The sequence below is a fragment of the Myodes glareolus genome, chromosome 2 (assembly GCF_982192425.1).
Source record: "Myodes glareolus chromosome 2, mMyoGla1.1, whole genome shotgun sequence".
Classification (NCBI taxonomy): domain Eukaryota; kingdom Metazoa; phylum Chordata; class Mammalia; order Rodentia; family Cricetidae; genus Myodes; species Myodes glareolus.
Genome location: NC_142027.1, coordinates 69724781 through 69867912, shown reverse-complemented (window position 1 = coordinate 69867912; position 143132 = coordinate 69724781). Strand labels below are relative to the sequence as shown.

General features: G+C 47.7%; 2 protein-coding genes, 1 long non-coding RNA gene, 1 other non-coding gene and 1 pseudogene across 7 annotated transcripts in view; 3 read left to right on the top strand and 2 right to left on the bottom strand.

Moving 5' to 3' along the window:
• The window catches only part of Apod (apolipoprotein D), a 17562-nt gene extending 16160 nt beyond the window's left edge, over positions 1–1402 (bottom strand). The window contains exon 1 of the mRNA XM_085685404.2: positions 1249–1402. The gene's annotated coding sequence lies outside the window, so the exon portion shown is untranslated. The remainder of the gene's footprint in view (positions 1–1248) is intronic.
• A 51511-nt stretch (positions 1403–52913) lies between these two features.
• LOC146895621 (protein boule-like pseudogene) lies at positions 52914–54055 on the top strand (annotated as a pseudogene).
• Positions 54056–63385: 9330 nt separating this feature from the next.
• LOC146895622 (uncharacterized) lies at positions 63386–70732 on the bottom strand. Its single transcript, XR_015736587.1, has 2 exons — positions 70216–70732; positions 63386–65428 (listed from the first exon to the last, which is right to left on the bottom strand). It is a non-coding gene; the product is annotated as an uncharacterized LOC146895622 (long non-coding RNA).
• A 1911-nt stretch (positions 70733–72643) lies between these two features.
• Bdh1 (3-hydroxybutyrate dehydrogenase 1) lies at positions 72644–111908 on the top strand. Of its 4 annotated transcripts, none has more exons than XM_048453976.3 (7): positions 72644–72833; positions 86253–86375; positions 97804–97876; positions 98861–98971; positions 101856–101997; positions 108501–108653; positions 109705–111908. In XM_048453976.3, the coding sequence occupies exons 2-7, from the start codon at positions 86293–86295 to the stop codon at positions 110172–110174; spliced, it is 1032 nt and encodes a 343-aa protein (XP_048309933.2). In that variant the 5' UTR covers positions 72644–72833; positions 86253–86292; the 3' UTR covers positions 110175–111908. The 4 variants fall into 4 exon arrangements, with proteins under 4 accessions (XP_048309933.2, XP_048309934.2, XP_048309935.2 ...); XM_048453977.3 differs by lacking the exon at positions 72644–72833 and adding an exon at positions 77049–77184; XM_048453978.3 differs by lacking the exon at positions 72644–72833 and adding an exon at positions 78500–78642.
• Positions 111909–118190: 6282 nt separating this feature from the next.
• On the top strand, positions 118191–118331 carry LOC125413238 (U12 minor spliceosomal RNA). Its single transcript, XR_007235898.3, has one exon. It is a non-coding gene; the product is annotated as a U12 minor spliceosomal RNA (small nuclear RNA).
• The last annotated feature ends 24801 nt before the right edge of the window (positions 118332–143132 follow it).

Here is a 143132-nt window from a genome sequence, read left to right as displayed (position 1 = left end):
GGATTCACCTAACACTGACAGAGCATGGTATTGGAGGGCTTACATAACTCTGGGTAAAAGATACACGGTTTACAATGCGTGTCTTCCTTTTGTCTAATATCGCAGGAAGCTCATCTTGGTGAACTTACCTTGAGAAATAAGCTTAACTGTAATTTCAACTGACTGTTAAATAACTTTGAGGTAATTCTTCCCAGCCTGCAGTGCACCCTGGGTAGGCACTGACTGTGGGTACACTGTAGATCAAACATGCTGAGGCTCTCCTTGGAAGCTCTGGCCTCGGTACCCACTGTGGGATCTATACCGAGGCCCCGGCGTCTCATTCAGAAGCCACCTGTGCTGAAATTGATTGTGTTTTCTGTAAGGTCAATGGTTCAGCTTAATTTGTAGACCTCTTGTAAGGCCAGAGCTTGAACCCAGTTCTCCAAGAGCCTACGCGTCCCTGTAGCCACAGTCCCTGACCTCAAGAAGCTGTGCGGCATTAACTGGAGTCTGAGGCTTCACATGGCGTAATAAAATATTTCCATGGGTGATTAGATCTTAAAAACAAACAAACCCATGTAACTTTCGAATCAAACAAGAACTGCATCTTTCTACCCCCTCTCCTCTCCTCTCCTCTCTTCTCCTCTCCTCTCCTCTCCTCTCCCCTCCCCTCCCCTCCCCTCCCCTCCCCCCTCCCCTCCCCTCTCCCTTCCCCTCCCCCCTCCCCTCCCTTCCCCTCCCCCCTCCCCTCCCCTCCCCTCCCCTTTCTTCTCCTTTTTTTCTACACAGTCCAAATTGTCCTACAGTTTGCGATGTCTTCTAGCGTGAGGGTGAAACGGTTACACCACTACACCCTGCAAATCCCATATCTAAACAAAATGGTTTCATGTCCAGTACACTGCTCACAGAATCAATCCCACTTTTCAGTCAATCTTACCGTCAGGAGCAGCTGAATCCTTCAAGAGAATTCATCCGGTACTGTCTTGGCACACAGGCAGTTTCTCATGGTCTCCTTTGGGTAGGGGGAGGTTGGGGGGCAGGAGGAGCCATCAGGGCAAGCACAGGCTTACCTACCCTCTGACTTGTGACCCGAAATTTGCCAACAGCACCTACCTTGTAAGTTTGAGGACAACGAGATGGCCTGTAGGGCTAGTATGAACGCCCCTGGTTTATACTCACCACTTGAGCTGAAAGGGGGCAGCAAAAAATCAAGGCAGTCTCTATTTTAAACATATTTATCCTAAGTGAACGTTACAACGATGTACATACCTTTATTATTATTATTATTATTAAGTCGACAGCAGACGGCAGTTTCCACACAGAATCTGGGAAGTGAGGCGCCTGTTTTGGTGCCTGGCGTCTCCCGAGTCATTTTATAAGCTCCCATCAGACCATTGCTCTTTGATGGTTATGCATGCCACACCCCCCACAGCTCGGGAACACTGACCTCAAAGCTGAGGTCTGTGTGAGGCACAAAGATGGGATGCTGTGTCTGTCCCCTCCCTTATGTTCCCCCACAGCTGCTCCCTGAGGAAGAAACAATGAGATACTGTTTGTGTGTGTGTGTGTGTGTGTGTGTGTGTGTGTGTGTGTGTGAGGGAGAAAGACAAAATGCATTTTCATTCAAAACATCTTTTTTTGCTCTGTGGATTTTCTGACTTGAAATCTTTCCCATCTGAATGCCCTTGTAAGTTCCAGCATGGCGAGTTTGTACTAGGTTTCCAAACATCTGGTATTTATTTTTCATTTTTGTATAAATGAAAAATCAACTATTTCATTTCCTGAAATGGAACAGGAATACTGCATCCCGTGTAGTCCTCGCCAGGAATGTGACTCAGGTAACTGGGCCAGGTTTGGGGTTCGGAGTTGGCCCCAGGGTGGGCCCCTGCTGCAGTGAGCACCAGTTTCCCCGTTGTGAGGTAGAGACAGACGTTATGGTCTTCTCTAGAGGTGCAAATGTAAGAGTCCTTCTGTAAATAGAATTCTATACCTGACAGGGTCAAAGTTTAGAGCATCAGTGTATCTTCAGTAGCCCCTCCCTTTGCACCCTTTGCAACACACCCACCCCCTTGCATGGCTTAGAGCTGGAGAGTGGGTACAGTTTAAAGGGGGAACATTTGGTTCAGTCACATTAGGGCATACCACAGACCAGATATACCCAGATGACTCTGGACTTGGACACCTGATGAGTGGACAGTGGTTTCTAAGGCCGTGGGGAGAATGAATGAAGAGGCACACTGAACATTCCGCTCAAGTTCTACAGCTTATCTGCTAACTCTCCAAGTTCACTACTCAAATCTTCAGGCCTTGCAACGGTCCATAGAGAGCTACAGAGGCCTCAGAGTGGCCTCTGCTATTAATGGTCAGCGTTGATGGGACCGCCTGCTCTGTAAGGACTTTTCTTTCCGCTATATTTATAATTCTATAATAATTTTCAGCCAAATGGTGCTAGAGACACAGCTTACTGTAGATGGTGAGGATGGACAGTAAAAGGAAGGCTTCAGGACTGAACAAACCCACAGGTTCCTATGCGCTGTTCAGACCACCTAAGACCTCAGAGATGAGGCAGCTGGCGCTTTTTATGAGGCTACATTAAGCAGGACATGTCTGACCTCTGACATTGATTACTAGTTGTCAAGTTGGGAGCGTAGGCCCCAGCCCTAGCATTTATCCCAGCCCCCAGGTCTGGTCTGGACTCCAAATCCCAGCAGGCTAGGTCCTGACCCCTCCCTGGAGGTAGGGTCCCTTTTCCTTCCTCCTGGTGGTTGCTTTTGCAGCCCCTCGGGGCCACCCAAGAGTGCAGAACTCCCATGAAACCTGAATATTTCTTTATTTGGCTTGTTTTGATTTGGCTTGATTGGGAATTTTGCGTCGGCAGGGAGCCTGCGTTAGGAAAATTCCTAACACTAGTCACATCCAGGGACTGAATCTCTGCCCCTAAGGAGTGCAGCTCAGGTGTCTTCTTCCCTTTAGCATCCGTGAAAGGGCATAGGTCTGTGAACTAAGACAAGGGGTCTAGGCCAAGCATCGCCAACACCTTGCCACTTGCCTTGGCAATGCTCTTACTGTACCTGGTCCCACATGCACTCTCCTTCCATGTTGGCATCCTGTGGTCAGAACGGTTCCTACTACTGGAGGGAAAGGCAGGACCCAGCAGTGCAGAAATGGGAAAGAAAGCTAGAGGAGGATCCTACCACCTTGGGGACCCTTAAACCCCTTGGGTCCCACACAGCAGCTGACATCTGTCAGTGCCAGGAGACCCCCGGCTGCTCCCTACCTCCCACACTACCAGGTCCTTAGGACTCATGGGAAGCAGAAGGTCTCACAGTTTGTCACGTGTTCTCCATGTGTGTCCTCACCACAAGAAGGAGAGACAGAGAGGTGGTGTGTGCATGAGGAAGGAGGGTGGGAAAGGGGCTTCTGCATGCAGCTGTCCCCACAGGTCCTCAGCCTCAGGATGTAGAGGGACCACACCCTGGATGCCTGGTATCTGTGGCTGTCTTCACGAGGGTGTTCATTCTGATCCAGAAGCGGTGCCTTCGCGAGGGTGTTCATCCCGATTCAGAAGCAGTGAGCACGGGTTCTCTCCTGTGCCCTAATGGGAACAACATGAGCAGTGTGGTCCAGCACATGGTTCTGAAGCCATCTTCTGGTCACAAAGGGGGAGCTGCAAGGAAGCCAGAAGCATGGGCTCCCTGAGGCACGATTTGGAGCCTTCTCAGGGTACACATAATTTCCCAGTGAACTATAGTAACCTAGACCCAGGCAGAGAAAACAGAACGACCTCCAACTGCATCCTGCCCTCACAGCTTGTTTTGATACAAGAATTTCATCAGTGTGTTGTTTTCAGGGTCTATTCTCCAGGGCTTGACCAGAGCTCAGCCTAGTGGACACTTGGTAACTAGGAAGGCATCAGATTACACTGCTGGAGTTTCTCAACCACAGTTTAATTGCCTGATTTGAGGGGTCTGCTGAGTCTCCCAACAAATTGTCTCACTGCATTTGCATCTCTCCCCCCCATGTGTGTGCCCATGTATTTGCGTGCGCGCGCTTGTGTGTGTGTGTACACAAGCGTGTGCATGTGCATGTTGGAAAGGCCCCTGTTGGTCAGCTGAGTGCTGAAGTCTTTGGGCCTCAGGAGAGAAGCATCATCCTTTTGTAATAAGATTTGAGTGGCTTGGTCAGACTAGCCTTGAATTTTAGCAAGATTCAAGTCCTAAGACAGATAGAAGAAGGAAAAGAGAAGGGCCTGGTGATTCTGGGCAGGCTGTTTTGGGCATCCTGAAGCTCCAGGCAGACTCAGGACTCAGACATCGCACACAATGGACAGGGACTCTTTCCTTGCAGGATGTTGGTACTTTCTTGTACCCAAGTGTCCCAGGCAGTCCTTGTTCCTTTCCCAAGTTCCCCTGTTCACCTCTCCATCCTCCACAAGGCTTCCCCAGTGCTCACCACCCACCGTTGCCTGGATACTAAGAGGACGAGGGCAGTGAGTGGGTGATCCCCACACGGAGTCTCCTCCATCACAGGTGGGATGAGGAAGGTGGGCCTCACTGGTTAAACCAGCTGAACTAAAGGGGAAAAGTGAGGAAAACAGCCAGGAGCAGAGAAGCAGAGAAAAGCCAGGGCTGTCACTCGGGGACGGACGTGAACTTGCCTCTTACTCTATGTCCCTTCCTCGGAAAACCTCCTCTCCTTCCTGTCAGAACAACCTCTTGGTTCCTGTGACTGGTAGACTCCATCCTTACAGATAAGGCAGTGCCTCCATAGCAGATTTAGATTATCGAATAAAAGTCCAACTTGCCACCAATAGAGAGAAACTGATAGCTCTACTCTTGAGATACAGCGGAAATGCCGCCAGAACCCCAGAGAATCTTATATGTCCCAGAGGTCGAGAGATCTTTTTTTGTTTTTTGTTTTCTGTGAACAATGAGGCCTTCTCTTTCCTGCTCAGGGCCTTCTCCTGCAACAGCCCTGCCGGATGTTCCCGTTCGTTCCTTCCTCCCATGGTGTCCCCATCCCTTCCTCCCTCCAGGTCCTGGCTCAGATGTCACTTTTCTTCAAAATGCCATCCTAATCTTTCAAGCAACACTCCGGCCACTGGCTCTTTGCCTGCTCCATCCTCACTAAGCCCTCCCCTCCCACGGCAACCGAATTCATGTTTGCTTGCTTGTCGTGTTTCCCTGCTAGCAGGTAGGCTCTGTAAGTGTAGGGCATTTGTCTCACTGGCCTCTGCTCTGCTTCCCGTGGCTACACAGCACACATGAGTGCTCATTAGACCCTAATTGAAGGGAGACTGTCCCTAGATTTAATGGGTATTCAAAGAGACAGAACTAAGAGCTAGAGGTAAAATTCTAGAAGCTCTCTTGGACTTAGTTTGCCGGAGGAGCACTAACCTCTCAGTCTGTACCTTTTTTATCTAAATCATCCCTCATTCTAGGAATTGCTGGTCATTGAAAGATGCATAATTAGCTTTTCCTCAACACCACAGAAAGAATGCTTCTACTCAAAGGACAAAATTGCAACAAGCACAAAGGCCTCCGCTGGGTTTTGGTCGCAATTCTTTAGAGGAAGTGGTTTCAGGATGCTGGGTCAGAGAGAGGCCAGCTTTCTCCCCAGAGCAGGGCAGAGAAGAGCAGAACCACAACACAAAGCTGTCGCCTCTAAGCCATGGTCTGAGGCAAAAAGACAGGGGGGCTTAAGGAGGCATGAGAAAGAGTCCGGCTTAGGCTTCTCGCTGGCTGAGAGTCAAAAGGTTTCCACACACTCGACCAAACAAACCTTTGTGAGATTGCCAGGAAAGAGGCCTACTCCATCTTCCGAGAAATACCTCCAAAGGAGTATTAACAGCTGATAGGCCACACTTAAGGTCAAGGCATGTGTCTTAACCTCCTGACTTTTGACCTTCTGATATCCCTAGCAGTTTCTCATGCACAAACCTGAACAAGGCCTCTCACTGACTACCTTGAAATTGACAAAAGAGAACTCTCTAGGCGAGAGAAATAAGTAAGCAAGCCAGCTAATTCTTTACTTAATTTTAAAACTTTACTTGGTCCTTAAACTTAGTTGGAAGTAGCGGCCTTAGAATGAAATTATTTCCGAAGCTACAGATCTCAGGTGTGGCTACCGCCAGGGGCACCTCTGGCTCTCCACCCACCCTGTCTCCGCGTCATGCATCTGCCCCTTGCTTAATAAATTCCAGCTTTGCTTTGTCCTGACTCACTCTGCAGAGTGAGAAGATCAAGGCTTCCCCTGAGTAGGCAGGAGGTACTTCTGGCTACACTGTTAACAGCACAGAATGGCAACTCCCGGCAGGCCAGCCGTGACACCTTCCCTGGGAAAACTGAAGCTGGAAAATGTCCACCAGCTAAAACTGACCATTTGGGGGTCAGCGGGGAGGGGGATTCTGTTTCCCTCCAGTTCTTGCTTTCCATGGTTCTCTTGCCCTGGCTCTGGTTCTCCTGGGAAAGTTAGGAACTTCAGATAAGCAACTCAGTCTGTGTCGTGTCTGGAGCCGGAGCCTGAGTCTAAGCGACTCCATTTTGGTTTGGCTTGCTGGGCCTCGTTCAGAAGCTCAGGCCAAACCGCAACTCTAATTCTGATAACTCGCAAGTTTTCAACAAAGCAATTCTGCTGAAGTTTCTAAATACATAAGTTGATCGTCGATGTATCTCTGCACTTCGTCCCTGAGCGCTGAGTCAGTCACCAGGGGGGTAAAGGTGCTAGTCTAAAGTAACTTAGTCATCACAGTGAACATTTCCCACACGTTTTTAGAACCCAAAGGCACATTCTTTTTAGCATATATTTAAAATTTTAAATGTATTCAATCACGATTCCATATATGTACTATATAGTGTGCTCTGATCATAGCCTCCCTGTGTTATCCTCCTTTCCCCGCCCCCCACCCTCACCAGGCCTTCCTTACCCCACTTTCATTACTATTTCCTCTTCCCCCGTCCCCTCCTGATCACTTTCCACTGAGTTTAATTAGTGCTGCCTGAAGAGCATGAGTGGGGGGTTATTTACTTGAATGAGGACAACTTACCATCCGCGACACCACTAAAGAACATTCTCCCATAGCTATCATTAACAGCCTAGAACTCTTCACGGAGGGGTGGAGGGCTTCGTGGGCCTTGATCCCTCCCCAGTCCAAGATGAACCGCTGACCAGTTCAGTCTTGAGGAGCACTTACTTCCTTTTGAAACCCCAAGAACACCAGAATAAACTGCTTTGGGGAGTAATTTAATTGAACAATGAATAGATAAACCTCTACTAGCTTGGCAACAAGTAACAACATTGTTCTGTGTTCTGTGTTAGCTTTGATAACGGATACGCTTTTATGTTTGTTTGTTTGTTTGTTTGTTTTAGGAATTAGAGATGACTTCATCTGGCTCCCAGTACCTAAAACCTCTGACACCTTCGATTTGGGCTGGCACAAGTATGTAGTGGGAGATGCCAGACTCCAGGCTTTTGTCTCTGGTTAGGAGGCTGAGGAAGAATCCAGCCATCTTTACTACGCAGTCACGACCCTCTTTCCTATCTGTCTGTACGTCAGGGAACCTGTCTAACTCCTTGTCCCTCATAACTGTCTCACAACCCCACAGCTTAGGTCTAAGCATTGCTATGTTGTCATTTATTCTTCTAGATCTTTCTATGGAAAGCACAATGTCCAGATACACACTATCTGAATGCTTTGTTAAGGTCAAGGCACATTACACATACAGATCGGCCTCGCTCACCTGCTGCAAATGCTGGTCCGTGCTCTCCCCCTCCCCCCCGCAGCACATTTCCTTACAGACAGGGCCTGTGGTCAGAAAGGAAAACTTCTCTACCTGGGTGATCTTTCATTGTACAAGTGACCACCTTCATGCTTCCACTATAAAACCCGCAGCAAAGATGAAATTATATTCAGTGAACACTTTGTGGCAAGAAACAAAGAGCTATCTTACCTCTCAAAGAGAATGGCTCCCGGATGAAAATATCTCCATTTCTTAATAAGTGGGTGAGTGGTTCTCTCAATCACCAGAGGCCCCCGTCTGTCCTGCTAAAGTGGTTTTCCTTTCATCGGCTAAAAGGTAGGCACAGCTGCACTGTCCAGGTGAAAACCAGTCTGAGAGGTTTCTTTGTCTTCCTGGATCCCAACCCGCTCCATGCGTGGTCACTTTCTGCTTTGTTTCCACAGTGCGTCTTACCTCGTGTGTCCTCACACCATGCGAGGATCCACCCTCACGCCCCTCTCCTGAAGTGTGCACTGTCCCTCAAGTGGGGGCACCTGGTATATGCACAGTGTTTACTAACTGCATAGACAGTAAAATAAGTAACGGGATGCTTAATTCTGTTGCGGGATATTCGATCACACTGTGAACCCTAAGATTGCATTATTTACTGGAAAAAACTGTTTCTAGTTGTGGTGTGGCTCAGTCCTGGCATACACCTTTAGTCCAAGAGCTTTCAGCCTGACTGAGGTAAACAGGGTCAAATACGGTCAGTCATAGGTCAAGCGGTGGAGTAAACAACCAGTTGACAGGAAGTGAATAAGAAAGGAGGCCACAGAGAGAAAGAGGGAGTCAGGAGGACATAGAGAGAGACACACACAGGAAGTAGAAGGGAGGAACTTTGAGAAGAGATTTTTTTTGTTTGTTTTTTGTTTTGCTTTTTGAAAGGACATAGGAGAAAGGTCTTTTTCTGGGACATCGGCAGAGGAGGAAGAGCAGCTGGGTGTTTTCTGCCTCTCTGAGCTAGCAGGCTTTCACCCCAGCCCCCGGCTCCTAAGTCTTTACTGGTAAAATCAAACAATTGAGATTCTGTTAAAAGCAACATAATTCTCAGTATTTGCAGGGCTTGTTTTTAGGAAAGAAAATGAAGAAACAAGCCAGATAAGATAATATACTTCTAGCTACTCAGGAAGCTGAGGATCCCTTGGATCCCAGAGTTTAAGACTGAGATGAGGAATATAGGGAGACTTGGTCTTAAAAAGAAGAGGGAGGAGGGGAGGAAGAAAAAGAAGAAACAATGGCTACGTCTTTCCAAGCGAAGTGGGAAAATTGGAAGATGATACTCACACCTGCTAATGGTTAAACTGAAGAACATTCCAGTACACTTTCACAAACAATTAAAGCTTGTGAGTGCCCTCTGGTTTCAATATCTCTTGGCAGGGTGTCATTACTGCCAGGTCCAAAGCCCTCTTTCCCCTAAAATAGCAGTTGTAATGGTAAAACTCTGAGGAGCAGTTCCCCAAGGGGTACAGCAGGCCACTGCGGTGGGAGACCATGGTGGGCCATGAGGGGCAGCAGGTCCCACCACCCAAGGCCTCTGTGGGTTCCAGGCGGTGGGTAAGAAACAGACATGGATAGGCAAGCCATGCAGAGAAAGTGGGTATTTATTTAGTGGGTTATGGAGGAGAAAGGGAAAGGGGGGGAGGAGAGAAGGGGAAAGAGCAGAGAGAGAGAGAGAGAGAGAGAGAAACAGACACACACACAGAGGAGGGGGCAAGAGTAGAGGAGAAGCTACTTCTTTAGGAGAGAGATGGAAAAGAGAGAGCTCAGGCTGGAAGTGGAAGATCTGCTTGCCTCAGTGGATGGGGGGAGTGAGCAGAGCTTATCTCTTAAGGGGACAGAACAGGACCTTTACAGCAGTGCTGGTGACATTGGCCTAAGCAGAAGGACTCCCAATTCCAGCTCAACCCAGACAGCCTGTGTCAGCTCCTAACCCCACCCTGCTGACTGTCATATAAAATCTGCTCGCTTTCCTGCCTTTCTGTTCTTTCCTTTGCACAACCATTGCCCACCCCCAAGAGGTAACCTGTGCAGTTTGATCCCCAGTAAATCTTTCTTTCTGCCTACACCGAGGTCTGGTTCAGTAGTCTCTCTACACCATTGATTACAATCATTAACACAGTAATGAAAACAGGCTTGCAGTTTAGGATTTCTTCACAGCCAACGAGCTGCCTCCAAAATCAACCACTGTGTGAATCTACCACGGAAATTTGCCCCTATGTGTGCTGTGCTCGGGGCACTTCACTCTCAGGGCTCCCCTGGCTCAGTGCATTCAAACTGTAGTTTTCGGGCTCCCAGACCCACGTCACACCACTTGACAGTGTCAACCTTTTGCTTGCTAATATGCTTTCTTGAGACAACATTATACACTTCATGATTTATTCAGATGCCTCTTTCCTTTCCTCCCTACCCCCATGTGGTCATTCACCTTATGGCAAAGACCTGGAACCAGTTTGGCACCAATGGTACCAAGTGAGAACAAAAACGCCTTAAAAAGAAGCTGTACCTGCAGACTGGTTAGAAGCTCAGTGCTGTGGAGAGGCTGGGCGATTGCAGGTCCAGAGGGTGTTACCTTTCTTACCTTACATTAGGTTAGTTGAGCTCTCAGAACAGCCACCCCTTGCTGACCTCTGCATCAGAACTAATGTCCTAAAAACTTTTTGGGACCTACTAACTAATCAGACTACAACTTCTATCTATCTGGAATCTTGTCAGAGAACAGCCTGGGCTTATAGAAAAGCTTCCCTCACCGCAGTGTATGTACCCACCAGCGCATTTTATATTTACCTTGATTGATGACTTTCTTTGATCCGTGACACTATAAAACTTCATTGGAACAGCTTCCACATTGGAACATGGAATCATGACGACCTAAATCTGTGGTCCTGAGGTCATAGCCACTCAAAATGGCCCCAGAATAAACTATCCCTTATTCCTTTTAAGACACAAAATTTGGCACACATGAAGAAGCAATAAGCATCCAGCTACAGAAGGCAGGAGGCCTGAGTTTGGGTCCTAGCTTTACTCTCTATTGTTTTTATCTACTTATTTACATGTTCAACAACATACACTAACATGTATGGAAAACAACGGCACACCCAGGAACTGCAGTGGTTCCCAGTGGGCTAATAGTTTAAGTGCTTGGTTCCTGGCTTGTGATATTATTTGAAGGTTGTGGAGCCTTTAGGAGATGGGGCCTGGCTTATAGAAGATTGGCCTAGAAGGTGGTGGGTCTGGAAGACTGCCACTGGGCCTGGTCTATGTCTCTCTGCTTCGTGTTTTGTGCCCATGTGAAAACCTAATGCCACGTGCTCCCTGCAATGGCTAATCTTGGTTGCCAACTTATCTGTATCTAAAATCAGCCATGGCCCAAGTTTCTGGGTACTCCAGTGAGGAATTTTTCTTAATCAGATTACTCGAGACGGAAGACCCATCCTATATTCAGAACATTCTTCTGGTAGTGGTCCCCAGAAAAGGGTAAGAACTTTTCGCCCACTTGCCCTCATTCTTGCTGGCAAGTTCATGCATCCCATTGCTGAAATGGGTCTTAGATCCAGCTTATCCAAGATTGCAACCTGAGCCAGCAGCTCTCCAGGAACCCTCTGGGACTCTAGCCCTAGATGGGACTGCAGAGACATTCAGTCCTGGGGAACAAACGGCTGCTGAATTCTTGGCTTTTCTGTCCCAAGACAGCCACTGTTAGACTACCGAGACCACCACATCCTATTATCTAGCCTAATAGTCCGTTTATTCTATCAGTTCTGTTTCTTTAGAGACTAATACACTCCATAGCCATAGACAGAGCCCCTCTACCAAGCCTCCCAGCTCAATGGACTGAAGCTCCTAAAACTGAGACAGAATGATGAACCTTTTCTCCCTTGCTTCTGCCAGGTATTTTGTCACAGTGGCCTGGAAGGTGACCAGAGAGCCTGCCTTAGACCCTGAGACTGCTGGAGAAACAACTGTACATTGCTCACAGCAGATGGCTGCTCTGAACACCTCCGCTTCGCCGCCTGCACACAGGTTCCAGGAGGCTTGATTGATGTTCAACTAATGGAAGTAACAGTCCTTGACTATAGGACACCACATTTCAGGTGTTGGGTGTAACATGAGGGCTGGCTTGTTGGGGTATCTGTCCCATCCAGTACCCCACAACCGGCAAGCCACAAGAAAAATCACTCACAAGACTTCATATGATTATAAACTGATTGGCCCATTAGGTCAGGCTACTTATTAGCTCTTATAACTTATGTTACCCCATTATCCTTATCTATATTAGCACATGGCTCCGTACCTTTTCCAGCGGAGCAGCTTACATGTTGCCTCTTTGGTGGTTTGGGCAGGAATGGCTGAGGAAGTTTCCTCCTCCCTAGCCTTCTCCTATTCTCATTGCCCTGCCTCCACTTCCTGTCTGGTTGACCCACCTATACTTCTTGCCTGGCCAATCAACGTTTTATTAAAATACATGATTGACAGAATACAGACAATTCTCCCACACCATTTTCCTTTTTTTTTTTTTTAACAAAGGAAAATACCCATAGTCCATTTGTTGGGAATGTGGGCATAGTATTTCAGGCTACTTCCTGCTGGTTGACCCACCTATACTTCTTGCCTGGCCAATCAACGTTTTATTAAAATACATGATTGACAGAATACAGACAATTCTCCCACACCAGTTGGATCATTGCCCTCTTGTGTGTTGTCTCTAAGAATGTCACATCCTGAAAGCAGGCGTGACTACCAACCCCCTGAGAGAGATGAACAATCGTGAAGCAGGTGACGGGGATTGTTCATGTGACGGTGATTGCTCACGTGACTTTTCTTAAGCAATGATATCTGACTCATATCCAAACTCATAGAGGGAACCATGTTCTGTTACTTCAGCAGGGGAAGAAAGAAAGGCGATGTCAGCTGGTCAGAAATCATTGCCTTCTCAGGTTATGAATTTGCACCCTTTTCCTTTCTAAGTAATATTTCAATTAATTCTTTGAGAGTTTCCTATAACGTATTTGGATCATATTCGCCCCATCACCTCAGTTCTTCCCAGATCCACCTTCTCCACCCTCACCTCTCTACCCACCCAACTTTGAATGCTCCCCGTCAACTTTGAGTCCAGTTTGTGTTGCCCATCTACTCATGGAAGTGGGGCCTGCCCTGGCATGTAGTTGACCTACCAGGGGTCACATCATTAAAGAAAACCGACTCATCCTCTCCTAGCGGGTATCGAATACTTAGAGTTCCTCAGTTAGAGATGGGGTTATGAGCCCACTTCCTGCCTCCATGTTGGAGTTTATCCTTAGCAGAGTAAGGATGACATCACTTGCTCACTAAACCTTCCCAACCCCTTCTTTAACGGGAGCCAGGACTTCCAGCAAGCTAGGTAAGTGCTCTAGCCCTGAGCAACAGTTTCTAAGGAACACCAAGGGCTGAGTTGCCTGTGACAGACTGGGAAAGCAGTGCTCCAGATTTCCTGACAAAGGTCACTTGCTTGATAGCAGAGTTGGGCTTGTCCGTTCAGTCCTTCAACACTGCTGGCCGTGAAGCTCCAAGAGCCAAGACCCCTGCAGCTAGTTATCAGTGTGCTGGCTGAATCCTCAATTCAATTACTGTGGCTCGCAGCTTTTTCAGATGTCTTATGGGAAATAATAGTTATGTGATTTTGCAATCCTTCACGAAACAAGGTCAGCTCCTGCGTATACACAAAGGGCCAGCCGGGTTTCCACATCCTCCCATGCAGAAACCAATGAAGGCTTTGGCAGTGCAGAAGCAGTATGGTATGAGTTTTGTTTTTCTGAACTTCCTAAAATAACAAAGCAATTGGTTCCTGATGTGCCCAGGAATAGGGAGATGGCTTGTCTGAGAAGAGGGACTGTGGCACGCTCATGTTCTTTTGTCGATTTGGGGGGTCTCTCTTGAGGGGGCAGGAGTAACCTGCAGCCTGAGATGCTTGGAAGCTGTGGCCTACCTTGAGAGAGAGGAGAAAGAGAAGGAGGGAAAGGCAGCAGGAAGTCTGAGGTTGGAGGGACAAGGAAAGATGCATATGGGGAGGAGGAAGAAGGGGGGGGCTGGACGGTAGGGGTGGAGATGGTAGCTTGACTGTCCTTCGGGCATTTCCATGCATGGATACAGTTTCAGACAGTGAAGGACGAAGTCAGAAAAAACCCAGAGGAGATGGTGCATTGAGCAAGCATTTAGAACTTGCTTTTGTCAGAAAGCATGAATTTGCTCCTTGAATCCCCAAAGAACAGGACCTCCCAGGCAAGACAGTCCCCTCTCTATGATGGAGAGACTTCACCCTGGAGTTGCTCACCTTGTACAAATCAGATTGTGTTAGAATAGAAACCAAATGCACTTCCTGACCGGATGGGTCTCTTTGTGTGATAAAGATGGACCACCTTGCAGGCCCAAAGTCATAACAAAGAGGTGGGATCATACCTTTTAGGATTCCCTATCCTGGTACTTCCTCTGTTTAAATCTGATGCTCAAATCGGCATCCTGAAGATAAATGTGGGGAGCCTGTACTGTTCCTCTTACAAATGCACACTGACTGAACCTCCTTTCTTGTTCTCCTCATTTCTTTTTCTTTAGTTTTCTTTTTTTTTATATTTATTTATTGTGTATACAATATTCTGTCTGCATGTATGCCTGAAGGCCAGCAGCGGGCCTCAGACCTCATTACAGAGGGTTGTGAGCCACCATGTGGTTGCTGGGAATTGAACTCAGGACCTTTGGAAGAGCAGTCAATGCTCTTAACCTCTGAGCCATCTCTCCAGCCCCCTCTCCTCATTTCTTTAGCCTGTCAAAACTGCAGGAGTCAGCGCGTTCACCCTAACACTCCGCACGGTGTCTCCAACTGAACAGCCTGCTGGGCACTGGACACCGGACACCACTTAGGAGTGCCCTTCGCATGCGTTATCTCTGAGAAGCTGGGGGAGGGGGGCGTGTAAGATAGGCTATGGCTGCAGCTGCGGGAAAGAGGACAGGCTCAACAGATGTCGGCTGCCTTGTCCGACATGACACAATGCGTTTCACTTGCCCTGGGATGTCCGTTCTGCTCGCGCCCCCGATTTCCAACACGAGGCCTTGCACGGCGAAGGAGCTGAGTACATCTCTGTGGAACAAACAAGACCACGAAGAGCTGTGTGGGTCAAAGAACCAGAAGTGAGGAATCGCTCAGCCTGCTCCTGCCAGCTCCTCCAGGCCTCAGAACAATCCCAGAAAAATCTCAGACTGTGTGTATCCGAGAAGGGATGAGGTTGCGTGTGAACCTGACCTTCAGAAGTCCATTCATTCATTCATTCATTCATTCATTTATTCATGTGTTTTAGAAAAAAAGGACCTCTCATGTGATGTCACGGTCAGAATCACAAGGACTGGAGACTCAGCAGCCGCAGCCCGGGCTGCCACCGCAGCCACTGACTCCCCCATAGCAGCTGCTCAGCTGTGATCCAGGCTGTCCTTTTCGTTTCCCAAAGAGTTGTCAGTTTTTGTGTCAGAGGCACAAAGAAGCATTCTGTCCACCGGTTGATGGCTTTCAGGACTTTCCCCAGGCAGTGCTAGAGAGGAAATGTTCATTTTCAACTATTCTGTGGGAACCAGTAAAACCTGGCCCTACTTCAGGCGTGACACTCTTAGGAAGATGCAGGGCGCAGGGGTGAGAGGGTGGGAAGCAAGGTGGTGGGACTCTACCTTTAAATGAAAATGGGAAAGGACAGGAGCCAGGAGAAAGTGGCTTCAGTTAAGAACCCAGCAGGGCTGGGCGGTGGTGGCGTACATCTTTAATCCCAGCACTCGGGTGGCAGAGGCAGGCAAATCTCTGTGAGTTCAAGGCCAGCCTGGTCTACAAGAGCTAGTTCCAGGACAGGACAGGCTCCAAAGCAACACAGAGAAACACTGTCTCAAAAAACCAAAACAAACCAAAACAAAACAAAACAAACAAGAAAAGCAAAGAACCTAGCAGGGATCTAGGCTTCTAGGCTACTTACGGCATCCTAGGATGAAGGTGTGGTTCCTGCATTGCTCTCTTTCTGTATCTTCCTTCAATGTCCATAATGGTCAGAATCCACATTCAACTACTGAGGCTCCTACTTTCTATTCACTCACCCTATCCTGGTGGCGATGCCTTGAGTCACACTATGTATCACTGAATGTGAGATGGGCAGTTGCTAGTGTCTCTGCGTTGTTACCATGTGTCACAGCCATGGGTGGAATGGTGTTTGGACCTGAGTCTTAGATAGTGACTTTCTCTGATGAGCCAATGATTTTGAGACTGAGATTGTCCCTGTCTCCTCCACCACCCAGCCTGTTTTCAGAATCAACGGTTGTTTTAACAAGTACTTCCCCAAGAGTCACTCCTTTGCAAGACATCAAGAGGGCAGGCACAACATTCTGTTTGTTGTCTTCTTCCTCTATAGAGTCACCCTAGTCTCATGCCTTCAAGGTAAATAAGGCAAGGAGGACCAAGCATGGCAAAAAATGGAAAAAAAAGAAGCTAGAGGAGGATGGTACCACCTTAGGGACCCTTAAGCCCCTGGGTCCCACACAGTAACTGAGATCTATCAGTGCCAAGAGATCCCTGGCTGCTCCCTACCTCCCACACTACCAGGTCCTTAGGACTCATGGGAAGCAGAAGGTCTCACAGGTTGTCACGTGTTCTCCATGTGTGTCCTCACCACAAGAAGGAGAGACAGACAGGTGGTGTGTGCACAAGGAAGGAGGGTGGGAAAGGGGCTTCTGCATGCAGCTGTCCCCACAGGTCTTCAGCCTCAGGATGTAGAGGGACCACACCCTGGATGCCTGGCATCTGTGGCTGCCTTCACGAGGGTGTTCATTCTGATCCAGAAGTGGTGTCTTCACAAGGGTGTCCACCCTGATCCAGAAGTGATGAGCACACGTTCTCTCCTATGCTCTGATAGGAACAACATAAGCAGTGTGACCCAGCACATGGCTCTGAAGCCACCTTCTGGTCACAAAGGGGGAGCTGCAAGGAAGCCAGAAGCATGGGCTCCCTGAGGCAAGATTTGGAACCTTCTCAGAGTACACATAATTTCCCGGTGAACTATAGTAACCCAGACCCAGGCAGAGAAGACAAGAGTGACCTCCAACTACATCTCGCCCTCATGGCATGTTTTGAAACAAAAAGAATTCCATCGGTGTATTGCTTTCAGGGTCTATTCTCCAGGGCTTCCACAGTTCTCAGTCCAGCTTATTACTAGATAACTGAAAGCCATCCTATGGTTTTATTGAATGATGCAATTTCCTAATCCAAGGATTTCTGATTGGTATGATGGGCTTATTCTAACCCCTAACCCTAACTCTAACCCTTAAGCATAACCCCTAACTCTAACCCTATCCCCTAAACCTAACTCTAACTCCTAACCCTAAATCTAAAACTAACCCCTAACACTAACCCCTAACCATGACCGCAAACTCTAACCCTACCCCATAACCCTATTTTTAACCCCTAACCCTAACAATGACCCTTACCCTAAACCCTAACCTCTAACTCTAGCACTAGACCCTAACCCTAACCCCTAACCCAAACCCTGAGCCTAACACTAAACCTAGCCCTAACCCTGACACCCCAACCCTAACTGTACCCTAACCCTATCCTAACCTCTAACTCCTAACCTTAGCCCAGTCTAGTTCTGTATAACTTGGAACCAAAGCATATAAAATCTAATCATATCTTGAAAGAGAACCTCTTTCTCCTCTTCCTTTAATTCATTTAACTGTGGTTAGACCTACTTCCTTCAACCAGACCCTGCCTCCCACCTTTCTATCCCCTCCCAATGGTATATTAAACCTTCCCCTAGGCTAGAACCATCAGGATCTAATGCCCTTACAGAGGCACTGGACGGGTGCTTACTGATGTCCGAGGTATTCTGAGTCCAGCCAACTGATACTCAAGATTAACCAACAGAGCCCCTTTGTGTTAAATGTAGATAATTGATCCTAACTTCGTATCCCAGACACTCTCTTCTAATGATCTCATATAGGTTTTTTTCTGACTTTGGAAAAGATTCATCAGTATTTACTCTATGAAAACCACATTAAACACATACTTGGCACCAAGAACCATTTATCTTGGTATTGGGAATTCAGCAATAACTCAGACAACATGCATGGAGCTTCCATCTTAAGGGATTAGATGACTAGGTGATCCTTGCAGTTGGTTCAACGTCTCCATAAATGTGTTCTTTAAGCAGTCCTGGGTGCCTGCTGTAGTGACATTGCCAGGTGTTCCCACTGACAAGGTGGACATTGCCATCAGCACGCTGGTCTGCTTTGTTAGCATGAAGGCCATCCTGGCCAGCTGTGGGCAATCATTTCTATCATAAAGGATGCTTTTATTTAGCTAGTTAGGCCTGCTGGCTTCTTCCAACTCTGTTCTGCTCCCCAAAATGCAGCTGTCATGGATCCAGCATCACCTACCCCATCCCGCTGCACCTCACATTTCAATTAGTGTTAGCCAAGGTTACCACGCTATACCTACTGCTTGTCGTGAATATTCTACGGTATTTAGTAACTCAATGACTGGTTTCACAAGGCTCCTCTGGGGCATAAGCTCAGTTATGTGCTGAGGACACCATGGAAAACAGAGCAGGTCTGGATTCTCCCTGGATGGAGCTCACAGTCTAAAGGGGTCGAGTAGGTGAAAACCAAAACGAAGTCTGCAAGTGGACAAGCAGAAATAAAAGCAGGTTTTAAAATGCAACTGGGGTTGGCACCCACTGGTTAAGACCACACACTGCTTCTGCAGGGGATCTGAGTTCAGCTGCCAGCACCCATCCTGAGGAGCTTATGGGCGGCCCCCTGCAACTCCAGTTTGAGGGGCATCTGACACATCTGGCCTCCACAGTCATGCATGTGCCAGTGTGTGCTCTCTCTCACACACATGCACGCACATACACACTCACACCTTAAAATAATAAAGAACAAAAAAACAAGTGGGGCGATGTGAAAATTCAAATGAGTCAGGGTGGAGAGTACGGTCGCTAGTTGGGGGCTGGGGGGCTTCCTCTCCAAATGCATTCTTAATTATTAGACTCTCTAATGGATCCATTAAGAAGTAACGTTAAAAAAAAATGTTCATCTCTTTGGAGAACACCCCAGGGAAACTCTTAAGAGAAGATGCGAGAAGAGGAGGAAGCTAGGGGGCTGAGAGAGCTGTCCTCTAGGGGAAAGAGTCAATTAGACATGAGTCTGCAAAGTGGGCCAGGGCAGAGACCTGGAATCTCATATCCTCAGGACGCTGAGACTGGAGGATTGCTTGAGCCCAGGGATCTCAGGGCCCGCCGCTTGGTGAGAACGGGACCCGCTTTGTTCGCGGGTTGAAAGGAAAATGTATAGGAATCAACCGTTTGGCTTTTACGGAAACCAATGAGTTGTTTGAGAGGCAGCCCAGAGAACACCATGGAAGCCTTTCAATTAAGGCCGGAGTCAGGTGCCAAGTGAAAGAGGGAGTTTCCCAGGGGACCTTGCTGGAGTTACTAAAAGAGTTTTGCTTCCTGTGTGTGCATATGTGTGTGTGTGTGTGTGTGTGTGCATGTATGCGTGTGTGTGTATGTGTGTATGTAGGCCAGAGGTGAACCTTGGGAGTTGTTCTTCAGGGACCATTAATCTGAGTTTTTTGAGACAAGGTCTCTCACTGATCGGTAACTCACCTGTAGGCTAGGTTGGTGAGCAAGCCCGAAGGGCCTGCCTGTCCCCATCTGCTCGTGCTGGGGTTTACAAACAAGCATATGCCACTCTGCTTAGCTATGTAAGCTTGTGTGTGTGCATAGATGCAGGGCCGGAGGATGCCAGGTGTCCTGCTATACCATACTCTGCCTTACAGATACAAAGTCTCCCGGGGAAGCTGAGGCTCACAGGTTTCGGCTGGACTGACCACCCAGAAAGCCCCAGCGGCCTCCTGTTTCCAACGTCACCTCCTTCTCCCCAGAGCTCCGTCTGAGGCCACATCACAGTGACCACTGAGTTCTTCACATGAGCGCTAGGGACCAAGTGCTCTTACCCATTAAGCAGTCTCCCCAGCCCCATGCTCAACTTTTTCATGTGGGTTCCGGGATTGAACTCAGGTCTTCACTTGCAAAGCAAATGTTTTCCTTACTGAGTCATTTCCCCAGCCCTCTTACCTGAGTTATAAAGGCAAAGACCATGGCTATCTCCAAAGGCAGATTCAGCTGCTTCTCCCTGTCAATTAAAGAGCCAAGTAATGGGAAACGCAGAAAGGGGACATTTATTCAATGTGGCCACCTTCAGAAGAGGAGAAAATAAAAGGATCTAGTGACTTCAAGTCCATCCTTGGTCCGGCTTTAGCCACACATCTCAGCCCCTCTCCGGAGAGTGCTGGCCCTGTCTAAATTGTTACAGCCTTTGGGTGGCGGTTTGGATAAAAATGGCCCCCATAAGCTCATAGAGAATCACATTATTAGGAGGTGTGGTCTTGTTGGAGTAGGTGTGGCCTTGTTAGAGGAAGTGTGTCACTGTGGGCAGGCTCTGAGGTTTCAGATGCTCAATTCAGACCCTGTATCACTCTCTCTTCTTTCAGATGCTGCCTCAGGATCTGGCCATAGAACTCTCAGCTCCTTCTCCAGCACCATGTCTGCCTGCAATGCCACCATGCTTCCTGCCGTGGCATTAATGGACTAAACCTCTGAAACTGTAAGCCAGCCCCAATTAAATATTTTCCTTTATAAGAGTTGCAGTGGTCAGAGTGTCTCTTCACAGCAACAGAAACCCTAAGACATTCTTGTTCTCCTTGGGGTGTGTGGGACCTGTCCTGCAAAGGCTTACTCTTTCTAGAATTCAGGGTAACTCAGAGGAAAGATTAAGGGCAATAACTTATCTCTGTGCCTTCAACCACAGTAGTCACAAACTAAAAGCTGAGGGGTCAGACTTTCACACTGCTTTCTGTTGCCTGTGGGTTCACGGAGAGTCAATGCCCTGTCAAAGTGCCCGTTTCAATGGGACATGCTGAACAAGCTTTGAATGAACAGCTTAGTGCATGGCAACCATGGGGTTGGAGAAGTAGCAGAGACTCCTGCATCTTGCAGGCAACAAGAATGATCTGTCTCATTGGAAGTAACTTGAAGATAGGAGACCTCAAAGCCCACTTCCACAGTGACACAATTTCTCCAACAAAGCCACACCTCCTAATAGTGCTGCTCCATTTAGGGGCCGTTTTCTTTCAAATCACAGCAAGCATAGACACCATGTTCCAGAAACTCCAAGTTCTTGCTATTTACCCACTGGGAAGTATCAGTTTGAAAGATCTTGGTGTCAATCACTTTTCCCAAGCTTCTTTAAGCCCATTTAGCTAGGTACTGTTGAGCTGACAGGTTACAAAGCAATCACAGGAAGAGATATCCAAGTTTGACATTTTGAAAGTTTGGGAGTGCATGGGACCCCTCCCTCCATGGGTCAAGATGCTCAGAGTTTTCATGGTCCAGGGAGACTAGGTACCCAAGATGTCATAGCTTCTAAGTACGAAGGATTTCACACACATGACCCCAGGCAAACGGTGCTGTCCTTAACAGTGGCATTCCTGAACTCTTCCCTCAGGTCATAGTCAATGAAGACAGAAATGCCACAGCCTCCAGTGTGAGCATTGTATAATTTATTCCTTTCGGCTGAGAGTGGCCTTTAATTTCAAGAAAGAAGTTGCCTCTTTGGAGTTGAATGACAACAGAAGTAACAGAGGTTCAAACAGAAGAGAAGCAAGGTGGTGTGTATGTGTAGAGGCTTCACCTAAGAGCTCCCAGTAAAGTTCTCAGCCAGAGGCACGGAAGACCCTTCACTCTCCATGGAATTCCTGGGTGGAAACGCTCGAGTATCATCAGTAAAGTCCATCTGGATGAGTCTTCCGGCATTTCCAGTGCAGAACACCCATTGGAGATCATGCCTCCAGCACTAGGTAAACCCGTAATCCAGTCTCTCTTGTGGACTCAGAGGTCATAGCCAAGAGCAGCTTACCTGGCTGTTGTACAGGCTCCTCTGTATAACAGGAGTTAAGGGTGATTTAGGCCAGAGCTCCGAGTTTATTGCATGATGGACTTCAAACACCCTTTGTTATCGAAATCCTTTGAGATTTGGAGGGAATTACAGGGCAAGGCTTTTATGCTTCAGATTTACCTCTTAGCAATCACTGCAGCTCTGTGGAGCCCTCTGCATGGATAGGCCATTTAGATTTCCCACGTGATTTCTTCCACTCTCATTTCCTGAGGAGGAAATGGAAGCGCAGGGAAAGAGAGATGGCCTTCCCTGGCCCCTTAATGGATGTTGGTGTCTTCATGGAAAGGCAACAACCTATAGTTCCAGACCAAGGCAGAGGGCTGTGAACAGACCTCCCCACCCCCTTCTCACTTCCTGCCAGCCCCCACACTCCTTGGTAGCCACAGACTTGCTATCTAGGTGCTCTGCTCTCGTTTTTGCTATCACATTCTCCCTCTTCTCCTCTCTCCCTTCCATCCACCTACCACACAGTCATTCTTTATGTCATTCATCCATCTGTGCATCCAATCCTCAACACTTCAAGCCATCCTTGTACTCATTCATCCCCACTCAATCACCAAAGTCTGTATTAGAAATTGACATTAAAGATGAGCACTCCTGGGAAAATGTCAGGGAAGTAGGTAAAAAATTTGTGTGTGGGTTTTTTTCTGTTTCTGGATTTGAACCCAGCAACTTATGGATATCAGGCCACCTCTAAGCTATGTCCCCAGTTTAAATTTTCTAACGGGTGATCAGGACAGGTGTTCTAGCCTACCTCATGCTACTGTAAGAAAACATCTGAGACTGGGTAGTTGACCAAGAATGGCAATTTATCCCTTGTTGTAGGGGGCCACTCCTTTATTCCCAGCCACTTAACCCCAAAATAGCCACACAGAAACTGTATTCATTAAATCACTGCTTGACCCATTAACTCTAGCTTCTTATTGGCTAACTCTTACATCTTAATTTAACCCATCTCCATTAATCTGTGTATCGCCACGTGGCAGTGGCTTACCAGCAAAGTTTTGGCATGTCTGACACTGGCAGCTCCATGGCATCTCTCTGAATCGGCCCCTTTTCCCCCAGCCTACAGCCTAGCTTTTCCCACCTAGGCTGTCATAGACTTGAAGCAGCATAAGTTGTCATCATTGGTTTTGATCTTGGCCATTCTTACAGGTGTAAGATGGAATCTCAGAGTTGTTTTAATTTGCATTTCTCTGATGGCTAAGGATTACAACCTCGCCTGAACGAGACCCTTCCACTGTCCTCTTGTATCCTCATCTCCGGAGCATCCTGACCCTGCTGGAACATTCTTCTTCATTGTTCACCTCATCAGTTTTCTCCCTTACCTGTACCCCCGTTCAGGGAACCAGCCCTCCCGTCTTCTCCACTCCCTCCAGCACTGCCTGTTTGGAAAGGAGCTTCTGCTTCTGCTCTTGTGTTACAGCTGGTGCCTGGCCTGTGTGCTAGAGAAAAAAATAGAGTCATTGGGCACAAGGCCCTTGACATTTTTATGACTCTGGCCCAAGCAACATTTAAAATATTTCAGTTTGACCCAGGCAAGGTAGCACAGACTTTTAATCCCAGAACTTGGAATGTAGAAGCAGGCTGGTCTCTGTGAATTCAAGGCTAGCCTAGTCTATATAGAGAGTTTCAGGCCAATTGCATAATTAGGCTCTGTATAAAAATGTTTTCTTTTAGCTGGGCAGTGTGTTAGATCATTTGGTCAATTTGATACAAGCAAGTGTCATTAGGAAAGACTGCTCTTTCGTTCCTGGCCACCAAGACTCAAATAATCATAAAGAAACACTGTTTGGCCTATTAGCTCATGTCTCTTATTAACTAACTCTTACATCTTAAATTAACCCATTTCTCTTAATCTGTATATGAGGCTGTGGCTTACCAGGTAAGGCTCTGTTCTGGCTTCTTTCTCCTTCGGCAGCTACACAGAGTCTCCCTGACTCCATCTACTTTCTCTCTCTATTTCTTCCAGGCTGGTTATATTCTGCCCTGCTTTAGAACAAAGTAGCTTCTTTATTAGCCAATGGTAATAAAACATATTCATAACATACAGAGGGGAATCTCACATCAGGGAAGAGCGAACATTTGCTGGAAGTTGCCTCTATCTGGTTGGCCCATGGGCATGTCTGTGGCACATTTTCTTGATTAATGATGAATGTGGGAGGGACCAGCCCACTGCGGGTGGTGCCACCCTGGGGAGTAGTCCTCAGCTGTGTAAAAAAAGCAGGCTGAGCAGCCGTGGGAAGCAAGCTAATAAGCAGTGCTCCTTCATGGCTCTGCTTGAGCTCCTGACTCCAGGTTCCTGCCTTGATTTCCTGTCCTGACTCTCCTCCACAGTGGACTGTGATCAGGACGTGGAAGCCAAATAAGCCCTTCCTCCTCCAACTGTTTTTGGTCACTGTGTTTTATCACAGACAGCAGCCCTGTTTTCCCTGTTCTCTTCTCCTTCCTTCCTTCTCTCCCCCACACCCTCCCCCTTTTGCCCACCCGTCCTCTCATCTGTGTCTGCATCTTTGAGTTTTCCTTCCATTTCTCAGTCTGTTTCTCTCTCTCACTTTCCCACACATTACCCATACACAGGGTTACTCACACAAACATAGCAAAGTTCTCTCAGGCCTTTGTCTTTTCAGGGCAGTGGGAGTGCAGTTGGGGAGAAAGTAAGGGTGGATTGAGGTAGGAGCAGTTAGGGCAGGAGCCTTCCCCTCAAGGGAAAACCTAAACTGTAGGTGACCCCTTACAAGTGTAAGATTAAATTAACAACCACAGTATGATCTAGACATCAACCAATTAAAGAACAACCAATTAAGGAAACTAAACTGGTGGGGAGGCAGAGTCTCACTCTGTAGCACGGGCTGGTCTGGATCTTACTATGTACTAGGTTGGACTCAAATACTTGGCAATCTTGTTCCAGCCTTTCAAGCATTAATATTAGAGGTGTAGGCTACCCTACCCACTGTGTGGTCGCCACGTCCACTGCGGTTTTGGGTAAGATCTTCAGCTGGACAGCATTCATGAGGGCTCCTCTGGTCTCTCCCTGACCAGTAACAATCCTCAGTCATGGCAAGGAAGAATGTCTCCAGATATCCTGTTGGGGGCTGAATCCTCCTTTCGCCCCACCACTGATGAGGCCAGTTCTCCCAGGGTCTGAGGACTCTCTGTGATTGGCAGGCTGCAGACCAGCCCCGTGTGTGTCAGGGCAGTGTGCCTGGGTGGAGGAGAGATGAAGAACCTCAGTGTATCCCCTTCCTTTTCCAAGCCCTGGGTCAGACCCTTTCAGATCCAACACTGACCTAGGGAGCCCAGGGGAGCCTGCAGGCACATCCTTGCTGTTGCTTTTGGGAGGACTTGTTCTAACACATGAAGTTGATCTGTGTATCCTTGTAGAGAGCTGCGTGATGCCATGCCTGAAAGGTGGCGCTGGTTTCCGCCTTCCATCTCCCCAATGGTGAGTGCTCTCAGCTGTGAACAACTCCATATATGGCTAACTCTAAGGATCTGGCTTGCTTCCGTGTTTCTGGACCTATCTGCGTTTCCCACGTGGCTTGCTGGGGTTGGCTACCCAGAGGTTATTTAAGATATAGGCTGGCTTTGCCCCATGGCGAGAGGATGAGAAGATTGTTCAAAAGTCCTGAATAAACAGCAGTTAGAAGAGTCCGGTGTTGCGTCTTCCTTGCTGGCAAGGCGGACATGACATATCCTCACTTGAAGGCTATGTGAGCCTTTCTGTGCACAAACTACACAATTACACAAGCCCATGTTGTGGCCCTGGACAGTTCCTCCTCTGGCAACAAGCAGAGGAGCATACACTAATGAGGGGTCTTCTAAAATCAGGACAGCCCCCTCTTCTCTAGCACATGTACAACCAAGATATGGGAGGGGCAGTGAGGGAGGGGAGGGTCCGTGCCAAATAGACCTCCTGGCGCATCAAAAGCTAAGCTGCTATATAGAAGACCAGACTGGACGGAAAGAGGAGACCCCACCATGGTAGGCAGAACCTGGGAAACACACAGGATGGAAACACAATTGACCCAAGGCTGGAGAAAGGGATGACTGACTCATGTTTGAAAAGATGGTTTGGGGCATTTGGTGTGAGAAGTTCTGGGAGGCATGAAGTAAAATGCCAGTTGCACACCTGGCCTTAGAAGAACTCGCTCTTGTCTTCTGCAGCTCCATCCTGACCCTGCTCGCCTTGTGCCGTCCGCCAGGAGCGCTACAGGCACGAGAGTTCCAAGCGTGGTATAGAAAGAGATGTTGAAGGCCAAAGGATGAAGCTGTGCCATTTCTGTTTGGCTTGTTACTGAGAGAGTACTTGAAGGCTTTGTTTCCCAGATTCAAATTGGAGGCCAGAGATTCCCAGAGCCCAGATCTGACCAGATTTCAGACAGGTCCACGGCCACAGCCTCTGACCCTGCCACAGGCAATCCATGAGTTACGTCTTATTTCCCCAAGAAAGACAGAACGACAGCAACGTAGAAAGACTCCAAATCCCACAAGAGGAGCAGGGACCTCACCCCTTCTTGAGTACTGGGTCTCAGAGAAGGTGCTATCCAAGTTTTATTTGTGGCTGAAATTCAAAATCGAACAAGCATGATGGTACCAGAAGTCTTGCTGAGAGCGATTTTCATGTCAAACCTGGGGCCCTCTGTGCTCACGGCGCCTGTAGGCCACGGAGGAAACAGTTTAGCCCTGGTTACCATGACTGTGCTCATCAATGACAACAGACAAGGTAGAAAGGCCAAATGATACCTGTGGGAAGCTCCGAGCAGGGCCTGGGAACAGTTTTTTCAACCGAGGACACTGTAGATGGGAAAAGCCAGATAAAAGGCAAAGTGAGTGGCCTCAGTCATCAAGCAGTGCACAGTCAAATAACAAAGAGCTCACTGCATGCCACAGGCAGGGACAGAAAGCAGAGGGAGGCTGAGTGTGGGCTGTAGGACCCAGGAAACCCCCTGCCCTATGGCGAGATGGCGTTTCATTGCAGCAATTCTGGAGGGAAGAAGGGCTGAGTGAGATTATGGATCCCATATGGTCCAGCAATTTCTGTCCTAGTGTGTCTCAGAGGGGCCATCCAGGGAATTCACGGCAGCATTCTTGTTGGTACTAGAGGTAATCTGGGTATCCATCACTGGAGCAAAGAAAGAAGGAATTACAGTAAGCACACACCTTGAAGTGCTACGTAGCGATTGAAAGCGAAAGATTAGTTGTAGCAACGATGGCATGAATAGGACTTAAAACACAGTGCTAGGTTTAAACGTTTGTTGTTATTGCTTCTTTTAAAGATTTGTTTATTTTTATTTTATGTGTAACTGTGAGTGCCTGCATGCTAGTGGTGTCCTCGGAGGCCAGAAGAGGGTGTCGGATCCCCTGGAGTTGGAGTTAAAGCCAGCTGGGGGATGCTGGGAACTGTACCTGGGTCCTTTGCAAGAGCAGAAAGTGCCCTTAACCCCAGAACCACCCTCTCTCCAGCTCCCACTGCTGAGCTGAAGGAGGAAAATGGAGGAGATATAAACCAGAATGTTCTTCATGTAATTAAAGTATGTGTCAAGTCAGGCAACAAAACACATTTGGAAAAAAACACAAAAAGTCACATAAAACACATTAAAACGTTTATTTATAGGGGGAAAACAGGAAGGGTTGAAATTTGGACTACAGAGAATATGTAAATACAGAGGAGAACTCAGTATAGACCACTGGTAACTGTTCCATGAACTGGAAGGAATGAAACCCTGCAGACACTTCAGTTTTATCCCCATAAGACCTGTTTCAGAACTATGAGGTAATAACTTTATGCTGTTTCAAACCATTAAAGCTTTTAGCGATTTGTTGTCATGGCAATAGGAAGCTAATCTGTAACTATAATGACTAGTTTAAAGCCAGCATTAGAAAAAATGAACAGCATGTAAAAAGAATTATATTGTTGAAGTTATTCAATTAAAAATGTTTCATAGGAAAATAACATCAGAAATTAAGAATTACTTTGGGCTGGAAAGATGGCTCAGCAGTTAAGAGCACTGGCTTTAACACTAGTCCCAGAGGAGCCGAGTTCAGTTCCCAGAACCCGCGTTGGCAGCTCACAACCATCTGTTACTCAGGTCTCAGGGAACCAGAATAAAATATCACTCTCCATCTGCTGCTGATAGTTGAAGCTGGAAAAGACCGAGCATTCGAAGTGTTGGCAAGGATTCCTACAGCAGCGGTGCTCATGAATTGATGGTGGGAATTCGAAGTAATTCACCAACTTTGAAAGTAGTTTAACAATTCCTTCTTGAGTTAAACACACACAAACCGTATAACCCAGCAACTCTACTCCTTAGGTATTTACCCAATAAAAATAAAAATATATCTATTTAAAGATCTGCCCCACGCTGGTTCTTATAGTGTGGAGAACAAGAGACAACTCAAATATCCCTCAATCAGTGCATAGATAAAATAAACTGCGAGCAACCCACACCATTGTGAGTAACCCATACTGTGAATGGCATACGTACTGCCCGGAAGGAAAAGTGTTAAGGCAGGGATATAAACATAATAATGGAAGAATGGCAAAAACATGAGTCGCTCCTGCTAAGTGAAAAGACAAACATGGGTGAACATACATGTTGTGATGATGTCCTAGAAAAGGCAAAACATTAATAATCAAAAGCACACTTCTGGTTGGGGGTGCCCAAGAACGGGAAGGGGATTGGGTAACAGGAAGGTGACATTTAGAGCGACTGACCATGGTGTTGCTACTAGGGGAATACATTTTGTCCTTAAGGTGGAGTTTATACTGTATCAATAATGCCTCCGCAAAATTGGTACGTGTGTACGTATTCTGGCATTGTCTATCTTGACCGTGGCTGTGCAGTTTGTCTTGAAGTCTGGTAAGTATAAATTGTTCTACTTGTTCAAAATTGTTTTAATTATTGACTATATGTACATAAAATCTTGTCACTTATCCATTTCAGCCAGAAACGATAATAATAATAATAATAATAATAACAATACTAACAATAGCCTCAACAGTTAAAATAACCAGAAAGCACCTTAGGATTTTGAAGTTGCGTCAACCTATGGACAGATCTGGGGGAGAATAATGTGGACTATTTTGATAGAAGTTCGTAGTCCACGAGACCTACAGGATCTCTGACACAAGCAGGCATCCAGGAGTCAGCAGTCCCAGGCCTGGGTCTGGGCCCACGTCTTCCTCCCTGCTTTTGGGAAGGGAGCCCCGGACTTGCTGAGCAGCTGTTCTGTCCCTGAGGGTGTTTGGGGCGGTTGCTCTCGCTCCCACCTCCTTACCAGGCACCACAGTACCCTACTTTAGATATCCCAAGGCTGTTCTCACTTGCACTTCTGACAACTCTTCCAAGTTTTACAGGTCATGTGGCAAGAACAGGTTCCTCAGCTCTCCTGCGGCTGCCCGCTCCACCCAGCGGCTCCCTGCAGTACGTGGCGCCACCACGTGGCAGAATCGTGGTCAAGGCTTTCCAGGACTCAGCTTTCCTAAGCTTCTTTCTAAACTTTTCTGTTTCGCTTTGTTTTGTTTTGTTTTTTGAGTCTGGTTAGCTGTATCGCCAGAGAATGTTTTCTCCTTGCTAAGAAAGACCTTTCAGACTTGTGGAAACATCCAATACGGACCAAGCGCTGAAGAGATCCCCTAAGGATCCCCTCTCCTCTCACAGTCAACAGTGATTCCATGTTTGTCCACAGGCCTGAAAGAAATGAAATGTCACAGTTCCAGTAGATAGTCCCCCTTCTGCTCCACGATCCCCTCACTCCCCCCACCACCACACGAGGAACTGTGTTAAAGGGTCACAGCATTAGGAAGGCTGAGAGCCACCGCTCTATGGTCAGTAGCTATTCTGGCTCTATGGTCAGTAGCTATTCAGGCCACGCCTAAGTGGGGGCACCTTCTCGGCATGTTTGCTTTCCAACCTTCTGGTTCGTGTGAAGCCTGTGATCACTAATGCTCTCCTATCCGTCTCTAAACAAGGTCTCCCCAGGGGCTCTGTTGCTAAAACCCCAGTATGTACTTATGGAATGATTCTGAAACACGCCAGGTACCATGGCCATAGGAAACATGGCGGGTCCTTTACCTTTGAGGGATGAAAAGATTGAAGGCAATTAAAGGCTGGGGTTGAGTCTGTGAATAGCTGTCCATGCTGAGCCTCCATAGTGACTTACCAATACCCCGTATGGGACCCTTGCCCTGCTACTTGGGAAAAGAAGCAGGAATTGAGACATGATAGTTGTATACTACAGGCCAGACAGCATCTTCTGTCAGGGATCGCTTCCTTCAGCCTGGGCATCATTCATACCTGTGTAGTGGTATGAATTTTGTCAAAACTGACAAAATGTTCACAAAACACGTTACTTGATTTGAGCATGAGTTCTCTCTCGCTCTCTCTCTCTCTCTCTCTCTCTCTCTCTCTCTCTCTCCCTCCTTCCCTCCTTCCCTCCCTCCCTCCCTCCCTCTCCATTTCTTTGCTCTCTTCTATAAGTGGTATATGCAAGTGTGTGTGTGTGCATGAGCTGGTGCGAGTTGCACATGTGTGTGCTTCCTGTGGAGACCAGATGCTGACATCAGAGGTCTTCTTCAGTTGACCTCTGTCATAGATTTTTAGAGGGACCATCTAAAGAACCATGACAGAGGTCAGCTCTCACTGAATGTGGAGTCCACCTACTTGGCTTGGCTGGCTGACTGGGGAGGCTCAGGGACACACCTGTCTGCCCGCTCAGCACTAGAACTCAGGACCTCATGCCTGCCTGACAGGAGCTTTATGACTAAACCCTCCCCTCAGCCGTCGGTTGCTTTTCATATGATTCCATGGGAAGAAAGAGCGTCCCGGTCATCCTCCCCACTGTTGGGATGAAGGAGCCAAGGCCCAGAGGGCTAGAAAGTGTTGTATCATACAAGGCTAGACCTAGCAGAGCACATGCTACAGCTCCAGTCAGGGCCTTCCCAACCTACCACTGGCTTCCTAGTTGGCAGCCTCTGTGGCTCTAGCGGTGGCGTGGATGACCATATACTTCTCAGTTTTGCCAGAAGGGCTGAATGTAGTTAAGTGCCAAGTACACTGTTGTGGAAGAGAATATTTGTTTATCTATGGAAAGCTGTGTTGCATTTATTTGTGTTGCAGAATAATTGTTTAACTATGTGAAGATGTGGTGCTGTTTTACCTCGCCTGCCTAAGACATCTGATAGGTCTAATTAAAAGCTGAATGGCCAACAGCTAGGCAGAGGAAGGAGAGGTGGAGCTGGTGGGCAGAGAGAAAAGGTGAGCCAGCCAGCTAGCCTTGGGTCAACCAGCGGGGAGCCAGACAGACAGACAGACACAGAGGAAGCAGGAAAATGGGATGGACAGAATGAAGGTAAACAAACCTTGTGGCAATACAAGATGAATAGAAATGAATAAATTTAAGTTAAAAAAAACTAGTTAGAAACAAGCCTAAGCTAAGGTAAGGCCAAGCATTTGTAATGAATGATAAATCTCTTTATCATAATTTGGGGACTAGCCGTTCGAGAACGCCTGCTATAGCACTCATGTCCCATGTTTTTCCTCTGTCCTACCCAGGGTTTGGGAGTGCCCCAGCACCCACCAGTCACTTGGCTTTCCAGGTGCCTCTGAGAGCTAGAGTCTATCTATGATCGTGGAGAAAGTTTACAGATAACAGAGCCAGCTTGCCTGGAGGTGGAACTCATCTTGGGCTTAAGAAGAAATAGCAAAGGGTCCTTTGACTCCCCCACTTTCTGCCACAATGGGTTCATAATGTGCTACTCGGGATTCATCTATGAGTCAGAATGATGGAGAAGATAAGGTTCATTTGAGGGCCAGTTGCGTAGACAAGGTTCCTTTGGGAGGCAAATTATATTGTAGAATTCCAGTCTTCTGGAGGCTAAGGTAGGAGGACGGCAAATCCAAGACCACCTTGCACTACAATGAGAGATTTGGGGAGATTAAAAAACAATCCCCTCTCCCCGTGTATGTGTGTTCAGATACATGTGTGTCATGGTGCCTGACCTCAGGGATCAACCCTTGCCTTCCACCTTGTTTGAGGCAGGTCTCTTGTTTGCTGTCGCATGTACCAGGCTAAGTGACCCTCAAGCTTCCGGGGCGTCTATCTATGCCTCCCTTGTCACCATGGGGGCACTGGTTACAGGTTACAGGTGTGCACTACCGTGTCCAGCCTTACAAAGGTTTGCAACTTGATCCATCTGAGAAGAGGAAAGAACAGAAGGCCGCCCAGGGAGTTGTTTACATCTGAAAACGGGACAACTCAGACACAGACTGAAACAGTACATACATCCTCTCTCACCCTGGGGAGGAGAAACACCACTGGCCGAGCTACCTGTGACAACGGATAAGGACCCCTAGGTGTGTGTGTGTGTGTGTGTGTGTGTGTGTGTGTGTGTGTGTGTGTGTGGCGGGGCAGATTAGGTTAACATTTACCACCCCTATCCCTGTGTGCCCACCCCAGAGTTACTACGTCCTACTTTGGATCAGTGGGTGGAAAGAGCAGGGGTGAGCTGTGCATCTTCCAGCAACTGTACCAAGTCTAAACTTTCTCTGCAGGCTTCATTATCACATAGCCTTCAACTCGATAGACCTGTCTTTAAAATAATTGTGAAGACAGCAGGGGAGTTTTTGTAGTACTGAGCAGTGCTAAGTGGTGCCAGGAGACCAGAAGCGACCCCAAGCAAGGAGCTCTCAAGGAAATAAGGGTCGGGAGCAAAGCATTTACCGTATGGATCCCATGCTGATTCCATACCTTTCCATGCCGGTACCATGTCGATCCCATGCATGTGACCGTCAAATGAACCTTCCACAACTAGAGGTTCTGAAGAAAAATGGAAAACCCTACCAGCTCTGAGAAACTTCTAATAGAGAGCAAAAGAAAAGAGAAAAAGGAAAGGGAAGAAGGGGAAGGAAAAAAGAAAAGAAGATATAAATTGTCCCAGATCCTGTGTCTCCCAAATTAACTCACTGTCTGATGCGGTGGTTAGCGCTTTGTCAACTTAGTGTGACATAAGTCAGGGCCGTTTGGAAAGAGGGACCCTCAACTGAAGAAGTACCTCAGCAGACTGACCTGTGAACAAGTCTGTGGGGGCATTGTCTTGACTGGTTATTGATGTGGGAGGACTCAGCCCACAATGACAGGGCCACCCCTGGGCAGGTAGTCCTGGTGGTATAAGAAAACAAACTGAGCAAAGCACGGGGAGCAAACCAGTAAGCAGCACCCTCCATGGGCTCTATTTCCACGCCTTCCTCCGGGTTCCTGCTCTGCTTGAACTCCGCCCTGACTTCCTTTCATGATGGACTGTAAACTAGCAATGAAAACAACACCCCTAAAACTCTCTCACACACACACACACTCACACACACACACACTCACACACTCACACACGCACACATACACACACTTGCTTTTGGTCATGGTGTTTTATGACAGCAAAAACACTCGGTTCTCTATGTATAATTTTATTTAAGTTTACAGCACAGAGACCCATTTTTTTAAAAAAATCTACGTTGGTTGCTTAATTAGATTAGCATTGTCTGCTGGGAGGCAGTATGCGGAAGTCTTTAAAATTCAGTAGTGGGTGGGGGGCAAAGAGATGGCTCAGTGGTAAGGAATACTGGTTGCTCTTCCAAAGGTCCTGAGTTCAATTCCTAGCAACTACATGGTGGCTCACCACCATCTATATTGAGATCTGGCGCCCTCTTCTGGCCTGCAGGGATACATGCAGGCAGGACACTATATACATAAAAATAAACAAACAAATAAATGAAATCAGTAGTGTAAAAGTAGGAACACTTCAGTATTACAGTTAAGTATACATGCAATGATTTCTTTCTAAGACTCTTGCCCCTGTCTTCCCTACCTTTACTCCCAACCACTGTCCTCAAAACTCCTCCCATCCGTGTCCTTCTTAGGTGGGAAGCCTTTATTGCTACTGTTTTGTTTTTGAGACAGCATCTCAAAATGTAGCTCTGGCTGGCCTAGAATTCACCATGTAGGCCAGACTGGTCTACCTGCCTCTGTCTCCTGGTGCTGGGATTAGGGGTGTGAATCCCCACACCTGGCAACTACTTTACTTTTATTTTCAAAATTATGTGTATATTTGTGTGTCTCTACGTGGGTATATTCACATAAATGTAGGTTTCTGCCAAGGCTGAAGGCGTCAGATGCTCCTAGAGTTAGGTTCCAGGCAGTGGTGCGCCACCCCATGTGGGTACTGGGAATCAAATGTGGGCCCTCTGCAACACCTGTCCATCCTCTTCACTGCTAACCATCTCTCCTGGCCCGGGGAAACTGTTACTTACTGAGTGCTTTTAAATAAGGTATTTCATCTGCTCACAGCCACCACATGACGAATCCACATTCAACTGATGCACAAAGGGTCCAAAATTGAACTTTTCCAGCCCCTGGATGTGGCCCTCTGATGGCCTCCCTTGCTCTTCGCTTCCACACTGTCATCAAACCACACTGTCCTGTGGTTCCGGTGACACAGTCCCTGCTCATCCAAGAGAGGGCTTCACTCCTGCCTGCATGGGACTTGTGGCTTATGGCCACTGCTTTCCGGGAAGCAGATTCTGATAGAGATGTCCAACATGCCTGGGATGGTCATCTGTTAGGCAGGAAATGGCTCTGAGCAGCAAGGCCAATACTAGGGTTAGGCAAGTGAGGCATACAGCATGCAGACTTTAGAAGAGCTGTCTCTCTCGGGCTGGCCCTGACCTTGTACAAGTTACTCTTAAGAAGCAAAAGTTTGAGACAGGCGGTGGTGATGCACGCCTTTAATCCCAGTACTCAGGAGGCAGAGGCAGTTGGATCTCTGTGACTTCAAGGCCAGCCTGGTCTTTAGAGCGAGTACCAGGACAGCTAGGGATGCACAGAGAAAACCTGTCTTGAAAGAAAAAAAGAAAAGAAAAAAAAAAGCCGAGGTTGCAGTAGGAGGGAGTTTTAAATGTGCTTTTCCTCCAGCGCAGGCCTGAGGAGAGGCTTGTGCCTTGGTGATGCCGAATGGATAGAAAGCCAAGGGAGTGGGCACAGAGCATGTCTAAGATGCTCTGGGGAGTCCTGGAAATTAGCAAAGTGGTGGGAGACATCAGGTGGGAATACCAAGATCCTGCATCAGGAGCAGGTGGGGATGAGGTAACCAAAGATAATGTGTCACATTTGTGTGGTCAGGACCTTCTTTAAACTGCAGACTGGGACTCGGGGATAATAATAAATAAAAAAAGGAATCTTGCTCCAGCAAGGAAAATTCTTGGATAGCTCAAGAATGATTATGTCTTATTCCTGATACTGAAGACTGTCTTCAAGGTCAAGGAAAGCTTGATGCTAGCTCGTTAGCATTGTTTACTTCCCTCTCTAGCCTCCCAAGGTCCAGAGGGCTGTCTTTCTCTAGAGAAGAAAGCTGCCAGTCTTGCGTGAGAACCAGGAAAGACAATGCCATGGGCTCCTGGGAAGACAGCCCTGCTGAGGAAGGTCCGACTTTGCATTGGTTGCCTGCAAAGAATTAAACAGATGTCTTTAGTATGTTTCAAAAGGTCCACTTGCACTGTCTAAGGCTCCTCCCCGTGTTCCAGAGAGCATGCCCATGGCTAAATTCAGCTCAAGAGTAAGATTAGAGCATCCCCCACACTCCTCCCTGGGTTTGTGGGGTGTCTTATCGTTTCTATTGCTGTGAAGAGACACCTTGACCATGGTGACTCTTACAAAGGAAACATTTAATTCAGGTGGCTTATAGTTTCAGAGATTGAGTCCTTTATCATCATGGTGGGACAAGGCAGCATGCAGACAGACATGGTGCTGGAGAAGGAGCTGAGAGTTTTATGTCTTGATATACAGGCAACAGGAAGTGGTCTGCGTCAGGGCACAGGGCTTGAGCATATGTCAGACTTCAAAGCCCGCCTCTACAGTGACACACTTCCTCAATAAGACCACACCTCCTCCAATAAGGCCACACCTCCTCCAATAAGACCACACCTCCTCCAATAAGGCCACACCTCCCCCAATAAGACCACACCTCCTCCAATAAGGCCACACCTCCTCCAATAAGACCACACCTCCTCCAATAAGGCCACACCTCCTCCAATAAGACCACACCTCCTCCAATAAGGCCACACCTCCTCCAATAAGGCCACACCTCGTAATAGTGCCACTCCCTTTAGAGGCTATTTTCTTTCAACACCACATGGGGGTCCTGGGAGGGGCCAGTTATGGCCCTGCTCCTGCCCCAGGTATCTTTCTAGCCACAGTAAGAACTATCACATAGCTGGGTGAGCACTTCCAGCCCTGACACTGAGACACATGTGGAATGCTGTGGTTTTATGGTCTGTACTTCCAACATCACCGTGTCTTCAGTACCTGGGGATGTCTGGCTTTTATGGACCGCTAAGGACCACTCCTGCGTGTTTCCTTCCAGTGGGAAGAAGGCGCAAATGCCAAGTTGGCCTCCCTTGGGCTTTCCATGGAGACAAAGCTCTACATTCTGCTGAAGATACAGTCAGCTGTGCTTCTCTGGTCACATTCAACAGTGTGTAACCAGCCCCACTGAGACCTTAGACCTGAAAGTCTTGGACTGTTAAGGGTCAGGGTGCTGTCCTCTTCCCAAAGGCCAGGGCAAGCAAGCTAGTGGGTGGCTCTGCCTGATGGACCAGGAGATGGCTGGCACACCCAGAAGCAAGGCTTCCCTTGGTCAGACGGTGCCAGTCATTTTCCGTTTCTACAGCGAAATACTTGAGGTAGTGCCTCGGTCGGTGCCCTGATACAGTGAGGAGACACCGCGGCCACTCTTGTAAAAGAAAGCATTTCATTGTTTATAGTTTTAGAGGGCTACTCCACAATCATCATGGCGGAAACAGGCATGATACTTGAGCAGTAGCTGAGAGTTTTACACTCTGATCCACAGACAGAGGGCAGACACACACACACACACACACACACACACACACACAGAGAGAGAGAGAGAGGGAGAGAGAGAGAGAGAGAGAGAGAGAGAGAGAGAGCATGGCATGGGCTTTTGAAATGTCAGCGTCCATCTCCAGTGACACCCCTCCTCCAATAAGACCACGCCTCCTAATCCTTCCCAAATAGTTCCCCTAGCTGGGGACCAAGCATGCAGACATATGAGCCTGTCAGGACTGTTTGCAAACCACCACAGGCACAAAACTTAAAACGAGGGAATTTTATTTCAGTTCAGCTTTTTTTTTTTTTTTTGAGGTTTCAATCTGTGATCAGTTGGGCATGTGGAAAGGTAACATATCATGGCAGAAGTGTGTGGCAGAGAGAAACTGCCACATCATATGCCAGGAGGCAGAGGAAGGAACTGGAATACCACAATCCCTTTGGGAGGCACAACCACAGTGACCTGAGACCCCACCCAATAGTCCCCAACAGTGTCATGGTAGGGACCTCACCTTTATCACCCAGTCTCTACAGGACACTGAGCGTCCAAATTGTAGCAGGGCCCATGCCTGGCTGCACTTTTATCCCCTCTGTGACAGTTTTCTTTCTAGCCCTGGGTGGATTGCTGAGGGAAGCATGACACTCCTATGTGAACCCAGCAACATTGCTGGGGGTGAGCAACCTGACTCCTAGCCTGCAGGGCCTATTGACTCAAATGGGCATTTACCCTGCAAACCTCAGCTAGAACAAGACCTTCCGGCTTCCAGCAGACAGTAGCATCCGGCTAGAGAACTAAAGATTACAGTATTATCTTTTGGAAGTTTACACAGGCAAGCAGGCCTCTTTGAGAAAAGTTTGGTTGGTCAAGAATAGCACAAAGAAGAGAAACTGGCAGACAAGCCAGATTCCGTCAGCCTCTGGGGGTTTCATGAGACCCCTGAGCTTCGCTAACATGGTGTCTGTGCCAGCAGAGACTATCAGGCCAATGAAAAATGGATGCAGGTTCAGCTGTCTGCTCGCAGCGCCCTCAGGCTGACGCACACTGTGTGCTCTGTAGAGAGCCCACCTTTGTTGCTCCCGGTTCATCACTATAGAAAGGATCGTGTCTGAAGGAGGCTGGCGGTGTGGGGGAGCAGCGCGGGGAGGAGGGAGGACGACAGAAACTGAGTATATCTTGCCGCAAATTTCGTCTAATATTGGAGAAGGGCGACCTCTAGTGTCAGTTCTGGGAAGAAGTGTGGTCTCTTCTCCCTGCTTCTGCGAGGTCCTCCAAGATCTGTCCTGCCTCCAAGTGGGAGCAAGGCAGCTCAAGGGTCCTGGCTAGGGAGAAGTGAGAAAATGGGTCCTAGCTTCTGTAGGTTGGGAGCGGAGCTTAGCAGGGGTGCGAGCCAACACTGTGCAGCATGCTGGGCTATACATCAACACCATCTCAATCACTGTTTTTGTTTTGTTTAAGATTTATTTTATTTTTAATAATGTGTATGTGTATCTGTGCTGAATTAAGTACATGTGAGTTTACATGCCCAAGGTAGCTGGAAGAGCACCTTGGATTCTGTGGAGCTGGAGTTAAAGATTGTTGTAATCCTCCTAGTGTGGTGCTGGGAACTAAACTGAGCCACCTCCCTCCCTCTTTGAGTCAGGGTCTTGCTAAGTGGCATAGACAAGACTAGAACTCATGATGTGCGCACGCATACACATACACACACACACACACACACACACACACACACACACCCTGCCTCAGCTTTTCAGTGTTGAGATTATAGGTCAATGCCTTTCTTAAAAGGTTGTTTGACCTACACCTCTCCTTCGGTGGCCAGGGACCTGGCCACCAGACATGATATTAATGCTACTTATGATGTCTTTGGGAAATGAAGTGATCCTGGATGCATGACAGTAGAGGGACTTGCCCTTGCCCTTTCCAGGTCTGCAAACAAATGCCTGGAGAATCTTTGCAGTGCTGTGTTCTGTGAATTGCAGTCTTGGTCCAGCTCTGTGCAGTCACTGGGGTTAATGAGCTCCCCCAAACAGCGACAGCAACAGGAAAGCTCCGACTGAGATTGAGAGGTGTCGTCTCCTGTTTTATAATCCTCTCTGGTTCCTGGATCAAGGGTATGTACCACTACCGACTGGTTTCTGTGGCAAGCTAGTGTGGCTACTGGGATTAAAGGTGTGTGTCATCGCTGCCTGGTCTGTAAGGCTGGCCAGTGTGGCTGTTTTACTTTTCTGATCTTCAGGCAAGCTTTATATATTAAAATACAAATGAAATGTCACTACACTGCAGAATGTTTTGGGGCCCCTCTGAAAAAAATTCAAAGTCATGATCCTTTGTAGAGATGCTGTTTCAGGTCAATGGAACAGATCCTGCAATTCACAGAGCCCAGGCTGTGTTTGTGTTTCCCTTCAGGGTGCTGAAAAGCCATTGTTGATACCTAAAATTGACTCAACCTGTGGAGGATGGACAAAGACCTCCCAAAGTGTCTCCAGAGGCTGCACCTGAAGGAAAGGAAGAGACTGGAGCGGTGTTGTCGAACCATGAAGAACGAAGTCTGCCTACCAACAATGGCTCAGATGAAGAAGAAGCTAGTGACTGAGGGGAAAGCCTGGGTGAAATCTCAGGGGAAGGGGTGACTGTTCCTTGCTGTCACTGTTGAATGCATCGGTTACTAGTGAAACATATTGGGCTTATGGACCTGACCAGCCTGTAATTCACTCTGCTAACTGAGAAGGGAATAACACTCCTGTTTATGTCTGTGACTCTGAGATCTTGGGTGTCTCCACTGCCAATCACACGGTCACATGACAAAGATGGTCACATGACAGTTTAGTATTGATGTTCAGGTCTTGTATAATTAAATATTAACCATTCATCATTCAAACCTCATCCATTGCTGCACAATAACAAACCTAACAAAGATTTTTTTGGTCATTATTTTTCTGTCTCTAATTGGACTACTAAACTTTGGTCCATAGGAATGTCGCTGGGAAGTTTTTTTGCTGGCTATACTGGGCAGCATTATAGCCTAGAGACTGATCTGCTACTCCATGTCTGCTTTAAAGATTGACTTGCATATTCTAAAATTTAAAAAAATAAAATAAGAAGGGGGAGTTGCGGGGAACCATGGGGTTGGCCTGCCTAGCTGCCTTGAGAGGCGGGCATCATAGCATTTTCAGGTTAGAGTCTTTGGCTCCTGGGACATAATGTGCCTTCCAGTTCCTGAGAGACCAATGTACTTTCTCAGGCAGTGAAGCATTCAGGCCACTTGGCGTTTCTCTGTCTGTTCCCTTAGTAGTCAAGGAAACATGGAAACTTGACAGGAAAATTGATCATAGACATTAATCTTGTGCACCCTGTTTAGCTCGCAAACTTCATTGCATCCTGGCAACTATAACTGTATTGATCCTGGAAATTGCCATTATATTCTGTTTCTGATAGAGTTATAAAAAGTCTGATTGCTCTCAATAAAATTGTTACAGCCTCAGTCTTGCTGCGGCCCCTCCAACTCAGGCCTAGTTTTATTCCTCTTGGCCATTTGGGGTGACCTTGGCCTGGTAAGTGAGCTAGGGCACTTACATGTAGCACAGGAACATGGCATTTGAAGTTGTTGTTGTCATAAAGAGTCATTGGCATGATTTTACTTTACCAAAATTCAAAGCCTCTTTTGATGTTTGATTAAGTCACTCCTGACTGGAAAGAACAGGGTAACTGGGCTTTTTTTGTTCCAGTCTGTTTCCAGGGACACAGGCCTTCAGGCTAGTTGAGTTCCAACACCAAAGGAAAAACTTTCTTTCCAACTTCTTTTTCTCCAGGGTCTGATCAACAGCCTCAGTCTGTCCCCTTAGATAGCAAATGCCCTGGAGTCTCTTTTTCTGAGGGTTTGAGGCCCCAGTTTCTGGCTTAGGGCCCTGCCCTGTCCCAGAAGAAAGAAACAAATTCACTACTCAGTTCTCCTGCGGCTCTGTCTCCATTTAAAGTGTGACTGCTGGATTTGAAATTCCTCAAACACCAAAACTAGAAGAAAGATGGTGACAGTGATGACAGTCTCAGTGCTTGAGAGACAGAGGCAGGAGGATTGGGGAGGGCCAGGCTAGGCGAGAGAGAAAGAGAGAGAGAGAGAGAGAGAGAGAGAGAGAGAGAGAGAGAGAGAGAGAGAGAGAGACTGTTTGCTTGTTTGTTTGTTTTTGTTTTTCAAGACAGGGTTTCTCTGTAGCTTTGGAGCCTGTCCTGGAACTAGCTCTTGTAGAACAGGCTGGCCTTGAACTCACAGAGATCCGCCTGCCTCTGTCTCCTGAGTGCTGGGATTAAAGGTGTGCGCCACCACCACCCGGTCACATACTCCCAACATATAATGACAGGACATATGTTACCATTCCAAAATGAAGGGAAGGGAAGATAGTGAGGAAATGCTCAGCCAAAGCAAGACCGAAAACCAGCTGGGCAAACTCCAAACTCTGAATCTCCATGTCTGATGTCAAAACGCTCTTCAGATCTCCAACTCCTTTCAGCTTTGTTGACTGCAACACATTTCTTTCTCTCTGACTGGCCCCACACCCTGTTAGCAGCTTTCTTGGGCAGGTATTCCCAGGACTCTGGAATCTCCAACATCTTGGAGGTCTCCAAGGCAATCCAGACTTCAACTTCACAACTTCACACTGGAACTCCAGACAGGGATGCCCCTGCCTCACCCCTGGCCTGATCAACTTTCCTAAGTAACAGAGGCAAATTCCATTGCGGGGGTGGGGGGTGGGGGTGGGGGGTGGGGGGTTGGGTGTATGTGTGAGATGGGGTGGGGGAAGGGGGGACTGCTGTTTTTCTGTAATTCCTTTTCACAAGAAGGAAGCTTGGCTGGGCAGGGTCTTACCCTGAGGTCACCACTCCCTTTATTCCATTTCTTAATCTGTTTATTGCCCTAAACACAGGATTTAGCTCCATTCTACTTCCTGGTGCCCCTTTTCTCTTCATCTGTACATTTTGTATTTTTAGGGGTAACTGCCTGTGTTTGCCAGTCTAGGGATGGCTTTCTGTTCCTTTGAATTTAAAATTGTTAATATTCTTCAAAGTTGCCTACCTCCCAGCTAAGTCCCTCCAGAGAAACCTTCGAGGAACCAAAAATTGCTGGCTCATTGTGACATTCTTTTTAGGTGACTTTGTTTCTTATTCAAAGTCCCTATGCACAGGAGTTCCCATTGCCTTTTTGCGTTTGTTTGTTTGATGGTTTGGGGGAGGTGATTGTTAGTTTGAACAAAGCCAGTTCAGAGAAATGCTCACCTTTACACGTGGTAAGCAGACTTTTCTGTAGGTGCCATGTGACAGTTCCCTCAACAAAAGTCCTTTGATCCTGCTGCTCACAGCGTTGTTTCTAGCGTGTTCATTACTTGTCCCAGTAATAAAAACATTTCTTCACTCTATTTCTTGGTTGTGTTTATTGTGAACCCCTCACATTCAGTTCCACCATGACAAGGTTCTCCTTCCTTAGTGACAAACCATTTTCATAAGGGTGTGGAACTGAATTTGTGTGCAAAGAAAGCCATTGATTTTGAACTTTTAAGAAGCCTGGAAGTGGTAGGCAGTACATTTTTTCCCGAGGTTTCCTCTTCAGTATAGTTCTTCTGAACTCAAAGGGCTTGTCAAGGTTCAGAACCGGTTTACCGGCTGCCCTGCCTTCCATTCTTGGCAGAATCTGGGATACTATGAACTATGAGATCAGCAAAAGTGAACCAAAGGTTTTGAATCAAATAAGCATCTGGGGTCCCCTTAATTCTTCTCTGCTGCCTGGAGATGCTTCCTAGCTCTGTCCCCGAGTTGTTTTCAATAAAAACATGTGTCATTTTGGGAGGTGGAAGGTATACCGTTTGGAATGTCTATTTAGCTTTTACGTTATCTTTCACAAGCCCCATCTTTCTACAAAAGTCGGTTTTCTGTTTTCATCTCTAGGCTAGATGGACTTGTTTCCAGCAGACACCAGCGCAAGGGTCAGGAAGGAACACAGCTCTGTCATTGGATCTCAGCCACGCCCAGGTCTCCCAGGCAACGGCCTGAGACAAAGCTTGCTTGTTAATCTGGGGTGATGGGTTAAATTCTAGGAAAGTAAAAGTGAGAATACAAAGGAGACCCACGTGGTACTGAAAATACAAGGGAGACCAGGTGGGACTGAAAATACAAGGGAGACCACGCGGGACTGAAAATACAAGGGAGACCACGCGGGACTGAAAATACAAGGGAGACCACGCGGGACTGAAAATACAAGGGAGACCACGCGGGACTGAAAATACAAGGGAGACCACGCTGTACTGAAAATACAAGGGAGACCACGTGGTACTGAAAATACAAGGGAGATCATGTGGTAATGCTAATATAAGGGAAACCTTGCCTTCTGGAGCAGCTTGGAGCGTCTTCAGCAAACCTAGCTGGTCGCTTAGATCAAGGAGGCTGCAGTCAGGATAGCAATCAGGATAACAAAGACTTGCTGCGAGAGTCTCCCTCAGGATGCTGGCTTTAGCACCCTGGCAGAGACCCCAAGAAGGTAAAGCCAGCCCTGTAGCGGGCTTCAGAAGCCCAGAGACACTGTCCAACGCCAAAATTGCAGCGACTGAGCTTAGAAATCACTTTTGTATAAAAAAAATTCTATTTAATAAAAAACAACTGAACTAAATAACTATTAGCAATTGCTTCAGAAAAAAATTAGATTTATCCTATTTTATGTATAAGTGTTTGCACGTGAACCACTCGTGTGTCTGGTGCCCATGAAAGTTAAAAGACATTAAATCCCCTAGGACTGGAGTCACGGATTGTTGTGTGCCACAGCTGCCTGGTTGAGAACCCAACTGTGGTCCTCGGAAAAGGCAACCAACGCTCTTAACAGCTGAGCCATCTCCAGCCGCTGGATTCACAGACCTTAATGGACTTTTATTTGTCAATCCTAGAATTAGATGGCACCTCCTTCCATAAAAGAGAGTAAGCGATGGGCTGGACAGAAGAAATTTTTCTTAATTTAAAAAGATTATATGTGTGCGTGCATACATGTGCCCCGCATGCCACAGAACTCTTATGGAAGTTAGAAAGCATCTTTTTTGAATTGGTTCTTGCCTTCCACCTTTATATGGGTTTCAGGGTTTGAACTCAGGTTCAAAGGTTTGCACAAGTACTTTTATACACTGAGCCATCTTGCAGGCTCTCGTTCCAAGGGGCTGGATTAATGGAGAAAAGGGCTGGAAACACACAAACCACAAACCCAAAAGGCAGGTTAGTCACTTCAAAGTTACTTTCCTTGTAAGAAACTGGGACAGAGACAAAACAGGAAACTGGTTGGATTATTTCAAGGCACCTCTTTTGCATAAAGAATTAGACAGAAGAACAACCGCTGTCACGTGACTGAAACTGGCCGTTATCTCTGTAATTTTGGGTGTGTGAAAGATCAGAAGCATGGCTTAGAGTCATGTTGGTCAATGTTAGTATGGGCCACTCTGTTTTGATGTACAGATCTGGGAAGACGCCCGGTCAGAAACAGGGCCTCCTGTAATCTCCGTTTAAGAAAAGTGGCAGGCAGTTCCTAGACCTGAAGTGGAAAAGCTTGTATTGCCCTGGCCGATGTTAGAAAATAAACAAAAAGGTTGAGAAATTGGGCACACTGGAGTAAATACTCAACGTGGGACCAGAAGAAACCAGGAAGCATGTGTGAGAGGCAGGCCCAGAGGACATGTGATTTTTGAAGGCCCTCAGGAGTGTTTAGGAGAGAGTGGTGGTAATATTTGTAAGCAGGAGAAATGGTCACAAAGTGGGGGTTATTAATATTGGCAAATATGGGAGGCCATTTATTTGGATTGAGCTCATGCACAGACCAGGCAAATATGAAAAGGGGTCACATGCCAGAGTTCTACATCCCCAAGATGCTTCTCTGGATGTCCATGAAATCAGGGTTAGAGATAACAGACAAGGGCCTGGAACAGACCAGTTTCAAAGGGAGTCATAATAAAGTTCCCTCAGCCCAGACCCCTTCAGAAGCAGCGTAAGGCTGGGGTGCAGGGCACGTGCCCGGCCCAGGGGTTGACCTGTGTCAGTGTGCCGTGTGACCTGACGATGACCAGTTGGGCATTTTATTGTTAGGTGTCCCTGCCCTATGAAAAGGAACTTCCAAGTGCCCAGTCTGACTTTTTCCTTTTGTTTTTAAAGCCCCTCTGTGTCTGTAACGTCCACTTCTGCACAGCCCCTCAGAGCCCTTATTCTTTTATGAGAGTAAGTATTGCCCAATTCTAGAATTGAAAATAAACTCAATTAAGGTCTCTAACGGATGTAAATTTTACTGTGACAATACCCATGGTGATGGTGCCCTTCTCCCTACATGGGTAACTGAAGCCAGGGGGTGGTACTTACTTGCCAGTCGATAGGCAGCCATAATTACTGTAATGACTAGCAGGATCAGAGTTCAGCCAAGGAGGCTTGACCACGGGTGTTTCAGAGATGACAAGCAGAGCCCTGAGTTCCCAGGCACACAATTAGTGGGCAATCACTGTGGTGGTTAATCTTCAGAGCTAACTTGGCTGGCTTAGGAGTCACCTGGGAGACACACCTCTGTGTGTGTCCACGAGGGTGTTTCCAGAGAGCTTCACCCGAGGAGGGAAGATACACCCTGAGTATGGGTAGCTCCGATGGAATAGAAAGCAGGAAAGGATGCCAGCCCTCCTGCTCTCCGCTTCCCGGCTTTCTCAGAAGTGAAGAGACCCTGCTCCATGTTCCTGCTCAGGAGCTCTGCTTTGTCCTCGAGAGGGACTGAACCTTCATAAACTGAGCCAAAACAAACTTTTAAGGTGTGTGTGTGTGTGTGTGTGTGTGTGTGTGTGTGTGAAGTATTTTGTCCTGGCAACAAGAGGAGTAAAGAAAACTCACAATGAAGACACTCGCTGTTTAGCTTCTGTGGTCAAACAGGCAAGAATGGGACTGCAGGGGGTGGAGCACTCCAAATCAAAATCACCGTCCCTTGCTTTCTGTTTCAGCCTGGGCCACTCTTCAGAACTGGGCCACACTGACTAGGAGTCAGCTACAGGAAAGAGAACCCTGCGATGTTAGGCCAAGAGTGCAATGATCTCCCGTGCCCACCCCTTCCCTCACATCCCCTCCAAGCTTTGGCTTGTAGCCATTTACTTGGGGGATTGGATACTGAGGAGAGGGGGACACCAGGCGTCTCAAAGGCTGTTGGACACAGTCTGGAAGTTAAAACTTAACTAACTATGATCACTGGCCTCTCCTATGAGATTGGAAGCCATGGAGGCCAGAAACTCAGTGAAGTACTACCGACAAACTGGCTCACACTGGAGAGAGAAGGGCCTGGAAGCAGCCAACAGTGAGGAGGAGCTGGGCAGATTGGCACATGCCTTAATCCAGACAGGAATCTTTGCTCTTGTCTGGTGTTTGTGGTATAGAAATGTCTGGTGTCTCTTATATCTGTTTAAGGTATTGGCAGAGTAGAGGACAAAGTTAAGTTTAGGGGGAAAAAAAATTAGGACCAGGGAATTGTGACCTGTTTAAGGTGGATCTTTCAATTCGGCTCCCTGGAACTCACAAGAATTTTGGGGGTTTGTGAAAATAAAAGTTTCCTCACACCTTTATTACTTGCAGGTACACACTTTAATAACTTGTATTTGTAATTTACTGAAATTTGTTTGGTGAGGCTGTACTTTTCAACCGACAAAACCTCTCAGTTGTCAAACTGCATCAGAGATCTTTGAGAAGGGTAAAATTTTACTTGAGTTATTGATTAAAAAATGATATAGAACTTACTTGGTTGGCACCTAGAGCTATCCTCAGGGTCCTCCATGGTCTCTGGGGGTCCTATTTGCTTTTTGCTGTTTAGCACAGGGCCTGACAGGCTCCAGAAGATCCTGTGGGCTAAGAAGTCTGTAGGAAGACAAGCCTTCCTTGACCTGAGCAGCTAGGCTGTTGATTCCAGTGATTCTGTCCACTGTCTGGTGATCTTCAGTTTAGATGAAAGACAGTTTTGTCCAGTGGTCAGCACTTGGCAGTTGTAATGAAGCGTGGATGGACGTTGTTCTGTGCCCATTTGTCTTCTGTCTTCTTTGGAGGAAATAGAGTGCTGCTGCTAGGAGCCAACCTGTCTCTTTTTGTTATTCCCTTAAGCAGTCTTCTGTGAAACAGGTCACCAGTGGCTCTTTCTTCTCAAGGAAAAGGTTCTAAATTAAGTTTCTAATTTTACACCCTTTAGATTACGATAAGTAAACTCCAGGGATACCTTCAAGACATCTTTCCTAGAACCACAGTGGAAACCATGTAGTTTTGTTTCCCTTTCTTTCTTCCTTTCTTCTTTCTTGTCTGCTGTGGAATAACCCTTCCTGTACACTGCGAATATATATTACTCTCATTGGTTAATAAAAAGCTGACAGGCCAGTAGCCAGACAGAACGTATAGGTGGGAAAGTGAAACTGAGAATGCTGGGAGGAAGAAAGGCGGGGTCTGGAGATGGAGATGCCAGTCAGCTGCCAAGGAAACAGGACACGTAGAAAATGAGGTAACAAGCCAAGAGCCACATGGCAAAGCATAGACAAGAAATATGGGTTAATTTAAATATGAGTTAGCTAGTAATAAGCCTGAGCTATTGGTAAAGCATTTATAAGTAATATTAAGCCTCTGAGTGATTATTTGAGAAAAACTGCAAGAAAGAAACATCTGCTTACACTTCTCCTCCTCCTTCTTTGTGTGTGTGTGTGTGTGTGTGTGTGTGTGTGTGTGTGTGTGTGGAGAGAGAGAGAGAGAGAGAGAGAGAGAGAGAGAGAGAGAGAGAGCAGATGCTCAGATGCCACAACTCATGTGTGGAAGTCAGAAGATAAATAATTTGGAAGAATCAGTTTTCTCCTTCCTCTGTGAAATCCAATTGTTGATCTCAGGTCATCATGCTTGTGCAAAAAGCACTTTTACCCACTTAGTCGTCTTGCCAGGACTTGTTTATCAACAATCACATCCTCTTTGTCCACAGATTTAAATCTGCACCTTCTCTAGCCAAACGTCACATTTCCAAATCTTCCCCCTCTGCTTTATTCTTACTGTAAACCTGGTTATGAACAGCAAGCAACATTTATACCACAGCCTGAATGCCATGCTATCTTGAAATTTCCTTAACCAAGTTACTTATCTATTATATTAAAATTTATCCTTTGTAGTGATTTGAATAAAAATGGACCCTATAGACCCATATGTTTGAATGCTTGGTCCCCAGTTAATGGAACTGTTTGGAAAGGATTAGGAGGTGTGGCCTTGTTGGAGGTGTTTCATTAGGGGTGAGCTTTGACGTTTCAAAAGTCCTTACCAGGACCAGTCTCTTGCTTTATGTCTGCTGCCTGGGGACCAGGATGCAAAGCTCTCCAGAGCCATGCCTGTCTTTTTACTGATTATGGGCTAACCTTCTAAAACTGTAAGCAAGTCCCCCCAGTTAAATGTTTTCTCTATAAGAGCGGCTTTGGTCATGGTGCCTCTTCACAGCAATAGAAGGGTAACTAAGACAGCGTCCTACAATGTTCCAGGCCATAGACAAGATGTGGACAAATTCTTTGCCATAATGTTGTATGAATGGCCTCTAGGCCAATTCCCAATGAAATCCCCATTCCCTTATGAACCCTCATGAGCTATCTTTTATCATTCACACTTTAAAAATTATTTTCTTATTTTATGTGTATAAATATTGTGTCTGTATATACATTTATGCTTGACAATATGCCTTGTGCCTGCAGAGATCAAAAGAAGGTGTCAGATCCCCTGGAACTGGAGTTACAGACAGCCGTGAGCTGCCATGTGGGTACTGGGAATGGAACCTGGATCCCCTGGAAGAGCAGCCAGTGCTCTTAACCAGTGAACCATCTCTCCGGCCCCTATGGTTCACATTGTAATTATCATCCTGGTTTTCCAAGCTCCCACCAGAATTACTCAGTAAGCTCTACTTAGAATATTCTAGGCCTTCTCTGACTTGCATCTCCATTTTCTTCTGCCAAAGCAGCTCCAAAGCCCTCAGAATTACACGGTCAGTCTTAGTCCTAGCCACATCCCCTCTCCTGATATCAATTTTCCAAGTTGGTGCGGGAGAATTACCTGTATTCTGTCAATCATATTTTAATAAAACACTGATTGGCCAGGCAGACAGTATAGGCAGGAAAGCCAGACAGGAAGTAGAGGTGGAGCAAAGAGACTGGGAGTATTCTAGGAAGCTCCCTCTGTCACTCCTGTGCAGACCACCAAAGAGGCAACATGTAACCTGTCCAGCTGAAAAAGGTACCAAGCCATATGTGCTAACATAGATAAGGATAATGGGGTAATATATGTTATAAGAGCTAATAAGTAGCCTGACCTAATGGGCCAATCAGCTTATAATCTTATGGAGTCTGTGAGTGATTTTCTTTGGGGTATGCCGGTTGTGGGGTACCGGGTGGGACAGAAACCCCAACAAGCCGGCCCTCATGCTACACCAAGTGAGTTACTTTTGCATCACTGAGGCAAAATACAAAATCTAAGACTGATTGGAGGAAAGGGTTATTTTGATTCACGGTTTTAGAGGTATCAATCTGTCACGGCACAGAAGGAGTTAAAGAACCACTCGCAGAATGATGGACAGGATGCAGAGAGAAGAGCAGACTGGCAACCTGGTATAGCTTCAAAGGTATATCCCAGTGACCTACCTTTTCAGCTCCACCCACCTTCCAAAGTTCCCACAACCTCTTAAGATAGTTAGATACCAAGTGTTCTAAACATGAGCCTGTGAGGGACAGCTCGTAATCAAACCATAGCACTTGTTTTTATTAGCAGTCTTCATTTTTCCAAACTTCCTAGACCAGAATCTTACTTTAAATGAAGCAATATAGCCAGGCAGTGGTGGTACATGCCTTTATTCCCTTCACTCTGGAGGCAGAGGCAAGTGGATTTCTGAGTTCAAGACCAGCCCCCTCTACAGAGTGAGCTCCAAGACAGCCAGGGTTACCCAGAGAAATTGTATCTCAAAAATAAATGAGTAAATAAATAAATATAAATAAAAGGAAGCAACTGAAGAGATTCCTGTTTCTGATCGGTCTTCCCGAATGCAGAGTGCGGATGCTGCAAGGGGGTAGACCACCTTCAGAAAGTTGAGTGTTCGAAACCCCAAAGAGTAAAGCCACCCAGAGATGTGGCAGGGGAGCGAGACTCTGATGTCACATCAACAGATGTTTGTACAACATTGCCTTTGTGCAAGGAGCTGTGCCAAGCACCAGGTCTACAGAAACATTAGGTCTGGTTTGTGAGGTCTGTGAGCTGCCAGACAAACAGCCAAGAGCCAGCTGTGGTAGACGCTAAACTAGGGTACAGGTCATCTCTAGGCGCTCTCAAATTTGGGGACGTTGGTATTTACTCACGGTTGGGTAGCCCTGACCTTTGACTTGTTTCCCTAGGAAGAGAGAAATCCTCTGATCTACTGCCTACACCCACTAGACTAGGATGGGTCAGGACGACTACGGGGCTGCTGCCACCCAGAGACTGCAGGCCTGGGCCAGGCCTGTGAGAGTGTGACATTCTGGAGGCCTGATGTCCCACTGTCCAGTTGGTAGCCTCCTCAAACCTGCCTGGAAGGAAATGTACTTCAGTGCATATTTTAATCCTGAGTTCCTTTTATTTTTTTCTAAAGGAAACAAAAAAAGTTTATTTATTTATTTTTTTTTTATTTTTGAGACAGGGTCTCTCTGTGTAACCCTGGCTGTCCTGGAACTCACTATATAGGCCAGCCTGGCCTTGAGCTCACAGAGATTCTCACACCTTTTCCTCCCCTGGAATTAAAGATGTACACTAGCGCTATCATCCCAATTTATTTTTTTAATTAAAATTTTTTAAAATTTATTTCATGTGAATGGGTGCTTTGTTTACGTGCATGCCTGTAGACCATTTGAGTGCCTGGTAGCCCATGGAAGCCAGAAAAATGTGTTTGATCCCCTGGAACTAGCGTTACAGACATTTGTGAGCTACCATAAGGGTGCTGGGACTTGAACGCCAATCCTCTGAGGAGCAGTAACTACTCTTAACTACTGAGCCATCTCTCCAGCTCCCTTTAAATTTTTTGTGTGTATGTGTGTGAGTGTGTGTGCATACGTGTGTGTGCATGTGCGTGCCTGCATGTGTGTGCATGCGTGTGTGTGCATACATGTGTGCATGCTGTGCTTGCATGTGTATGCGTGCTGTGTGTGTGCATGCCTGTGTGTGCGTGTGCATACGTGTGTGTACATGCGCGTGTGTGCGTGTGTATGTGCGTGCGTGTGTATGTGCAGGCGTGTATGTGTGTGCTTGTGCATGCGTGTGTGTACACACATGAATGAAGGTTCTCACAGAGGCCAGATGTGTTGGAGCCTCGACAGCTGGAGTTACTATTGGTTGGGAGCAGCCTTGATGCTGGTTCTGGGAATCGAACTTGGCTCCTGTGGAAGAGCAGTACTGGTAGAGCTGTACGCGTTCTTGACCCCCGAGCCATCTCTCCAACCTGAAGCTAGGCTGCTATCAGATGTACTTGTTGTCGGAGCACTTTTTGTTATTTTAATTATAGAAATGCTAAGTCCTTTGATGATAAATCCCAACAGAAGCATAATGTAGAAAACTGCACCTCAATGTCTCCTCTTACCAACCAGAAGTGATAACACAGAGGTTTCTTGTGATTACTTCTAGAACATTTTTAGCAAATGTGACCATCAGGACACATGTACACAGATGTATGTGGCTATATAGACTCGCAATTGACCATATCCCATATCAGAGCCTTTATTTTCTTGTCTTATTTAAAAGCGTCCATTACAGATCTTTCCCATCAGCCTGGGTAATGGCTACAAAGATAAATTTCACTGCACGAGTGTACTATAATTTAGTTAATTACCCATTTGCCATTTGGTAGCTATTTATATTGTCTGCCTTTTTTTATATAATAGTATGTTATAGGGGATGTAATTATACACCCAGCACTGGGCACTTCTACAAGTAAATCAGATGACAGATTTCTAAAAGCGGAACTATAAGGCTTAATTTTGGAAGATGCAGCCAAACTGCTGTGCACCTCCCTCCATTTATTTGAAACTGATAGTATATAAACATGCAGGCTTTCTTCTATCTAGGACCACCCTTGGGTCTGAGTCCCAGGCTGCAGGAAGCACATTTGAAACTCCCCTGGCTGGGTGTGTCCTTCCTACAGGGAAGAGGCTCTCTGAGGTGAAGGGGGTCTGAATACACAGAGTCTGCACCCACCCATCACTCAGCCATGCCGTAGGTGTCTGGCACTCTGGAATTTTCTTCCGGAAATGCCACAAGTCGACTTCTACCTGTGCCTCTTTCCCGATTCATCCTCCTGGGTGTGTGTGACTGGCACACTCACTCACAGGCCCCAGGCAGCCAAGGGGTGACCAGATGGCTTGGTCATGGTGGGTTGTATACTCAGGAGAGGCAAAGACAGCTAGTGTAACCTTTGGCTGGGAACTGGGTCTTCACATCCTACCAAGATCTGATACAGAAGTTCGAGAAGTCAAAACATCTCAACTTGAGTATTTATTTGGTGTTGTGAAATGGTGTGTGTGTCTGTGCTGCTCCATTGTTTGGTTTGTCTTTTGAGATAGGGTCTCACTATGCAGCTTCGGTTGGCCTGGAACTTGCTATGTGGGCCAGGCTAGCCTCTCCTCCCAGAGACCTTTAGTCCCTCCCTTGGGTAATGTAGTCCAGCTTTAAAACACTAGCTTCCTGCCCAGGTCACCTCCAGGTAGAACTCTAGACTTCTTCCTGCAGATGTATCAGTATTTCAAATTAACACGTTCAAACTGAACTCTGCTATAGCCTGGAAACAGAGGTTACTCTGTCCTGCAGTCACTTCTAAAAAATCACTCAGAGGCTTAATATCAATTACAGAATGCTCAATCTATAGTTCCGGCTTATTCGTAACTAACTCTTAAATTTAAATTAACCCACTTCTATTCATCTATTTATTGCCACATGGCCCATGGTCCATGGCCCCTCCATTCACTTACACGATCCCTCTCCAAGTCCTGTACCTCTCGCTTGCATAGGTACTTTTATATTCTTTCATTAAAGAACGTCTTAGCCCGCCACGGCTGCTGGCAGGTCTGCCCGGCAAGCCTTCTTTTCCCTCCCGCACTTTGGCGGGGAGGTAGGGGGGAGACCCTCGCGTCGGCGCCCCAGTCCACGATGACCTGAGAGAAGCCGAGGAAGGTGTCCATGCGGCCATCTCCGCCATCCCCCCCCCCCCCTCCAGCTGCTGGTCTCCGAGGGGAAGGAGCACCGAGGCGGTGACGGCGACGACAGCAAATCAAACACAAATAGATTCATTATCTCCATCCCCCAACCCTGTATCACCTGTGCCTTTGAATAAACAAACAGGTACCCCAAGATACGAAACCGTGATCCCTAACCGCATCTTCGTAGGAGGAATTGACTTTAAGACAAATGAAAATGATTTAAGAAATTTTTTTTTCCCAGTATGGGTCTGTAAAAGAAGTGAAGATTGTTAATGACAGAGCCGGAGTATCCAAAGGGTATGGTTTCATCACTTTTGAGACTCAAGAAAATGCACAAAAAATCTTACAAGAGGCTGAAAAACTTAATTACAAAGATAAGAAACTGAACATTGGTCCAGCAATAAGAAAACAACAAATAGGATTCCTCGCTCCAGTATAATGCCTGCCGCTGGAACAATATATCTGACCACGTCGACTGGGTATGCTTACACTTACCACAACGGCGTGGCTTACTTCCATAATCCAGAGGTCGCTTCTGTCCCACCGTCTTGGCCTTCACGGTCCATATCTAGTTCTCCCGTGATGGTAGCTCAACCGATTTATCAGCAGCCTGCATATCACTACCAGGCCCCGGCACAGTGTTTACCAGGGCAGTGGCAGTGGGGGGTTCCCCAGTCCCCTGCCTCTTCTGCTCCATTCTTATATCTGCAGCCGTCCGAGGTTATTTATCAGCCGGTAGAAATTGCACAAGATGGTAGCTGTGTCCCTCCTCCACTGTCTCTGATGGAAGCTTCCGTCCCAGAGCCGTACTCTGACCATGGGGTCCAAGCAGCATACCACCAGGTCTATGCTTCCAGCGCCATCATACCTGCACCTGTGATGCAGCCTCAACCAATTAAAGAACCAAGGTTACATTCTGTGAGAAGAAGCTTTTCCCATCCTTCATCTGTGGCTTTGAAACCTCGGTACTCTCGAAGCCCACACTTTCATCCTAGGAAAGATTTCAGAGCAGAGGACTCAGTTTTCACTCCACCCTCCTGTACTGACTTTGTTAAGTAGACTCTTGGGTACCTGTTCTGTCCAGAATAGGAAATAACTAGGCTGCTGTGTGGTCTGGTAACAAATGAGGTTTGGGATATGCTTAAAGTTACATGGTGTTTTTTTTTTTGTTGTTTTTTGTTTTTTTTAAAAATTTTTAAAATCTTAGTAGCCAGAACATGGGAGATGCAGAGCTAAACCATGGTTTCCTTCATTAACTCAAACACTTAGGTAATCGAGAGTTGTAAGCCATAGCAAATGGCTGTCTTCAGCTCACAGCACGATCTCCATACGGAACCACTCAGAGTCCATTCTGTAAGTTTCAGATTTGTAGACAGATCTATGCATATATAAAACCCTTAGCAGCAGACCAGTTTTGTAATATGGTGGAATTTTTAAACTCCATCTTGTGAGGAGGTGATGCACAAATCCTAGTTTTCACACTGTTCTGGTTCACTAATTGTGTGTGCTTTAGCTAAAACCAAACATTCCAGCTCTACTTACGTTACAGATTTTACACACATTGATATAAATATCTCTGTGTTATAGAATATAAAATATCCACTAATCTGCCATATTATGGCCATGTATTGTATACTATACACGGTTACTATAACCAAAATGACACTATCCTTAAATGTTCTTTAAATTGATCTATTTCTGACCCTCTTCCGTCATTCACACATGAAGTAGAATTGTCCATAGGGCACAGCACTTAGGGAATGTAAGTATTCATAGTTACATCACATCAGAGTCGATGCTGTCAGTGTTTATCTTTCATTCATTTGGTTCTTTGTGAGGCTTATAGGCTCTTAAAACATGAGAATTTACCCATAATACAATTTTATATTTAAATACAAAGAAGCTATGATTGCCTGCTGGTGTGGAATGAGAGAAGTTTCTAAAAATTAAAAAAATATGCCACAATAATTAAAATTTTAAATTAAAAAATTACTATCTTTTAAGTCAGTGCTGTTTACCAAATGTAACTTATTGGAAAAAATTATTCCTTTGATAGACGGAAGCTATTAGTAAAACAATAGATTATATAAATCAGCAGTATTTCAATAGACTACATGGAAATTTATAACTTTAGCACAATACTTCTAGGAAATGCTAGAATTTCAGTATTTTAAATGTATATCTACTCCAAGAATTAATACTGTCTTGTACTTCTGCTGAGAAAGAGTAAGAATTATAAATAAAAAGTTCTTATAATATCAGATATCTTATAATATCAAAAGTTCTTATAATACCCAATAATTACTTGAAAAACTTTTTTATTCTGTCTCATAAAGGATGATGAATATACTCATGGATGTACATATATATTTGTGGTATGTAATCTTAATATTTCTGGGCTAAAGTACATACGTCTATGAATAAAATGTAATAGTAGTGTTTAGTAGATAGGATCTTCTTTCCTATCTTGTTAAGACTATTTTCTTTTGCTAGTGTTACTTTGACAGTAACATGCTATATGTATTATTACCAGAGCCCTAACCAAAATATCATGAAACAATATATTTAATACTCATCATACCTGTTTTCAGTATATATTTTAATCCCGTATATATTATTCAATCTTATTCAGTGAATAACAGGCATTTTTCCCAAAAGCCTGAGAGTAATTGTATTTTGCATTTTAAAAAAACTGAAAGTGAAATGTTTTGTTAACCAGTTTAGTTCAGGCAATTATGCTCTCCTAAAATATCCTGTACTCCCACATCACTTTCACTCAATTCTGTAAAGATTATATGTTATTATATTTCTCTCTGTACACTGTAAAGTGTAAATTGGAGGTAACATGAAAATATACTCATGTAAGCTCTCAAAAGATTAAAAAAAAAAAGAACGTCTTAAAACTAGATATCGAATCTACTCTTGTTGTCTAGGTATAGGTGTGGCCCTCTGCTCCTTCTATACCAAGTCTTTATCTAAAACCGCCTCACCATCCTTTCATCTTTGGCAGTTTACTCACAGGTCTTCCTTTAGTTTCTCTGTGCAACAGCCCTGGCTGTCCTGGAACTCACTTTGCAGTCCAGGCTGGCCTCGAACTCCCAGAGATCTGCTTGCCTCTGCCTCCCTAAAGGTGTACGCTACCACGCCTGACAGAATTTATAATTCTAAAGGAGAGAATTTGCTGCAATACTTACCTTCTTTATTTATTGTGTTTATTCTCTGTCTCTCTCACCAGAATTTTAGTTGCAGGAAACACAGCTTCATGTGTTTCTTCCCGCTGTATCATCAGCATTTGAAGAAATGCCGACAGATTGGCAAGTGAGCAATGAATTTCTGTGGACTGGGCAAGGCTCCATTATGGGTGAAATAAGAGAATTTGTATTTGTGGAGCCCAAGAGAAGGATAGCAGGATGATTGGAGACCAAGATGGTGGAAACGGAAAGAGGAGGAAGTAGTGCATCCCCCAAGGGCTCCTAGCGTGGGACAAGTCCACCGTTAGCTTTTGCTCTAGCGTAGGACGGCAAGTCCACCATTAGCTTTTGGCTGAGACATTCTGCTGGTAGATCAGGGCTACCCTGAAATGGGCAACTAAGGTCACTAAACATTGGCTTTAAAGCACGGGCTAGGTTCCACCAAACAGCACAGAAAGGCAGGAGCTGGGCAGAGCAGGGTAGACCAGAGTAGACTTCGAGATGCCCCAAGATTTATGATCTGCTGAGCATTGTGGCTCAAACTTGTAAGCACTGCTACCTGCAAGGGGGAGGCAGAGAATCACTGGAGCCCAGGAATTCAGGGCCAGTCTGAGTTATATAGGAAACCCCCTTCCACACAACCCGACAGACAGACAGATGTGTCATCTAGACAAGTCCTGTGAGCGGTGTTCGAGGGCATGCGGAGCTCAGTGGTAAACGGTACAGGCTGTGTGGTTCTAGGGACCGGGTGCTTGGCAGTAAGTAGAGGGATAGAAGTGTCTCACCGAAGAGGCCATAAAGGCCTGACTCACCTACCAACTGGCCCTGCCAACCAAGGTCTGCTGTCATCAGCTGACCTGCGCCTTTAAGAGTTTCCCTGCCTTTCCAGAGCATTCTTTTGACTTGTATCTCAAAGACTTTAAAGGGCTGTGTGTGTGTGTGTGTGTGTGTGTGTGTGTGTGTGAGAGAGAGAGAGAGAGAGAGAGAGAGAGAGAGAACATTCCTTTACCACCAGTTCTCCTTGCTGTCTAATGACAGTTACACGGATGTACTCTTGTCTCTTGGTTCCAGGCCTGCCCTTCTGTTTTCTTTCTCTTTGCATTTTTTTTGTTGTTGTTTTGTTTGTTATGTTTTTGGTTTTTTGACAAGGTCTCTAGCTCAGGTTACCTCAAATTCACAATATAGCTGAATCTCTTATCCCCCCTGCTTCTGCCTCCCTGAGGGCTCGAGTCTGAGTCTGGGATTATAGGCAAGTACTACATGCCTAGTTTATGGGGTACTGGGAGTTGAACTCAAGGCCCTGCACATGCTAGGCAGATACTGATGGTAGAAGGTACAAAATAATCCCACACTAGTTCAGAATTACATACAATAAAGGGTTATTTATTTAGGGGAGACTCACAGATCACTGTCCTAGATCACAGTCCTCTGCACAAATGGGGAACAGGAACCGAATATAGCAGCCGGAAGTTATCACTAGAAGCAAGAGAGCAAGCACATGCTTCACAGCTGCATTTATAGTATAAGAGACCACGTCCAAGTGGGCTGGTATCTTAAAGGCTGTTGGCTGAAGGAGCTGGTGTCGCTCCCACAGCAAGATACTCTACCAAATGAACCACTCAAAAGATTTTTAAAACTTAGCCTGGAGGGCCTGGAGACATGACTCGCTGGTTAAGAGCCCTTGCTGCTCTTGTGAATGGTCCAGGTTCAGTTCCTACACCCTCACAATAGCTCATCATCGTCATCATCATCATCATCATCACATCATCATCATCATCATCATCATCATCACATCATCATCATCATCATCACATCATCATCATCATCATCACATCATCATCATCATCATCATCATCACATCATCATCATCTGTAACTCCAGTTCCAGGTGATCTAGTGCCCTTTTCTGGCCCCCATGTGCCCCAGGTACCAGACTTAGGTCCTTTGCTAAAGCAATAAATACTTCTATATTTTAAAAATGTATATGAGTGTTTGCCTGGATGTATGTTCTCCATGTGCGTGTCTGGTACATACAGAGGTCAGAAGAGGGGACTGGAGCCCCCAGGACTGGAGTTATCTTACTGTTTCAGGTCCACACAAAGTTGCTACACTCGGATTCAAGTCTCCTAGGAGAGGGGCAAGGTGATTTCGGTTGCTCCGCGGAAGCTCACTAACAGCTGCAGCAACTACAGGCACTTGAGGGCTTATTATTTATCTAAAATGTTCAGCATTATCGCTGGCTGATACCGAATTAGGCTATCAGTTCAGTATAGAACCTCACTATTTTCCGGTTAATGGGGAGCTCCACCCTCTGGCCATTTTGGTTCACTGCAGTTTCTCTGGAATGGGGGAAACTGCTGGGAGGAGCTACTGGTCCCCTTCCAGACCCTCCTGTCTACAGAACCCGGGAAGAAGAGGCACCAAGCAGGATTTAAAAAAAAAAAAATCACAACTGTAAGCAATCTTCAGTGTTACTCACGCCTACCACGTGGTTCTGTAGGCTGTATGGAGGAGGTTCAGGGGAAAGAGTTAGGACAAGATCCTTACAGCAACTTCCCTTGGTTCTGGGAAGTTCAGGTCACATGCACCCAAGGAGGAGGATGGAGTTCCTCAGGATCTTGTTCCTCTGATGTAGGTACAGGGGTAAATCACTTCCCTTTAGAGAATTTAAGACCTGAGTGAAACAGAATGGGAAGACTGGGCTCCATAGTCCCCTTTCTCCAACCTCCACACCTGTGCTCTCAGGACTAAGGGCAAGAAGGAAACCTTTGCTTTTCATCTCATTGACCCCAAGAAGAAGAAACCCTGGGGAGAACTCAGAAGATTGAGCCCATGGATATCTCTGAAAGCAGCTCTCTCCAGGGTCCTATCTTAGCATGACTGCTGCACAGGAGAAAAGATACTTAGTCAGTTTAGAGGCAGAATCTCCAGCAATACAGGTTGGTCTCAAACTTAGTTGTAGCTGAGGATGACCTTGAGCTTTTTGTTTTTGTTTTTTGAGACAGGGTTTCTCTGTGTAACAGCTCTGGCTGTTCTGGAACTCACTCTGCTGACCAGACTGGCCTCAAACTCACAGAGATCCACACACCTCTGCCTCCCAAATGGTGGGACTAAAGGCCTGAGCCACCATCACTCAGGTGACCTTGAATTTCTAATCTTGCTTTCACCTCTTGAGCTGGGGATTACAGGCCCGAATCACCACACCTGGTTTCCTGCAGGGCTGGTGAGCACAGAGTTCTCTGCTGAGGTCTGAGACCTTCACTAATCTATGTATATAGAGATATAATTTTAGAGGGAAAAGCATTTGGTTTCCCCTAGAATGTTAATTCTACTGTTGTGTTCACGGGCACGTCATGTGCCAGTCATTATTGTGGCTCACAGTAATCACAGCTGTAATACTGCTGACAGCTGCCCTACCCCAAATAGCTTGCAGGGCACCTTGCAGCACTATGAAATCCAGCCAGCAGGGAGGAAGCTTCATGGTCAGTGCCAACTTGATTTCCCAATGTCCTGGGATCAAAGTGTGTGGTGTCTTCAGCAAGAGGATCCTACCATCAAGTGAGAAAGGATATTTTAAAGCCAGTTACTTATACTATGAAACTACTGGAATATTGGTACTCAAAGAGTTAAAATTTTCTTAGCAATCTCATGCTGGAAGCAGAGAAAGCTGAAACTCTGGTGCCAGCCAGAGAAGGAACTATCAGTGACCGCCTTAGTCAGTGTTCTATAGCTGTGATGAGACACCACGACCAAGGCAACTCTTATAAAAGAAAGCATTTAATTGGGGGCCTGCTTATAGCTTCAGAGGTTTAGTCCATTACTGTCATGGCAGGAAGTGTGGTGGTGTGCAGGCAGATGTTGGAGAAATAGCTGTGAGCTACATCCTGATCTGGAAGCAGAGAGAAAGAGACGCTGGGCTGGGCAAGGGTCTTTGAAACCCCAAAGCCCACCCCCAGTGACACACTTCCTCCAAAAAGGCCACACCTCTTAACTCTTTTAATCCTCTCAAATAGTGCCACTTCCTGATGATCAAGCATTCAAATATATGAGCCTATGGGAGGCCATTCTTATTTCCATTCTTATTTATAGTAACAAAACAAGACAGGAACTCTCAAGGACACTTTTCTGGGCTAATGCACCTTAAAGTCCCTATATTTTCAGCTAAACCCTTACGGCACAAATCAAACATACCCAGGAACAGACTCTTGACATTGTCTTACCCTGCACGAATATGCGGAGGCCCCCAAATAAAATCCCCTTCCAGAGAGTTCTGCCTTAGAAATGCTCTTCATGGTCTCCTTGCCCGCTATTCACTCTGCTCTCTCATGCCTGGCTGTGTTTACTTCAGCTACGCACCCACTCTGTTGCTATCAGATTTTTCCTGGGAGAGGTTTCACACCGTTCTGTCAACTTCTCAGACCTCCTTACCAGACAGATTGGAACCAAGACAAAGGCCGGTGATGTGTGAAGACCACACCTCGGTCACGGCTTAGGTAGGGTTATCCCTAGATCTCTATTTAAAGCTACACCTCAAGTCAATGCCCAAAGATGGCAGACTTGGATGGGGGCATCACTGGGTCTCTATTTGTCCTTCTTCCCAATGTGGCCAGGCTGAATGGATCTCTTGCTGCTGTCACTGTTATTTATCTCTATGACTGGCTCATTGCGGGCGGGTAGCTTGTTGGGGCTGATAAAGCCCGGGCTTTGACCATAAAAAAACAAAAACAAAAACAAAAACAAACAAACAAACAAAAAAAACCCACAGGATCAATTATGTTCCTTGGGTGGCCACATAGCTATCACCTTAGGGCTGCCTGTTGGCTCCAGGGCAAAAAAATGCTCTCAATTAGTTCAGGCTTTGGCTAAGATCTGGGTAGACGCTTTGATTTACTCTCAGGACAACTCTGTCCTGTTAGTTTCCACTTTATTTAGGGGTAAGGTCTGTGCCTTCGCCAGGCTGGGAGTGTAATGGAGCCTGAGGTGTCAGTGGGGACAGAGCAGTATCTAAGGGAAGTCTTAATGCCAGGGATAAACTCCTCCGTGCTCTGGGTCTTGGTGGGTGGGAGGGTGCTGAAGGGCAGGGGCTGCATATCTGCTCACTGAAGCTATGCCTTCATAGATAGGTGTAACAAATAGCCACAAAAGTGCCCGCTGCGGTCCTGGGTTGCGAGACTATTGCCCCAGATGCTGTCTGGTTGGGTCTCAAGCCCTTCCTATAATTCCAGCCTGCCTGTAAAGATAGGTGCTGGAACCTGACCATCTGTGGAGGCCCTGGCCACCGTTCCAGACTGCTCCACTCTCTGCTTCTGGTCTTCCTTCTGCTTGGGGACTGGGTCCTGTTCATCTCATCTCATTTAGGTCCCATTTTAGCTCTTTAGAACTCTGGGCTTGAGGGGTTTTGTTTGTTTGTAGTGGTTTCTCCATCTGCTGTGTGTTTAATACTGGCTACAGTCCGTGTTTCATAAATATGAATTTTGTTCTGTTTTCAACACCTAAGATCAGTAACTAGAACCCCCACACACACCCATTGAGGTACTCAATGCAGATTTGTTGAAAGAGTACATATATGAATGTTAGAATTTTAAAATGTATTGAGCAACAACCGGCCTTCAAAAGTCCTTCAAATCTCTTTTTAATTTCTCTCTCTCTCTCTCTCTCTCTCTCTCTCTCTCTCTCTCTCTCTCTCTCTGTGTGTGTGTGTGTGTGTGTGTGTGTGTGTGTACGCATGCCAAGCTCTACTATGGAGGTCAGAGGAGAGCAGGCAGATTCTTTTCTTCCACATCGTGGTTTCCAGAGGTCAAACTCCGGTCATTAGACTTGCCTACAAAAACTTCTCACCAGCCCTCAAATCTCTTTTTAATTAAAAAGTAATCCACCAAGAAGCAGAGCCTAACCCCCCTCCCCGACTTTTGTAAATGGCTGGACACTGACTTGCTTCCAGTGTTTAAAACAGAAACTTCTGAACTGGTGTAAGTTAGCAGTAGAGTTCTTTCCTGCATTCAAGGGCTTGACTTTGATCCTCAGCCCTGAAAAGAAAGAAGGGAGAAGCAGGAAGGGAGGGAGAAGGGGGGATGAGGAAGAGGGGAAATGGGGAGGGACGTTCTGTGCCTACCCTGGCAGATGCACTCTTTATGCAAACCATCAAGGTCGGCACCATCAGCTATGATGAATGTGCACCCCTGCAATGACAGGATGAGAAAGTATTCATCTATGATTTTCCTTTCTCCTTATCACCAAAAGAAAATAGAGAAGATGTTGCCATTTGGCCATGAAGACATCAGAAGAGCCACCTGAGGGACAGTTATGGAATGTTTGATGGGTATTTTTTAAAACTATCCCAATCTGAAAGACCAAAGCAAGCCCGAGAAATGGTCACAGACAGAAAACTCTGGAAGGCATGACCACTAAAGGCACTGGGGTATCCTAGAGGAGATCCCGGGGCAAGAAAGGGAGATCAGTGAGAAAACCGATGACCCCTAAGCCTGGAATTTAATTACAAGTGGCGGGCCAGAGTTAGTGTCCCACCTTTGATGAATACAGAATGCTGTTACAGAATGTCGCCATCAGGAGAAGCTGAGTAAGGAGTTTGTGGGGATTCATCTATGCAATCTTTTTCCTTTTCTCTCTCCATCTTCTTCCCTCCCTCCCTCCCTCCCTCCCTCCCTCCCTTCCTCCTTCTTTCCTTCCTTCCTCCCGTTGTTTGTTTAAGATAGGGGTTCCTGTATTACAGGCTGGTCTTAAAGTTGCCACCACGCAAGCATAGCCTTGAACTTCAGTATTCGTCCCTTCGCCTGCAGGTGTCAGGTGGATGCCACCACACCAGACCTGATGCAGTGCTGGGGACAGAAGCTGGCCGTCCTGCACGCTAGGCAAGCCCTCTACCGATTGGTCACATCCCCAGGCCCTATCTCTGTAAATTTCCTACAAATATAAAATTACTTCAAACTGAAAGCTCACGGAAAGATGAAAAGAGGAGACAGTGGTTCAGCTTGGTTGCAGATCACAGGCTTAGTATGCCTGAGGCCAAGCACCAGTACTATTTCTTAAAGCACAGATAATGTGATGTCATCTGTTGCCTGTTCAGAGATAATAGCTGCTGGAAGTTTCGGCACCCAATATTACCCACCCTTTTCGTGTTTAAAAGCTTATAATTTGGGATATTATATCATTTTCTCCCTAAAACTAGAAATAAAATGTGGAAGTAGAGGTATAAATTAGCAGGAGGATACTTGCCTGGCACAGATGACCCCCAAAACTGCCAAAAGAAAATAAGATATTTTTAAAATTAAAATTAGACAGTTTTAATGGCCACAGCACGGGGCCACTCCTCATCGACTGTTCTGTAGTTTCACTTGTTTTCACCCCAAGTGTCTCTCAGGGGGCCTTCCTCGCCCCTACACATTTGTGGCATAAGTCTTTTCAACGGCTGCACAGTGTCCCATAGCGGACGTCTTAGTCTGGACTTGTTTGATCGTAAAAGATCGAATGCCAGCTCGAACGAGTTCAGGCAAGAAGGAGACCTGAGCATAAACATGAGTGAGAAGGCAGCTGCTGAGTCCAGGGACAACCGAGGCAGGGTGGGAGTCCCACGTTCTCTCTGCAGGTGTCAGGTGTTTGCTTCCGTGCACAGGGCAAGAATCAAGGCCTCCGGGCCTATGTTACATCTTTAGATTGGCTCTTGTCTTAGTTAGGGTTTCTATTGCTGCGAAGAGACACCATGACCATGGCAACTCTTCTAAAGGACAATATTTAATTGAGGTGGCTGGCTTACAGTGCAGAGGTTTTGTCCTTTATCATCATGGCGGGAAGCAAGGCAGCACCCAGGCAGCCATTGTGCTAGAGAAGGAGCTGAGAGAGAGTTCTCATATCTTGACAACATCTTGGCAACAGGGAGTGGTCTCAGACTCTGAGCATAGCCTGAGCATATGTGAGACCTCAAAACTGGTCTCCACAGTGACACACTTCCTCCAACAAGGCCACACCTCCTCATAGTGCCGCTCGCTCTGGGGGGTCATTTTCTTTCAGGCCCCCACAGCTCTCTATGGCAATGCTAGTTACAAACTTTATAAAGGCTCTGAGAGGCCTGCTGAGGGCCAGTGGACACACCAATTCAACCAACTGCGGGCCAGGGAGGCAGGCTTCTAACAAGGGCCCTGCAAAGAGAGTCGGGGGCTAGGGGTGGCTGGGCTACACGTAAGGTGACCCCGGAAAAGGATCTGCACTGGGCAGGTGGTGTTGGGGTGTGGACGGACCATAACTAACCTAAGCATTCCATCCCTGGATTACTTTCAGCTTTCTGCTCAACAATGTTGCCTTACACACCCACCTGCACACACTGTTAAAGCGTTAGTGTTTTATGGGCTGGTGTCCTAAAACGGAATTGCTGAGCCCACAAGAGCTGCGCTTGCTGCCAATTTTACTTTAGATGGCGATTGCGGGCTTCACTCTTGCCAGCTGTGTGAGGGTGCCACCTCTTCACTCTCTCTCTCTCCAGCTGTGTGAGGGGGTCACCTCTTCACTCTCTCTCTCTCCAGCTGTGTGAGGGTGCCACCTCTTCACTCTCTCTCCAGCTGTGTGAGGGGGTCACCTCTTCACTCTCTCTCTCTCCAGCTGTGTGAGGGTGCCACCTCTTCACTCTCTCTCCAGCTGTGTGAGGGTGCCACCTCTTCACTCTCTCTCTCTCCAGCTGTGTGGGGGGTCACCTCTTCACTCTCTCTCTCTCCAGCTGTGTGAGGGGGTCACCTCTTCACTCTCTCTCTCTCCAGCTGTGTGAGGGGGTCACCTCTTCACTCTCTCTCTCTCCAGCTGTGTGAGGGTGCCACCTCTTCACTCTCTCTCCAGCTGTGTGAGGGGGTCACCTCTTCACTCTCTCTCTCTCCAGCTGTGTGGGGGGTCACCTCTTCACTCTCTCTCTCTCCAGCTGTGTGAGGGGGTCACCTCTTCACTCTCTCTCTCTCCAGCTGTGTGAGGGGGTCACCTCTTCACTCTCTCTCTCTCCAGCTGTGTGAGGGGGTCACCTCTTCACTCTCTCTCTCTCCAGCTGTGTGAGGGGGTCACCTCTTCACTCTCTCTCTCTCTCTCCAGCTGTGTGAGGAGGCCACCTCTTCACTCTCTCTCCAGCTGTGTGAGGGTGCCACCTCTTCACTCTCTCTCCAGCTGTGTGAGGGGCCACCTCTTCACTCTCTCCAGCTGTGTGAGGGGGTCACCTCTTCACTCTCTCTCTCTCCAACTGTGTGAGGGGGTCACCTCTTCACTCTCTCTCTCTCTCCAGCTGTGTGAGGGGGCCACCTCTTCACTCTCTCTTCAGCGTTTTTTAGTTTTCTATGATCTGGTTAGAAAAAAAAAATGTTGGTTTGCATTTTTAAAATGATTTATCATGGCACTTGAGTATATTTTTCTGAAGTTTGTTAGGCTCTCATTTCTTTTTCTTTTCTGTGATTTCTCTCCCCCTTATGAAGCTGTTTTCAATAATATTCCCTGTCTTCTAATGACTCATATGGAGGTACTTCGAATTCAGGGGATTTTTATCCCTTATCTTTATATATGTTGCAAATGTTTTCTCCTAGTCAATGACTTGGTATAAAAGTTTAAAATTTTATATGTGTGCATGGTTCTGGGAACCAAATCCAGGGCCTCTGTGTGTGTGCGCCCATGTATGTATGTACCTGTGTAGGTCAGAATTTGATATCAATTATCTTGCTCTATCATTCTCCAGTTTGCTTTGTGTGTGTGTGTGTGTGTGTGTGTGTGTGTGTGTGTATGTGTGTGTGTGTGTGTGTTGTGTGTTATGTATGAGTGGTATGCATACCAAGTGGTGTACACTTGGGCGTATAGGGAGTGTGCATCAATGGAGATCGGAGGAGGATGCTGGGTACTGTCCTTTCTATTACTCTCCACTGTATTCCCTTGAGGCGGGGTTTCCCACTGAATCTGAAGAGCACCATTTCCCCACTAGGCTCTTAGACTCTGTTTCTTTTTCCAACCCTGTTTAATTTTGTTTGTTTTCCCCTTTGGAACCAACTGGTCAAATTTCTCTTCCTTATCTCTCCAAGTTGCACTTACTTCTAGATAAGTAGGTTAGGGAAAAATCATTCATAATGTTGGCTTCCTTTCTAGGGCAGTATATCACCTTATTCTTCAATTCGTCTATTATGTCCCTCAATAAAGACAGTTTTTATTATAATAACTCTACATTTTCTTTTTCATTTAGTTTTTATTTATAATCATAAACTTAACTCTGCAATTTACATAGACTTGGAGGGAATAAGCTAAATATGGACCCTAAAGAAACACAATGAGAGCTCACAGATTATGGGTATTGTGAGCAGAAGGGATGAAGGGCAATCCCCTGAGATCCTGAAGAATGGTCTGCTGCTAGCGACACACATGTCAGAAGACTTAGAGATGCCTGTGGTTAGCAAGGGTGACCTTGCTGCTCTTGCTGTTTCTGGACCCAAAGTGTTTCATGGCTTCCGCAATGCTCCTGCCCGGGTTCATTCTCCCAAAGACCCAGGCCATCCAACCACTCAGGCTTAGCAGTATAGGCAAAAAAATGAGCAACCATTTGTGTTTGGTCCAGCGTTTTCCATGGATGAGATACCAGATCCTGGATGCTTCAGAATGAAGTTCCCATCCTGATATTTCTCCCCATAGATGGACTTGCCACCAATGTCACCATAGAGTGTGAAGTTGCTGCCCTGGCCAAAGAAGCCTGGAATGATTCTACGAAAGGAAGAACCCTTGTAACCAAATCCTTTGTCTCCAGAGCCCAGGGCTGAAACTTCTGCTGCCTTTGGAACTCTGCCCGCAAACATCATGAAGGAAACACCGCAATGACAAAGAACACAGTGGAGTTGACCATGGCCGATAGCACATGGTTACAGGGGACAGAGCCGTGTGCTTTCTTATCCCCATATACTTTATAATTTTTCTCGTTGTTGCATTATAGTTTCTTTACCTCTGTGTTTTATAACCGGGAAAGTTTTTAATTTTGTCTTGTAGTCAACCTACTTACTGAACTCCATTATTATTTTAATAGTTTTACGCTAATTATTCTAAATATTATAGATTACTAATGGAAGACATATAGTAAGGGTTATTTTGATTTATTAATACTTTTTTCTTGACTTAGGCCTCAACACTGTAGTGGCCGGAGGTGGCGTTTCTCTTTGGTACCCTCTGAGACATGATTGACTTTGCTGGCCAGCTGGAAGCCTCTTGATCATGGGTGTAGCTTCACCATTTGTGGGGATTCAGGGCAGTAATCTCTTGAGGCTGCCTCTACTTACCAGAATATAGTCTTCCTCCAAGTGTAGGTTTCAAGTTTCTCATGGCCTGAGGTCTCATATCATGAGGCAAGTGGACAGTGACTCAAGGTGAGCCCTCTGGGGATGATCTGCCATGCCATGAATGTCAGCAAACACCTGAGACCATCACAGCCTGTGTCTTCCCACACTTCCCCTCTGGTTCTGCCTCTACTGGAAACCTGGGCTACTCAATCCCGTAGTCTCCCGTTTCCAACTCATCACCCCTAGTGCCTCTTGCTTTCCTTGGCTCTTCTCTAACTGATCTACCAAAGTCTCAACTTGTGCCTTTTGTCCTTCATCACCCCAGATCTGACCAAGAGACTAGAGAAAGTGAATACGATGGCGAGAGAGGTTAGCCACCCCCCTGCTCTGAAGGCAGACTGCTGCATCTGGTGAAACAGTAGGGATAAAGAAGCAAGGAGAGGGGCTTGAGAGATTGCTCAGTGGTTAAGGACTTGTGTTGTTCTTACAGAGGACCCGAGTTCAATTTCCAGCACTCACATCAGGCAGATTACAACTGATTGTAACTCCAGCACCAGGGGATGGCCCTAACCTCAGATGCATGTGTACTGGACCAGGCACTTGGATATGTGGAGTCAAAGGGTGCAGTGGGATAATCCTTATGTACTCGGTGAATATGTTTTGCCCTCATTGGTTTAATAAAGAACCAACTGGCAAATAGCTAAGCAGAAAGAGGTTGGGTGGGAGAGTAAGACTGAGAGAATGCTAGGAAGAAGGTGGGCGGAGTTGGCAGTCACATGCAGAAGAAGCAGAAGGTGAACACGCTGTGCTGAAAAAAGGTAGCGCCACATGATAGAGTGTAGATAAGATATATGGATTAATTTAAGTTATAAGAACTAGTTAGTAACAAGCCTAAGCTATCAGCAGAACACTTATAACCAATAATAAGTCTCCATGTGGTTATTTGGGAGCTGGCTAGTGGGATAAAATCTCTGCATACAAATGGGAGGTCATTTGGTGAGCAGGAAGAAGGAGGGAGGGAAGGGATGTCTGAGTAAAATGATTCATGCAGAGTTGGCAATGAAGGGAAAGGAAAGGACACTAAAACAATCATTCTTTTTATTTGAGATTGTCTTTTGTTCTTAATGCTAGCTAAAAATATGTTGTAGTCTGGGGGAGAGGGCTTGGGAAAGGGTTCAAAACATCTCGTCCAGGAGCTGAAACCTGGCCATTTGAGTGAGGCTTGTCTCTTGGCATCTTGAAGCCTTTTTAAAGATTTATTTTAATCTATGTGTTTAATGTGTGTGCACAGGTAGGTGCAGGCACCCATGGAGGCCTGAAGAAGGCATTGGATACCTTGGAACTGCAGTTACAAGTGGTTGTGAGCCACCCTGTCTGGGTGCTGTGAGCTAAAATCTGCTCTGGAAGAGCACTAAGTGTTCTAACCTGCTGAGTCTTACTCTGCCTCTGTTGGCCTCTGAACAACAGTCAACAAGCACAGGCAAGCACAGGACATGTTTGACTGGATTTCTCATCTCCTACTGAGTACCTTCCTCTTCAGACCTCAGGAAAAACTGGAGCTCCTTGGTCACATAAGAAACATATTACACACACACACACACACACACACACACACACACACACACACACACCTCAGCCTAAACTGCACCTCAGAACCATGCAGGTAGTGTTCCTACACAACATACCTAACCTGGGTAAAATGGATTAATAAAAAATACTGCAGGATTCCTGGATTCCCGGTGGCAGAAACACTGCAGGTCCCTAGGCGGTGGCAGCAGGCCATGTGGCGGCAGGCAGCTGGCAGCCGGTCCCGAGAGAAGTCAGTCAGTCCCAGGCAGGGACGGTGCAGTTCCCTCAGTGGCTGCAGCAGGCCACAAGGAGAGACAGACAGATGGGCGTACCACAAGACCTCACTGCTGCAGGTCTCCGAGGTGGCTGGTCTTGGGCGAGAGACACACAGCAGCGGGTGACAGACAGACATATAGACACGCCATGCAGGGTGAGGTTGGATATTTATTTAGTGGGTTTTGGAAGTATGGAAGGGAAGAGGGAGGAGGAGAAGAGACAGAGAAAAAAAAAAACAAAATCCCCTAAACTGTGTGACAAAGCGAATCCCACCTGCCTGAAGTTGCTTCCGGAAGGTATTTTTGTCAATGATGAGAAGCAAAGCTAACAATGGAGCACTCACCAGTCTAGACTAAGGGAACTGAAGAACCCTGCCAGCTAAGCACGTCATGCTCATCCAATGGAATCTTGAGAAAATGATCTGTCGTTTTTGCAACGAGTTCCAAATGATTCAACAATATGCATATCTCCACATACCTGTACATACATAAACTCTGTGTATGGGTATCTATGCTTACAGAGTTAAAGTATGTGTGGCGAATTGTGAAGGACTGGTGGTGGCTCTTGATTATAGGTGACAAGGGTTCATTACACTCCTCTTTCATCTTATACGTAAATGTGAGCTTTGTGAGGTCTGGGGAGACAGCGCAGTCCGTAAGGCGCTTTCTGTGGCCTGACTGATCCCAGAAACCGTACGAAAAAGCTGAGTGTGGTGGTGCACGCTTGTCACCTCAGCCATGGGGACGTGGAGACAAGTGGGTCCCTGGGGACCACAGGACAACCAGTCTAGCCCATGTTGAGTTCCAGGCCAGTAAGGTGCTCTGTGTCAAAACACAAGGTAGAAAGGTAGAAAGCTCCTGAGGAAGACACACACGCACACGCACACAAGCACACATGCATGCATGTACACACACATGTACACGCAAACAACTTTTTAAGTACACGCTAAGCACATGCTCTAACACGAAGCTCTATCACTCACCTAAACTTCTTTTCAAAATAACGAGCTGGAGGAAAGGTCGCCTGTCGTCTCTATTCGGGTGCAACAGTGACCCCTGCTTCTGAGCAGTTGAGCCCACTCCTGGGCCTCCACCTGAAGAAGAGCTCCCTCTTCCTTTGCCCTGTTACTAAGGACACAAGACTGTCCCGCAGATGCAAGAATCTCCAAAGGGACTCAGAAGAAAGTACAGGCCAGCATCGTTGGGGTTTGGCAGTGAAAACAGCAGGCAGCTGCCGGGGGAGGGCAATGGACACGAGGAGGGGACGTTAGGCCTTGTGAGTGAGAGGCAAAGAAAGGGTGAGGTTTGGCAAAGCAGCCTGTGAGCAGATGCGTGGGGTAGAGAGGAAAGAGAGGGACGGGACAGGGTGGGGGAAGGAGGGGGAGAGGTGGGAGAAAATCCAGAGCGCGTTAGGGCAAGCAGGCTGAGGAATTTAGCAGTGTCCGGACAGGGGAAATGGAAAAAATGGACTTTGTGAGTTAGGACACAGAGAGTCCGCGAGCTCTAGAGCAAACTCCTGTGTTTGTCCCCTCCACAGGCAGCGAGGATCCGGAGGGCAGTGACCGCAGAGACTTCAGGGCACAGACAGGGTGTAAAGAGAACACTGCCACGTCTAGACTTGGCCTGAGACCAACCCTCCTACCTTTGGCCTATCTTCCAGGCCCCAGAATACGTTCCTTTACTGCCACTTTCAAAAACTAGTGACAATTTCAGAGAAGCGTCTGTTTCAAGTTTGTCTCAGGGTCCAACTGGGGAGTCAGATCACTTTGAGTGGGTATTTTAGTAGGGTTGTCCATACATATAAAATATATGTTATGTGCACACACAATACTACAAAACTTATTCAACTACCAATATCAAGAATGGGCTTCCCATGTATCCCCCTCAAAGACAAATATTATGGCTTGAATGTGAAATGGCCCATACAGGGAGAAATTTAAAACATGCATTTATTATTGATGTGTGCATGCTCACGTTCGCGTACACATGTGAGGTCAGAAAGCAGCTTGCGGGAGTTGGTTCTCTCCTTTCACTGAGCGGGTCAGGCACTGAACTCAGGCTGCTGTGTTAGGTGGCAAGTGGCCTTACCTGCTGAGCCATCTCACTGGGTCCAAGAAGGTTATTTATTTATTTATTTATTTTCCATTGTTAGAGATTGAACTCAACCCTCATATGTTCTGGGTAAGCCCTCTCCTGCTGAGCGACACCCTCAGTCCAACGGGGAAATTTTTAAGGATTCGGATCACGTATCTGAGACATCTCAACAAGTCCACTCTGTATAGGAAGCCAGCTGGTAACAGTTAATAGTCCTTAACTATTAGGAGACTAAAATCAACACAGTGTTTTCTAAGATTTCTATTTATTTATTTACTTCTTATTTATTTAATTTTTGGTCTTTTGAGACACAGTCTCACTATATAGACCAGGCTGACCTGGAACTCACAGAGATCCACCTGCCTCTGCCTTCTGAGTGCTGGGATTAAATGTGTGCACCACTACTACAACTGGCCCTATTTTTTATTTTGAATTGTGGGCGAGGGGAGGCAGGTAGTGGGGTAGCCCATGAGTGTGAGTGTCCTCGGAGGCCGGAAGAGGGCATCAGGTCCTCCGAAGCTGGCATTGCAGTTGTGAGTTAGCAGACATACAGGCTGGGTACCAAACTCCGATCCTCTGCAAGAGCCCGATGCATTCTTAAGATGTGCTGACTTGGGAACTGGAGCGTCAACGCATCTTGTGTTACATGACGAAAGGATAAGAAAGAGAAGGGAACGAAGGGATCACTGTACACACAAACATAGTTATAAGGAAACAAGGAATAAATACTCATGTCAACTACAGACTTAGCAACTGGTCACATTTATGACTCTCATCCACTACCAGGTCTGTCTTCCCTTCGGCCCCAGGAAGCATGTCAGCAGTTTCTGTTCTTTCCTGGTTGGGTGACCAAACCTTGTTTTCTGAAGAGACCAACCCAGGTCACTAATTTAGCCCTGCTTACTTTTCCATTGAGTTTAACCACTTCAATCGTAGCACGGCAATACTAAGAGCCGCCCCCAGGGGATTCTCAGAACTCCAGGCATCCCATGCAAAGCTCCTGGAACATTCAAAACCCTTCCTCAGGTTGTGTTTCCTGTTCCTGCTTCAGGGTACCCTGGCTAGTTCCCATTCTCTTCAGCGAGTTCCTAACTTGTGTCCACAATTGCCTGGCGGGGTGAGCTTCAGGTAGAGCCACGATGGCCTTTGCCATTTTTTTTTATATCCCTTAGCGGCAATATCAACCTTTGATCCTCTGCCTGCCGGAGGGTCAAATTCACAGACAGTTTAAGCTTAAAACAAATGGTAACAAAGCCGAACTTTGCCCGTTCAATAACAAACACGTAGACACCCAGAAGCTTGATACCGCATTTTATCAGTAGGTGGCTTTCCTGTCACACTCGTGTGGGAACTTTCATTCCCAACTAAAGGAAACACATAAAGCCTGGGCGAGATTTTGCTGGGCAATTATTATACCCCGCTGGGAAGTAAGGGGACTCTGGGCATCTGGCTGGTGGCTGTCTGGGGCAGGCTCCCTGTGCTGGCAGCGCTGCAGAAGCTTGTTAAGGTAAGAGAAGGTGGACCCGAGAGTTGCCTGTAGAAGGAAATGCCCCTGCGTCTCCAGGGATGCTTAGAAGGTGGACAGAAGGTTTGAGACAAGCAAGCAGGCTTTTAGAAAGAGGTCCCGGCTACTCCTAAAGACTCAGTAGCTGTACAGTTTGATAGATGGGAAAATTAGATTCCAACTTGGGTGCCAACAGCAGAAATAAAAGGGATCTGTGCTCATTGAAAAAATTAATTGAAATAAACATATAAATTTGTACCTTGGTTTTAAAATTTATTGTAGTATATTCAATATTCTATTTTAAAAATAGACCTAGACGTATAGAAAATTAACCAGATTTGAGCATTGAGAATCAGGTCCCAGGTACTATAATTTAAGGTTTCTATGGGCCAAGTATGGTATTATACACACCTGAAATCAGAAGGCTGAAGCAGGAAGATTGTGAGTTCAAGGGCAGCCTGCCTGATACAGTGAGATCTTGTCTCAAGAGAAACAAAAGAAGTTAATAGGTCAATTAGGTTAGATGGTACCAGAATTGGCCACTATATCAGAATCACTGTCAGACATTTCCCTGTAACCGAACAACTATGGAGACAATGCTGAACTTGCTGTAGAAAGGAGTCCCTATTCCAAGTGCCTCATAAATTGGAATCATAGCCATCCGTCTTGACAGGAGTGCTGGGATTGCAGATGTGCCGCCACATTTGACTTCTTACGTGGGTTGGGGTGCGGGGTGCGGGGGGGGGGGCGAGTGTTGAATTCGGTTATCCCGTTTGCATGGCCTTGGCTTTTGCTCACCCACTGGTGCCACCTCTCCAGGCCTCCAGGTTAAAAGAAAAACCCAGTTGCATCAAAGGAGAAAGTCTGTGGGGTTGGGGCAGCAGATGGCACCATTGTTTTCTAGCCCCGTCCGATCTCATCAGAGAATTGCAGATTGTGCAGGATTTGGGAGGGGGATAAAGGCAGGATTTAGTCTACACCAATCAGATGCTGCGCCCTCCACTACCAGCAGGGAGCAGAGGCACACGGGGCCAGGTGTAATCTGAGTTGGGCATGGTCCAGAAAGGGGAGAGATGTTAACTAAATGTACTTGGTCAAAGTGTGAGAAAATGGAACCTGATTCAGCAGGGGACTTAGGTGTTGCAGTTTTCCTGAGTTTTTATCTTTTAGAAAGCCAATTCTTCTATAAAACTTCCCCCAAGCGCCACACTCCCTACTCTCACTGCATGTCTCTGTCCCACTTTCAGAAGACTTACGGTAGGGATCCCGATGACCCAGCTTGCGCACAAGTCTCATAATCCCTAAAAGGCAGAGATTTTTTCCCCCCCTTTCAAACCTAGTTGGTTATTTTCAACAGCGCCCTCTGGGGGTTCAGGTGAGATGCACAGCTCCTAAGGAGCCTGGCCCCAGGCCCTGTGTCGAAGTGCAGCGGGAAGCTGGACTCTTGGCACATGTCTTGCCTAGAGTGACCTGGTTCCCACAGTTTCTGCTTCGTGTGTTCACATTCACAGCCAAGCCTTTTCTCCAGCTCCCAGATTGGAAGACAGAATGACTAGAGATGGGGCCGCCTCTACTCACCTCTCTTGCCTACTCGATGGCTTTCTCCTGGGAGTCGCCATTTCCTGCCTGTCTCTGAGTTGTTAGTGATGCCCTCGAGGGCAGGACATTTGGGAAATGAAGGCATGAAATCTCAAACCCAACAAACCAGTTCTTCATTAGCAGGGCTGGGAGCAGTCTTTAGAAAGAGGCCTGACATGGGGCTAGAATGCCTCTTCAGAGCTGCCACTTTTTTATCTGTGTGCCCTCCTTGCCCCCCACCAAGCAGAACCTGAAGAGGATGTGTATACAGACAGCTTATCTGGGGAGCAAACCCCCTTTATGTGATTACGGGGTGACGAAAGAGTGTTTTCACTAATCACATGGCTCACTGCCATACAGAGAAATTTTCTTTTTACAATTTAAAAGGGACAAGAAGAGCCAAGTGTGGTGGCGCACACCTTTAATTCCAGCACTGGAGAGGCAGAGGCAGGTCAGTCTTCCACGCAGGACCACACAGTGAGACCCTGTCATTATATATATGGATGAGAAAATCGCACAGGGAATACACCTCATCGACAAGACACGTTAACTACACTGTGTTTCCATTTAATTTAGATCCCAGTTTCGAGAGTCAAGCAGTTTCCTTGGGAGGAAGGTAGCCTCTGCATATGAAGTCTAGTAAGAGCTCACGGCATACCTTTCTATACGTTCTTAGGAGGGATGACTTGGCCAAGCCCCCAGAGATTCTGAAAGGTATGGGATGGCCCTGCTTACTAGATGGCAGGGTGCTGGTGATCTGTCCTTGGGTACCAACCTCTTAGGGGTGCTCTGTGGTTTGGAATTCAGTAATCGAGGTCAGTAACTCACGCATGTAGTCTGAAAGTGTATGGCAGATAATGCATGGCCTTCCCTCTTGGGAGAGGATCACTTTGTATGTCGTTTGCACAGCAAAACAGGACACTCATCCGGGCCACCATTGGGAATCATTTCAGACGTGACTGACTGTAGTCAAATGGAGAGGATAGAGTGGGAAAGGATGTGCTATTGAGTTGGTCACGTTGCTCACCACTACCGACCCCACATTATCATTTCAGGAAGTGCACTAGGCTCACTTCAGTACTGCTAAGAGAATGATGAGGGCCAGATTGTGTCTCAAGGGGGGTGATACTGGTCAGAGAAACATCCCAGAAAGTGTTGGCTCTTTTGTGCTGGCAGGTCTACCCAGTATCAGAGAGCAGTGGGGTGCTGCAGCGGTCCCAGCGGGCTGTGACAATGGGACACATTGAAGCCAGGAGGTACAGGTAGGGCTGAGGAGGGGGCGGCTTCTCAGATTACACCAGCAAAGCTGGGCTGGAAAGACTAGAAACCAGCCGCTAAGGGTGTCTAAGCTAACGTCAAAGAGGTCAACTAGCAAGTCTTCTGTAAATCTTTATACATAATTCTCAGCCCCAAGTACCAAGTTAGAACTTACAGTTCTCCTAGATGGGAAGATTAACTCTCCTCCAGCATGACACAATTCTCAAAGTGTAACTCATTCTGTAATGATTATATGGTTATAGGTGTTTTTATAGGTTTTTGGTTTTTTGAGTTTTTGTTTTTGTTTTGTTTTTTGAGACAGGTTTCCCCGTGTAACCCTGACTGTCCTGGAACTCTTTGTAGATCTGTCTTTCTCTCCGAGTGCTGGGATTAAAGACATGTACCGCGACGCCTGATTTACATATAGGGATTTGTTTTTATGGGCTATGGCACCATCTACTGAGCGCCATTCGAGTCTGGTTTGAGTCTGTGAAATGGGCACAGCAAACCAAGGCGTTTTCTTTTCAGGACTCTCTTGGTCTTCAGTGCTCTGGGTGCCAGAAGCCGGGCATAAAAAAGAAACACAGCCTCAGCCCTCAAGATTCAGGGAAGGAGATGGCTGGTTTCTTTAAAGCCTCGCCCCACCCCCCACAATTGTCCCGTTACCTCCCTCGGGCGTTCACCTTCCTAGTCCCTTTCTGAGCAGTCGTTATGTAATTTTTTCTAAACATAGCTCCATCACTAACAGCCTGGTGTCTTCTCTCAGCCTGTTTCTCAGCCTGGAAACAGGTATCTCGTGGTAGTGGGGTGGCCGACTGCCCCTGCAGACCATACGCAGATGTGTCCTATTGGTGAAACCTTGGGACGCTGCGATACGTTAAAGAATCTCAGAAGAAAAATTTTGTATGTCATTCGGTTAAATGACATTTAAAAGTCAACCAACTAATCTTTTAGCTCCAGTGAGCTTTAAAGACAGCAAATACACGAAAAACCTGGAAGGAGTCTTGTCCTTCGCGTGATTTCTTCTCTTCCTGGAGCGGCACTTTCTCCCCTGGTTTGGGAGCGCGGGAGGGAGGCGGCTGGCGCCTTTTCACACCGTTTGCCTCCCTGCTCCACCCAGGGTCCAGGAAGGAAAGATCAGATGACAGCAGGGATCTGTACCCGGCTTATATTGGGATGAACAAGTTATCTCCGGGGTGCCTAGAGTCTAGGGGCACCCTCTACTGGAGCTGAGCCAGGCCTGGATAAGGAGGGCTAAGGAGGCTGCGCCCAAGCTCTCCCCGCCTCCGCGCTGTCTGCCGTCGGGCCCCGCCCGGCGCAGCCCTAACGCAAGCACCCGAGTGTGTAAGGCACATCCGGGTGTCGGAGGCAGAAGGCCGGTTTTGGGGGGTTCGGGAGAGTATCCTGGGAAACAGGGGCAGGGCGCCAACTCCAAGCCAGAAGCGCGAGCACAGCACCAGGTTGAGACTGCGCACCAGCCCAGCCCTCGTCTTGGAGCCCCCTACCGGGTCGCTTTGGGGTAAGAGGAGGGTCTTCATCGCCGTCACTGGGGCACTGCACGCCAGCGCCAACTGCCCGGTTTGGGTTGGCCTGGCGTGGCTCCTGTGCTGGGTCCTTGGAATGTGGGTGGGGAAGGAACATAGTGTCCTCTAGACAACTCTGCGGCCAAGAGGAACCAGAGATGGATCGATTGATCTCCCTGTCTCGGCCCCGGGTCGTCTGCACCCGCCACCCTCTAGCTACTTCCCGCTTTCTCCGTGCGCGCCTACAGGAACAAGGTGCTTTATTTTCGCAACGGGAGGCCCGGGGTTGTTCACGCGGCCTCGTGGCCTCTAGGTGAAACTCACTAGAACAACTCACTAGAACTAGAAACAGTGAGTTGGCACTCACTGTTCACTGCCCGCGCATTTTCACAGACGGGAACTGAGACCCCAGGAATGGAAGGAACTGGCCCTAGATCACTTCGTAGCCCAAGGCCGAGAATGAATCAAAGCCTTTCATCCAATTTTCTAGCCTCGGCTGTAGGCTCTGCGCGGTCCAGATCCTTCTTCCGACCCTGCCCTACGTTCTCCTCCCTCCTTCCATGACCTCCACTAGGCTCTGCTCTCAGGGTTTTGGCAGAGTCTCCTCCGTGCCTGCTGCTTTTGGATAGGATGCTGAACAGCGGTGAGGCCTCGGGTACAGCCGCTTGAGTGTAAACGGAGCCGGGGTTAGTGGAGACCGGATTGACCTCGGTGCTGGGAAAGGAGAAGGTCCAGGCAAGGTGGCGGCACCGTGGGGGTCGACTGGGGATGGCAGAGCTGCGGGGACCTTGGCAGAACCAGGCCTGAAGCCACCCCGGCGCAGCGTCTGGAGGACAGTGTGGCTTTGTCTAGGTGGTGCCGCCTCAGCCAATAGGAGCGCGGTTTTGGCCGAGCCCCCTTGGTCCCCGCCCTCTTGCCGGCTGGAAGGGACCGTGGCTCTGGCCTGGGATTGGCTGTGAGGTTCACAGCCACGTCGGGGGCGCGGCGTGGAGGAGGAGGCGCCTGTGTGACTCCACCATACTCCTTGCCTGCTGGAGGGCGCCGAGATCCCGTGGGTTCGCGCATCTGGGTGGGGCCCCAACGTCATTTTCCCTATCCCTGTGGCTGCCCCTTCCAGGAGGAGGCGGCATAATACCCATCGCGTGTTTTTCCAGCCAGTGAGCCAAAGTCGGCCCATAAGTCAGCAGGTGCAGAGTCACTGTCTAGCCCAGAGGTTCCCACTTGGAAGAGTTGCAGAGGCTTCCTCTTGCCAGGATCCTTTGTGACGCAGCAGATGCCTTTCTTTCAACATCAGATTCGTTCTGAAGCACGGGACATAAACACCCTAGCAGGCCAGGCAGCCGAACGGAGACATTCATGTATCGTTCATGCTTTCTAAACAACACATCTCGAGAGGAAACCTAGAAGTCAGTCATTCATCACCTGAGTCCTGTTCGTGGGTGTTCACAGTGCAGGTGGGACCGAAGGTTAGCTAGGACTTGTGAGTAGTTGAGAACAGAAATATCTCCAGTATACCCCATTCGGTGACTGCAATTACAGAAGTTTGGAGGGAGACTGGGGAAAGAGGGAGAGGTTTTATTGTTTGGTTGGTTGGTGTTTTTTTGTTTTGTTTGTTTTGTTTTGTTTTGTTGTTGTTGTTGTTGGTGGTGGTGGTGGTGGTGGTGGTGGTGGTTTCTTTTTTTTTTTCTGTGAAGAGGGTTGAAGCCAAGGCTTCATGCATGATAGGCGTTTACAATCGAGGTATATCTTTAACCTAATTTCTATTATTTTCAGATAATGTTCCACTCAGTTTCCTGGACTGACCTAGGACTTCATATAGTCCAGGGAGGTCTTGACCCCACCCCCCCACCCCCTGCCTCAACTTCTGAGTAGCTGTTGGGAGACTGATTTTTGCTATAGGCAATTAAGAAGGGTAGCTTGGAGGAGGTTTTATTTGTGCCCGTTAGGTGTGAAGTAGATCCGATTTTGGTATAGGATAAGGGAGGCACAGGAATGAAGAGAGATGGGATAGCAAATGGTTTAGTAAGCGCTGGTAAGAACACAGATCCTGTGGATGCCTTCACAGGTGGACTACAAAATCAGCTCCTCAAAAGTCAGGTGTGGATGGAGGAGGGGGAGCCCCCAGCCCTCAGGACTTAGGGAGAGGGAGAGTCATGAGCTAAAACTGAGTACTCGCTGAAGACCCCACCAGGCTCCGATGGACAATTCCAAATGTGGTTTGCAGTACAAAGTGACAGAAAAGGACTGGTATGCCCCTTGAGTTCTAGGATTAAAGCTGGGACCACCACACCTGGCTTAAAACTCCCTTAATTCACTTGGCTTTGGGTCTCGAAGATGCAGATAAGATAGAAAGAATGTGTAGAAGGTTGTCGCGAGGGACCAAGAAGGAAAGCAAAAAAAGGAAACAGGAAGTGGACAGAGAAATTACCAGGCTGGGGTGTGAAGGACTGAGGTGATGGAGCTCTGGAGATGTAGCAGTGTTATGAAGAGTTTCCAGGCAGAGGAACAAGAAAGGCTGACCCTGAAGCTGCAGTGAGCCAGGAGATGTTCCAGAGACAGCAAGAAGGCCACCATGACAGAGACCCAGTGAACAGAGATGAGGTTAAAAGGACGATGGGGTCAAGGTCATGTAGGGTTTGGGGCAGTCTGTACCAATTCGGGCTTTAGTTGTTAAGGGAATGAGATGCAAGAGTGAAGTGGTATGATGCCTGTTTTGCAGGACTGAGCATCCTGCGTGGAGACCTTGATGGGTCCAAAGAGCTGACTTGGGAAGCTGTTGCAATACTGCAGGCAAGGAGGGGCGAAGGCTTAGATGATGGCGGATCCTAGCTAGCTCGTGAAGGGGACGTCAGTAAGATTTGCCAACAGCTGGGCTGTGGAATGTGCAGGAAATCAGAACACAGGCACACTCGGGACAAATTAAACTCGGCATACCCAGTCAAACCTTCAAAGGGACGGTTGTATACCTAAGCCTGGAGTTTGGGGCAAAGGCTGAGCTGGAGATAAACCTTAGTGTGTTGGCAGCAAGTAAATAATATAGCTATGAAAGCTCGCCTATGGTAAGAACAGACCAGGCTGGAGCCCTGGAGAGCATCAGTAGGTGATCTTGCCCTTGACACGCAAGCCCTGGTCTCCCGGGCATAGAATATCCTCTTGGTCTGACTATTGTAGTTATAGTGATTTTGAAATCTCTGGTAACATTTTCTCTTGGGAAAGCATGGATGAGTGATGGAGAATGGGAGGCACGTGTCACCTTGTCATTATAAGGTCAACAAGAAAGCATTCCCTGAACGTAAGGCAGACAAATTCATGATAGTGTTCTGCAGGATCCACCTTTGACTACCTACCCTCAGCAGGTGTTAGGTGTCCAGCTCATAGAGGCTGATTTTCATTCTTTCCTAGGGGTCATCTAAGTCATCCAGGGTCAGGGGTCAGGTCATCCCCCTGGGTAGCCGCAGCTGTGGAGACAGAATCCTGTGGGCCGGACCAAGTGGGAGAAGAGGAGGGTTAACAGAATAGACACACTGAAGTGACTACTACACACTGAGTCTCCTGGGCAGATTGAGGTGCCGGTGTTAGGTGTGTCTCTGCAAAACCTCTCCGTGCAGCTAAATCCTTGGCTTTATTGACTCCATTGAGATTTGGTGTGTGTTGTGTCTGCATTTGTGGTGGAGTCTGGTGAGAATGTGTGGGTACCATCTAACGTTCCTGTGTAACCCTATGAGGCTTCCTGTCCAGACTCTCTCCCAAAGGAATGGTGGGCACCTCTTTGAACAAAGGCTTTTACTTTTTATTTTTTGGTTTTTCGAAACAGGATTTCTCTGTGTAGCCCTGGCTGTCTTGGAACTTGCTCTGTAGACCAGGCTGGCCTCAAACTCAAAGAGATCTGCCTGCCTCTGCCTCCTGAGTGCTGGGATTGTAGGCGCTACCATACCAAGCTCCTGATTTGGACTGCTTTGAAATGGGAGGAGAAATGGGGTTCATCTTGGGTTTCCCACAGATTATGCATTGATCTCTGAAGGGAGTGCTCATGAGCATCTTTATTTTGTGACAACATCCTATGGATTTGGTCCCCCCAGGTCAGACCCTTGTGCAGTGGTCTTGAGTTACAGTGGTGCTTGAGTTTCAAGGCCAACAGAACCCCCAGGCTGTATGAGACCTTCCTTTTTCTGGAACCACCTGCTTCCCATCACCATTTCTGTTCCCAAACCTGAAGGTAGAGAACTTCCTGTTCTTTTACAGAGCGTGAATTCCAGCTGGTGGTATTAAGACAGCAACAGCAACTGGGGGAAAGTCCTTAGGTATGCCATGATAGCTCTGTGTTCCATAAACCTAGTCCAGGCTGGGGGTGGAGTTCAGCGGCAAAGCACTTGCTTAGTATGAGGCCCCGCCTACCACCCTGTGTATGAGAGACAGTATTGTAAATGGGCATACTTCAAAGGCCTGAGTTTTTATGCGCTTTAAGCTATTTTGACTGTCACACTTCCCATTTTGCTGACTCTAAGGAAAACTAAGTTGAAAGCAACCCTCTATTTGGAGACTCTGTTGAGGCATTTTTCTTGTGCAGGCATTGAGCCAAGGGCTGGGGAAGGGCTTTAATTGCGGACGGGCATTTGAAGTCTCCCAGGACAGTGAGCAGGCTTCGGTTGTGGTGGGAGGAAGTGGAGATGCGGGTGTTCAGCCAGCTGTTCAGCACATGGCTTCCTGTAGAGAATGAAGTTTCTGGCTTGGATCTTCCACAGGGACCAAGTTGGGCTCTGTTCTGCTGCTGCCTGCAGGGACCTGCCACAGTGACTTCATTATGGGCCACATGGTGCCTTCTTACCCACAAGGAAGGTTGCTCCTTGGTTAATCTCCATTCAGCCTCAACAGAGGCAAGCTTGGTGCCTCCTCTGGTTGTCTTGGGCACTGATTGTTACTGAAAGTGACCAACAGGATGGGCAGGTCCTCTGGTCTCATAGAGGGAGATTAAGTAAATAAACAGCTTAGCAGGGGCATTAAAGACAATGGGCCTACAGGGTCATGCTGTGCATTGCTTGGGAGCTCTCTAAAAAGGGGGGGGGTGACTTTGCAAGGTTTTGTGGCTCTAACAGAATACCTGAGGCTGATACTTTTCAAGACAAGAGGTTCAGTTTGACTGTGATTCTGAGAAGTCCAAAGCTTAGGGCTGATGCTCAGCTTCCAGTGAGGGCGCCATGCTGTTGATAGCCCAACAGAGGTGGGGTGAGGTGGGAGCTGGTTTGAACGTGGCAGAACGTAGCAGAAGGGTTCTTCCAGAACAGCCTGTTCTTAGGGTAATTCATCCAGCCCCGGAGAGTGACGTCTCCTGGGGACCAGCACTAATGGTCCCTAATTACTAAACCACTTTTTTTTTTGTTGTGTAAAGACAGGAAGAGTGTAGAATGAAGGGGGCCTGCTTGTTGGGGTATCTGTCCCACCCGGTACCCCATAGCCAGCATGCCCCAAAGAGAAAATCACACACAGGACTCCATAAGATTATAAACTGATTGGCCCATTAGGTCAGGCTTCTTATTAGTCCTTGTAACTTATATTAATCCATTATCGTTATCTATGTTAGCACACGGCTCAGTACCTTTCTCAGTGTGACAGCTCACATGTTGCCTCTTTGGTGATCTGGGCAGGAATGGCAGAGGGAGCTTCCTGCTTCCCAGAATATTCCTGTTCTCATCGCCCCACCTCTACTTCCTGTCTGGTTGACCCACCTATACTTCCTGCCTGGCCAATCAGCGTTTAATTAAAATACATGATTGACAGAGTACAGACAATTCTCCTGCACCAGAAGAGCTTCATGTGAGGTCAAGGCTGCTTGCTCCAATGTGTGTTCCTCCTGCCTTGATTTCCCAAGTGTTGAGAATGTAGGTATGACCACGCCTGGCTCCTAGTTACCTCTTTGTTTTAGTTTTGGTCTCGTTTTCTTATATAATCTCATGAAACTCAAGTTGGCTTTGAGTTTTCTCTGTAGCTGAAGGTGATTTTGAACCCCTGACCCTCCTTCCACTGTGTCTAGTCCCTAATTACCCCATGTCATTGCCCCAGTGACAGTCAGATATTAGTCTTAGTGACTTGGCTTAAATGTGTGAAGATCTAGATTCCATCTCTAGCCTTTTCTCCCCTCCATTTCAATGTGAGTTGTCTAGGAGGCAACCATATTCAAATCACAATAGGTAATGAAGAGCAGCCACTCCAAAGACTGAAGGGACAGAAAAGCCCTCCCAGCCTCAATCACCCAGGAAGAGGGAGAGCAATGGCCAAGGGCTCTGAGACTAGAGAGAGCCGCCTCCCCAGACATGCAAGAGACAAAGTTGGAAAGCCAGCAGATTAAGGCTGTGTAGAAAGGCAGTTAGAGGCCAGCAGAGAAGGCGTAGGTAAGCGAGGCCAAGGCAGGATTTGCCTCTGGCTGTTAGAAAGATCTTTCTAGCCGGAAGTTCTCAGAAAGGAGAGTACAGAAGAACCACCACCATCAAATTCAAGAGCAGTACTAACACAAGTCAAAGGGGCCCTGTCTGCCTGTCCTGGGAATTCAACAGCTAAACACCTCTGCCTGCCTCCTGAGCATTGTCTAGGCAGGCTTGTTGACTAGCATAAGGCTCCCATGATCTAGATATGGTCTGAGCCTTAACTCGAGTTGTAAAGTTTGAAGGGTTGAAATTTAACCAGCTATCCTTTTTCACTATGAAAATTAGTAAACATTTTGTTTTCTAACTTTTTTTTTTGTTTTGTGTATGAGTGTCTTTGCCTGCATGCATATCCCTGCACCACATGCATTCCTGGTGCCAGAAGAGATCAGAAGAGGGTGCGGGATTCTTTAGAACTGGAGTTAGAGATGACTGAGAGCTGCCATGTGAGTGCTGGGAGTTGAACCTGGGTCCTCTGAAAGAGCAGCCAGTGATTTTACCACTGAGCCAGCTTTCCAGATCTTAAGTGAACTATTTTTTGCCTTCAGAGGAAGGGCCTTTGGGAGCTGATCCAGATTAGCTAATACCATCAGGGTGGAGCTCCCTAGTTGAATCTTGATGGCTCTATAAAAAGTCTGTGTGCCAGGTGTGGTGGCGCATGCCTTTAATCCCAGCATTCATAGAGGCAGGCAGATCTTTATGAGTTTGAGGCCAGCCTGGTCTACATCTTGAGTTCCAGGCCAGCCAAGGCTACATAGTGAGACCCTGTCTCAAAAGGAAGGAAGGAAGGAAGGAAGGAAGGAAGGAAGGAAGGAAGGAAGGAAGGAAGGAAGGAAGGAAGGAAAGAAGGAAGGAAAGACAGAAGATGTGTAGTTAGTTCCTGCTACTGACTACTGACTTATGATGTCTTGATGTATCGTGAAACCCGGGACTCTGCCAGCTAGTCCCTAATGTGCACCTTTAAGTTTGGAATAAAAATGTGGGCCAAAAATTAACCTGTCAGCTTTATAAAGTTACTCGGTATCAGGTACTTTATTAATTATCATAGAAAATTGACTAATGTACTGGCCTCATGGCTGACCGTCAGTTGCGTTTGGGGTGGCCTAGGGAGAGATTTCTCCCTGCTGAGATCTTATTATTAACAAGATGTGGCAAGCTACAGTCGTTTCATAAAGGAGAGGCCAGGAAGAAAGACATCTGCATCCAGGTCTGATCACCTGGGCTCCAGCCGTGTGGATCCTCCCAGCCTCTCCTCCTATTCTTTGGCCAGAAGTTGTTACTGCGCCAGAGCAGGCGCTAACACACATGCTGAGCCACAGGCACCAATGGAAGCATAGCGCAAGCTGAGGAGACCTCTGCTACTCTTCGTTGTCTGAGGATTAAAGCAGCTAAACGGCCCCAGCTGCCCCTGTGCTGAGCATTGCTTTGGTTGATTAGTCAGTTGCCATAGTGCAAGCCCGGTCGCCATAGCGCAAGACCCGGTCTGGGTCTGGTTTGTATACATGACACCTAATCATCATGGTGCTGGGAAGGCCTTAGGCGACACCAAGTGACATATGACCTAGTTGTAGCAGTTTGACTTAACCTAAAATGGGTAAGGACGAGGGAGTGTATGTGTGGTCTTCGTTTTTTTCTGTGTGCAGGTTTTGTTGTTGGTGATGTCTTATAGCCCAGGCTGGTGGGGAACTTGCTTTATAGTCTAGGCTGACTTCCAAGGTGCAATCCTCCTGCCTCAGCCTCCCAAGTGCTAGGTAGTACAGGCATGTACTACCCTGTGTGGATTGTGTGTGTGTGTGCTTTAATGTGAAGAGTCTCGCCTTAATTCAGAGCCTCCAGTTTGCTGGGGTGAGAGGGAGGTGGAGTCCTGAGCCAAGTGGTACATGGAGCGGGATGGCACCTGCCACCCGCAGAGGAGGGAGACGCACTGTGGGTGAAGGCCCATGTCCTGATCACCACCGATGGATGTTTCACAAGATGTCAGCAACCTGGACAAGGGAACAGGGCTTACTGAGTTAGGCCGGCCCCAGCTGATGGCTGCTCTCCCAGAGGACTTCCCAATAGGTGTGTCAGACTTGTGACCTGCAGGTCACATACAGCTGAGGACAGCTACAGAAGTGAGCCAACACAAAATTCTAAAATGACTTAGAACATTATACCTTTTGTGGCAGTGGTGGTGCACACCTTCAATTCCAGCACTCCGGAGGCAGAGGCAGGCGGATCTCTGTGAGTTCAAGGCCAGCCTACTTTACAGAGTGATTCCAGGACAGCCGGGGCTATACAGAGAGAGCCCGTCTCGAAAAACAACAACAAAACTCAATTGCTCAGTTCTTGAGCATGAACTTTACAGATGAGGTCATTTGGCCTTGTCACAAGGTTAGATATTCTTTCCCCTGATTATGTCCCCAAGTCAGTTCCCCCAGTAGTTTCTGTACAGCTTGCCTGGGGGAATCACTGGTCTAGTTCAATGTTGTCTGTCACACATAGGTGACCACTCATCCATGGTTGTCCTATGAGCTGTTGGTACACCTTGGCTCCGCATTTTCCATCTTCTGAGGCTTTAGCTTGAGCAGTGCCGTGTTAGTCAGAAAGCGGCTTTTCCTGACTAAACTTCTGAGTGCGAGAGGTTGAGCATGCATTTTGTGTTTCAGAACCACCGGAAGAAAGCAAATCGCCCCACTGCTTGCCGACATGATGCTGGCTGCCCGTCTCAGACCCCTGTCTCAGCTCCCAGGAAAAACTCTAAGTGTCTGTGACAGAGAGAATGTGACAAGGTAAGCCACTAAAGGAAGAGGTGGGTGGCCTCGAGGACCACGCTTTTCACAGGTGGGTCCTGACTGTCCTCAGCACCTGCCGGCCCTCAGGGAGTGCCCAGAAGCCAGGCCTTCCCAGGACTCCCAGGGCAGAGAGCTCCCTGACTTGTAAACCCCTTTGATGTGCTGGGGTTGTAGCTCAGGGGTAGAGCACTCACCTGGTATGCCCAGGATCCCCAATGGCTGCAAAAATTAAGAAATAAACCCTTTATTTGAAATGCTTTCAGAATTTCATAAAAATTGCAAAAACAAAGGACACCCAGCTTCCTCCGCACTCAACTTCCTTAGCCGTTTGCATCACATAAAATCGTAGTGCCGCGGAAACGATACTGGTCGCCAAGCTACAGACCTTGTCTAGCCTCCGCCGAGTGACCCACAATCTATGATTTAGCTCCTGCCACCGCCATTGCATTTAATTCATGCGTCTCCTTAGTCTGCTGTCATCAGCAGCAAGTCTTTGTCTCCTTAGTCATGATCTTGATACTGGAGGACCACTCGCCACCTGTCCTGAAGAATGTCTGTCCCGGTGTAGGGTTTGTGTGTGTGTCATTGTGGTGTTGTGATTAAATACAGATTAGCATTTTTGGTCAGAAGCTTGCAAGAGTTGTGTGACTCGTTTCTTTGATCTTTTTACATTTACACTTTAAGAGAATACCCTAGGCATCCCTGAACTTCTGTGTGATTGAGAAGAATTATTAAATAAGCACGGACTAAACAAACAAATATTTGGGATTCGGGAGACACCATCTTACCATGTGGCCCAGGCTGGTTTCCAATTCCTTGCTTCAAGGGTCCTCCCCCTTTAGCCTGTGCATGCTGGGTCTAGGTGTGTGTTGCCACACTCCGCAGATCTGGCCTGTTCCAGGGGATTTCCGTGGCCTCTGCTGCTATCAAAGGAGATAAACTTCTCCTGGTCATATTTGAGGAAAGTGAGCCAACAGTCAGGTTAAATGCTGAGTCTCTATAGCAAGATGTTTGGTCTTTCCTATGCTCATACATGTCTTTAGAACAGACATTGAGGGCTGGAGAGATGGCTCAGCAGTTAAGAGCACTGACTGCTCCTCCAGAGGTCCTGAGTTTAATTCCCAGCAACCACATGGCAGCTCACAACCATCTGTAATGAGACCTGATGCTCTCTTCTGGCCTGCAGGCATACATGCAGGCAAAGCGCTGTATGCATGATAAATAAATAAATAAACCTTAAAAAGATAGAACAGATATTGAGAATTTTCTCCTTTTAAAAATTTGTTTGTTTATTTTTTACGTACTAATCCCAGTTCCCCCTCTCTCCTCTCCTCCCGCTCACCCCACCTTCCCCCAACCCACTGCTCAGAGAGAGTAAGGCCTCCCTTGGAAAGTCAACTAAATCTGTCCTATCGCCTCGTTGAGGCAGGACCAAGCACACACACACACACACACACACACACACCATGCCTATGTTGAGCAAGGTATCTCTCCATAGAGAATGGTCTCCACAAAGTCAGTTCATGCATTAGGGTTAGATCCTGTACCCACTGCCTGTGGCTCCACATAGTGCCCAAGCCACACCATTGTCCCCTGCACTCAGGTTGCCTGGTTCAGTCCTATGCAGGTTCCCCAGTTGTCAGTGCAGAGTCAGTGAGCTCCCACTAGCTCAGGTCAGCTGATTCGTGGTCTTGACGCCTTTGTTCATGTTATTGCCCCTCCCTCTCTTCCCTTGTACTCCGGGAGCTCAACCCAGTGGTTAGTTGTGGATCACTTCTAAAACCCATTTGTATGGAATCCAGAGCAAGAGGCTCAGCTACAAATAGCACTTCAGGTCTCCGTCGTCGCCGTGTGACAGACTTTAGAGAGAAGTGTCTTTCTGCCCTCTTTATTTTTTAATTCATTCTAATTTACTTTTTATTTGTTCAAGTCCTTGAATGTTACAACATCAGAAATTCCGTGTCAATGGCTCAAACAGAAAGTTGCCTGGGAATCTGGCAGGAACCACGCCACTGTTTGCATTGGCACACATTACCCATCTTAGATGGCTGCTTCTGTCCAATTTCCTGTCAGGACTGCATGGTTACTGCTTTGTTGCATGCAAGCGCAACCCTTGCCCAAGGAGAATCCACTTTCATCTATGGCAAAAGTGCTACACATTCAGGAAGAACTGTGTTCCCTCTGCAGACCATGCCTGCCGCCAGGGGAACTGGCTTTTACCCAGGCTTCTAGACATGTTTGTCTTTTAGATGCTCTATTCCCAGGAGGCTAGGATACCCCATTCTCCAGGCCTTGGGAACTCAGCACATTCGGTCCTGTGGTTTCCCCCTCCTGCCCACTTTCCCTCGGGAATCTATAGAAATTACTGGTCGGCAGAATTTCCAGGCTGTACTAAGGCCTTGCTGAGGGATATAGTGAAACTGCTCATTTATCTTCCTGCCTCTGTTTGTTAAAGCAAGTGATTCATTAAAACACACACACACACACACACACACACACACACACAGGAGCGGGGGAGAAAGGGAAAGAGAGAGGAAGAGAGAGAGAGAGAGAGAGAGAGAGAGAGAGAGAACAAAACAAAAAACAACAAAAAAACAGGGCCTAGAAAGACGGCTCAGTGATTATGAGAATTAGTTGCTCTTCCAAAGGACCCAGATGCTCCCAGGGGAGCATCCACATGGCAGTGCCTGATAGTCTAGCTTCAGCTAGAGAGGATGTGGCACCCTCTTCTGGCCTCAGCAGGCACTGCACACAGGCAAAATATTCATGCACATAAAATACAAAATAGAACAACCTGTCTCCAAAGTAGCATTTAGAGAGTTCTGAAATTTTCTTATATAAAAACAACCCCAAAGGAAATTAAAATATTTCTACCAAAGATTTATCCTTCAAGGAGAGTGGGGTGTTAGTTGCACTTGATTCATTGAGGAGGAAACAAAACCTCCTACAGGGACATTCTTGACTATGTGGGGAAGGGAAGAGTTATTTCAAAGTGTGGGAGGGGCAGCAGAGCTGAATCAGAGTGGATTACATTCCCAGGGTGGGATATCATGGAGGTCCAGAGGGAGAGCAGATGCAAAGGGGGGGGGGGCTGGCACAGGGTGACCTGTCCTAAGGATCAGACACAGGTCGTAGGGAAAATCACTGGCCTGACCAGTTCCCTTGGGTCTCAGTTGCCTAGAGCTTCGTGCTCCAATTATCCCTGAGGGCGAATCCTATCATCCTTGATGTGTGACCTTCCGCTTTGGTGCCGTTGAATGTATCCATGGAAGGGAAGGTCATCACCTCTCCCAGCAAGCCTTGTGTCTTTGGACAGCTCGGCATACAGTCCTTCTTCATAGTGGGCGGGAACGTTTTCTCCTGTAAAGGCCACCCTTGGTTGTGAGTCCACCTCTATATTCACACTGTCACCTCTCTGGACACCATGCCATCCGGTACCCATCTGCTTGCCACCTTTTAGTCCATCTGTGTAATTCCCTCCTGAGTGGTCTTTTCTTGGCCTGTGTTCCTTTCTTAAAGTGTGACGTCCAGACAGCACAGCTGCCACAGGTCACTCCTCAGCAGGAGTCTCACGGGGCACACTGAGGTGCAAACTTCGCAAGGGGTGGCTGGTTCCGGCCCCTGCCGAGACACCTGACAATCTGCTCCATTTAATGGCCCCGGTAGCCTTTGGTCTTAGGAGTATCTGTGCCAGGCACCACTGGTATCTCTGGCAGCTAGGTAGCCAATGTGCACCACCCTGGATGCTAGCACCTATAACCCACGCTAGTGATGTGCCCTGGCAGATAGGAAACATAACAGCCCCTAGCTCCGGTCCAGCAGTGTAGAAGTGGGTGCTGGCTTTTTCGCCTGGTTCTTTTAAATCCACCCTGGGTTTACATACCCACTTTTGGCAGCCATGTGACCCTGGAGATTCCTGACTGAATTTGTTTCTCCCAGAGGTCATTGTGAGACTGGACTTGGGTCACCCTGCCTTCTCAACCTAATCTTCCTGGATGCAGCCCCACTACACTGACTCATGGTGGGAAGCTGAGTTAATGGTTACCAGCGCTGATGGGAGTAATAGAACTCTGACCAAAAAGAAAGGGATACCTCGGCCATTCTGAAAGGTCTCTTCTACGTGGCCTCGAGTTTCGGGATGCAAGGGTTCAAATGAACAGTGGCGTCTACCACAGACCTTGACATGGAGTGCGTGCTTCCTTCTGCCTCGCTCTGGATATTCTGCTTTAACAGGTCATGAACAAAAGCCCCTCCACAGTTAGAAACAGCCCTAGGCACAAGGATGCCTTCAGGTAGGAACCCTGAAGGACAGAGAGAATTGAAATCAGAGCAGATGAGGCATGGCTGGCAGTGGTGAGAGGAGGTGGCAGAGAGCCCTGGCAGAGCCCAGCAGGACCCCTACTGGTCATAGGCTGAACCACCACCCCTCTGTAGGGTTCTGCCTTTGAGGGTTAGGTCCAGAGGGTCTGGGGCTGTGAGTTCTCTGGGAACGTAAGTATGTGCCACCAACAGCTGGGTGTAGGTGGCAGAGCCCGGTGTCACATTCTTCTTGGCCATGGCCGCGTTCATATCCGGATAGATCTGAGAATGGGTGGGTGGCCACAGACAAATCTGGCAGCAACTTTCTGACCTAAGCCTTTATCTTACTTGCGACTTTTCTGTTGCTTTTTAAGATGTCACACATGGGCCAGTGAGACGGCTCCATGGGTAGGGCACTTGCCATGCTAGCCTGGTGACCTGTTTGATCCCCGGAACCCATGTAAAGGTAGGAGAGGACTGACTGTGCAGAGTGTGCCAGGCCACACACACGCGTGCACATACACACATCCAGTCATAATGCTAGTAATCAATAAATAAAACAAAATGTCACGTATTTAGAACTGCTGTACAGTACCAAGGCCCCTTAAGAAGATAAACACACTTTTCAGGTCTACTAGAAACACCTTTCTGGTTCTTTTGCTTGTTTTTGTAGAGTCATGCTGGGGATCACGGGCACACGGTGCTTCTCTTTGAGTGACGTCATTTGAGCTAGCTTTGATAAATTAACCTTGCTGCATGAGAGTTTAACTCAATAAAGCCCAGGGCATCACCCAGGCAGATTTTCCGAGTGGACCCTGTTTCTGTCTAGTGACCCACCACCTTAAGAATGGTGAATAACACGTTTTTTAGGTTTAGGGACAGGGATCGAACCTAGGGCCTGAAGCATCGTGGACAAGCAAGCTACCACTGGTAATACATTTTAATGCTTCGGTATAAATAGGTAATATATGTATATGGCACCGAAGTTCAAAGGTCAGAAAATAGTCACTGGCCTCCTCCTGCCGCTGCTGGTTCAACAGTCACTTCAGAAGAGAACTTCCACTCTTCTGATGGGGTGCAGATGCTTTTCCCCTGCCCGTGCCCCCTGCTAAGCACAGTGACAATTTCTGGATCTTCTACAAAGCAAACAGACCGTTCTGGTGGACAGAAAGCAGATGAGGCGAGAACCTCAGACCCAAGGAACGATGCCTTGAGGTTTCTGTTTGTTTGATGTATCCCAGACTCTGAGCTGAGGAAGCTGGTGTCCTGGAAACACCAGTGAGCCATATACAAACCATCCCAACCGAAGCCACTTTCCCAAGCTGTAGGACAGGTCAGCCCTAGCAAGGCAAAAAAACATTAGCCCATGATTGCTCTTCTCACACTTGTGGCCTCAACCTGTGTTTGCTAGCGAGGGTCAGCAGACAGCAGAGTCTAGACTTCATCCCAACAGGCAGGGTGTGTCGGGGTGGTGGGGATCCTAGTGAGTCAGAGGAAGCCAAGTCGAGACCAGGACTGTCATTTTCAGGTGACCCTGTCTGCACTGGAGGAAGAAAGCAGAGTCATGGGAGGCTGCTGGGAGACTGTCTGTCCCCATCAGTACTGAGATCAGATGTCCCTACATGTGTGCAAAGCAGTAATGAGACCACCACCCTCTCCCAGCCATGGAAGTAGGAGTGGAGGCCTGGGGCTGGGCTGAGCTTTCTCTGACTTTATGAAGTCATGGAAGTATTTATGAAGCTAATATTGACCTAATCTTCAAGTCAGACAAAGACAGTACCAAAAAGTGGGGAAGGGAAGCTACAGATCAATATCAATGTGTGTGTGTGTGTGTGTGTGTGTGTGTGTGTGTGTGAGAGAGAGAGAGAGAGAGAGAGAGAGAGAGAGAGAGAGAGAGAGAGAGAGGCTTCTCCGTGTAGCCCTGGCTTTTCTGGAACTTGCTCTGTAGACCAAGCTGGCCTCAGATTCAGAGATTTGCCTGTCTCTGTTTCCCAAGTGCTGGGATTAAAGGTGTGCACCACCACCACTGCCTGGCCAGACCAATATCCTTTATCAATGCTCTTAAATTATTAGCAGGTAGGATTCAGCAATATCTTTTTAAATTATGAAACATAAAAAGATTTATTTGTTCCAGGGATATAAGGATAGTTCTTTACTTACTCCGCTTGTTTGCTTTATATCCATGCATGCGTGCGTGTGTGTGTGCGTGTGTGCATATGTGTGTACACATGTTTATGTGGGTACAGGTGGGTGTGGATGCGTGGGCGCAACAGAGGCAGAGAATGACCTCAGATGTCTTTCATTAAGTTCTGTCCATGTTGCACTATAGAAGTTATTCTGAAATTTACATGGAAAGGCAAAAGAAATAGAATAATAATTGTGTATACAAAAAGGGAAATAAGGTGAGGGTACATAGGTCAGTGACACAGATAAGAGCAGCCAGAAATAGGCCACACAATGTGCTTGGCTGGCTTTTGGCAGCAGTGATTCAGAAGATAGCATTTCAAACAGTGCTGCTGGGATCTCATAAGCAAAACCAAATCCTTTGACCTAAGTGCTGTCTCATGCAAGAGTAAACTCAGAAAGAATCATGAGCTTAAATGGAAAACTTTTAGGGAAAAAATAGGAGATTACAATTAGGTAGAGTCACATGTGCCCCATAAGAGAAAAAGTGGGTTGATTAGACTTCATTAAAATGAAACATGTTTCCTTGTAGTAGCCCCTGTTAAGAGGAGCGTGTGGGGGGCAGAATGGTAGTACACACTAGTAATCCCCACGTGGGAGGCAGAAGCAGGCAGATCTCTGTGCGTTTAAGGCTAGCCTTATTTACATAGCAAGTTCCAAGTCTCTCAAGGCTACATAATGAGCCTGTCTCAAAACAAGCCCTAAAAGGAGGATGTTATAGATCCTCCTTTAGGAGAATTCGGAGAAGAGACTTTTATGCTGCATGGCAGCAAAGGCATCTAGAGCATCTAACGGACGCTGAAGGTTCAGCAGTGAAAGAAGAAAGTCCACCTAGAATGCGGCTAAGCACAGGATGAACATGCCATGCTCTGGTCTCAGTGTTTGTGTGTCCCCAAATGCGTGTGCTGAAATCCTGCTCCCCATCCTGCTGGTGTGATGTGGTCCTCTAGAAGAATACAGGAGGACGTCCCGTGCTGCTGGTGTGATGTGGTCCTCTTGAAGAATACAGGAGGACGTCCCGTACTGCTGGTGTGATGTGGTCCTCTAGAAGAATACAGGAGGACGTCTCATACTGCAGGTGTGATGTGGTCCTCTAGAGGAATACAGGAGGACGTCCCGTACTGCTGCTGTGATGTGGCTCTCTAGAAGAATACAGGAGGACGTCCCGTATTGCTGGTGTGATGTGGTCCTCTAGAGGAATACAGGAGGATGTCCCGTACTGCTGGTGTGACGTGGTCCTCTAGAAAAATACAGGAAGACGTCTTATACTGCTGGTGTGATGTGGTCCTCTAGAAGAATACAGGAGGACGTCCCGTACTGCTGGTGTGATGTGGTCCTCTAGAGGAATACAGGAGGACGTCCCGTACTGCTGGTGTGATGTGGTCCTCTAGAAAAATACAGGAAGACGTCTTATACTGCTGGTGTGATGTGGTCCTCTAGAAGAATACAGGAGGATGTCCTGTACTGCTGGTGTGATGTGGCTCTCTAGAGGAATATAGGAGGACATCCTGTGCTGCTTGTGTGATGTGGAATATAGGAAACGACTTATAAAGGGGTGTGTTAGCTTGGCTTACACACTAGAGGCTCTCTGTGCCACATGGGAGAGGCCGAGACCCCAGTAACGATGCCTCAGAGGTCTCAGACTGGTACTGGGGACCTGGGAGATGTCTTCATCTCCACTGTTTCTCAGTCTACATTGGAAGGCAGAAGACGCTGAAATCAGATCATAGCCGTGGAGTGCACCCCTCAGGAGGATGCAAGCGCAGGCCAGCAGCACTGGTTTCCCCTCAGTCCTCTGCACACACGAGCCCTGCTTTAGAAGTCACAGCCCACGCTGAGGCTAGCTCTCCCACCCGGACTAAATCCTCTTCGGAAGCCCTCACAGACAGAGTGTATATCTCGTAGGCTGTTTCCAGATTCTGTCAAGTTCACAGTTAAAAGCGACCATGTCTACTGGTGTGAGGAGGTCGGGTCTTAGGAAGTGTTGGGTCGTAGAAGCAAAGCCATCATCAGTGACAGAGGTCTAAGACACCCCCCATCCACTCCTGCCAAGTAAAGTCACAATAAGAATCTAGGAAGTGTGTTTTCATGTCTGCCAATACCTTGAGCTGGAGCTTCCCAGCTTTCAAAACTGTTAAGTCTTCACCCTTTATAAATCACTGTCTTGTTCGTAAGTCTCTCATTGATGTGGGAGTCTCCTCTGTGTGCTGTGATTACCATTAATGAATAAAGAAACTGCTTTGAACCTATAGCAAGGCGGAACTTAGGTAGGCAGGGAAAGCTAGGCTGAATGCTGGGAGGAAAGAGGCAGAGTCAGACAAAAGCCATGGGGCCGTCAGAGACAGACGTGCTAAAACTTTGCTAGTAGACCATGACCTCGTGGTGATATACAGATTAATAGAAATGGGTTAAATTAATATGTAAGAGTTAGCCAATAAGAAGTTAGAGTTAATGGGCCAAGCAGTGTTTTTTAATGAAAACAGTTTCTGTGTGGTTATTTTGGTTCTGGGCGGCCGGGACAAACAAGCGGCCTCCTCCAATAACCATTCTGTGGTATTTGTTTAGCTGTCTGACCTGAGACAGGTACCACTTAAACATAGAAGAGATGTTTAACATCATTGGCTATTAGAGAAATGCAAATTAAAGCCACAGGAAGAAAATTGTTTATAGTTTTGGACATGGGTAAAATTAAAAACAAAAACAAACAAACATAAAAAAACATTGCCTGTAATCCCAGCACTTGGCATGCTGAGACAGGAGGATGCTGGACAGTTGGAGTCAGTCTGGTCTACAAGTCCCATACTAGCCTGCCCTATATGACTCCCTGTCTCAAAAATCAACAATAACAAATAAATAAAAAAATTTAAAATAGTGATATCATCAAATTCTGGGAAGTATGTGGAAAAACTGGGCTCCCATACATCTCTGCTGGAAATGCTGTATGCTTCCAATACTCTGGAGCTGTTAGCAGCTCCCCAGTCTCTTAAAAACGAAACACACACCTACCATAGGACGCAATGGTTACGCTCCTGGGAGTTTATCCAAGAGAAATATATTTATACAAAATCCTGCCCAGGAATCTCCGTAGCAGCTTTATTCATAATAAATCCAACCTGGAAGCAGCCCAGATGACCTTCACAAAATAAATAGTTATATAATTGCCCCAGTCAGAGGGGGACTTAGACACAAAAGGGGAAGTTTGTTTCCAGAATCTGGATGAGATCCAGGGAGCAGCACTGACCCAGAAGGCTGTCCACCATATAATCCATTTTATAAGGTTCTCTTTGTTGTGATTGTTTTGTGTTTTTAAGAGAGAATTGTACTGTGTGGTCCAGGCCGGCCTGGAACTCCCATAAGTCTTCCTGTACCCTGAATGTTGGGATTACAGACTAAGACCCCATACCTGGCTTAACGTTGTTTTCTTAGTGATAGAGAAGAGGTTGAAGAGGGTGGCGTGGGCTTGGTGTGGCTCTGGAAAGGTAGAGAGAAAGATGCAAGGCATAATGGAATGTTCCGCATGGTTGCTGTGCAATGCTATCAGTAATGGACATTGGGCAAGAGGTACCCAACATCTCTCTGCTTGCTTTTCTTTCCTTTTCTCTTCCCTCTCCCCATCCCTTCCCCCTCTTCCCCTCTCCCCATCCTTCTCTTTCCTAGTACTGGGGATTAAATCTAGGGTTTTGCATGTGTGATAGAAAAGCACTCTACCACTGAACTGTATGCACAGCCCTGTTTATACTTCTTATGATAAGGCAGGGTCTCACCAAGTTGCCCAGGATGACCTTGAACTTGTGACCCTCCTGTTTCATCTTCCCAGTTAGCTGTGATTACAAGCCTGCCTCCACCAAGCCCAGCTCTATGCATCGTTTCTAAACATTTATTTATCTCTAAATAAAAAGTTTAAAAACAATGATCAGGAAAGCAGCACTGAGCTCATGGAGAGTTAAAACACTGAAATTAAAGTGTGTGTGTGTGTGTGTGTGTGTGTGTGTGTGTGTGTCTAACTGGAAGTTTCTCTCCTGCCCTCCAATTCCTGAATAACCACTCAGAGGCTTAATATTAATTACAAACTGTTTGACCTATTAGCTTAGGTATATTATTAACTAGCTCTTACAACTTAAATTAACCAATTTGTACTATTTTATATTTTACCACAAGGCTCGTGGCTTGTTATCTCACATCTTGCTTCTCTAGTGGCTGCTGGCACCTGCCCAACTCTGCCTTCTTTCTCCCTGTCTCTCTGCTTGGATTTCCTGCCTAGCTATATTCTGCCGTGCTGTAGACCAAAGCAGCTTCTTTATTAACCAAAGGTAATAAGACATATTCACAGCATACAGAGGGGCATCCCACATTGTGTGTGCATGTGTCTGTGTGTGTGCGTGTGCGCGTGCGTGCGTGTGCGTGTGTGTGTGCGTGTGTATGTGGAGGTCAGAGGGCAACTTGCAGCAATCAGTCCTCTTTTCTAGCCTCATGTGGGCTCTGGTGATGAACTCAGGCTGTCAGGGTTGGCGGCAATCACCTTTACCCTCTAAGCCTGCAGAAGGCTTTGAATGAGTTGTTTTCTGAAAGCACATGCACATGCTTTGATTACTCCGGAGCACTCAACCATTCATGTCTTTGTGGAAAGCAGAAAATGAGGATCACTGGAGTAGGCCAAGGGTCAGTCAAGTTTTGGCATGTCTTCCTAAGAAAAGTAGCCATCGGGCTGGCTTTCTTCTCAGGAAGACATCTCCTGCCTAGTAGCCAAGCTGGCTGGTGCGCTGCCCACCTGCCTGTCTCTCGGTGGGGAAGGTTCTCTAAGCAGTAGCAGCGCTTGTCCCCATAGCCTGGGATGGGAGAGAAAATCAGTGCTACCTTAGCCTAGATGGTTGTTGTAAGGGGCTTCTGCCCAGGGGTGGAGCTGGACTGGAACCTGGCGTTCACGGCTGCTGTTTTCTTGCAGACACATGCTCTTGCTTTACCCAGCCTCCTTCACAGCAACCACCCGTCGGACTTATGCCAGTGAGGCAAATGCGGTGAGTGACAGCCAGCTCCCTGGGAGCCATTGGGTCGAGGAGGGCCGTCTGGGGACCCTAGGCCTCAAGTTACCCTCTGCGTGGGCCTGAACAGTGCTCAGGACATTCTGGACCACGTTTTCACTTAGTCCTTCCTTTGAGGCCCTCCGTCAGTAGGAAGATCCTCTGCCCATGCATGTGGGAGCATTAATGACACACATTCCACTCCTCCCAGCCAGGGAGCTTGTCGGAGACCTAATGGGAAGCAGAGAGCTGGGGGTTCAGAGTGAGGCTCTGGGGTGTCTCAGCCCCATCTGTGTTCCAGTCCTGTCATTAACTGCACTGGGCATTTGAAAGTGACTCTGTTTTCCCAATGATGGCATGTAATAATCATGCTTACTCCATGGCAGCAGTTCCCAACCTGTGGGTGGGTCATGACCTCTCATGGGGCATTGGGGTCATACCACCCCTTTCACAGGGGTCACCTAAGACCATTGGAAAACATAGATATTTCCATTACAATTTGTAACAGTAGCAAAATTACAGTTATGAATTGGTAACAAAATTAATTTTATGGTTGGGGTCACCACGGTATGAGGAACTGTATTAAAGGGTCGCAGCATTAGGGAGGTTATGGTTGGGGGTGGGGATGTGACATGAATGGAACACATGGCCAGTGCCTTGTTCCCAGAGAGCCCTGGATAAGCCTGGCTTTGATGACAAGGACGAGGACAGTGGGCATCGTGGTGACTGCAGATAAAGACACCGAGATCCCGCCAGCAGGAGTCGTTTTCCCAGGCAGTACTGTTGCTGGCAGCAACCGGGTGATTCCGAGTTCCACTCCCAGCATACCTCGGTGCTTAGAGTTCTCCAGACACTGAGAGCCAGCTAGGAGGATGAGGGTTGGCCACCCAGCATGCGTTAATATTACTGTGAAGAGGGCTGGGGAGGGCTGGTTACTCTGCTGTGGGGTCCTGGCTTCCTAAAATGGCTTCTCTAAAACAGGCGAGCGGCAAAGCTGTCCTCATCACAGGCTGTGACTCCGGATTTGGGTTCTCTTTGGCCAAACATCTGCACTCAAAAGGTTTCCTTGTATTTGCTGGCTGCTTAATGAAGGTAAGACTGGGCCATGTTCTTTACTACTGTCCAAGCAGTTATTCTGTGTGTGTGTGTGTGTGTGCTTGCGCACATGTGCACACATGTGCATGCATGTTCACACGCATGTGCTTTTCTAACATGTGTTGTTAAAATAGCCTACACCTTTTCCACTTCAGTCTCGTTTGTTCTACATAGCTTTTTGCATGCATGTATGAGTATATACATGCATCCATCCATCCATCCACCAATCCTTATGTCTATCCATCCATTGCTCTGCCATCTATTCACTTGATAGACCCAACTAGATGATGGTGATGAGCTCGATGCTTTGCTAGATGTTGTAGAATAAGACTGGTCCAAGATCCAGTATCTTCGTTAGGGTTACTATTTCTGTGATAAATACTATGACCAAAAGCAAGTTGGGGAGTAAAGTGTTTCTTTTGCCCACACTTCCATATCACACATCTTTGTAGAAGGCAATGAGAGCAGGAACTCAAGCAGGGCAAGCTCCTGAAGGCAGGAGCTGATGCAGAGGCCGTGGAGGAGTGTTGGTTACTGGCTTGCTCCTCATGGCTTGGTCAGCCTGATTTTTTATAGCACCCAGGACCCCAGCCCAAGAGTGGTATCACTCACAATGGCCTGGGCCTTCCCACACCTACCACTAATTAAGAAAATGATCTATGGGCTTGCCCACAGCTTGATCTTTTGGAGACTTTTTCTCAGTTGGCATTCCCTCCTCTCAGATAACTTTTGCTTGGGCCAGACTGACAAAAAACTAGCCAGTACACCCAAGGAACTCTCCGTCCAGTGGTGAGAGGACGCCATGCACAAACACAGTTGAAGAACGAGAATGAAAGCATTCTCAAGCCCTTTCCAGAATGTTCTAGGGTAGGGGTGGGAGTGCAGAGAAGGAAGAGATGGGCCTGACAGACAGAAGGGACAGCTAAGCACAGTCTTGGAAGTTTAGAGCTAGCTGCTTTGGGACTTCAGGCAGCATTTAGGGGCCACGAAGGGAAGTATTAAAACATGAGGCTGCAAATATAACTAGGGGACTCTCCCCCAGTTCAGAGAGTTATGTCACCTCCACAGTTCACTTTGAGAACATTTCCTTGGCTCAGTATTTTACCTTTTGGTTCTTTTCAGTTATTCGCCCTCTACCCCAACACACACACCTCAAGCCCTGGACACCACTGATTTCCATCCCCCTAGACCTGCCTTCTCTGGATGAATCTCACATTGGACTCAATGTCACTGGGTCTTTTTACTGTGTGTCTTTCACCTAGCACAGTGTTTGTTTGTTTTTAGACAGAGTCTCACTGTGCAGCTCTGAGGGGCCAGGAGCTCACAGAGATCCATTTGTCTCTGCCTTCCAAGTGCTGGGATGAAAGGCCTCCCTGGGCAGCTAGGGCGTTGCCTTCACAGACTGGGAAGTGGGGAGGCAGCAGCATCAAGCAGCCTGGAGTCACAGCTTGGGGGCCTTGGGGCTTGACAAGAATGGAGCGCCAACACACCTGGCCTTAGCGTGTTTTTGAAAGCCATCTATATTGTAGCATTTGTTATAATTCATTTGTCTCTGCAGAATATTACTTAATTATATGGATATGCTACAGTACTTTGCTCATTTGTACCCTAGATAAACTATATAACATCTTTAGAGATTTTTTTTTTATTTTTTTATTACTTTATTAATACTAGGAATCAAAATTTCCACTTCCTTCCCTCCTCCCACTTCCCTCCTACTCCTCCACTCACCCTCCTCCTTTCCCCCTCCAGTCCTAAGAGATGGCAGGGTACCCTGCCCTGTGGGAAGTCCAAGGCCCTTCCCCCTCCATCCAGGCTTAGGATGGTATGCATCCAAATAGACTAGGATCCCAAAAAGCCAGTACATGCAATAGAGACAAATCCCAGTGTCATTATCATTGGCTTCTCAGTCTGCTCCAATTGTGAGCCACATTCAGAGAGTTCAGTTTGATCCCATGCTCGTTCAGTCCCAGTTCAGCTAGATTTGGTGAGCTCCCGTTAGTTCAGGCACATTGTCTCAGTGGGTGGATCAACCCATCGTGGTCCTGACTTCCTTGGTCATATTCTCCCTCTTTCTGCTCTTCAACTGGACCTTGAGAGCTCAGTCCAGTACTCCCATGTGGGTCTCTGTCTCTATCTCCATCTGTCGCCGGATGAAGGTTCTATGGTGATATTCAAGATAGTCATCAGTCTGACTACAGGACAAGGCCAGTTCATGCACCCTCTCTTCCACTGCCCAGGGTCCTAGCTGGGGATTTTTTTTTTAAAGATGTATTTATTTTATGAATGAGTGATCTCTCTACATTTGTGCCTTTATACCAAAAGAGGGCATCAGCTCCCACTGTAGACGGCTGTGAGCCACCATGTTGTTGCTGGGAACTGAGCTCAGCACCTCTGGAAGAACAGCCAGTGCTCTTAACTGCTGAGTCATCTCTCCAGCCCGTGTATGGATGTTTTGCCTGCATATATGAAAATCACATGTGTGCCTGGTGCTCCCAGAGGCCAGAAGAGGGTGTCAGATCCCCTGGATCTGAAGTTCTGGATGATGGTTGTGAGCCACTATAGAGGTGCTGGGAACTGACCCCAAGTCCTCTGCAAGAGCAGCAAATACTCTTAACTGCTGAGCCATCTTTCCAGCCCCAAACTGCATTTTAAAACTTGCACAAAAATAAAAATAAACATTAATTCAGGATATTTATAAAACTTGCTTTGGTGTTTGGCTATTTTGAATAACGTTACTGTGAACTTTCGCAGTCTTGTGTCAGGGTAAGCCTCAGGCTTTGCAGGTGGTTAGAGGCAGTCCCTACCTGGGCTGGGTCCTAATTCCAGAACCTGCCCAGGGTGTGAAGGACAGCAGTGACCGCAGCCCTATCTCTCCCAGGACAAAGGTGATGCTGGGGTCAAGGAGCTGGACAGCTTAAAGAGTGACCGCCTGAGAACCATCCAGCTCAATGTCTGCAACAGCGAAGAGATAGAGAAAGCGGTGGAGACCATCCGCTCCAGCCTGAAGGACCCTGAGAAGGGTAAGGGTGCCGCGAGACTCAGGGTTGGTATGTGGCGTTCTTCCAGGGATCCTGCCCAACACCGCCCTCCGTTTGCTGGCCTCCTGGAGAAAGGTTCCTCTCTTTATTGTTTAAACTCTTCCTTCTATCCAGTATAAGGAAGTGGATTAAACTAAACCTACCTGTGTAATAGGGCAGTGAAATAGGACTAGAGGCAAGTTTGAAATCTGGTGTGACAGATTGACTTCCTAGTTCAGGCCAGTTCCTCCAATGCTCTTTAAATGCCCACTCTGGACCAGGCACTGGGCTGAGTGATGGAGACACAAAGATACCCACTCTCTATCCCTGAGGACCTTAGAGTTCAGTGGGTGAACTCAGTTCACCATCAGGGAGCAGGGCACGGACAGAGGCAGAACAGCAAGGAAAGGGGCCGGGCCCAGTGTCAGGGGTATGGTAGGAGTGGGTAGTGTGGTCGAGAGCCAGGGAGGTGATGCCAGAGGGAGGGCAGAGCTTGAACGGTGCTGGGAAGCAGCCCATGATGTGCTGGGGTGTGATAGAGGGTCCCATCGTAAGGTTGAGACCGGAGGCAGCAGCAGATGAGGTAAGGGACTGGCTGCTTGGCCGAAGGTGCCAGAGAGTGAAGGGATTGTCTTGAGGTAATGGCGTGGCTCGACTTCCAAAGCTCCCTCTGAAGCCTGCATTAGAGTGGGGAGGCAGATGGGTTAAAGGGGAGTATGGGTGGCACAGGTGGCACATGAACAGGGTGGTAGATGGAGCTCTTTAGCGGTACTGGAGTTCACTAGTGGTACTGAGCTCGCTGGTGGTACTGGCGCTCGCTGATGGTACTGGAGCTCGCTGGTGGTACTGGCGCTCGCTGGTGGTACTGGCGCTCGCTGGTGGTACTGAGCTCGCTGGTGGTACTGGCGCTCGCTGGTGGTACTGGCGCTCGCTGGTGGTACTGGAGCTCGCTGGTGGTACTGGCACTCGCTGGTGGTACTGGCGCTCGCTGGTGGTACTTGGCGCTCGCTGGTGGTACTTGGCGCTCGCTGGTGGTACTGGAGCTCGCTGGTGGTACTGGCACTCGCTGGTGGTACTGGCGCTCGCTGGTGGTACTGGCGCTCGCTGGTGGTACTTGGCGCTCGCTAGTGGTACTGGAGCTCGCTGGTGGTACTGGCACTCGCTAATGGCACTGAGAGAACAAAGTTGGCAGAGTTGATTTGGATATGGAGATGAAAAAGAGGCAAGAGATGTCTGTCCTACATAGTTGGTGTCCTCAACGGCAGGAGCAAGATGAGGGACGGGTAAGAAGTCATGGAAGTGCCCGTGAAACACCCTGGAGGAGTGTCCAGAGGGGATACAAGCAGTTAGGACCCAGGGAGGAGAGATATGGATGTCACAGAGGTTGGATGGAGTGCCTCAAAGGAGAAAGTGTGGAGAGCAAGGGGGTCAAGGATCGAATGCTGCAGAGCTGCCTGAGTTCAGCCTGGGTGGAGGACCATAGTGTGAGGGGTCTCCACCTCAGAGGGGGTGGGATACCATTCAAGTGGACCCCGAAAGCATGGAGCTAGGCCACACAGTAGGCCCTGTGGAAGAATCAGTTTGCGCTGTTATTTTAGAGCCCTTTGGCAGGCCAGGGAAAAGGGGGGTGCCTCAGTCAACTCCCTGCTGCATAGCTTCTGGGTGGGGCCCAGTGAAGGGGGCCGGGGGACCTGCACCTGTGCTGTGTAGCTTACCGAAATCGCCAGGCTGTAAAACGCTGCCATCTCTGAGAAGAGCTTGCGCCACATGGCTAGCCATGGGAGAGACTGTCCGTTCGGGAGTCTGTCACTGGGGTCACCTCGGCAGCTCGGTGCTGCCACCCCACCCCCTCCTAGAGGCCATTCTGGGGCCCTGTGTTCTCCAGGAGCACCCAGTGTGTTACAGACTCACTGTTTAATGATTAACAGCGATAGTTGGCGTCCCTGGCCCATTTAGAAAAGGCAGGCTGGGCCCCAGTGGGATGATTGCCAGCCACATAGCCTGTCACCCTTTGTCCCCACAGCCTCCCTGGGCAGCTAGGGTGCTGCCTTCACAGACTAGGAAGGGGGAAGGCCACAGCACCAGGCAGTCTGGAATCACAGCTCGTGGGGCTTGACAGGAATGGGGCACAGCTGGGACCCACAGCCTCTGCTCTGCCCATCGCCATGACCCACCGTAACCATAATGCAGTTTGGGGGAAATGATTTGGAACTTTTGGGTTCAAAACCAGAAAATAAAACTGTCAGATAACATTTGCATGCCGGATCCCCCACCCCCAGTATTTCCCATCCTCCCCATCTACCTCTTCCCTGCCAGTTATGCACCCCACCTCCCACTGCTGTCCCCCTTGAGCCCTGTGGTCCTTTTCCTGGTAAATCAGCAAAAGCTCCCACATGCAGTGCTGGCTTTGACCTCCAGGTGGCGCCCTCCCAGAACATCTCAGCACGTTTAACACAAGGACTGGTGTACTCCCATCTTGGGCACATTTTGAAATTGGTTTTCACTCTGGCTCCATGGGACGGTCACTACCGAAGTCTGAGAAGTCACCTGAGGTGCTGAGGTGAAGGACGCTCTGCTTAGAGTGTCCAGCTACCTTCCACTAGCCCCACCTTTGTAGGACTCAGAGGGATGGACATGTGGTGCCTGTGAACAGCCCTCCCAACTCCAGGAAAGCAACACACAGGTGTTGACGGGCTGTGGGTGTGGCCTGACCCCGAAGTCATTACTGACCACTGAGTAAGCATTTACTGAGTCCTTGCTGTTTGGCTGGGACTATGCTTGGTGCCTGGAGGGCTCTGATCTGTCAGGAGGATCTTGGAACTAGACACCAACCTAGTGACTCCAGGACAAACCTTCAAAGAACGGTTAAACAACCCAGGGGCTTGATGCCGTGGGCAGGGAATTCTTTACACCAGGCCTGTCTCTTGGTATCAGAGGGGGAGGACTGGATTTTCCCGGGTCTCCACCTTTCCAGAGAAATGTGACTTGGATGTCAACCAGGTCCTGTGTGGGCCTCAACTTGCTCGTCTGTGAAGTGGTAAAGTACTTCTAGGCTTTAGCCTAGACTTCACCCCTGTGGTGACAAGGGGCAGACTTCCCAGAGGAGCAACCGAGCTGTTCATACTGATGGAGGCAGAATGTGTAGGGGTGGGAAGAAGTCTACAAGGGCCTTGTGTGCTACCCACAGATTGAGAGCTACAGGACCCGAGGAGGACTAGCCTGGCTGCAGGCCCTGTAGAGATGGTAGATACAGATTGAGGTGGGGAGACCTGGGTCTTCACCAACAGCACAGCAGAGAGGTCAGCCAGGACCTAAGTTAATGCAGAAGGAAACAGAATTGACTCTCTGCCCCAGCAAAGGAAACCAGCAGCTATATGGGGCTGAACTTGAAGGCTCGTCCCCCGTCTAGGTCCAAATCTCATCTTCCTCGCCTGGTCCTGGTGACACCGAGCTTCAGTTACCTCATTCAGCTATGGGCCGATTTAGCATCTACTGTGTGACTTAGCTATGAGGATCAGGTGACATCATCAAGTGCCTCTCTAGGACCTGGTGGCTGACATTCTAACCACCAGGCATCTTCCCAGCCCTGGCTGACACATCGGATGGGAGAAGTGAAGGAGCTAGAGGAGCTAGCTAACAGGACAGACTCAGCGCGTTAGCTGCGCTCAGGGTGAGTTAGGACCATGCAGCGCAGATAGAAGAGACGGTAAGGCGGAGCTCTGGAGCTGTTCCTTTTAGGGGTCCATGGGAGTTGTCTGGACATGGAGGTAATGGTGAGACCCTTCTGGGGGAGCAGCTGCCTTCTGGACTAGCAGGGGCACTGTTGGAGCTTTGGCTTAGGTAAGGACTCTAGAGAGCTCTGAGGCTACCTGCTCTCTGCCTAGTCACCAGCTCTATCACACAGTAGACTTTCACACGTCAAGTTTAATTCATCTTTATTGGACAGTAGTGCCAGATAGAATTGTTTTATTTTCAGGTGGAGCATGCACGCATGCATTTCAGGTCGTGTGATACCGTCCCATCTGAATCAAACACAAAGCCGCTGGAAGGGTCTATAAACATCCAGTAGATGAGGAGACTGTGCCAGCATTCAGGAGAGTCAGGCAGAGCGTAAGACACTGGGTGTGCCTGCGACGGGTGGAGGCTGGTAGAGGAAAAGAGCTGGGATGCCCCGTGTCACTAAACCCAGGGGAAAGCTGGTGTCCAGGGCCTGAGATGGTGTCTGAGAATAGAGACAGAGGCGGGGTTTAGTTGGTGGCCTCTCTGAGGCCCTAGGAGAACCCGGTGAATAGGCGATGGAGGTTGGAGTCCAGAGCGGTGTGACCGGATAGAGAGGATAGGATGTTCTCAGAAGTCTGGCTGCAGAAGGAAGGAGATCAGGTGGCATGGTTAAGAAGACTCTTTGGGATATGAAAACACAGTGTTTGTAGGCATCCACCACCCAACACGCACGTCTTGAATTCCTAATAGAGACAGAGTTGAAGGGCGATTTCTGGGGCAAAGGAGAAGTACCTAAAGGAAGAAAAGCCTGCCAGCTGTGGGCAGGGAGGCATGGGTAGGGGCCATAGGTTAGCCTAGCCTCTGGAGAGGTTTTGGACTCCAGGAGAGAAGTCTCGGGGAAGTCAAAAGACAGACCTGGAAGCTGTGGATTTCTGGGGTGCCTCGGATTGTGTGGGTTGTGCCTCAAGGTCCCAATTTCAGCCTGAGAGCTGAGGGCAGGAAGTCCCCGCAGGCAGCTGGTGCAAGAGGGAGCTCTTTGGACACTTAGTTAACCAGCAATTTCCTCTCCTTAATAAATGCCCTTAATTCCCCGTAATTGAAGGAGAAGGCACCAGAGGTCAGCTGACCAAGCTTTAATTTGGGCAAGACGGAAGGAAAGCAACATGAGACCAATTACTCTGTCATTTACACATTCATTCCCATGATGCACTGGGAGAGTGAGTCCGGGGCTTATTCTCACAGGCTGCGAGCAGGCACCATGTCTGCTGCAGCCCCTGCAAGGAACACAGAGCTTTTAGTGGCAGGAGATTAAGCCATAAGGAGACCAAATGCTGAGGATCTCCACACCAAAGAGGCAGGACCCCATTCTGCCCTGGGGTCTGACCCATCCACTTCTTACACCCAAAAAACTGAACTCGAAAGGAGCCCTGGAAAACAGGCTGTGTTCCCTTGGCTCAGGTTCAACTCTGCCTCCGACTTAATGATGAGACTTAAATCTGTCTTTTCCCTTGACAGCTTTGGTTTCCCTTGCCTTGCTGCAAAAATAGTTAACAGACAAAATAAACTCCAGGAACTTTGCAGAACCAACATCGTCTGAGTCTACAAAAGCCAGCTGTCCCTTAGCTGCTCTCGTATAGACTAGTCAGCTGGAGCATGCTGAGAGAACAGGCATCTTCTCGTAGCCTGAATCACCGCACAGTCTCAGGAGGGGGCAAGAAGAGACACACTGGCCGAAAGAATCCTGAGCCGAGGTCCCTTAATGTGTGACCACCAGCAAACAGCTCGGAGGAGGAGCTTGAGAGAATAGAGAATTGTTAACAGTCCCAAGGTGGAGCGGGGCGGCGCCTGACCATGAACAAGGCTTGGCAGCAGAGCCCATAACTTAATAGGTGACCTTGAAGTTGTGCACCCTTCTATGAGCTTGGCCTGGAAAATTCCTGAGGTTTCCTTGACTGCTGGCAAGAGGGGCCCTCGAGCAACAGCTGAGTTGGATGAATAGGTGCAGGGTGTAGACTTGAGGTCATGTGGAGGAGAGAGATGCCTGTCGCCTTCACTTTTTGATTGCTGTGAAAGACACCATGACCACAAACACATTGGGAGAGGGTTTATTTGGCGTATAAACTTCCACGTCATAGTTCGTCGCTGAAGGAACTCAGGGCAGACGCTCAAAGCAAGGGCCTAGAGGCAACACAGAAGCAGAGGCTGTGGAGGAGAGCCACCGCCTGGTTTGCCCTACATGGGTTGCTCAATTGCTTTCTTCCACACCACCTGGCAAGAAGGCATTGGAGCACCCACAGTGGGCTGGGCCCCTCAAAATCAAGAAAACGCCCTACAGATTGCTTACAAGCCGATCTGATGGAGGCATCTTTTTAATTACTATGAGCCCTTCCCAGATATGTGTCAAGGTTATGACAACCATAGAGAGCTGGAGTGGAGTGGGACACAGGCGGAGACTCTACGAGGCTCAGTCAAGAAGGGCTGAGAATTGATTCAGTTAGCAGTAACTTGAAGCCTGGACATTCTACCAGAGGGACAGTCTATTCAGTCAGGGTGTTGGCTCTCTCTCTCTCTCTCTCTCTCTCTCTCTCTCTCTCTCTCTCTCTCTCTCTCTCTTTCTCTCTCCCTCCCCCCCTTTCACTCTAGAGATGGCCAACTCTAGAAATGTTTCCTGAAAGCCTTGGACGAGAGGCTGGGAGTCATGGAAGAAAGATCTCAGAGTAGAGTGTGGCAGACTAGTGTTTGCATTTGAGTCCGTATGGTGACAGGTTGTGTCCGCTTGTGTGCAGGAATGTGGGGCCTGGTTAACAATGCAGGCATCTCAACATTTGGTGAGGTGGAGTTCACCAGCATGGAGACGTATAAGGAGGTGGCAGAAGTGAACCTCTGGGGCACAGTACGCACAACAAAATCCTTCCTCCCCCTTCTCCGGAGAGCCAAAGGTGAGTTGGGAAGAGAGAGTCTTCCTGCCCACCCCTCCCTGAACCTGTCCAACCTTTTCATTCCTGTTCAGAATGGAAACCCCAGACCTGCCAGAGTTATCATCCATAACAGCGAGGCTGAACTCTGGCATCTCAGAACCAGGCTCGGCTTGGGAATGGTGATTGACAGAGTGGCCAGGCAGGGGAGAGGGGTCTGTAGCTTTCAGAAGTGGAGCAGATGAGCTGAGGTGGTAGGGACATCTGTAAACCCAGCACTCGGGCAACCGAGGCAGGAAGACCTGGAGGTTAAAGTCAGCCTGGGATACATGATGAGACCCTGTCTCAAAAACAGACAAGCAAGGTAGTTCAGTGGTCTGTGCACTCCGGGCTTATGCATCTGCATCGTAGAGGCTTGTCCTCTAAGAACCAGCTCTGGAGAAGTCAGCACATGTGCACCAGCGGTGTCTACATGCCGTTCCATCACTGTGTAATGCTAGACAAATATTAGCATGTTCCGTAGCTTAAAAATGAGACGTTGTGTTATTCAGTTCAAACAAGACTAGAAACTTGAAGAAGAGACACAATTCCCAAATCATATAAAATAGCCAAATGTGAGCAAAACCATCTATAAAGTCATAAGATCTGACTTTTTTTCCATGGAACAACAAGCCCTTGTGACAAAAGGTACCAGATCCCCAGATCTGTCCCAAGGTCTTGGCAGCAGAGGCATGAACGGGGGTTCAGTCTGTAGTCTATGAGGAAGCTCAACCTTTCAGCGACTTCACACTGGGGGGCGGGTGTTCCTGGGGGCACTCCTTAGGCAAGCTGACCCAGGTCAGCCTGGGCTGAGAGGGATCTACCCCAACCCTACAGGGAGTTGTAACGGGCCCCTGCATTCCCAGGCTGGGCCTGTGATGGAATGCTTTTGAGGGCACCATTTTCTCTGTGCCTGAGTCCCACAATGCCACCTAAAGTCCAACCTGCCTCCGGATGGTTCTAAAGCTGTCTCCGCCGAGCCACCATATCACAGGGCAATGCCCCCTGAGCAGATGTTTGCTGTCTTCTTCTATAGGCCGTGTCGTTAATATCAGCAGCATGCTGGGCCGCATGGCCAACCCAGCCCGCTCGCCATACTGCATCACCAAGTTCGGGGTAGAGGCTTTCTCTGACTGCCTGCGATACGAGATGCACCCTTTGGGCGTGAAGGTCAGTGTGGTGGAGCCCGGCAATTTCATCGCCGCCACCAGTCTGTATAGCCCTGAGCGTATCCAGGCCATCGCCAAGAAGATGTGGGACGAGCTTCCCGAGGTGGTCCGCAAAGACTATGGCAAGAAGTACTTCGACGAGAAGATCGCCAAGATGGAGACCTACTGCAACAGCGGCTCCACAGACACATCCTCCGTCATCGACGCTGTCACGCACGCCCTGACGGCCACCACCCCCTACACCCGCTACCACCCCATGGACTACTACTGGTGGCTGCGAATGCAGATCATGACCCACTTCCCGGGAGCCATCTCTGACAAGATCTACATACACTGAAGAGGCTCCCGTGTCCTCTCCCGGGGGGAGGGATCTGGTGGGAGGGGAAGGCCGAGGGGAGGGAGTTCATACAGTTTCCTTTTTGATGACTCGCTATGGAACATCCACGGTCGTAGGAAGACTTATTCTAGCATTAGCCTTACTTGTTCACGTGGTGAAGGGTGTAGGCCTTCACAGATGTGGGGGGGGGGGTCACAGGTGGGTGGCCCTAAGCCTCAAGGCCAACATGGTGCTTCTATCTAGCTCAAGTTGATTTTATACAAAGATTTGTGGGAAATATCTTTCTATTAAAAACAGATTATTAGACTAGAATCCAAAATCATTTCTAAGCCAAAACATCCGTTCAAAATATTTATCCCATTTAATCCTTAAGCTAGTCTCACGAGTAAAAAGAACAGATGTTTTTTTCTCCTTGTGTGCATGAAGAATTTGCAGCTCTGTGGCACTTGGGTGCAATGAAATACCTCTTCCACTGCACCCAAGCGGTCCTGCTCGTGCTTGGGCATTGCTGTAAAACTCATCACACTGTGTTCCAGGGACACTTTGAATCCTCTTACCGGCAGGGTGTCTTCTCTTGAGACAGTCACACCAGGTGCTACTGTGTGCTCTCTGCCCATCCATGGCACTGACTCTCAGCTGGCTGGGGATGGGAGATCTGGAGGTTGGCAGTTGAGGTTTCTCCATCATCTTTGAAGACTCAGGTTGGGTCTGGGCAGAGGTGCTCTTTGCCTAGGCGTATGGTTTGGTTTCGCCTTGGACAGGATTGGTGCTATCCTTGGGGCTGTAGACAAATTAGCAGTGCCAAGGCTGGGCACTGAGACATCTCCCCAGCAATGGGTCTGGGCACCTACTTGTCTCATGGGCTTATGTGGTGCATGTAAGCGCGCGCACGCACGCACGCACGCACACACACACTCACACACACACACACACACACACACACACACACCTGCTCCACAGGATTTCAGGGTGGTCACCTCTCCTTCCTACTGTAAACATTTTTTTAATTAAGCTGAGACACTGCTAGGCAGTCTGTGTTGCCAATCAGGAAGGTTTGCATTTGAAGGCCGTCTGTCCCTGCAGTTGGTCAGGGTCTGGGTATTTGGATCCAAACCAAGTACTGCCGTGAGCCAGGGAGTGCAGGCTCTTCACAATGATTTGTGCCTTTTGCGGCAAAATCTCGACCTGCCACCAGAGGGAGCTATGCCTCCTCAGCTGGAGTCCGCTCAGGCGTTTTTTTTTTTCCTTCCACACAAGCTTGAGGTCCTCCAAGAGCCTTTGACCACCTACTTGGACACTGCCTGGGAACAAAGAAAGAAGCAAAGCCCCTTTAGAAACGGTGATCCTTGCACTCCTAAGCAGTTGTCTGGCCTGAACCCGGAGCCCAGTGCCAGGAGAGAGCAAAGGAACCCAGGTAGCTAGACCAGGCTGCCGGGAGCAGCCTTGCTGAAGCAAAGAGGGTTCCACAGAGAGCGAATGCAGCTTGCCTTTTGGGCTTTTGACCGCTCCGGATTCAATCAGGGGTACCCCGTTCCAGCCCGTCTTCAGGCAAGACCGGGCCTGGGAGGGAAGGAAAGAGGGAGGCGGGGCCTCAGGGTCCAGAGGGCTCCCTCACAGCAGCGAGCCTCTTTTGTACTGCAGTGCCTGTCTCCAGCTGGAGCCTTCGGGTGGCATTTTTACATCTTGGAGAATTTGTTTTCGTGCTTAATAAAGAGATTGGTTGTAACACTTGGAGAGTGGCCTGGAGTTGCACGTCTGTATCCATCCATCACTGGGAACTAGAAGGGGATTAGAGGTGGCACATACTTGAGTCCGGAGTAGAAATAAACTGATGCTGGAGAATCTCCACCGGCATCTTAAGCTACAAAAGAGGACTGCCTGGTCGGGCTCTTGTGATTGATTTTACTTAGGATTACGCTGTCTTGCTAGCCCTTCGTTTTCCTCCGCATTCTCTGTAACTGAAAAGCCTGAGGCTACCAGGCGTGGCCGCACACTCTTTTAATCCCGGACACTCTTTTAATCCCGGCGCTCGTTAGGCAGAAGAAGCAGGCTGATCTCTGTGAGCTCAAGATAAGCCTGGTCTACATAGGGAGTTCCAAGCCAGCCTGGACTACACAGTAAGACCCCTGTCTCAGAAAAGAAAACCCCAGTGTACCTTCCCTCCACATAATCTCGGTGGTGATTCAAACCAACCCGCAACCCCTTCCCTTGTTGCAATTACCGTCCAGCTTGGGCACAGGATTGCCTTTGATCTTTATGAGACAGGTGAGGTGGGCAGATCACAGAGTGTTCCCATTTTATAGGTCATATAACTGAGGCCCCAAAGAGGAGGGTGACTCGCCCAGCATCAGGGGGTAGGGACAGAACGTCCAGCCTCCAGAGTTATGTGAACATGTATTTTATTGCTTAATCCTCAATTACTGGCATGTTTTTATAACTGCCAAACTGACCAGTATAGCCAAGAGCCTGACATTCTTTGTCTTATGGACGCCTTCTCATGTCCTTTAAGGCAGGGAGATGGCCTTGCAGTATTGCTGGCTCCCATTCGCCCAAACCTGTGGTTGTGCCTTTGAACCTCAGTTCCACAGGCAGAAGGAAGGAAAGCATTTTGGACAAACCTTAGTGTGGGGGTGGGGAGGATAAGGATGGGACTCAGGTTGGACTTAGCCCGCACCTAGGACTTCAACTGGGACCTCTGGCCTGATGCAGCTGGCATGAACCCACCTTTGATGGCTGGAAATGGACAGGTTTTTACAAGGCTTTTCTGTCTGTGAAGTCAACCTGTGCCGAGTTTCACATTCCACCGCCACCACAAGGCCAGGAGGCCACGTGAGCAGGTAACAAGACAACCTGGCCTTGCCTGTCACACACTGCTAGGGCTGTGCCCCTGCGGCCTATGGCAGGGAGTCTTGAGGCTCCCGTGGCGAGGTCTGTTCACTTCCTGTGTTTCAACCCTGCTCTGCAAATCTGTGGGCACTCTCCTAGGACAGGTGAGCAAGCACCTTCGCCCAGCTTGGAGAACCAGGTTAACAACCAGACTCCTGTGTACAGCGCCAGACACACTTACCCAGCCAGTTACACCTCTCTCCTGCTCCGTCCAGCTGCCCTGGCAGGCAGGCAGGGCGGGGTCAAGATCTCCTTTTACAGATAAGGTAACAGACTGGCCAAGCCTGAGCTCACCTCCAGCCCGGAGTCAGCAATGCATGAAAAACAGGACAGATGGTACCAGGATCTAAAATAAGGAGGGGAAAAAAAAAAAAAAAAACCTCGATTATGTAACAGTAAGAGGAATCTCTGAGCTCAAGCACAGTAACCATCACAGAGCATGGTCACATAGACCAGCTCCCCCAGCCCCCCACCCCCACCCCATGGGCATTCTGAGCTCGGCTCCCTGGGAGACGGAGCTAAAGGAATCCTCCAGCCACTTGTGCTTTCGCAGAGCCGATACTGTGCCCAGTGGGCATTTCGGAGGACAGGTTCTAGAAACGCTTGAGTCCACACCCATAGGGACTTGAGAGACACAGGAGCAGGGCTTGGGACAGATAGGATTGGTTTGGCTTAAAGAGAGATGGAGGCACTGGGACTGCCGTGGAGATTACCCAGCCAACCCCAAGGTGTCAAAAGCCTTTCTGGTCTGCACAGTCCTTAGAGGATGGAGATTCATGAGTGACAGCTTCAGAGGTATAGTGTGAGCATCTGAGGATGGGGACCAGGGACCGTAGTTTGGACAAGAGCTAACAGAGGATGCCTTGGAGCTTGAACCTTGCTAGTGACAGAGGACTCAGTACCCGGGAGTCTCTCCTTGGTCCTAAAAGATTTAGCCAAAGGCAGAGTCAACCCTGCCTCCACTGTCTAGCCTCAAGTCTTGGGCACATGACTTTGGCTCTGACCCAGACCTCCACAGACAATTGGAATCTCAATCCTCTTGATACTTGGTAGTGGCTAAGTTAAGTTCAAGAGCTCAAGTCCCTCTTTTGATAAGGCTTCCCTTGCTATGTGAAAGGGAGATTTCAACCATGATTACCCCACCCCTCGTGGACAGATGACGCATTCTGGGCTGGAAGGTCGGCTGAGTTGCCTTTAGGCGTTCAAGCACTTTTCACCTCTGGCAAGGTGCTAACAGCTGCTTGCTCCCACGTGCCCTCACAACGGTTGTCTCTCATCTCCTTCCACCATAAGCGGGTTGGTTATTAGTGCTGGGGAACATTATGCCCATTTTGCAGATAAGAAACCAGAGCCTCAGGGAGGTTATGTGATTTATGGGAGATCATAGTCAGTGTGCCAAGGCAAACCCAGCATTCAAGTTTCTGTCTCCAGGACTCCCTCCTATTCCCCTAGTCTCCAGCGGGACCCGAGATCTGAGCTAGACTTAAGCAGAGATAGAACAGTGGGCGATGCGGTAGCATTAAAGCCAGCCTCTTCCCAGCCCAGTTTGCAGAAGGCGGAACAGAGGGGAGGCCTGGCCTTCTCTTGTCTTATACCACATTCATCTGCTATGTCCAAGGTATTGTCAAGTGATCATGCCCTTGATGCGAGGGGCAGAGAGTAGGGACAGGAAAGATTCTAAGGCAGGGCTGGGGCCATTCTGCCTTCCCATTCTTGGACATCAGAAGGAGGGAGAGACAGAGGGAGGAGGAGAAAGAGAGAATGTGAATGAGGATTCCGGAGATGCTGCTGCCCAGGGACTTTGTCCTGCCCCCAGTGAGACTTAATTACTCTCTCACATGTCAGGCTGGTCTCGCTTATCCAATTAGAGGTGAACTTAATTACAGCTCCTGGAGTAGCCTCACTGGGCTCCTCAGAAGTAGAGCAGACGGGCCGTCTTCCTCCATTTCAGCTGTAGTCTTCACGTAAGGGACGCTTGGCTCTGCAGCCGCCTCTTTCCTCCTTTTGCTGTCTTCTGCCGAAAATTTTTGGTTCAGAATGTCTGGCTGAAGTTGTCGGACGTGGTGTAGGACCCACCAGAAGCAACAAAGACAGATCTACTGCCATATCGCCCTGAATATGCCCCCACTCTCACCTGATCTGGGAAGCTAAGCAGAGCGAGACCTTGTTAGTACTTGGGAGGAAAAACAAAGATGGAAGCCAGGCTCTGTACTGCGTCTTGGCCATCCTAGCAGAAAGGCAATCAGGAATTCAAGGCCAGCCTGGGCTCCAAAGCAAGGCCCCATGGGAAGAAAAGTGAAGCAAAGAGCAGCAGGATGCTAAATGAGAAAACAGGAGATTTACGGAGCAGCAAGGGCGGCTTCCAGGAAAGGGGACAAAGAGCAGGCCCCTTCCTGTGTCTTCTTCAATACTCGGGGTGAAGGGGGTAGAATTAAGAGCTACCTGTCCTCAGACTGCAGGAGATCTAGGGTGAGATGTTATTCCCAGCACGTTGGCTGGCGTGGTGGGGGATGGGGTGGACAGACCACAGCACTTTTTTTTGACGTTGAACATTTTTTTATTACTTTATAAATAATACCAATCAAACTTTCCACTTCCTCCCCTCCTCCCACTTCTCTCCCACTCCCCCACTCATCCTCCCCCTCTCCCCCTCCAGTCCTAAGAGAGGGTAGGGTAGCCTGCCCTGGACCACAGCACTTTCTAAACTGTTGGATGCTCAGGACACCCTGGTGCTGCTACAAGACAACCAAGTGTGTGGAAGTACCCGGGGAGGGGAAGGCAGGCAGGCTGCGGGTATCCCCTGTGGGAAGCTGGGGTTCCAGAGGTCTGGTCTGACAGGCCAAGTGCTGGAACTTAGGGAGACAGCATCTTTAAAGAGAAAGTACAGTAATTTGGGGAGTCTGGAAGAACTGCAGCACCAGGAATAGGTGGGGTGGGATATGCAAAGGCTGGTTTAAGTAGGATCCCCAAAGCCATTGGCTTCAAGAACAATTGTGTAGGAATCTCTCGGGGGAAACTGGTTCATACAGCAAAGGGGAAAATCAGAGTCATGGACAGCTAGGGAATGTGGCTCAGTGATGGAGCACTCACCAGTATACAGGAAACCCTGGGAAACCCCAGCGACACAAAACACACAAAAACACCTAGAGTCAGTAGCTAGAGTGGGCCCAGAACTTTAATTCTTCAAGGTAACTCCAAAGCACAGCTGGAAAACAGAAGGCTGGAGGAGAGATGCTTCAGTGCGCCACTGCAGTAACATCCAAGCAGGGCAGCCAGGCAGTGGTGGTGCACACCTTTAATCTCAGCACTCAGGAGGCAGAGGCAGGTGGCTCTTGTGAGTTCGAGGCCAGCCTGGTGAGTTCCAGGTCAGTCAGTACACAGAGAAACCCTGTCTTGAAAACCAAAACAACAACAACAAAAGACCCCAGCAGTATATTTGGGTGGGATGGAGGTGACATTCAACCCCAGCCCTTGCTCCACCCCTTGTGCCCCGGAAACCCCTCTCATGCTCTAGGGCAGCCCACTGAAACTCTCAGTGCCTGGACACTGGAACTTTCTGAGACTCCCTCAGAGTTCCTGGGTTTGACAGGGAAGGGGCAGCATGTAGACTCTTGTCTCAGTCACGGTTCTATTGCTGTAGGAGACACCATGACCAAGGCCACCCTTAAAAAAAAGAATTAATTGAAGGCTTTCCTACAGTTTTAGAGGCTTCCTCCACGGTCATTATGGTGGGAAGCAGGGACAGCGCTGGGAAAGTAGCTGAGACCTTTATGTCCTGATCTGATGACCTCAGGTAGAGAGAGAGACATTAGGCCAGGTGTGGGATTTTGAAATGTCAGAACCCACCTCCAGTGACACACCTCCTCCAACAAGGCCATAACTCCTAATCTTTCCTAAACAGTTCCACTCACCAGGGACCAGGCATTCAAATCTTTGAGCGTATGGGAGGCATTCTCACTCAGAACTTCACTTCTCTGAACAGAGAAGGACAGTGGCGTCTTGTCCTGGGTTTGAAATGGACTCTCTGAGAACCACCACTGGCTGCTGGAAAAAAATCCTGCATGTTTTCTAGGTGAAAAAAACTCCATAGGTCAACAACAACAACACAAACAAGGAGACTGGGGGACATAGAGTATTTAGCTCATTGGGGCCAGGATGATACATCGCCTGCCCTCTGTCCCTGGCCCCAAGCTCACTCACCCGGCAGCTCCACAGCGACTGGACCCCATGGAACTTACTGCAAGCAGGAGCCATGGGAGCCCACAGAGGACTGCTCTGAAAGACTGTCCCTGCTCCTCTATGCCCCCTAACCCTTGAACTTCCCTGTCAGCCCTACAGGTTGCAGAGAACCAGACAAACAGGAGGCACATTTGTCCTCCCAGCTTGTCCTGAGCTTGCTGATGTGAGACGCTGGTTACTGAGGTGACTCCCTCAGAAAAATTATGATGTGGGATTTCCCTCTGTATGCTGTGATTACCACTGATTAATAAAGAAACTGCTTTGGACCTATAGCAAAGCAGAACTTAGCTAGGCAGGGAAAACTAAACTGAATGCTGGGAGAAAGGAGGCAGAGTCAGGAGAGAAGCCATGTAGCCCTGCCAGAGCCAGACGCTGGTACTTTACCTGGTAAGCCACAGCCACGTGGTGATACACAGATTAATGGAGATGGGTTAAATTAAGATATAAGTGTTAGCTAATAAAAAGCTAGAGCTAATGGGCCAAGCAGTGTTTTAATTAATACTGTTTCTGTGTGATTATTTCGGGACTGAGCAGCCAGGAATCAACAAGTAGCCTTACTACCACAAAGTTAGGATTTCAGTTACTGTGATGAAACACAATGACCAAAAAGCAAGTTGGGGAGGAAAGGTTCCATTCGGCTTACACTTCCACTTGTAGTTCATCACTGAAAAAGTCCGGGGAGGAACTCAAACGGGAGGATCTTGGAGGCAGGCGCTGATACAGAGGTTGCTGCTTACTAACTTGCTGCCTGGCTTGCTTGCTCAACCTCCTTTCTTATAGAACCCAGGACCACCAACCTAGGATGGCCCAACCCAGAATAGTCTGGGCTCTTAACTGATGTTCCCTCTTCTCAGACGGTTTTAGCTTGTGTCACATTGATAGAAAACTAGCAAGCATTATGAGTAAGGAAAATAACGATCCGGGGTGATGCCCGAATCCTCACTGCTAATGTGAGAAGTCTTGAGCAGGTAAAGGTTGCCCCTAAGACGACCTGCCTACTTTGTGGGATGCCTGGGTGTGGTGATCTGCCCAACCCCCTACATTCTAAAGAGAGTCAGAAAGTTGACAAACTGTTCACGACAACACTGCCTGTCTTGTCAGGGGTTGTCTTCCAAATAAATCTTCTTTATTCACTGTCTGTGTGTGGTGGGGGAGGGGGGTTAGCCAGCATAGTAATGGAAGGAGAGATAAAGTCTTGGCCGCATCCCAGCCCTTTGCCCTCTTGTGTATGCTGTGAGAGCGTTCAGGGACCTGGCAGGAAGCCCACTGGAGTGCCTAAAAGTCTCTTTTGAGTTTAGAGGTCACGCGAGTGCCTGTGCGCATGGGTCAGGAGCCACTTGCTGCCCTCTGTGAGGATAGACAGCCTCTCCTTTGGATGCTGTCACCATCTGGCTGCAGGTGGGGTGCTCTGAGCAGCCATGGAGGAAGCTCAGGCCCAGCCAGCCAGGAGGAACTCCCAGAGCTTCAATTTCACGCACCCAGCTCTTCAGCTATGGGTTCATGCCTAGAAAGCACCCTGTCGTTTCCTCGTGACACTCTCATTTCCAGTGAAGCCTGCTGAGATTCAACAATGCCAAAGCTGTCCCCATTTCCTGCCTGTGCCCCACAGGGAGGGAGCCTGTCCTTAGGGAGTGTAAATGAACTCTACGTGAAGAGATCTTCCCGTCTCTGAGGCAGAGTGTTTTGTACACACACACACACACACACACACACACACACACACACACACACACCCTGCTTTGAAGTGTGTTTTCCCGCTTGTCTCAGCCACTGATTTACTGTGTGACTTTGGTCACGGTCCGACAGTCTCTTCTTTGAGCTTTGGTTGGCTGTGCACACAATCAATCAGTGACTCTTCTGTGACTGATTCCAAGTGCCTGGTAAGAAATTCACTTGTACTGAGGTCTTGTGGAAGAAAGGGTTCCACTTTAAGAAGAATGAGGGGAGGAAGGGGAGGAAGAGAAAGGGTAGGAGTAGAGAGGAGCTGTTTAAAAAACGTTGGCCTAAGTGACTTCACAACTGCATCAGGAGTCTCTTTTTTTTTTATTTTTTAAATTGTTCCAAATGTGCTATACATTCCCCCCACCCTTTCCCCTCATCCCCTTCCCTTCCACCCTCCTTCTGCCCCCCACACTCCGATTTACTCAGGAGATCTTGTCCTTTTTCCCCTGCCTAGGTAGATCCATGAATGTCTCTCCTAGGGTCCTCTTTGTTACCTAGGTTCTCTGAGATTGTGGTCTGTAGGCTGGTTTTCTTTAGTTTATATCTATTTTCTACTTATGAATGAATACATATTATATTTGTCTTTGTAGGTCTGGGTTACCTCACTCAGGATGGCTTTTTCTAGTTCTGTCCATTTGCCTACAAATTTCAAGATGTCATTGTTTTTTTGTTTTTTTTTTTAACTGCTGAGTAGTACTCCAATGTGTAAATGTGCCGCATTTTCTTTATCCATTCTTTAGTTGAGGGTCATCTAGGTTGTTTCCAAGTTCTGTCTTTTACAAATAATGCTTCTATGAACATAATTAGGCAAACGTCCTTGTGATATGAGCGTGCATCCTTTGGGTATATGCCCAAGAGTGGTATTGTTGGGTCTTGAGGTAGATTAATTCCCTATTTTCTGAGAAACCACCATGCTGATTTCCAAAGCACATGAACAAGGCTGTACTCCCAAGCCCAGGATAGCCAAAACAGTCTGTACAATAGAGGAACTTCTGTGTCCGAATTTTTATCTGTCTCCTACTAAAAACTCATCGTTAGATTTAGCCACCTCGATTCTGATTCCCAGGTCGGACACATCTTCTCTTCTCAGTCTGTAGCTGAGGGAGGGAGATAGGAAATCAAAAGGGGAGGCATCTCCCTTGCAACAGCTCCGGCTAGGGTTAAGTCAGTCCTCAGAGCTCTCCTGCCTCCTGGAGTTGGAACCATTTCAGGCCTTTGCGGGCCTCTCTTGCCCTGATGCCCATGAGAAATTGTTAAGGAACTTGCAAGAGTGACAAGCCGCTGCTGCTGATTCCTGCACCTGCTCGTTCAACACAGCTCACCTACCATGGAATTAGCCTCCCCTCTTTACAGACGAGAGAACGTGCTGAAAGAGATGAAGGGCTTGGGCCAGGTGTCAGCACATGATTTGAACAGAGTGATCTTGCTTTCTGATACCCAGCTAAGGCCACAGCAGCCTCTGTGGCCCAGCCAAGAGTGGCATAGCCATCCTCAGTTCTTGGATTCCCCGTGACAAGCTGTCCTCTTCCAACCAGGGAAAGGGATGCCCTGTTCAGCCGCTGGTCTAATGTGTTTCGTGTTGATGCAATGAACACCATGACCAAAAGCACCCTGGGAAGAAAAGGGCTTATTTGCTTCCTTCCACATCATAGTCCATCATGGAAGGAAGCCAGGGCAGCACCTAAAGGCAGGAGCCTGGAGGCAGAAACTGAATGGGAGGTCATGGAGGAACTCTGTTTTACTGGCTTGTTCCTTGTGGCTTGCTCAGTCTGCTTTTTTTTTCCTCTTCTTTCTTTCCCTTCCTTCCTTCCTTCCTTTCTTTCTTTCTTGCTTTCTTTCAAGACAGGGTCTTACTATATAGTTCTGACTGTCCTGGAAGTCTTTCTGTAGACCAGGCTGGTGCCAAACTCACAGAGGCCCACCTCTGTCTCCTGAGTGCTGGAATTGACAGCACACTCCACTATACCTAGCTCAGTCTGCTTTCTTCTATCACCCAGGACCAACTGCCAAGAGATGATACTGTCCAGAGTGGGCTGGGCCTCCCACATCAATCATTAACTAAAATGCTCGCAAGTCAATCTGATTGAGGCAATTTCAACTGAGGTTTCCTCTTTCCAGCTGACTCCAGCTTGTGTCAAGTTAACAACAACAACAACAACAACAAAATCAACCATCACAGATACAAAAAGTCACATTATGGCCTGGGAAAAAATATTCTTTGTGCTCCCAGCAGCCCCAGACATTCAAGAAAAGCGGGAGTCCAAGAAGCCTGAATTAGTGTCTGGCTAGGCAACTGCTTCTCAGCCGAGGGTGGAGCAGGGCACGGGAGTCTTTGGTCAGAGGAATATTTCTTTTGAAGTCTCAGTTTCCTCTTCAGTGGGAAGTGATGAAGGATGAACAAGCCATATAAGGCTCACCTGGAAATACGCACAAACCTGGGTCTTCACCACAAGCCTGGGGATCAGCTCTGGGGGTTGAGAAACCGTGGGAGCCACACTGTGAGGTTTTTCCCTGTGGCCCATTGATGTCTGAGACCACAAGACAGGAGACACGATGGCCTGACTGCTTTTCCTGCTCTGACGTCCTCTCTGAGGCATCGGGAAGCATGGCGGGCGCACTCTGACTCCCGCGATTTCCTCTCATGCTTTCTGCCTTAGTGTGCACTGCTGGATGTGGGAAAGCTCAAGGACAGATGACCAGTGTGCACATTCTTTAGGAAAGGAACAACAAGTACCAGGAGGCACAAGGCCATGAACCCGCTGCGGTTCTGGGGCCTCCACATGACAGCTATTTCCCAGGCCCTCAGTTGGGATGAATCAGGTGACATATGATGATGACAAATCCCAACAAAAGGATGGTTTATCTAGTGGGGCCGCCACCCACACGTATTTGCTTTCAAGCTCCGGTTCCAAAACTGTCATCTTCCCTTCATATTTCAAAGGAGACCTTAATGTCCAGAATTCCAGAGTGGGTGTTTGCATGCTCAGCAACCCTACACCTGGTACCCACATGCCTGATACTCACCTGCTTGGTCATATGGAGTCTGCTGACTCCCAAATTAAGCCAGTCTTTGGCTATACACAGCAGAAACCAATTCTGGCCGACTTAAGCAGAGAAGGCAGGAACTTATTAGAGAAAATTGGGTGGTGTTAGGACTAATGGTTAGAAAACAAGACGTGGCGAACAAGTAGACAGTCCTGGACACCTCCATGTCACAGAGAGTCCCCAACACTAAAGTGGCGGACCCCACAATATGATAACTATCTACTCATAGAGCTAAAGCTCCCTGAAAGAATTTGCATCCCTGGGAAATATTGGCAAATTTTGGTATGATGGATGCCAAGAACTACATTTTCCTGCTCTTCCCAATTGGATGTGTGTCCCCTCTGAGATACACCCTCTCTATGTTCCACCTACTTATTCATCCGAAAGCTATCCTGTGTTTTCCATACACAGCCAAAGGATCTATTAGCTCTGCCGTTGGTCCCAGACCCACCCCTTTCCCTCTGTACCCCTCCTCCCCTCACACACTGACACTCCGGCCCATACTTCCTCAGCCCATTCGACTTTTCCAGAAAAGGGCATTTGGATTTAAACTATCCGCTGAAAGTGCATTTTATTCTCAGACCACTCTTCTCCCTCATTCAACTGACAAATTATTTACCAGACATCCACCACTGTGTACCATTTAGTGTGCCAGGTGCCAAGGGATAGGAGCTGGAGTGTGGTGCAGAACAATGCAACTGCCTCGTTACTAACTAACTGATACAAAGAAGGAAAATGTAAAAAAACTCTTGAACACTTTAGTAGGGGGACCTGATGGAAAGTTGACATTTAGGTTAAAACACAAAATATGAGCAAGAAGAAATGGGAGGGAGAAGGAAAGAGGAGAGGAGGAAGAACGGCAAGCCAGAGAAGGGAAGGAGGGAGGGGAAGGAAGAGAGGGAGGAAGGAAGAGAGAGAGGGAAGGAGGGAGGGAGGGAAGAAGGAAAGATGGATTCTGAGGAGATGCAACAGTATGTGATTCTGAGGTGGAACGGAGCCATTTCCCCCAAGAAATCAAGGAAGGCAGAGTGGCTATAGTTTCCGACACAAGTTTCAGGGGAATCCTACCATGTGTTCAAGGCTAGGGAGAAAGGCATGGGCTGCATGGGCAGAGTGCGGGGCCCACATGGCAGGTTTTAACTGTCAACGCCAACACTGAAAGGCAGAGCAGGAACTTGCAGGTAGAGGGGGGCTAATGGGGAGCCCAACTGAGAGACAATAATACTTTCTTGGACTAACAGCTAACAGACATATAATGGACCCAATAAATCAGATTCAAAACATATTTAGAAAGGGAAATTGGCAGTACTAGGTGAGGAACAGAATTTGAGAATGGGGGGAAACAAGTGAAAGACCTGGATAAATCCAGACCCCTCTAGCCGGAGAAATAGAGCGAAAAATCTAGGTTCAGTGACTCTGTTTCAGGAACTAGCTGAAGATAAAGTTAGATTATAATCTTGAGAATAATCTCAAGAAACAGGGAGTTGCCCCCTTGTGATTATCACTGGTATTTTCAGAATTTTCAATGATGCCCTCCTTTGGATTACTGGGTTGTGGTTTCTTCCCTTAAAAACCCTTTCTCCCAGTTACTCGAGGTTGAACTCCCCTGCGTGGGTTATGAGTCTCGGCCCCAGTGCACTGGTTCCTGTCCTGTCAATAAACCTCATGTGATTGCAGCAAGGACAGTCTCTCGTGAATTACTGGGGGGGGGGGTGTTATCCCGAGACTTGAGTGAGAGTCTCCCCACACCGGGGGTCTTTCACAAGCATCTAAGATGATGGAGGTTTGTCCCTTGGGAAGCCATGTGGATGGAATTCGAGGAACTCTCAACGCCGACTCCTTATGCTTCCTCCGTGGAGGGACTCTCATTTAGTAACACCCCTGAGCTCTGTCCCCTTGGCTCTTCAGATTGTTAGTGTGCTAGAGAGGAGGGTGTGGACTGGTGTGGCTCAGAACTTCTGGGTCCTCTAGTCACCCTTGACCACTTGCAGCAGGCAGATGTGATAAGTCTGCTCTATGGGCCGGACCAAGAGCTTGTGGGGCCTGGCCTGCCCATAGGTGGAGGCTTGTAGTTAGGGGTCAGTGAAGTTCAACATGGCATAAGAGCCTATCGCCAACCAGCCTCAAACGCTGATTTGGTTGGAAATGGAAAGGAGGTGCCATCTTCCTGATCTAGAGGGGACATTTGGGAAAGTCGGTTTTGTGAGAGAGATTATGAGTTTTAACTCTGGATCCCTCTGCTAGACAATTTAGTCTTTTTTAAACTTTGGCTTGAATGTAGAGGCCCAAAAATGTGAGCCTGTTTCCACCTTGTCTGATGGAAGTTGCTCAAAATTGATGACAATAATCAGGGTACACACCCCGACTCAGTTGGTTCTTTTGACATTAAGATGGCCCATACAGGTAGACCCACTCCACCCTGACAGGTGGTCAGGACATACAAGCATACTTCTGCTCCTTCTTTTGTAATAGGAGGTTACCTGGGGAGTGGCTGCCTTCAGGATGCTTAGTCTAGGGCGGCTTCACTACCCAAGCAACAGAATGCTAATGACTTGATGTCTCAAAGTGTTGAAGCAATTAACTGTTCAGTTGTCCTTTGTATTATGTTAAAGAAGTCTTTTGTTGCCTTCTTCCCTTTTGTATTGGGGTATAGAAGTGTATGGAAAATTAAACGGGCGTTTTCAGTATTCACTGGAACTCCTGGTACTATCCTACAGTTTCTGTTTTATTATCTTATTAGCATCTTCATACTCTTTACTTATTTTTCTGATCCCTGTGCCCCTACCCTGGCAAGAGGTATTTTTGTCAAGGCTGGTCCCCGACGCTTGAACGTCCCATTAAGTTAGTAATTCACATAACTAAGGCTGGAGATCAATGGAGGATGGTTTCCTATGTCACACTTGTGCCTCTACATGCACAAGTACCTACAGCTCACACATTCACACATGCACACACACACTACACACACCATACACACATATACCACACAAGTACACACATCCCACACACAAAAAAATGAAAAAAAGGAAAACGAAGAGAAGGAATAGCTCAGGCTAGCAAAGATGGTTCAGAGGGTAAAGACGCTCGCTTCACCAAAGTTCCCTCGGATTTGTAGGGAACAAAGTGACAAGCTGTTGTCTTGGAGCCTAAAAGGTTTAGGGTTTAGGGTTCAGGGAACAGCGGGGCCAGGCACTGAGGAGGATTGTTCTTTGAGATACCAGATTGACTGAGAAAAATATTAATGCCAAGAAAAGAGAGATGTCAGAGATAGGCAGCATGTGGGGGCACTGGGGAGAGCTCAGGCCCAAACGGCAAAAGGGTGGGACCTTCCTATAGGTCCTAGAGAAAAGGGAAACCTCTGTGCCGCGAGGTCGATGAGCAGTTCATAGCCGGGCTCGCAGGGTGAGCCCGCTTCTGTGGAGGCACAAATGTGACACAGGAAGCCATCCTTCATTGATCTCCAGCCTCCGTCATGTGAATTACTAACTTAATGGGGCGATGCTTCCCAGGTGACAGGGAAGAGGGAGGGGATCTTGCATTGTCAGGATAAGCGGAAGGAACCTTTTTAAGTGTGACTGAGAGGAGGTGGGGGAATGAGAGAGGAGGGACACATTTACTGCATCCAATGTACAGGTGGAGGATGTGACAGCCCTTGGTAGCTTTCTGATGTCTTAAAATCTGGTAGACTAGGGGTGTAAACCACCTTGGGGAAAATGAAAATTAGGGTTCTAGCTATTGTCCTGGAATCTGGGCACTAGGGGGAATCTGTCAGAAAGTTCCAGATTCACATATAGACCCTTGTGGGGAGGGGGGAGGTACTTCTTGTCGCTTCCTTTGCAGCAGTTTCAGGAAAGGGGCTGCGGCAGGTGCTACAGCCTAATTAGCCCCTAGCCCCAAATCTGATAGGGGCATTAATTATATCAAAGTAAAAGATCTCTGAAATTTACTTCACTTTGGTAGGTCAACCTGAGCTTCCAAATCTGAGCAGATGGAGCCTCCTCAGAGAGGCGGTAAGCCTACACCCATGTTGGGGTAGTAATAGCAGTAGTGGCCGAGATTGGTTTTGTAACATGTCCTTTGCTGTGCTGAGACATCTCGTGTTCGTGGTACCTATTGGGAAAGCACTTTCTTTGTTCCCCTTATACAGATTGAGAGAGAGACTCTGTGACGGGGCAGGGCTGCCTGTTAGGGAGAGGTGAACCTGGGATCCTGAAGTTCCGGCTGTGTGGGAGGTTTTCTACAGGTGAAATCTAGCCAAGATTCTGCCCGAGGCCCGCCATGAACGGTGCAGGGAAAGCTGCCACAGGCAGAGCGCAGACTGCGTCTGGGGCTGCAGGACCTGTCGCACTGTGAGAGGCAGGCTGCCATGCAGAGTGAGGAGTCCCAGCTGTTTGAAGAGGAAGCAGGAAGGAGCAATGGCCCCTTCCTTACCCCAGCGGGGTGCTCTCACGCCTGCACCACTGTCCCTGGATGGTCTTTGTTACTCACTAGTCCTCATCAGACATGGGAAAGCATAGGAATTGGGGAACCAATCGGTGGTGGCTATGCGATTCCTTCTATTTTGTAAAGCAGCCCCAGAATGGCCCCCAAAGAGCAGGCAGGGGAGTGGTTTCTGTTGTAGCACCTACTTTTTGTCTGAACATATCCACACCCCACAGAGACCAGAAGAATGTTCACAACAGTTTTTGGTATATGTATGTCTGTAGTGTATGCTCATGGGCATACACGTGGAGGTCGGGTATCCCACTCCATGACTCTGTTTTATTCCTTTGAGACAGGGTCTCTTACTGAACCTTGTATTCACTGTCATCCACCCACCCCTCCACCCACTCACCCACCCACTCCTCCACCCACCCATCCACACCCACTCACTCACCCATCCACCCACTCACCCACCCACTCACGCACCCACCCATCCACCCACCCACTCACCCACCCACCCATCCATCCACCCATCCACCCATCCACCTACTCACCTGCTGTAGGAATTCCCACCACCAGTAGCCTTTAAGTTACCCGCCCACTTGGGCGTGGCCTCTTATACTGTATATATGCCAATGTAAAGTGCATGTACAGCCTCTTTCCCAGCTGCAGGATTCGGTTGCTGTTCTCAAATTCCAGCAGAAGATTGTGATCTGTAAGTCTACCCCTAAATAAATAACCTTTTATTATACTCAATTCTGAGCTAGTGTGGGATTTCTTTTTAGCATCCTTCTTCATCTGGCTCCCCATGTGGATCCAAACTCCACACCTACTGGGTGGATAGGCTTAAAGGCCTAAACTTCACAGCCCAGAAAGTCTCCCACCCCTACTGGCTTGACTTGCCTTTACCTACCAAGCGGTTGATTTTGTAAAATCCCACCACAGCGGAGCTAACTGCCTGCAGCAACTTGGAAATTTCCCAAGCCCGCAAGCCCCCTTCCCCACTGCCACATGGCGACTTCCCCTGCCGCATGGTGACTTCCACAGCTTCCAGTTTATACTCCCTATTCCTGAGTTCTGGACTTCTTGCTCTTTGTGCGGAATTGCTTTAATTGCCTTTAATTTGTCAAACAAAGCCTATTTCTCAGTATTTAGCCATCATCAAGGTGGGGGAAACCTAAGCGGCTCAGGACTGTTCACAGCACCAAGTTGCCCTGCTATTTGTGACTCTGCAACCATAACACTTGCTGGACAATAAAGATTATTACACCTAAAACAATTTACTGTACCTCACATCAGGTAAATATTTTATTAATTAATAAATCAATAAACTTGAAAGGTATATAATTACAGACATTACCATGGAAAATTTTAGTAATTTTTTGCTACTATTTTGGATTGTATTCTGCAAGGCTTATATGGTTGTGGTGATACATCCATTTATTGGATATTGGGACTCAGTTTTTTTCTTCATATTATAAACTTAAGAAAATGGTTTAATAACAGAGCCAAGAATGAGGCACTTTTAGGAATGATATACAGTCTTTACAGACTAATAATGAACAGCTAGCTAACAGGATTAATGCTATCAAAAATCATAAGTTCCTGAAAAGGGTAACATCAATTTGACAGACAAAATTGAATTCACATCTAAGGGTACTGAGAAATTATCTGAAAGAATTCACACTTTTGAATTTGACAATCAAAATTTGTTAAAAAGTTATGCTAGGTTAGTAGATAGAGTATCTCTCCAGAATGGCAATTTGCATGCTATCCAAGGATGAGGTGTTATCTTTAAAGGAAAAACTTCAGACCTTGGAATCACATGAATGAAAACCAAAGGCTAGGTGCCTCAGTGAAATCACTAGAAATATATACAGGTCAGGAGAATCAGGCTTACAAAATACAGTAGTAACAAGATTTGAAATGATTGAGGAAATTATTGGAGCTGATGAGCAGGGAAAGAAGGTACAAGGACAGGATTTAACATCACCAGTAGCTGTCAGAGATGACTTACCCAGGGTTTTAGCTTCCTACCTTCTAATCTACTCTGACAAAGTATCAAGTTCTAAAGGCCCAAAAGGACCCAAAGAAGGTAGATGGATACCTATAGAAATGGATGATCTAAAAGAAATTAAGCAAGCAGTAGTAACTTATGGCTTGCATTCCACATTTGTTAGGGAGATGGTAAAGACATGGGCTTCTAACATTAAGGCCAAACCACACGATTGGCTTCAGTTATTCAGTTCACACGTCAGGCCTGAATGACGGGCCTCAACTGATGTTTAAATGCTATTTCAGAGAAGAGGCTAAAATTTTAGAACAACAGGGAAAAGCAAAAGGACTTGAGACTTCCCAAGATCAAATTCTTGGTGAGGGCACTTATGCTGACCCACAGGCTCAAGCTCTTTATGATGCACAAATCTTGTCCCTATGCCACAAAGCAGCCTTAAATGCTTGGGACAGGATTCAAGAACTAGAAAAAAATAATCATATACCAGGGTTAAACAGGGCCAGAGAGAACCCTTTAGTGACTTTTTACAAAGACTAACTAAGGCTGTACAAATAGGAGTAACAGACCCAGATGCTAGACAAGTACTTACTGAATCTCTGACTTTTGAAAATGCCAACTTAGGGCTAGGCCATCCCAGCTTTCTGCCTGGAACCTCTACCCTTCCCCTCTCCCTTTTTCGGGGCTTAAATTCCTCCATCTCAGCCGGGGTGGGCGCCACGGGCCCGGGACAGGCGGTGAGTGCAAAGGGAAGGGAGTCCCTTTGTTCTGATAGCCAGCCTGCAGCAAGCTAAAACTGCAAGCAGGGAGACTTCTGACCAGCGAGGGGCTCTGATCCTGTACCAGAAGATACAATGGAGGGATAAGTGTGCTGTTCCTGACCACCACACAAGTTCAGTTAGGGAACACACAATATTCCCGTCATCCTTATCTCCCTGGCTACTCCAAAGGGGCAGCTTCCCCCAGCTAAACCCTCTCTCCTGCTACGCCATCCCAGCTTTCTGCCTGGAACCCCTACCCTCCCCTCTCCCTTTTTCAGGGCTTAAATTCCTCCATCTCAGCTGGGGTGGGCGCCACAGGCCGGGACAGGCAGTGAGTGCAAAGGAACGGGAGTCCCTTTGTTCTAATAGCCGGCCTGCAGCAAGCTAAGACTGCAGGCAGGGAGACTTCTGACCAGCGAGTAGCTCTGATCCTGTACCAGAAGATACAATGGAGGGATCCTTCATCTGGCGATGGATGGCGATACAGACGGAGACCCACATTGGAGCACCGAACTGAGCCCCCCAAGGTCCAAATGAGGAGCAGAAGGACGAAGAAAATGAAAAAGGAAATAAGGACTGCGAGGGATGCGTTCACCCACTGATACAAGGGGACGGATCTAATGAGAGTTTACCAAGGCCAGTATGACTGCGACGAGGAAGTGATCCAACCAGATTCTCTGAATGTGGCCGGATTCTCTGAATGTGGCTGGCCCGGAGTCTTTCTGAAAAGCCATTGACAATGACACTGGGACTTGTTTCCTCTGCATATACTGGATTTTGGGGATCCAGTCTGTTTGGATACTCACCTTCCTGGACCTGGAGGGAGGGGGGAGGAACTTGAACTTCCCACAGGGCAGGAAACCCTGACTGCCCTTAGGAACTAAGAGGGAGGAGGAGAGGGAGTGGGGGGAGTGGGAGGGTGTTGGGAAGAGGGGCGTAAATGGAAACTTTTATAATTTCATAAAATTAATTTCAAACAAAAAAAAAGAAAGAGAGACTTTAAAACACTAAAAAAAAAAAAAAAGAAAGAAAATGCCAACTTAGAGCTGGGCGTGGTGGTGCATGCCTTTAATCCCAGCAGAGGCAGAGGCAGGCGGGGTCTCTGTGAGTTCAAGGCCAGCCTGGACTACAAGAGCTTGTGCCAAGACAGGCTCCAAAGTTACAAAGAAACCCCACCTTGAAAAAAAAAACACAAAAAAAGGAAAGAAAAGAAAATGCCAACTTAGAATGCAAGAAGATATTTGGGCCTTTAAAGGTTAGATCAGCACCTATGGGTGAATGGATCCTGCATACAATGAATATTGTGACATTTGACTATAATACTGAATCTTGGGTAGGAGAAGCAATTTCCAAAGGAATTAGGAGATATAACAATGCTAAATGTTTTAATTGTGATAGAATAGGGCATCTGAGAAGGGATTGTAGACAAGGAATTCCTAAGAATAATATCTCCTCTGGCAATGGCAAGAATAGAAGGACTCAGCCTTCAGGTATATATAGAAGGTGTGGCAAAGGCCAACATTGGACCGATGAATGAGGATCAACAAAAGACAGACAAGGCAATCCAATACCATTGGGAAATTCCTTGGGGGACCTCTCATATGCCCCCAAGTCAAAAGTGGTCCAGTCATTTCCAGTCACTGTGGAGGACATGTCTCACCGGAAAAATTTTAAAAATCTAGAGCCTTCTGTAAAAGACCACACTGTTCTAGATGATGGAATAAACATGGAGGATAAATCAAAAATTCCAATAGAAAATGTATATTCTGGTAGACTTCTATAAATAATCAAAGATCAAAGATAAGAGTATGTATAAAGGGCATTGTAATTGTGGGTTTAATAGACATGGATGCGGATGTGAGTATCATTACTCTAGAATCTTGGCACCAAATTGGCCTCTTCAAGAGGCAGATGTTCAATTATTAGGAATTGGAACCCTATCTCAAGTGAAGCAAAGCACGAGATGGTTTGAATGCATAGGGCCAGAAGGACAGAGAGGAAGACTGAGACCGTATGTGGCTAATTGCAGTGAATTTATGGGGTTGTGACCTGCTGCAGGATTGGAATACCCAGATTAACATTCCTACAGTCCTGGAAACTCGTGTTTCTGGGAAGGATATTATAAGGTACTACACATAAAGGTCACCAGCCATTGAGGCTATACAAGAACACAAAGCAATTAGCAAAACTTTAGAGGTACCTGTAGTCCTACCTTTAAAATGTTTAATTGAGAAACCAATTTGGGTTAAACAGTGGCCATTAACAGAAGACAAACTGCAGGCTTTAGAACAGCTGGTACAGGAACAACTAGATGCTCGCCATATTGAAGAATCAACCAGCTCTTGGAATTCTCCTGTATTTGTTGTTAAAAGGAAATCTGGTAAATGGAGAATGGTGACAAATCTAAGAGCTGTCTAGAAGGTAATTCAACCTATGGGCCCTCTACAATTGGGAATTTCTCTGCCTTTTCTATTACCAAAAGGATGGCCTCTTATAGCTATTGATTTAAAAGATTGTGTCTTCACTATACCATTACACGAAAAGGACAGAGAAAAATTTGCTTTACAGTGACTACTTACAATAATTCTCAGCCTACTAGGAGATATCAAGGGACCTAGGATACTAGGAGATATCATTCCACAGGGAATGCTCAATAGCCTCACTTTATGCCAATACTTTGTAAGTCAGCCATTGGAAATAATACATAAAAAATCCTAAATCTATAATTTACCATTACATGGATGACATTTTGCTATCCAATTCAAACATAGATACTTTAGAAAGAATGTTTGAAGAAGTAAAGAAAGTTTTGTCAAAATGGGGATTACAAATTACTCCTGAAAAAATACAGAGAGGATATTCTGTCTAGGTTATAAAATAGGTTTACAGAAAACTAGAATACAAAAGGCACAAATTAGGAGAGACCAGTTGTGGACTCTTAATGACTTTCAAAGATTGTTAGGAGATATTTCCAGTCTACGACCAGCTGTTGGGATAGCACCTGATCTAATAATTCATTTAAACAAAACCTTAGATGGTGATAAAGACATGAATAGTCCCAGAGAATTAACAGCTGAAGCAGAAAAGGAATTGACAACTGTTGAAGAGAAATTACAGGAGACACATGTGGATAGGGTGAACCCAAATCTTAATTGGATTTTAATCATATTGCCTTCCAGAATTTCTCCTACAGGAATTTCAATGCAGAGGGATGATATTATTTTAGAATGGATCTTTTTACCACATAAACCAATAAAAAATTAAAAACTTTTGTGGAAAAAGTCTCTGAATTAATTATTAAAGGTAAATTGAGACTTTGTCAATTAGCAGGTATAGACCCAGCAGAAATTATAGTGCCTTTCACTACTGATGAAATAAAAAAAGTTATGGAAAGACAATGAACCATGGCAAAGAGCTTGTGTTGTTTTTTTTGTTGTACAGTTGTTTAAAGATTGTTTAATATTCTCATATGATGACTTCAATGGGGTTGAAGACTAGATAGTTGTAGTCACTTTCCTCTTATGACTTGGCCAAGTTATTTATATACAAGACTTAAACTCATTAGGATAATTATTGAAACACTTACCACATGTTCCTTGCTTGATATTGTTTATGCTGGTTGTAATTCTAATTTTTATACCTGAAGTTTGTTTTTATTGTATATAACTTTGTATTAGACTTAGAACTTTCTTATTTAAACAAAAGGGAAAAGTGTTGTAGGAATTCCTACCGCCAGTAGCCTTTAAGTTTCCTGCCCACTTGGGTGTGACCTCTTATACTATATATGCCAATGTAAAGCATGTATCCAGCCTCTTTTCTGGCTGCAGGATTCAGTTGTTGTTCCCTGTTCCAGCAGAAAATTGTGATCTGTGAGTCTACCCCTAAATAAATAACTTTTTATTGTATTCAATTCTGAGCTAGTATGGGACTTCTTTTTTAGCATTCTTCTTCACTCACTCACTCACTCATCCACCCATCCATCCATCCATCCATCCATCCATAAATACATACATACATCCACCCATCTACCCATTCACCACCCATTCACCCACCCATCCACTCACCCACTCACCCATCCACTCACCCACCCACCCACTCACCCACCCACCCATCCACTCACCCACCCACCCATCCACTCACCCACCCACCCATCCACTCACCCACCCACTCACCCACCCACCCATCCATGCATCCATCCGCTAGACTGGCTGACCCATTCTCATGTCTCTGCCCTCCCCTGCTTTGGAGTTAAAGTTGCACCCTAGTCAAACCCAGCTTTTTATGTGGGTGTTGGGGGTCTGAACTCAGATCTCCATGCTTGCACAGCAAACACTTATTTACTAAGATGCTTCCCCAATGCCAGTTTAAGACAATTTGACTTGTCTTCTTAAGTCAACTAGAACACTGATGGCTGGAGTTATAACTGGCTCTTCTATTCCAACAGAGGAATCTCTGGGCCTTCTTCAGCTTTGATTATATGAGTCAAGGCCTGAAGTTCCCTGCTATTTGACCCTTTTTCCCTCTGTTCTTTCCACATGTCCAATACCTGCTCCCAGCTATTCTCACAACCTTGCTCCCATTCCTAGGTTGTGCTCAAGTTCTCGGCCTTCAAGATAGATCAAGCATTTGGCTGCCTCATACTCTGCTTTAAACTGGCTAGAGGTTGTTTGGTGTGGGCAAACATAGGATGTCATAAGGGCTAGCTCGTAAGGCCAGCAGCCTCTCTGTGAGGCTCTTGTTCATTGACAAGCTTATAGAATACTCTTTCCTTCCCTGTTGAGTTGGCCTAGCTTTGATTTGTTAGGAAAAGACAGAAGGATGAAGTAGGGATTGTGGGGTATGGTATTTTGAACAAGAGTGCCCCACACAGGCTCATTTTCTGCTCATTTGAAAGTTTATCTCCACTTGGTGGAACTGTTTGGGAGGGATTAGGAGGTGTGGCCTTGTTGGGGGGGGTGTCATTGGGGGATGGGCTTTGAGGTTTCAAAATTCCACACCATCCTTAGTGTGCTCTCTGCCTCCTTCTTGTGGATTAAGATGTGAGCTCTCATTCCTGTCACCTCTTTTCTGTGCCATCGTGGGCTCTAATTCTGTGGAACCATAAACTCAGTTATCACCTCTAAGGAAAAAAAAATGTTCCTTAGTCACTATTCCATCTTATAGAATTCTGAAGAAGGAAAGTTCCAGGACAGTGGTGTGGTACACTTGCCACAAGTTGATGATGTCTGTGTGTTTATTAAGTCTCATTATGACAGTCTCACACGCTGGGTAGTCCTGGGGGTGATGCCAGGGACCTCCACAGCAGAGATGAGAACAGCAAAAAATAGTGATTATTATAATCCAACTCCTGCCTACCTGCCAGACCCTGTGTTAGGCTGTGTAGATTTAAAATGAATAGACATCAGTCTCTGCACTCAAAGGCTCCTGGGCTGAGACACCAAAAGTATGAACTGAAATCACTCCGTGTGTGTGTGTATGTGTGTGTGTGTGTGTGTGTGTGTGAGAGAGAGAGAGAGAGAGAGAGAGAGAGACAGCCAGTCAGATGTGAACCTCAGGTCATTCCTCAGGAGCCTCCCACATTGTTTTTGAGACAGAGCCTTTTGCTCAGACTTGGGTCATTGATTAGGCTGGTAAGACACTGGTAAGTCCCAGGAAGCTTTTCTCTGCTTGCTCAGATCTGGGACTTAGAGTGTGCACCATCACACTTTACTTTTTATGTGGGTTCTGGGGACCAAACTCGGGTTCCCATCCTTAGCCAGCAAGCACTTTACTGACTGAGGCATCTCTCTCCAGTCCCTGAGATTGCTCTTCTCATCCCACAGGCCCCAAGTACCCAACATCAGCACTATCAAATGCACTCAGGAGTGAGTGTGGCTCAGGCACCGCCCCTTTATTGTTCCCACTGCTGTATGCCAGACTTCATGTGCATATGTGTTTGCATAGCCTTTCATACCTCAGCCACAGCAGTTCTGGGTTTGCCACTCGGCTGATTTCCCAAAGATGAAGAGGAAATGTGTTTATTCATTTAAATTGCTTCACGTAAGGATCCACTCAGCTGAACACCTGGATTGTATTTTGATAATGATGATGTTGATGTTGAGAAAGCTTGATAATTCAATAACGATGTAATGTAGCCTTTTTTTTTTTTTTAAGGAAACTTGGCTGGATCTCAGCTAAGTAAACAGAAGAGGTTTCTTTTAGGAAAATGGTAAAAGGAACAAATTTGCAAAGTCACCAGATGAGAGAACAGCACCCCTCCTGGCAGTTTGGTCTGCATTTGGCACTTTTTAGGTCACCTCTAAAATGACACAATGTCTCTGTGGGCCTCACCCCGTCTGCTGTCTGTCATGGCCTGGGGCCCATCACTCCTAAACCACTGCTCCTGCCTTCCAGGCAGGCACCGGGGCATTTCCACGAGTCTCAGGATAACGTATCACCCAAGGTCTCGGTCTCCAACCAGCAGTCACAGGAGGGAACTGCCCAATGCATGATCAGAGCTGTCCTCCAGCTATTGTTGCTAAAACAAAAGCCGCTTTCCAAGCTGAAAGCAACCAGACAAGCAGCCTGAAACCAGTTGTTCACACCAGCACCCAACTCAGAGATCACCCTGTGGCCTCTTGGGGTCGAGGAGCTGAGGATATTTAGCCACTTGACAGGGTAAAGACAGTTCCAACCTGCCTGTTTCCACAGGCCACCTCTTGCCTGGCAGCTCCCTGGAGGAGGTGGGGGATGGGAAGCAGTGACATTTGAAAAAGGGAATCTCTAGATCTGGTTTCCATTAGAGGACCCCAGTGGCTCCACAGCCTTCTCCGGGGCTATTGGTCATGCTCCTGCCTCTGTGGCTTGCAGTGCTCCAGCTGAACAATTCTGTGAGTATTCTGGCAGCCTCTGGACCTGGAAAGTGCCTTTCCTGGCCAGGGAACTAGAAATACTGGCTCGTGGGAGCTTAGACTAGCCAAGACCAACTGCAGATTTTGCACATGTAAGGCAAGGACCTTGAAAGCCAAATTTTGAAAGAAAGCAAAAAGTGGTAGTAGGGGAAAGAGCCAAGCATTGAAAAAAAAAAATTTAAAGCGGAGAAAAAACAAAAACAAAAACTTGACCAAGACAGATGCATTACAGTGGAGTGGAGAGAATTGAGATGGTTCCAGTAGGCATTGAAAGTTGCTGGTTCTCGCTCAGGCCAAAAGCCATTTACCACATTATGAAAACATCTTGGACGTGTCCAATAGAGTAGGTATCTTCTTTGTTCTTTGCTGGGTTTAAGCCAGATAAACAGAGGATGATTGGGGTGGGAACCGTGTGAGTAGAAAAAAATAAAAACAAGGTCTGCGGCTAATTATTTTTTTAAAAAAAAAAAAAAAGAATGGGGTATAGATCAGTGGTAGAGCCCTTGCCTGACATGCTGGAAGATTCCATTCCTTACAACAAGGAAGGAAGAAAGGGAGGTAGAGGGGGAGGGATGGAGAGAAGGAGGGAGGGAAGGAGAGAGACAGAAGGCAGTGTGTGTGGTGGTGGGGGGGATTCTCAAGTAATATCCGAGATTTGCCACCAGCCAGGTGTGTCAAACTACCTAGCGTCTCCTAATGTAAGGTCCTTGGGAATCCGCGCAGCAGACTTAGCCTGACAGCTGTCCTCACATAGTTATGTGTCCCCTAGTCCTAATGTCCAGCGGAGGAAGACACGGGATGGTCCTGCCGACTGCCTACACCAATCATTGGAGGAGCTTGAGTTTCACACCGGCTCGGTGCAAATGAAAGAGAGTGCACTCTGTCTTCCATCTGGTCCTCTTGGCCCGCTCGGACATGCTGGAAATAAACCGACAATTTCAGGATGGTTTGCTGGCCAAGGGAGCTGAAGGAATGGAAATTTGGAACAGGGGGAGCAAAGCCCTTGCAGCCACAGTGCTGATTGGCCTCTGTGCAATCCAATCCTCACTTATTACCCACTCTGCCCTGCAGGTCACCTGGTGACTGTGACCTATCCAGTGCCAAACCAGTGGGGACAGATGGCCTAAGATGCTGAGATGACCACAGGGAGGCATTTGAATAGAGGCAGCCACAGTGTTAGGACTAGAACGCCCTTCTTTTTACAGATAAGGAAGCTGGAGCCAGGCAGGAAAATGCCAACACTTCTGCTTCCCCCATCAAGGGGGAGAGGAATGGTCTTTTCCGCTCCTCTAGTTTCATGTGCACGTATGTGTATCCATGTTCATATGTGTGGGCACACGTGTGTGCATATAACATGGAGGGCCAAGGTTGATGTTGGAAATCGTCTGTTCTGCCATCTTGTTCGCTAAGGCAGGGTCTCTCTGTTGAACAAGAGCTGGCCCACGTGGCTTGCCCTGCTGATCCCCCGTGGCCTCCTTCCAGGGCTCAAATGGCACGTGGACCGCTGTGGCTAACTGGCTTTCACACGGCTTCTTGGAGCCAAACTCAGGGTCTTATACTTGCAGGCTAAGTGTTTTACCACTGAACAATCTCTCAGCCCAATGACTATTTCTGAACTCCAAGGCTTAGCAGATTATGGCCCAAGGAGGCTATTCAATAGATGTTTGAGAAAGTGGGAAAAGGGGTATGGAGGGAAGGGGGGTGTGCTAAGGTCACTACTGTGACTATGTAGACCTCATTCCATGGCCTCACCCTAGAGTTCTGGCCACTGTCTCTCTCAGTTTTGCTGTCTCTGGTCAGTGCTCGCAGGGAGTCAGGACCTATTGTCCAGAAAAATATTACTGACACCATCAGACTCCAAAGCATCGTCTATTCTGGGGCAGCATCTGGGTGGCTTGCTGGTCTAGATGAACAGCATCAGGAAAGCCAAGAAGGTATTTGGTTTGCATCATTGCTAAGAGGCTATGGCAGAGGACACACTCAGGCTAGGGTTTACGACTGAATAAGACTCAGGAAAAAGACACCACCTCCATTCCCAGAGAGTAGAGCCAAGAAGACTTGAGTATAAGTTCCCATAGGGACACACACAGGATGGACCTTAACAGACCATCCAGCGAGGTGGACAGATTCTTGAAAAATCAATAAGCCAGGGCCTAAGAGACAGGCCAAGAGAGACCAGAGGGGGCCTGCTCAAGCTCAGACACTGTCAGAGGCAGAGAAAGATTAGTTGCAGGATCCGGGCTGATCATGAGAAAACAGCAGTGGTGAGCTTATGAGTCTCCAAGGCAACAGAGCTCACCTGTCAGTTCTATATGGTGGCGGCAATAGCCTCACCCTAAACCTATGGGGTCGGAGAGGGATATGGGAACTGTTAAGAGGACCGAGCCCATCTGAACACTTCTTGTTGTCTTAGGTCCAACTCCACATTCCTCCAGCCTTGGGAATCCATTGCCACTGCCCTTCACTTTAAGGATGGTTAGGGCTCAGAGTGGGGTGTGGTCCTCTTCGCAGCCTCAAAGCCCTATCAGTGATGTGACCTTCCCCAACATCCAGACACTGCGTCTTCTGTCTCAAAGTTGCTACTGGATCCGCTGCTTGCTCGGACCCCACGAGTTGTATGATTGTTGGGAAGTTAGGCACATTTGAGAAGCATAGCACAGGGAACTCAGGCAGCCGAGGTCTCAGGCCCACCTGAGCATGGAGCCTTGGTGGCCCATGGAAGAGCTTCATAGATGTTCCTGGGAGGAGGAAAGGAAGGATGGAGACAGAGACTTCCCAAGGTCAGAACACGGTTGTGGAGAGTCAGGTTTTGCTCCACAGCCGCCACATGCATGCTCACAGGTCTTCATACACACGCTAGCTGGCCTCTTAGGGGAGATGAGGACCTGCGCGTTCCATATTAAGATAAGGTTTGGAAGGAAGTGACCAGGACAGGCTCACAGAGAGCTTTGCACAAAGACAGATGGGAAGAACATTGCTGGGGGCGTCTCAGAGTCACAGGGTAAAGTCAATGGTGATCAAAGCAGGAACCTATAGGCAGGAACTGCCTACCGGCTTCCTTCCCTGTAGCTTTCTCAGCTTCTCTTCTTATACAACCCAGGTGCTGCAGGAGTACTTTCCGCTGCTTCAGCCAATAGTCGCTGAAGCACGAGCCCACAGTGCTGCGGGAGTGCCTTCTGCTCTGTCAACCAATAGCTGCTGAAATACCAGCCCACTGGGGCGTGGTATATTTCTCTTTAAAGAAGAGCGGCAAGCTCCACTCGGCGCTTGGTATGTAAGTTTTACCCCCCAAAATAAATACCCCTTTTAAAACATAACTGGTGTGGGATTGATTCGCCATTACCCAGGACCACCTGCCCAGGGATGGCACTGTTCACAGTGAGCTGGGCCCTCTGACATCAATCCTTAATCAAGCAAATGCCCACCCCAGACATGCCCAGAGGCCAATATGCGGAGGCAACTCCTCAGCTGAGCTTCCCTCTTCCTAAGAGACTCTAGTTTGTAACAAAAGCCAAATAAACATCCCTCTTACCCAAGTATCCCCACCCTAACCTCCAACATGACTGAAGCAGTGGAGCAATGTTGATATCTATACTGGCCTGCCCTTAGGGTCCTGAATGTTGGTATTTAGGTATCTATACTGGCCTGCCCTTAGGGTCCTGAGTGTTGGTATTTAGGTATCTATACTGGCCTGCCCTTAGGGCCCTGAGTGTTGGTATTTAGGTATCTATACTGGCCTGCCCTTAGGGTCCTGAGTGTTGGTATTTAGGTATCTATACTGGCCTGCCCTTAGGGTCCTGAATGTTGGTATTTAGGTATCTATACTGGCCTGCCCTTGGGGTCCTGAGTGTTGGTATTTAGGTATCTATACTGGCCTGCCCTTAGGGTCCTGAGTGTTGGTATTTAGGTATCTATACTGGCCTGCTCTTAGGCCCTGAGTGTTGGTATTTAGGTATCTATACTGGCCTGCCCTTAGGGCCCTGAGTGTTGGTATTTAGGTATCTACACTGGCCTGCCCTTAGGGTCCTGACAGGGTATGTCCACAACTGCAGTCACTAAGAGACCGTTCAGAGTGGCCGCTCTGACTCTTGCCCTGTCTTTTAGGTCAGAGTTCCTAACTGTGCTATTGCTCCCATTATGAACATAACTCGGCTTCCCGCCAAGGGGTGTGCACATCCCTAGTTCCCTTATAAAAGGCAGGCCTTGCCCACCTCCTGTCTCTCTCTCTCTTCCACCACTCTCATCCCCAAGGACCAGTCTCTGCTCCCTCTCTCTGCCTCCTTCTCTGTCCCTTTTCTGCCCCTTTTCTCTCCTCTTCCAATAAACCGCCCATGTGAGCCCTATTGTATGGCGAGACTCTCTCTTCCCGTCTTTTTTTTTTTTAAATAAATAAATAAATAAATAAATAAACAACACAAAGAACTGAAAGGGGCCGGGCATCAGTGGCGTACGTCTTTAATCCCAGCACTCCAGAGGCAGAGGCAGGCGGATCTCTGTGAGTTCAAGACCAGTCTGGTCTACAAGAGCTAGTTCTAGGACAGGCTCCAAAAAAAGGTACAGAGACACCCTGTCTTGAAAAAACAAACAAACGAACGAACAAAAACAAACAAACAAAAAAACCCCAAAGGATTATCTAGAACTCATTTGCTATTGGGAGCAGAGACATAAAATTGAGGTGCCTTCTCTCCCAAGTTCATGGCTTTCCTACTAGTTCTTACGGGATAGGCTGTAGCGCTCGACACCCATCTGCACTCTATGAGCTACCATACAGTTCGCGAGCCGGGCAAGGGGCTGGAGATAACGCACAAAGACTCACAAAGAGAGACGCGAGTCATTCTTGAAACCAGAATGCTCCGAGAATGCCCCTTTATTGTGCTCAGGGGCAGCTTATATAGGGGTAGCCACGCCCCAGCTGAACCCACCAGAAACCACTCCCCTGCCACCAGGAACTCCTGAGGGTCTCGTGCTCAGAGCAGCTGTAGGTACTTCGAGCAGGGGAAAACAAGTTGTTCAGGATCTGGGGGTCCACAGTTCCCAGCAATAGGCCAGTCTGGAGATTCCCATGAGCCCTCATATGTATTTCTAGGTGGTGTCTGCTGCTTCTGTGCAGTCTGGTCTGCTGACTTGGCTCCCAGGACTTGTTCAGGTGCTCTCTCCTAAGGCTAGAAGGAAATAGGACTTTTCCCCTGGACACAGGTCAAAAGACTTGACACATCGTAGGCAATTCACAGCAACCTGGTAGATCCTAAATGAGTCATGTTTCATCTGAATAACAAACCTCGTGTGCTTGCAGCACAAAGACGCTTGGAGAGGGCAAAGAATCATTTAGTGAGGTGATCAGTGGCTTTTAAACATTTTAAAACCATTCTTAAGATTGGCTCTGGCTCAGGCAGTGGCTCAGTGGTAGACTTGCTTTGCTGGGCGTGTGCTAGGCTCTGGGTTCAATCCCCATCCCTAAGCGAAACAGAGAAGCGCAAGTCTTACCAAACAGCTTGATACAGAGAACCCATAACCTTGCTTATTTTTCTTAACTAATTTATAAAACTACTTTTCTTCCTACAGTCTTGGAGACTGGGAAGCCTGAGGCCACATCTGTTCAGAGCCTTCCTGTGATGGGGAGTCTACAGAGTCCCAAGATGGAGCAGGGATCACCTGGCTACTGCAGTGTCTTAGCTCAGGTCTTCTCTGATCAACAGGATTTGGGGATATTCAAACTATGGCAGTATCTTCAGAGAAACCCTTTATTATTGATGAGGAAACAAGCCCAGAGGCCCAGGAGGAGGCCAATGCAGACCAGGTACCTGAGCAGAAGCTAGAATCACAACCTATGTAACCAATGTATTCCCATCCGAGGTCCCTTACCAAGAATGGGCTGTCTTCCCAGGTTCCCTTTTGAGCATGGACCTCCCGGCTACCTTTCTTGGAACCCCACCCTGCCATTTCTTTGGCCTCTCTCAAGCTGACCCCTCCCAAGCTGGCCCCTCCCTTCAGAGAGCATTTCCATCTGTGAATTTGCGACCTAGGTCAAAAGTGTAGCCTCTCCCCAGGAAGCCCTCCGGGATCCCAGCCAGAGAGCTTACATCCGCCTTACATCTGAGCTCTAGGACCCCCTAAGCCCCAGATCTGCTGGTGACAGGGATACTCCGCTTTGCTCGCGAGCCATTTGTTGCTTAGCCCCATCCCTGATGGCCGCTCCTTAAGGAAGAAGCCACGGAACTGAAAGCAGTCTTCCAGCTCGGGTGTCTTCTAAAAGTATCGTTCAAAATTGTCGTCCCTCGTGGCACGTGCGCTTGTACGTGTGTGTGCACGTGTGTTCAAAACAAATCTTGCTGTGAAGACAAGCCTGGCTTTGAATCCATAGTCCTCCAGCCTCAGGTCTCCTGAGGAAGTACTACCTCAGCTTTGTTAATGGGATTGCCCTGTGGACCCAGTCTCATTCCTATAGCCCCCAGGCCCTGGCTAGATTAGGGTAAAGCTATTTAGTGAAAATGGCAGGGGAGGTTGCTTTGGACTGTCTCCTGTACCACATCAACAGCGCAGGCTAGAGCTCAAGGCGGATGATGCTCTCTATCTGACCTGAGAAACCAAGATAGGGGACACTATGCTTAAGTTCCCTGAACATGCCAGGTGGGACTGCTGTGGGGTTAAACTCTCCTGCCTCAGTCCTTCCACAGGTCGCTAAAGAGCCACTTGCCAATCAACCACTTTTCTATTTTCTGTCTATCTGTCCCCACTGTCCAAAAAAAAAAAAAAGAAAAAAAAAAGAAAAAAAAAAGAAAAAGAAAAAGAAAAAGAAAAAGAAAAAAAACCCACCTGGAAATGACCTTTTTTTTGGTTTTGGTTTTGGTTTCTTCAGCTGTGGGCTCACAGGTGCGACAGTGATGTCCTGTCTGGAACAGCTCTTATTGTGCTCTTCCGTTCCTCTCCGGTGTTCCCTGCATTTTGGAAGGTGTGGTACAGACATCCTGTTTAGAGCTGAGCA

Bases quoted from the DNA above. Each gene is read 5' to 3' on its own strand.
- Bdh1 (XM_048453976.3), top strand. From the start codon at position 86,293: ATGATGCTGGCTGCCCGTCTCAGACCCCTGTCTCAGCTCCCAGGAAAA. The intron at 86,376-97,803 runs GTAAGCCACTAA...GTTTTCTTGCAG, and splicing joins GACAGAGAGAATGTGACAAG to ACACATGCTCTTGCTTTACC. The intron at 108,654-109,704 runs GTGAGTTGGGAA...CTTCTTCTATAG, and splicing joins CCTTCTCCGGAGAGCCAAAG to GCCGTGTCGTTAATATCAGC.